We start from the raw sequence: 121,896 nt of genomic DNA on the forward strand, positions 1-121,896 counted from the left end.
CCCTCAGACCCCTGGCCCTGCTCAGGCATGCCCCAATTCCGCTTTTACTGTCGGAATTCTTCCCATCCAAAGGGCTGGATTGTCAAAAATGCAGCCCGAGAGCCACAGCCCGATGCAGGAACCGGTCCCAGCACAGCTGCCGCAGCACCTCGTGCCCTGGCCTTGGACACTTCCAGGGATGGGGCAGCCACAGCTTCTCTGGGCAGGGCCGGGGGTTCCTGCGACACCTCAGTGCTGTGCCGGGCTTGGAGCAGCTGCCTCGCTCCAGGAGGATCTAAACTGGCCAGGAAGGATCACCCTGGCTCGGGGCAGCCCCTGCCACAGCCACAGCTGCCCTGAGCCTTCTCCTTCAGCCCCAGCTCAGCTGAGCTCCCAGAGCCCCAGTCCCGAGCGATTATCCCAAAGCCTGCCAAAACCCCAGCCAGCCTCGGCGGGGTGTCACCGCAGCTCCCGGGCCAGAGGAGTGGTTTGTTCCCAGGCCGCCCTTCCTGGGAAGGTGTTAATGAATAACCGTGGCCCAGACAGGCGCTGGCAGCTCCGTGAGTCACCGAGCGGCCCGGCACAGCCGGCTCTGACTCACCGACACCCCGGCCCGAGCCCCCCGGGGCACTGGGGATGGCAGCGCTGGGCTCTGGGGGTCAGACGGGATGAGACTCCCCCAAACCCTGGCTCTGTAACCCCAGCACAGCCCGCGGTGGTGGAGAGCTCGCCCTGAGACTGACACCAGGAAAACCTCACAGGGCTGAGGTGCAGCAGGACCTGCAGGAAGGGCCCCCGGACACCACAGCAGCACCCAGAGATCTGGAAGGGGGTGGCTGTGAGGGCCAACACGCCCTGGCTGCATCCCAAGGGATGGTGCAGGGGTGATCCAGGGATGCAGGGGCCACAGGTGGGTCCTGGCAGTGGCTCATTCCCAGAGGGACGCACTCCTAGCGCGGCATCCGCTGCTCCCAAAGCATCACTCCCACCTCCGTCTGCAGCTTCCTCCTCAAATTCCAGCTCTGACCAACCCCCCAAACCCAAGCACAGGTGGAAGCCTAAAAATAGAACTTCTCACACCCCCCCCTTCTCACCCCCCCCCAGCCGCACCCTGAGGACTTTCTCATTCACACACTCCAACCTGTTCTGCCTCCCGCTCTTTCGAGCAATTTTCCCCCTCCCTCCCCGCAGGAAAAGGCCACCCTGGTTCTTGAACGCCGTGTGTCACCTGGGGCTGGGCGAGGAATGAGGAAAGTCCCATTCTCCTTCATTTTTGCAGCAGGGTGATCAGCACGGGGTGACACCAGGCTGGGCCAGCCCACAATGCCCCAGGTTTTGGGAAGGCTCTGGCACCCACTGACAGTTCTGGGTCATTTATCAGAAGTGTCCCCACGGTGACAAAGCCCTGCCAGGCTGAGGGATGAGCCTGAGCCGTGCAGAGACAGTCCCTGAGCAGGAGCTCTGCTTGTTTCCCAGCATTTCTGCTTTTCCTGCTGGAAGTCCGGAGCCCCTCGCTGTGGGCAGGCAGGAGCTGAGCAGCTCCCCTCGGGTTCTGCCAGCAGCAGGAGCTCCTGGTGATCCATGTGATCCGTGTGATCCCTGGATCTTCCAAAGGAGCTGGAGGGCTCTTCCCCCTCCTCACCAACAGGGAGATCTCCATCTGCTGCCTGGAGGTAGAGCAGGGGTGCTCTGAGGCGCCTCCTGCATCCACAGAGGTGAGCAGGGACTGGATCCCCGGGATAAAAGGGATTACAGGGGGCACCCTCCTCATTCCCACACTCTCTCCCATCCCAGTACAGAATAAACTGCTCACAGGACGGGAAAAGCGCTGCAAAGCCTCCATGGTTGTCCCAAAGAGAGGATGGGTTTGGCCATGCATCCCACAGGATCCCATCCCAGGGATCGGCTCTGCTCCCCACAGCCTGGGGATGTCCCAAATCCTCACATCTGGGTCCAAAAGGTGTTCTCCGGAAAGCTTTGGCTCAGGGGGTGACACCACACAAGGGTGCAAAAGCCACCCTGGAGTCCTGCCCTGTCCCCACCCACTGCCCTCAGAGATGGGAGGGAGGGAAGCAGGAAAACCCATCCGGCTGCACTTTTATTCCTGAGCAGATTTCCAGCCCAGGGATTACCAATTTCAGCGATGTTTCTTCCTGTGCTGACCGTAAGCTGATTAATTCTCCGTGCCCTCCCCTTCTCCCCTCTCTCCCTTCCTTCTTTCCATGGAAAAGGAGGGGATGAAACCCGGTGGAATGTGCCAAGGCAGAGCTGGATGCAGCGCGAGCGGAGCAGAGGGAGATGCTCCCCCAGCCTGACGGGATCCTGCCACCCTATGGAGCTTCAAACCACCACGATCCTTATCTCCTTATCCCAAAGGATCTGATATCCCTGAGGGAAGGGAGAAATTCCCTGTCCCCGATCCCAGCGGGTCATGGTGAGGCCCAGCAGCACCAGCATCGCTCTCCCAGAGAAATGGAAACTGTTGGTCCCGGAGACGCTGGTGGGACTCATCCAAGAGCAGCCCAACCTGCCCTGGCACGATCCAGCCGTGCTTCCCGAGGGCTGGAATCTCCTTTTCCAAGAGCCATCGCTCCCCGCGAGGCCCGGGACGCTCCGGGGTTTGCTCCTGAAGGGAGGAATTGCGGAGGCTCAGGATTGGGGGATGCAAGAACCGCAACCCTTGGGGAGCCTCCGGGGCACCTCCATCCCAATCCGCAGAGAATTCCCAAAACACAGAGCCAAGCCAGGTGTGCCAGAGCACCTCTCCCACCCCGACAGGGCAGGAAAGCCGGGAACACACCCTTCCCTATAAAAAGATAATGATACAGCGGGAAATCAGCCCAGCAAAACCCTGCTGAATGCCCCCACGGACCTCAGCCTGATCCAGAGGCAAAATTCCCTCTCAGCTGGGGTCAGGATTAGGGGATGGGGAAGGGTGGGAGAATTCAGCGACTCACCCGGAATTTGGTGTTTGGAGGGGAGCGGGTTTGGGGCTCTTTGTCCCTTTTGGGTGCCTGAAGCTGGAGAGTGACACCAAAAACCCTTCAGGGGCATCGAGCAGGGCAGGGTTTGGGGCCCAGCCTCGCTGTGAGGCCGAAATGTGGGGGAGTTAAAATGATTCCTTTTGAATAACTCCCCTTTGAGTGGAACAGCAAACCGGGATAAAACACGGATAAAATATGCATAAAGCAAGGATAAAACACAGATAAAACATGGAGAAAACACGGAGAAAATATGGCTAAACAGAGATAAAATATGGATAAAACATGCATGAAACAGATAAAACAGATAAAACACAGATAAAACATGGATAAAATATGGATAAAACACAGATAAAATAGGGATAAAATATGGATAAAACACGGATAAAACACAGATAAAATGGATAAACACGGATAAAACATGGATAAAACAAATAAACTATGGATAAAACATGCATGAAACAGATAAAACACAGATAAAACATGGATAAAACATGGATAAAACATGGATAAAATGTGGATAAAACGCGGATAAAAAAATGGATAAAACATGGGTAAAAAATGGATAAAACATGGATAAAACACGGATAAAATATGGATAAAACACAGATAAAATATGGATAAAACAGATAAAGCATGGGTAAAAAATGGATAAAACACAGGTAAAATATGGATAAAACACAGATAAAACACATAAAACATGGATAAAACACAGATAAAACACATAAAACATGGATAAAACACAGATAAAACATGGATAAAACACAGATAAAGCATGGGTAAAATATGGATAAAACATGGATAAAACCCAGGTAAAATATTGATAAAACATGGATAAAACCCAGATAAAACACATAAAACATGGATAAAACACGGATAAAACACGGATAAAACATGGATAAAACACTGATAAAACACGGGTAAAACACAGATAAAGCATGGGTAAAAAATGAATGAAACATGGATAAAACCCAGGTAAAATATTGATAAAACATGGATAAAACCCAGATAAAACACATAAAACATGGATAAAACACGGATAAAACATGGATAAAACACAGATAAAACATGGATAAAACACAGATAAAGCATGGGTAAAATATGGATAAAACATGGATAAAACCCAGGTAAAATATGGATAAAACATGGATAAAACACGGATAAAACACATAAAACATGGATAAAACACGGATAAAACATGGATAAAACACAGATAAAATATGGATAAAACACGGATAAAACATGGCTAAAACACGGATAAAACATGGATAAAACACGGATAAAACACGGATAAAACATGGCTAAAACATGGATAGAACAATCCAGTCTTGCAGCGTCCAAGCCAAGGACACGCGGCCGAAGGAATAAAACACCCCTCAAACACACAACCCAAACCCACCCTCATCGGAAAGGACCTGGGGAAGAGCCTTCATCCCACCTGGATCCCCATTCCAAGCTCTCCTCACTCCCTCCTGAGCTCAGCCTAAAGCCCCCAGTGACCACGGGCCTGGATTCCCCACCTCTCACCCTGCAGGGAGCCGAGGGAAAAGCGCAAGAAAAAGGGCTTTGTTTCCGTTCACATTTGTCCGAAGTGGGTTACAGCAAGTTCTCCAAAAATAATTTTCATGGATTGCAGGGAAAAAAGGAGGTTTTGTTCCACACCCACTCGCACTGATCCCTCTGGAAGCGAAATTCATCCGTGCGTGGCCGTGTTTGGGCTGGCAGGGCGTGGGGACACCGCGTGCGATCCCCCTCGGCTCATCCCAACATCCACTGGGATCAGACAGCGTGGGATTCCCGGGATCAGAATTCATCCCTGCGATGGGGAAGGGTCACAGGGTGGGTTTGGTGACCCCCAAAAGTCCCACAGGGCCGTTCCCAGCGGGAGGGGAAGCCATGCAGTGACCCCACGGGGCTTAGGTGGGATACTAGGAAAAACTTCCCTGGGAAGGTGGAACAGAATTCCCAGAGCAGCTGTGGCTGCCTCTGGATCCCTGGAAATGTCCCAGCCCAGCGTTTCCTAGAATTTATCGGGAATTTTTTGGAGCTGTTGATGGCTGAGAAACGCCAGCGGGTTGAAACCTAAACTGGACGCAGGGATATAAAAATGTAGGTCAGGAAAAAAAGCCCCCGAGTGAAAAGCTCCTTGTTCCTCCCTGCGCCGCCTCCCGGGCGCTGCCGTCCCGGGGGAAAAAGCTTGGGAAGGGCTCACAGGGATGAGCACCTGGAAAAGGGCTCAGACCTCGGGGCTTTTACGGGACAGAGCAGCCATTCCTGCAGTGCCGCGGCCGGAGGGCACGCTCAGCCACGGGCACACGCTGGCCTTGTGGCATTTCCAAGGATTTCCCGGTTATTCCAGGGATTCCGCGGTTCAGTTTAAGGCACAGGCTGTGCAGAGCCGTTAACGCCTGCTCCCATCATCCTGGCTCCCGTCATCCTGGGATCGCTCCCACCATCCCGGCGTTTCCGACGTGCCCTGGGGCACAGCAAGGAGGGGAAAACCGAAAGGCAGCGATTTCCCCACACAATCCCGATCTCCCCACACAATCCCAATTTCCCCACACAATCCCGATTTCCCCACACAGTCCCGATTTCCCCACACAATCCCGGAATGATTCCGGTTGGGAAAAGGCCTCGGAGTTCCTCCAGTCCAACCATGAACCCAGCACTGCTGAGGGCACCACAAAGCCCAGTCCCCAAGCATGGCAGTGTTCCCACCCCTTCAGCAGCATCCCGAGGTTTGATCCCAAAATTCCAGCGAGTTTCAGGTCCCGTTAAAGAGCCCCCAAACGCCCCAGGGCCAAAGAGGTTTGCTCAGGACAGGGATGCAGCCAGTGTGACCCAAACCCGACAGCAAACTGCAGATCTTTGGGATAAATCCCAATCCGTTCGGCACAACCTTCACAAGCAGCTGCTTCTCCTCATTGACATCCATGTCAGATCCACCCGGAGATGGATTTTGGGAGAAAATCCCACCTTCCTGAAGAACTGGGCGCTCCCAGCGCTCTCCCCTGCCGGGCTGGGGAACAGCTGATCCCTTTTCAACACTTCCACATATCCCAGCTGTAATTTACGGAGCTCATTTCCCCGGCACCCGGAGCTCAGCACCCGCCTGCGCTGGGAGTTTTGTTTGCTTTAATTGAGGGGGGAAAAAAGAAAACCTGGAAAGAGGCAAAACACCTCTCCCAAGCCCCAGGTTTAATTTTTCAGCTGCCTTGATTTATTGATTGGCCCATTCCCTTTTAATGGGCTCTCCCTGCCGGAGCCTGGGGGTTTCCTGTGGGGTTTGAGGGGTCCTGCCATGTCCAGAGACTTCATTCCCAACAGCTTCCCTTGGATTTGAGAAGGAAAGTTGGGCGCACCGTCCATCCCTCCATCCTCATCCCTGCTTCTCCCCCTTCCCAACACCTCCCAGCTTTCTGCTCCCAATTCCCAGCATTCCCACAACCAAAGCCAGTCTACAGCAAAGCAAGATTCCAAGGGAGATATTTTCACAGGATAACAAAAGGAGTGCGGGCACAAAAGCTGATTTTTCCAAGCTACACCCACTTCCCTGCTCCCTCCTTCCTCCTGGCTGTGCTGTTTTCTGACTGAAACCATAAAACTTCAGTGGGAAGTGGGATTTGGGAGGGGAATCCCGAGGGCTGAACAGCTCCTTCCTTAGGGCAGGTGAGCGGGAGACCCGGCCAGCGCTGGAGCCCAGCAGTGCCCAGCCTTCCTCCCTCCACGCTCCTCCTCCTCTCCCAGCTCCCTCCGGTGCCTTGGGCAGGATCCAGGCCCAGAGCCTGCAGGGAGAACTCCCAGTGGATGAGATCTGCATCTCCTTTAATTAAATTATTCCTCTGGGGTTAAACGAGAGGCTCTGCCCAGCCCAGGCTGCGGCAGTGCAGCACCGAGCCCGGAGCCCGCTGGGTTTTCCCTCCCCAGTTGGACTCGGGAGCTGGAGGAGAGGCTGACTCCACATCCAGGGGGTGCTCAGAGGAGCTGGAGACCTCTGGATATGGACAGAGAGGATGGGTGAAAACACAGGGTGGAGATCCATGTGCAGCCCAGGTGACCCAGTGCATTCCCAGCACGGGGATGCTGAGGGAAGGAGCCGTGTGGGGAACAGCCCCTGTGGTTTCCCAGCTTTGTGGGCTCCTCCAGGCTGTCCCCAGTCCCAAACTGGGATCATCTGGGAGAGAAATCCCGACCCCACTGCAGGTTAAAAGCAGCAGAAATAAGGGGAAAATGGGCCATGTGCCAGCTCCAGCCATTCCAGCCCAAAGCATTCCAGTGAAACCATCCCGCTGAAGGTGGGGATGTCAAACCTGCCCTGGCAGAGGAGGGGGGGCTCTCCCAGCTGCCCCTGGCCCAGCTCCACCAGTTCAGCCTGGCTGAAACCACCGGGAGCCGCGTTTGCCGTGGGTTTGGCCTCTCACAATCAGGGGTTTTGAAATCCTCTCTATCGCAGAGGAACCTCGGCCCTGGCTGAGCCCCAGCTCCCAGCCCCTGGATAAACACGGCCTACCTGGCCTGGGACGTGCCAGAGGCTCGGAGGCACGATCCCTTTGGATAAACATCGCTGCAAAGGCAGCCCTGAGCTGCGGGAACACTCGGAGAACGCTCCGTGCGTGGGGTGAGGTGTTTGGGAACACCGGAGCACCGGGGGATGCTCTCCCTCCCTCCTGCCTGCCCCGGGCTCGGGATTTAAAGGGGATTTGAGGGCCAAGCTCAGCACAAGGCTCGGGAGGAGGAGAAGGAGGATGGTCTGAGCCTTCTGGGGGTCCAGGACAGGAAAGTGGAGACGTCCCCATGTCCCTCAGACCTCTGGGGGAGGCACAAACGAAGCTGGGCAGGCGGGAGAGCCAGGGCTGGGATGCAGGGGGGGATCCAGCCCTTGGAATGGGCACAAAAAGAGCTGCAGGAAAAGCCTCGAGGCAGGGGAAGTTCAGGACTGGGGTCTCACACACTGACCCTGCACCAGGGGCTGGGAATGGATTCAAACTGACAGAGCAGGGTTAGGTGGGATATTAGGAAAAACTTCCCTGGGAGGGTGGAACAGAATTCCCAGAGCAGCTGTGGCTGCCCCTGGATCCCTGGAAATGTCCCAGGCCGGGCTGGACACTGGGGCTTGGAGCAGCCTGGGGCAGGGGGAGGCATCCCTGCCCATGGTGGCACTGGATGGGCTTTAAGGTCCCTCCCAACCCAAACCATTCCAGGACTCCACGATCAGCACTTCCAGGATGAACTATCCTGGCTGGAGCATCCCTGCTGCCCACGGGAACACTCCACGGTGCAGAAGGAGCACAGAAAGGATTCCTGCCCAAACTTCCCGAGCAGGTGCCGCAATCCAGGCTGTGCCAACCTTTCCCAAGGGATTTCCCAGCCCCGTTTTCCCCCTCCTTTCTCCCTCTCCCTGCCCTTGCCCTCCAGCCCTCGGTGTCCCAGCTTCCAGAGGGTTAACAGGTGTGTTCTCCCGCAGGGCTGGGCTCCGTTCCCTCCCTCCTGCCCCTCCATTCCCGGCATGGACTTGGAGACCGGAGGCTCTCCAGATTTAATCTCCAAGACAAACACCCTGGAGCCGGAGCCGGCTCCGTGCGCGCTCAGCCCACGGGCACGGAGGAGCAGGGCCAGGCTCAGGGCTCTGCCCGCCCCTCCTGGGGTCCCTCCTCGCCTCCGTGCCAGGGAGGTGCCCCAGCTTTGCAGAAGGGCTGGCTTGGAGCTGGGAGGGAAGAAATTCCCACCCTGAGAGCCTCTGGGTGGGTTTTTATGGAATGGGAGCAGCTGGAGCTTCCACGGGGGCTGATGGATGCGGGAAAGGGTGGAAGATGAATATTGAAACACCAAATGTGACCCTGAGTGTGGCTCAAGGTGCTGATCCAGTGAAGAACCAGGCGGTTTGTCCCCAAAAGTCACCATTTTATGGCCTTTCCTCCTGAGATCTCAGGAAAACTCTGGAGGAGGAGGTTTGGGAGCTGCTGGAGGACACCTGACACAAGCCAGGGGTCTGTGCATCCTTCAAGGTCATTGTCATGACAAAGGTTTAACTCTCACATCAGGTCAGAGCCCAGCATTCCAGAGAGATCCAGTAACACCTGGATGCTCCCGTTGGGAAGAGGAAGGAAAAGGTCTCCAGGCTATTTGGAGGCTCCCATGAAACACCTGCACATTTCGGTGGGAAGTTGGGAGATTGGGTTCATTCTCCATGGGGAATGGGAGAGCAGAGGCAGCCAGCAGGAGCTGGGCTCAGCCCTGGAGCTGTGGGCAACCCCAAAATCCACCTTCCATCCTTAAAACCTGCAGAAAGACCCTGGTGGGCGGGAATTGGGTCCAGTCTGGACATTGAACTTATTTCACCCTGAGAGATGCATTTTCCTGGGATGTTGTGGGATTTCCAGGAGAGAAGAACTCTCCCAAGCAAACTGAGAACTGAATTAGCTCCGAATGGAGCTCGGATCAGCTGGATCTGGGATCACCTGGGATCTGCCCGCTCCCCGGCTCTAAAATCGCTCTCTGAGGATGGTGGCTGCATTGGCCACCCCACACCGATGTTTCCATGAAAAAGCCTCTTCCCTAAAACCTGGGGGAGCAATAAAAGTATAAATAGAGCTGCAGGCACCACCAAACGGGGCTTTTGAAGTGGAGTTATTTTTTCCCTGCGCTCTGCAGGGTGGGATTTAAGGATGAAGGGAGGAGGAGGAGGAGGATGAATCTGAGCTGCTCTGTCCAAACACCCCACAGAGCTTTGGTGGTCCCCCAGAGCCCCCAAATTAATCACCTGGCCCCATCTTTCATGTGCCACCCACGGGAATGCATCCAGCACTTCTCCCCAGCTGCAGCCACTGGCTCCCAGCACTCCAAAATCCCAGCCCAGCTCCCTCCACCCAGATATTTCTCAATATTTGCCTTTGAGATATCTTTTGATATCTAAAGGTGGCCACAGCCCCGTCCCTGAGCTCGCTGGTGGTCCCAAAATGAGCAGCCAGAGGATCTCAGCTCGACCGTGGCCAGGTCCTTGTGGGCAGCCGCAAACCCTTCAAAGGAGCCCGGGAACAGGGAGGCTCCAGTTCCCTGCGGCCCCTCCGGCCACCGAACCCCTCCAGGCCACCCCACCCAGGGGACGCTGCTCAAAGTGAGCTCAGTGTGCCCAAAACCCCGGCCAGGCAGGGGCTGGGCAGGCGGCAGAGGGGGGAAGGAGGGAAAGCCGCAGGTCCTGTGCGGCATCCCAGGCACGAGGTCAGCGAGCTCCCTGCGCTCCGGCCAAGGGAAGAGGATTTTTCCTGGATGGGGCCATTCCCTGCACACATTCCCGCTCCAGGCCAGGAGAGGGACAAAGGGGACACTGTCCCTTCACTGCCACCTCGCCAGGAAAGAGGGGACAGCCCAAACCGCTCTGTCACCCCACCAGGTGTGCCCTGGGGACAGGGGGGGACCCCTGCTCATGGACCAAACACCTCCTGTGGGTTTTCCCCTCCTCTCTGGGATTGAGCTGCCCCCAGGCTCCGGGAGGGATGGGATGGGCTGGGGAAATGAAGGAATTGTGTCTCCTGCAGCCACAGCAGTGACGAGGAACTGCCACTGATGTGCTGGGAGGTCCCGGGATCAGCCCAGCCAGGGGCTCCCGCCAGGCAGGAGGAGGGAGAGCACCTGGGAACTGCCCAGGGACGGAAAAACCCCTCAGGGTTTTACTGTCCCCGTTAATCCGTGATGGAAAAGCCCTCAGCAGACCCTTCCCTCTCACCCACGGGTTTGTTTCATTCCCAAATATTCACTCCAGCGTTTTTGTCCTTTGCACCTTCCTCCACCCCCACCACGGAATTCCCAGGTTTTCATCTGCACAAGGATAAAACTCCACCTCCATTCACTGCTCTGCATCACTGTCCGTGTCACACAAACGGGGAAACCGAGGCACGGGGAAGGGAGCAAATCCAGAGGATTTCCCTAAATCCAGAAAGGCCACAGAGGCCATCGCTCACCCCTCACCCTCATCCCAAGGGAGGGATCTGTTGGAATGTTGGATCAGTTCTTCCCCGATTCCCACAGGCAGAGCTCTCCTGAAGCTTCACCTCATCCCCCGCACAACAGCAATAATAATTAACCTATTAATTAATTGGCTGTTGCAGTGATTCCCTGCTCCTGCTGCTCCCTCAGCCCTTTCTCTCCAGCCAGTTCTTCCCTTTATTTTTGTTCCAGGCAGGAATATCGCCCCTGACACAAACCCCTGGCCAGGAGCAGCAGCGGGATCGGGATGGTTATCCCGGATTCCCCGTGGGAGCAGCCAAGGAACAACACCCCCTCTCCCAAACTGCGCCGGGAGCCAGGAAATTTTGGATTCCAAGATAACAACAGCCCCAAGCTGCTTTTTCCATTTGGAGTCTCAGGAGCCGCTGATCCGGGCAGGAAGTTTGGGAGGACGGAGGGGACAACTCTGCGGTGTTGGAACATCTGCTCTGCAACACCCAGGAGCCCCTCCTGGCCAAAAGCCTCGGGCCTGGAGCACGAGGGGTCTGAAGGATGCTGCAGCTGCTGGGAGGAGGCTGGCTGAGCTCCTGGCATCCCACAGCATCCCGGGAATCTCAGGAAATCGGCACACAGAGCCCGGGATGCCGTCCCAGCGCCGTTACCTGAGGGCCGGGTGGTTTTCGCTGCCTGTTTACAGCCAGAGCCGTGGCAGGCGACAGCCCCAAGTCCTGTTTGCTGGGAAGCAGCAGGGAGAGCCCCACTCCTGCCTGGGAATTCCCCAGCTCCGGGCTCTGGAGCTGGCTGGCAGCAGGAAAACACGGATCAGTCCATGCAGGAACACCCTCATCAAGGCAAAGCCCCCTCACCATCCCTGCTGGAGCCCCTCCTGTGCCCGCAGCTGCTGATTCCAACAGGATTTGCCACCCTCAGGCACTGGAATACCTCATCCCCACGGGAAATGTAGGGAAAGCTCCCTGTCACAAGGCAGAAATCACCCGGAGGTGTCACTGCCCCCTGTCCCTCAGGCTGAGGGGCTTCAGTCCTGCTCCAGGGACAGAGCGGGGCTGGATGTGCAGATCCAGGCCCATTCCCTCCTCACCTCGCATGGATTTTAACACTTCCTGCCAAGGAATTGTGCAGATGTTGGATTCTTGGCAGGAACCTCTTGTGTGCTCCCTGAGGAACTCGGGAAAACCCTTGGGAGCACAGGGACACTTCCCTGTGCCCACAGGGATCCACGCAAGGAATGTCGAGCACGGGAGCAACACCCCGGGGGGAGGCAGAACAAATCCTCCCAGCCACGGGATTCCCAATTCCTGCACTTTGCTTTCCAATGAATTTGGTCCTGGCCCCACACGGGCAGGGCTGAGCCAGAGCCAGAGCATCACCTGGCAGGGATGAAATCCATCCCATGCCTTGGCAGGGTGGATAATCCAAGAAAAAAACTCTCGGAAAGGGGTGCAGGCATGGACACAACATTCCCTCACTGCAGGGCAGCCCCGGCTCACAGGGATTCAGGAACCATGGGAATGAGGAGAAAGGTTCTGGGGTGAGGCTGACTTGGTTTGCACGAGCACAGCTGATTTTCCTGGGAAAACAGCCTGAAAGCCACTGGAGAAGCTGTGCAGGGATAGGAGAGCGGAGGTTTGGAGACACGCTGGGGCTGGGGCTGGGAATGAGCTGCAGGGGATGCCCGGGAGCCGTTCTGGAGCTGAGCTGGGATCGGCTGCTGCCCAGGGCTCATCCCGCATCCCGCAGCCATTCCAGCAGCGCCCTCCCAGCCCCGGGCCACGCCGAGATTCCCAGAGCCGTCGGAAGGGCACAGAACGATCCCAGATTCCCAGAGCCATCGGAAGGGCACAGAACGATCCCGTCCTCATGTCAGGCTCTTGGCAAGCGCCCTCCCCCCGACAGACACATCCTGTTCGTATCCGGCTTGGGAATTCCAGGAACATCTGCAGCTTCCCTCTCCGCAGCTGCGTGTCCGTACCTGCAGCGCCCCGCGGAGCCCTCCCACATCCCACATATCCCACATCCCACATATCCCACACCCAGCGCGGCTGGAGAAGGCAGCGATCCCTCCCCAGCACCGCTGCGACTCCCGCAGGAGCCGAAATGTTCTGTCCCCAGCAAGTCCCGGCGGGGAAATAAATAAATTGGGAATGTCAAAAGCGCTGTTCCATAAAACACCTGGAGAGGCGGGAGAGGAGCAGCACAGGTGGATGTGTGTGTGCGACGCATTCCCAGCTCCTGAGGGAAATCCTGTCCTCTCCAGGAGGAGAATTAGGAAAAGCAGGAGCAGCACCGTGATCCCGACAAGGAGCAGGCAGGGAGGATGCGGCTGGGAATGCAGTGCAGGGGATACGGCTCGGAGCAGAGCAGGGATTTAGGAAAGGGAGCCTGTAAAACACCGCTGATCCCACCCTGAGTGCTCAGCAGCTACAGCAGGAGGGCCCTGCAAGCCCTGCCGGCATTCCAGGAGAAATCTGGGAAGTGGCAGCTCCTGCTGTCCTATCCTGGTGCTATCCCTAGGCAGGAAAAGCTCCCTCAGGAGTGGGACAAGCCCATCCTATTCCAGCCCTGCCATGGGCAGAGACATCTTCCACTATCCCAGGCTGCTCCAAGCCCCGTCCAGCCTGGCCTGGGACACTGCCAGGGACAGCACAGCCACAATTTCTATGATCCCACAACCATTGGCAGGGATGAGCTGCAGCACTGAGGAGCATCGGGGCTGCCCCAGGCATCATCCCCATCCCCATCCCCACCCCCATCCCCATCCCATGGACACGGAGCAGTGCCAGGGCTGGGCATGGAGAGCTGGATTTGGCTCCCAAGGGGGAAAGGAAGGTTTGGCACCTGACCTCTCACTGCTGAACTCATTTGGCTGCTGCAGGGAAATCGGTGGGAATGGGGAGATAAGGGGGAGCTGATGGGATGCACATCCCGGTTCCCAGCTCCCCCCAGGCACCTCTGTGGCTCAGGGGGGCAACTCCTGTTCCTGCACCTCGGGAATGAGCTGAGAGAGGGGGACAAAAGGGACGCTTTGTGGAGAGGCTGAATTAATCCAGCTCCATGCAGAAGGAAATTGGTTCCCTCTGCCAGAAGGAAAACAAAATGGAGCAGGCAGGGAAAGGAGCGGCTCTGCTCCACTCGGAATTCCAGGGGCAAATTCCCCCCAGTGCTGCTGCAGCCAGCGCTGCCCCAAGCGCCACGCCAAGGGCACCGTGTCCTGCCCACAGCCCTTCCAATTAGGATGCCAGGGACAGGGAATGAAAGGGAAGAGAAACTTGGCTTAATTGAGAGGCTGCAGCCAGGCCCTGCTCGCCCGAGATTATCCAGAGGAATGCGAGGCTCCTTTACAGCGGATTCAGCCGCTCGAAACGCAGACGACTAGAGCAGACTCCAGGCGGGACAGGAGAAGGAAAATAAGGACTCATATGACCTGGCTTTAGGCTTGGGATGAGATCTGGTGACTGCCCCAGGAGCGCAGAGCGCTCGCATGCTCCCGCCCCGCTCGGTGTCCTCCTCCAAAAGCATCAATCCCAAGCACGGACCCCGCTCCTCCCGGTCCCCAGGGAACGCCACCCACGCTCCCCCTGCTCCTGCAGCAGCAGCCACCCTGCAGGGACCTCCTGGCCACCCAGGAGAGGGCCGTGTCCTCCGTGCCTGCGCCAGGAGTTCGGGCAGTGCCCGGCCGGGAGGGGCAGCGCTCCCTGCCAGCCCCAGCAGCAAAGGGACACGATCCCAAACTTATCCCACTGCGAAGGGAAGGCAAAAAGCATCTCCCAGCCGGTTTTATTATCCAGCGGGAAAGCTGAGAGCCCTGAGCCGTCCCAGACCTGCCCGTGGGGCTGCAGGAGGCACTCCCTGACTCCTGTATCCATCGAATCTCTGCTGGTTCATTCCCATGGGGGAAAATCCATCCTTGCCATGGACAGGGTATTTCAGAAGAGGCCACTGGGACCTCACAAACCTCCTGCTCCTCCTCCAGCGCCAAGGACAGCATCCATCAGTATCTACAACCCCTCCTCAGGTTTCAAGTCCACCAGATTTTATCCTTCAGGAAAAAATCCCAACCTTCAGAGAGCCAGAGGGAGCAGCACACCATAAACCAGCAGCACCAAAATCTTGCAAAACTGCATTTTATGGAATCACAGAATGGTTTGGGATGGAATGGACCTTAAAATTAATCCAGTGCCACCCCCTGCCATGGGCAGGGACACCTTCCACTATCCCAGGCTGCTCCAAGCTCTGACCAACTGACCTTGGACACTTCCAGGGATGGGGCAGCCACAACCTGTCCTGCATGGAGGATTAAACCCGGCTTAAGCTCCTGGTCAAGGGCAAGGCCAGGCCCCAGGAATGAGCAGGACTTCAAGGTGGACACACCTGGGGCCACCACAACCTCATGGCTCCCATCCCACAGGGCTGTCCCTGCTCCCCCCAGGCCCAGCAGGGATCAGCACACGGATAAAGAGTCTCAGAACCTCACCCACCTCACAGCCCCTTCCCAAAGCTCCCCCACAGGGAGCTGCTGGGCAGCGCCCTCAAGGTGCTCACAACAAACCTGGGGGCTCCAGGATTCCCCCGGATCCAAAGAAAAGAAGGAAAAGGTTAAACAAGCAGAGAAAGCAACGGCGGCTCCATCCAAGAGCAACAGCGTTTGGCAACTTGGTTTGGAAAAATTCATAATTCTGCAAAATTTCAACAGCGGGGAAGTGGATGGGGAGAGGGGGGAAAGGCAGCCTGGAAATTCAGAAACCCCTTCAAATTCTCCCCCCAACCCAACCCCAAGCAAGGCTGGGAAATAAGGAGCAACACAACACGTTGTTGATGACTTTTCCATTAAATCCACGCTCTAAACCCGCTCTTTGTATCCCAACCTTTACTTGCAGCTCAGCAGGCCCCACTCCTTCCCCCCCCCTTTCCCTCCTTTTTAATAATAATAATAATAAAAAAAAAAAAGCTGTATGACTTTAATTAAATGCACTTATTAAAGGGTGAGCTGTGTGCAGAGCTGGGGTTGTGCTGCAGGCACATTTTCCAGGGAGCTGCCGAGCGTCTGCATCCGCCCGCCCCGGGCCCTTTTTAATGCCCAAATAAATCCCCACCTGAGGTGCTGACAGCTTTTTATGCACTGAGGCAGCCAAGAAAGTAAACACAGGGGCAGAGTTTTAACCTCTTGCAGGCACAGAAACTCCCCCCAGCCGGGCCAGGCTCAGGTGGGAAGGACCAGCAGCAAAAGCGTCCCCCCAGTGTCCTCCCAGTGTCCTCCCAGTGTCCTCCCAGTGTCCCCAGGGCTCAGCTGGGCCATTCCAGCCTCTCCCAGCCTTGTCAGCTCAGGGAGCAATCAGAAGGAGCAGTAAATAATCATAAAGAAATGTTAATGAAGTCACAGGGCCATGAGGATGCTCCAAGGGGATGGAGCAGCTCTGGAGACTGGGAGAATTCACCTGGAGATGGGAGAGCTCCAGGGAGACTTCAGAGCCCCTTCCAGAGCCTGAAGGGAGCTTATAAAAAACAGGGAAAGCAGAGCCATGGAGCAGCTGGAGAGCCAGGGCTGTGCCAGAGCCCGGGGAACAACCCCAATCCCTGTCCCCAGGGCCAGCAAGGCTGACAGGACACAGGGAACGGCTTCCCACTGCCAGAGGGCAGGGAGAGCTGGGATGCTGGCGAAGAATTCCTGGCTATGAGGGTGGGGAGGCGCTGGAATAGAATTCCCAGAGCAGCTGTGGCTGCCCCTGGATCCCTGGCAGTGCCCAAGGCCAGGCTGGATGGAGCCTGGAGCAGCCTGGGATGGTGGGAGGTGTCCATGGCACGGGATGGATCCATGGACCGGAGGGGATTTAAGGTCCTTTCCAAGCCAAAGCATTCCACAATTCCGTGATAACAGGAAAGCGCTGCCTGTCCCAGCAACACCGGAGAGGTGTCAAGTGATGGAAAACATCCTTTCCCTGTGGGAGCCTCCCAGCAGTGCCCTGAGGGTTGGAGTTCCTGGGATGCCACGCTGGGCACGACTCCACAACATCTCCACATTATCCAGGATTTGCATCCCTGTTCCCAAAGCCAAGCCCAGGGTTTGCGTTTTCCATTGCCAGTGGGGGAGCAAAGATGGAGCAGATAATGGACAGACTCCAGAGGAATCCAGGGAGGGAGGAAAGAAAAGGAACCAAACCTACAAAGATGCTGCCCGTGGCATCCCCCTTTTCCAGAGCTGGAGCAGGAGTTCCACCAGAGCTGCCACACTTGGAAATGGCAACTTGGAATTCCACGGCACCAAATGTTGCCCGATTCCCAAAGCTCCCAGCGCAATTAACAGCCACTAATTAACTCCGTGTGCTCAGGCCCTGCCAAAGCCGAGCTGGGCTCCTCAGAGCTCGGCTGCCAAAAGCAGCGGCACATCCCAGATCCAGGGGATGCAGGAAGCTCCTCCCGGGGATCCAAGGATGCTGCAGCCACCTCCTTCTCCAAGGAGACTCCAGGACCAAGAGCAGCATCCCAATCTCCCGGATGAGGAATTCTCTGCCAAAATAAAGGATTCCCACAAAGCTGCTGGTCAGCGCTGGGATGGGCCAGCTGGGCACCGCGTCCCCTCCTGCTGCAGACCCCAGTTCCTGGGAGCTGGGCAGAGGCTGCAGCACGGCCAGGGAGCCTCAGCCTCCGCTCCAAAGGCTCAGGAAAAGCTGGGATCCTTCAGGATGTCCTGTAGAGCACCGAGACCCGGACAAACCCCGTGAGTCCCTTCCAAGCCAGGATATTCTGGGATCCTCTGGCCCCTCCGGTCCCAGCCACGAGCGGCAAACAGCAGAATTCCCAATCCCGCCCGGAACAACGCTTTGCATGGCTTCTTTTGATAATTTTTGGGGGAATTTGCAGCCACCCAGCCCAGCCCAGCCTCCAGTGGGTCACTGGGGCAGCGTGTGGGTCACTGGGGCAGCGCGTGGGGGGCCGGGCTCCAGCAGGAACACCCCTCTTGTCTGGAAAAATTACAGCTTCGGCCGCTGCTCCCACATCTGACAAGACGCCGCATGCTCTGCTAATCCTCGCCGGAGATTAACTTCTGATTTAGGATTCCTGCCTCTCCATGTGGCAATTAGCACAGGGTGCTGCTGCTGGGGTTTCATTCCCTTCTTTAAGCTCTTGGCAAGGAGGGAACTTTCCTCGAGCTGGCTGAGCAGGGCTGGCTCCAAGTGGATCTCGTCTCACTTCCCCTCCCTGAGCTGAGAGCCCCGGAGCCTCCGGCACCAGGGGATGTCCCTTGTCCCATCCATCAGCCCACCCTGATGGCACCTAGGCAGCCAGAGGTGCTGCCCACTTCTGGGGAGAGGAAAGGAGAAGATTTGGAATGGATTTGCTGCCAACGGATCCTCACCAAAACCTGCTCCTCCTCCTCTGCCTCAGGATCCCCCAAAATGCCACATTTCACCCCAAAATGGCTGCAGGAACCCTAAAGATCCAACGGGGGATCGAACAGAGATGTGAAAAGCATCAGCTGCTCCAAGAAATCCCAAAAGCCCAAGGAATTCAGTTTCAAAACAGGAAAAATCAAACCTAAACCAAGATTTAGATAGGAAATAATGCCAAATACACGAGGACACGAGTTTTTATGGAAGCCCCAGCCTGGTCCCGTGCAGATCCCAATCCCACACTCCAGGGCAGCTGTTCCCACTCCACAGGCACAGAGTGACTCCAGCAGCACTGGAGCAGCTTGTGGGAAACTCAGGAAAGGATTCCCTGAACAGAGCAAAGACAACTCCTACTGTACACTGAGAAAAAGGGAAAAAGGGGGAAAAAAGGGGGGAAAAAAGTATCGAGTGCCTGGAGCTGTCAGAAAGATTTCTGCAGCTCTGGCAAGACAGACACAACTAATTTAGCACAGCCTGGATGAGGAATATTAAGGAATATTAAGCTGTCAGTCCGGATGATAGGAATTTAATCACCGGGAGCAGATCAAAGCTCGGCAGCACCGTCGGTGGTGGGCCGGACCCAGTGGGATCAGAGAGCCGGGATGTGCAGGGACGAGGGGCAGGAAAAGCCTGTCCGGCAGGAACAGCCCCGCCTGGGATGTCGCTGCCACAGGGATCGTGTCCTGAGGGATCACCCCAGCGCCGCTGCGGGCTGGCCCCGAGGGTGGGAATGCCCTGGAGAGGGACACGAGCCATCGGCATTCCCATGGGGGAGGCACAGAAATCCCTCCCTGTGAGGGAGGCGAGGCCCTGGCACAGCTGGGGCTGCCCCATCCCTGGACGTGTCCCAGGCCAGGCGGGATTGGGATGATCCCAAGCTCCTCCATCCCTCCTGTGCTCAGCCTCTCCCTCACATGCCAGGGCCGGCAGCTTCCCTGTCACCACAGTGCCAAGGATGACCCTTGGTGCCACCTCCCTCGCTGGCAGAGGGGGAACGGCAGCTGGGGAGGGAGAATTCCCAACTGGACCCAGCTGGGAGGAAACTCCCGTTGCTGCGGGGATTTAGCCAGCATTTCCTTGGGATGTTTCAGCCTTTGGCTGCTCCGGTCACTTTTCCTGGGGTTTGCTCAACAGGAGCTGGGAAACAGAATTCCCATGGGATCCGCCCACATCTGGGCCCTGGGAAAACCCAGCCCTCGTTCCTGGGGGCACAAACCCCTCTGGCACTGGGTGGGCACTGGACCAGCCCAATCCCTCCTGCTGCAGACCCTAATTCCTGGGAGCTGGGCAGAGGCTGCAGCATGGCCAGGGAGCCTCAGCCTCCGCTCCAAAGGCTCAGGAAAAGCTGGGATCCTTCGGGATGTCCTGTAGAGCACCGAGACTCGGACAAACCCCGTGAGTCCCTTCCAAGCCGGGATATTCTGGGATCCTCTGGCCCCTCCGGCCCCAGCCACGAGCAGCAAACAGCGGCATTCCCAATCCCGCCCGGAACAACGTTCTGCACGGCTTCTTTTGATAATTTTTGGGGGAATTTGCAGCAACCCAGCCTCCAGCAGCTCCAGAGGCCAGCAGAGCCCCCGGCGCGCTTCCCAATTAATCAGCGCAGCCCTCCCCGATTAGGGAGCGCGGTTACATAAACCTAATTAGCAGGGCTGCGCTTCCAGCACGGCCAGCGGCTCCGCTAATCCGGGATTTGTTCTCCGGGAGCTGATGGAAGCTGGCAGTGCCAGCTCACGTGGCCCAGGGCACGGCGGCCCCGGAGCTCTGTGCCCCCAGGAATGAGGCAGGAGAGGTGAGCCGGGCTGGGGTTTAATCCTCTCAAACAGCCCCAGACAGGATCGGCTGCTGCAAAAAACCCTGGAAAAAACACCCTAAGATTTGGGGAGAAAGGTCAGGATTAGGCTGGAGCAAAGCTGGATCCTTCAGTGCTGACCCAGCTCCACCAGCAGCTTTTTGGGATGGGGGAGAGGTCACAGCCACCCTGCCAGACCCCAAAACGTGCAGCAGCTCTGCTGCATCCCCAAAAGTCCTTCCCAAGGACTCTGGAGCTCGTGCTGTGGGAAAGGGAAGCTCCTGTGCTGCCAACTTCAGCGGCAGCAGGTCTGAGCGAAGCTAATCCCAATCAGGGATCTCCCGGCTAACCCCACACCAGCTGCAGGATTCCCCAGGCACTGGAGGATGGCACCGGCTCGCGGTAATTGGATCACTCCTCCAGCTTCGAAAACCAGGATTACATAAAGGGAAAATAAATCCCGAGACCTGACCACAGAGAAAATCCAGATTCTATTCTTTTTCCTCTCCTTCCTGGCTTTCCAGACTTCAGGGCTGTGTTATCAAAATTGACTTTATCAACTGAAGAGCTGCAAAGTTGCCAAATAAAAAAGGAAAATGGGAGTGCAGAGCACTGAGCTGACACCAAAATCTCCAATTTTAAGCAAAACCACCACCCTAAATCCAGGTCTGGCCTGGGAGAAGCGCCAGCTCTGGCTCCTCTCACCAAGCCCATCCAGAGGGAGCAGAGCAGGGCCTGGCTGGGATGGATTTCTCGGGATTTTCCTGTTCACACTCCCGTCTTGAGCCAAGGGGAGCAGTTCAGTCCCTGGATTGTGGGAGGTGAGGCCAGGACAGCTGCAGCATCCAGAGCTCTGGCAGCAGCCTTCCCTCTGCGGCAATTTGAATTTATAACCCACTCGTGGTAGCTTGGAGAAAGGCAGGAATTGGGCTCCTAATCCCTGAAATTAAAGGGAATCCAGAAATCACAGTTTGGGAGTTTTCTTCCCCCCGAGCTTCCCACAGACAGCTTGGTGCTGCCTTGCCAAAGTCAGCTTTCACACCCAGCCCTAAAGGAGGATTAAATCCCACACTGACACACGGCTTCATCATCCCAGAGGATCCCAAAAATCCCTTTGGCCAGGGAAACTCCCCCTCCTGGAGCGCAGAACTCCGGGAATTTCAACCCTCACATGGATCCTTGCTTAGGAGCAGCTCTGCAGGGCTGATGCTCCCGAGGCCAGAGCGGAGCCAGGGGCGCCTGGACCAGCCCTGGGGACAGGGAAGGGACCAACCCCCTCCTTCCCTCAGGTGAGTCCTTATCAAACCCCCCTCCCCCCCCCGAGGTGAGCCCTTATCAGCCCGCGGCACCACAAAGGGCCATAAAGGGCCGGGAGGTGACAGCTGTGCTCCAGGTGTGCCCCAGGTGGGGCGGGGCCCTTTCATCTCGCCTCAAACCTGGCACAGGCGGTAAAAAAAACCCACCAGGATGGGCTTGGGGGGTTATGGAGACCTTGGGAATGTTTTATTCCCTGGCATCCATCCCTTGGGAGCAAGAGGCAGCTGGGCTGTGCTGGCACTGCCCCATGCCAAGGGATTTAGGATGGCTCCAGGGATGGCATCTCAGCAATGAGAGCCCCGGTGCAGCTCCCAAAGGAAGGACGTGGCTGTGGGGACAGGAAAACACAGGGAAAATAAAGTGGGAACCTCGTTTTGTGGCCAGACTTTTCCTTTTCCCAAACTCCCCGAGGACACGGCACGGTGGGATTCTGCCAGTGGGATTTTCCCAGTGGGATTTTCACCCCAGCCGGGCACATCCCAAGGGCAGAGGTCGCTCCTCACTCCTCCCTTTCAAGCTCCGGCCGCAGGTGCCGGCCGTGCCCACGGGAAGAGCTGTGCCAGCCCCACCAGATGTCACCGCAGGGGTCACCCCGGGGCCGGGGGACCTGTCCTGCCTGGGCAGGAGCTGGCCCTGGCCTTGGGCTGGCAGCAAACACCCCCTTATCTCCCGTCCCTTATCTCGCTGGGCAAACCGGCCCGGACAATGTTTGATTGCCCCGATCCTCGTGGGAAGGGGCAGCCGGGGGAGGCGGGAACTGCAGGGGAATTCCACAACGGGAGATGAAACGGAGCTGGGGAAGCAGCAGGTAAACAGGGAATGGCCTGGTGGGATCAGCTCAGCCAGCAGGAAGGGCTCACACCGTGTCCCAAATCCCAGACAGGGAATGTCCCCGTGGGATCACCTCAGCTCCCTGCAGGAAGGGCTCACACCGTGTCCCAAATCCCAGACAGGGAATATCCCCGTGGGATCACCTCAGCTCCCTGCAGGAAGGGCTCACACCGTGTCCCAAATCCCAGACAGGGAATATCCCCGTGGGATCAGCTCAGCTCCCTGCAGGAAGGGCTCACACCGTGTCCCAAACTCCACAAGCCCCAAACCCAGGATGTCTCCGCTCCCACCTCCCGGGACATGGGAATTCCCGGCTGGAGCAGGGGCTGCTTCTGCACCGACCGGATGGATGCAGAACATCCAGTGCTGGGTCACCATCGCACGGGGCCAACCCGAGACGTCCCTCACTCCTTGGAGGCTTTGCTGAGCCCCTAAAGCCTCTCCCGGTATCTCCTGCAGCCCCAGGGAAGGGCAGGGCACGGGGAGGGCACAGCCCCGGCAGAGCCCCTCTGCCCCTCCCGGTCCCCCCGAGCTGTCCGGAGGCTTTGGAAGCCCTGGCACAGCAGCTCCATCCCAGGGGTGCTGAATCCAGGCTCCGAGGCTGCATCCCACGGCCAGGAATGCGCTGGGAAGGGCCGGGAGCACTCAGGGAAGGTGTTAAAGAGCCCGGCAGTTGTTTATAACCCGCGGGAAGCGGCGATTTCCCCTTGATTACCCCTTAATCCTCCGTGAGCGCCGCTTTACGAGCCGGGGCTCCCGCGGAGCTGCACAAACACCTGGACAGGGAACCCTGGAGCGCAAAAATCCCCCGTCCCCACCTGCCCCGAGCCACCACTCCCAGGGGATCAACCCCCAGGGGCCGTTTTGGGGTCAGACTGGAGGGGATGAGTTAAAAATAAAACTAAGCCAGGCAATGCCCCTGGGCAGGCGGTGTCAAGGTGCTCCCACTCCGGGCTGGAGACGAGCACGGGAGGAGCCCACAGCGGGTGCTGCTCCAAGCGCGATTCCTGCTGCAATCCCTTTTCCGTGCTCCCGACCTGGACGTTCCCAGCGCCACCAGGACGGAACATTTGAGGTTTCCCAGCTCCTTCCCAGCAGCTGCTCCTGGCCTTGGGCTGGCAGAGACCGAGCCAGCCTCTCCCCACCAGCATTCCCACCCGCATGCTCCCGGGCTTCAATTTAAGGAATAAGGAGCGGCCTGTCAGATGCTTTTCCAAAATCTCCTCATCCCGGGCTCCAGGGAAGTTGGATGCAGCCGAGATCCTGTCGGCACATGGGGATGGGGCTGAGGGAGCAGGGCTGGAGATGAGGAACACAGCCAGGGCTTCCAAAGCCCCTGGCAGTGCTCCCTGCTGTCCTGCAAACGCCAACAGCTCCCCAGTCCAGCCAATCCTCCTGGGAGGAGCTTTGGGATTTGGAGAGAGCCAGGTTTAGGAGCATCCTGAGGAGTTTTGGGATTTGGAGAGAGCCAGGTTTAGGAGCATCCTGAGGAGTTTTGGGATTTGGAGAGAGCCAGGTTTAGGAGCATCCAGAGGAGTTTTGGGATTTGGAGAGAGCCAGGTTTAGGAGCATCCAGAGGAGTTTTGGGATTTGGAGAGAGCCAGGTTTAGGAGCACCCGGAGAAGTCCTGGGCAAGCAGGGGGGCTCAGCATGGAGCTCCTTCCCCAAGTGCTGCAAGGGACACCAAAAACCCTCAGCACAAAATGCTCCAGAGCAGCTTTATCCCAGTGCCCGAGCAGGAAAAGCCCTGGCAGCTCCCACCCTCTGCTCCAGCCCCTTTGGGTTTTTAACTGGATAAACTGGGAGTCCTTCCCACCCATCCAACAACAGCTGCTGCCTCTCACCCAGCCCCAAAAGCTCCGAAATACCAAACTCTCCCACCTCAGACATCACAACTTGGGCCATTCCCATCCTCAGCCCTGCCTGCGATAGCAGGAAAGCCACAGCCACACAGCTGGAAAACCAGCCCTGTCCCAAAACCTGATCCCAGGTTTATTTTGTGATAAAGCTGCATGCAGAGCCTTGATCCAACAACTCGGGGCAGTTGGATCTGCCTAAATCCACAAAGCAGCTGTGGAAAACATCTACAGCGGTCCTGCCAGGGAAAAGGGGCGTTTTCCCATGGAAAGGGGCATTTTCCCATGGAACACAAAAGCAGCACCCACAAAATTCCAACCAGGAGAGAAGAGCTGAGCAACAGCTCCAAGAGACCAAAAAGCGCCCACCCCGTGCAGGTCCCCCAAATCCCCCAAACCCAGAGCTGCTCCTTCCCCACCCCGAGGAAGCTGCTCTCCACTGCCCACGGATTTGCCTGAGCTTTGTTTTCCAGGATTTGCTTATCACCCCCATCCCGTGGCTTCTCCCGGGTCTCTCCCACCCACGGCGGGGGCGGAAAACCATCAGGAAAGCAAACTTTGGAATGTCGCAAGGGAAAGCTCCAGGAGGAAGGAGCTGTGCTCCAAACATATTTGAAGGGATTCTCAACCATTGTGGTGCCTCAGTGGTTTTCTCCTGGACAGTTGGGATGCACTGGATGCCACAGATCCCGAGCTCAATATTCCATCCCAGCCAGGAATTTTATACAGGGGCTCTTAAGGAACTCAAGGACCTGCGGGTCCCACTCTCCTTACGCAGGAGGCTTTAGGAAATCCCAGCCCTAATCCCTGCGTGCTGCGGGAGCCGCCCTTCCCTGCTGTAAAAACGGGATAATATCCTCTGATCCCAAAGGAACCTCAGCCTGGAGCTGCTCAGAGCCTGCCCTGGAACAGCCTGGAAGCGCCTGGGCATGGAATTGCTCCCCAAACAACTCCTGCAGCACCTTTTCCTTGGGATCCCTTTCCCTGCAGCTCAGCTCAGCCATTCCCAGCCCCAAGGATCCAAATCCATCTGTTCCCACCGTTCCTGTGTGACTTTGGATCGGTTATTACACCCCTCACAGACTCAGTTTCCCCTCGGGATCAGTGAAAAGGACACAAATGCCCCTTCACCTGCCTGGCCACAGGCGTTTCCAGCCCCAGTGGCTTCCAAAATCCTTGGAAAAGAGGCAGGGAAAGCGTGAGAACAGCCAGAGCCCCCGTGGTTGCTTATGGGATGAAGAAATTGAGGCTGAGTCACAGAGCCAGAGCCGAGCGTTCCCAGGAGAGCCCCAGACTCCCAACAAACTGGTTCCAGACAGGATTCTGGTGCTGATCCCAGAACAACACCATCCTGAGGTCCCAGCATCGGGAATTCGGCAGGGCTGGAGCAGCTGGAAGGGATGTGGGGCCATCACTTGCAGGGGAGGTGGGATACACACTCCACATGCACCCAAAACTTCCCAGGGGAGCATTCCCAACCACCCCAAAGGAGTTATTTTATCCCACAAGTGCCCTCCTGCAGAAAGAGGACAGAAAAGCTGGGCTCATCCCAGCAAAAAGAAGAGGGAAAAGCTGGGCTCATCCCAGCAAAAAGAAGAGGGAAAAGCTGGGCTCATCCCGGCAAAAAGAAGAGGGAAAAGCTGGGCTCATCCCAGCAAAAAGAAGAGGGAAAAGCTGGGCTCATCCCGGCAAAAAGAAGAGGGAAAAGCTGGGCTCATCCCGGCAAAAAGAAGAGGGAAAAGCTGGGCTCATCCCTGCCAGAAGAGTGGTGCCCTGGGAACACACAATTCCCTTTAAATCCACCTTGTCCCTGCTCCTGCCCACGCCCCGTCCCCATCCCAGGATATTTCTGATCCCATTTCCTAATCTGCAGCACATGATGCAAGAGCAGAGCCCGGCACAGAGCTGCACGTGGAGAGGCAGCCGCAAGCCGGGGATGTGGGAAACGCTTCCCTGACTCACAGAGGGACTCGGGAAAGCAGGATGAGGGCAGCGGGAATGCCGGGAGCAGGCGCAGGCTCCTGGGAAAGATGTTGGAGGTGGAAAAAACAAGTGGCTGCTTCCCCAGGGACTCGGCTGAGTCATGGTCCCACGACAGAGCCAGGGGCCAGCAGGACTCCCAGGATACTGTCATTCCACAGATTCACTGGAGACAGGGAAGGGGGAGATCTCAAGGTACAACAAATTCCATCCCAAATCCATCCCTTGCATCCTTTATTCCTTCAGAGCACTTCCAAACCTGATCCTGCCCTTTCCTCATGGAAAAGGGAATCCCTCTGCAGCCAGGCCGGGCCAGGCTCCTTCCCATGGGCAGGGAGAAGCCCGGAAGCAAAGGAACTGCAGGGCATGGAAAGCCTTGAGAGCCTCGGAGCAGCTCCTGCAAGGGCAGCGAAGCTTCCAAGGGAAAAGCAGGAGTTTCAGGGGGCCATGGAATGGTTTGGCTTGGAAGGGACCTTCAGGATCACGCAGTTCCAACCCCTGCCATGCATTTGGTGGCCAAAAGCCGCCGTGAGCCCGGGAAGAAGGACGGGAAACAAAGGAGAAGGGCTGGGGAGGGAGGAAGAAGGTGAAGGGGACGGGCAGGAGGGGATGGACGCAGGGGAAGGATTTGCTCGGAGCCAGATCCGCAGCCTGTTCCTGAAACTTCCCACCCGCGTGCCAGGCGCTCCCGAATACTAATCAGAGCCGAGAAAACACCAAACAATTAGGAAGGAAAAGTCTCCTGGCAGGGTTTCTCCTGGAGACGTCGGGCTGGTTTTGTTTACGAGCAGGAGGAAGTGGGAACCGCTCCTGTTTGTTCTGCGGGAGAAAAGAGAAAGCTCCAGTGTTTTAATTTCTCCGCCGAAAACCCCGGAGATTTGGCCTGAAACGGAGCAGGGAGGCTGATCCAGATTCACCCGCAGCCCTTTGTTACAAGGAAATATTTGAGGCGCATTTTCTCCTCCCTCCCCTTCTGCGTGGGCAAAGAAAGGGGCAGTGGATACAAAGGCGGCATTTTTTGTTCCCAGAAAATATCAATGAAAAGAGCATTCCAGAGGCCGAGGGCGCAGCGCAGCTCCCAGGGCACGGGACATGTCCTGGCCGGGCCGATGCACCCCAGGAAGGGCAAAAATATCACCTCAAAAACCTCCTTTTTGTTATAAGGGCAGGTGAGCGACACTCAGGGAGCCTAAATCCACTTTTTCACCAAATTTTTGCCCCCCCCCCCCAGGGACACACACGAGGCTGGGAGGGGACGAGGTCACACCAACTTCACTTGCTCAGAGGCGCAACTTGCAACTCCTTGGGTGGAAAATCCCTGGATCAACATCTCCCTTCGATTCTCACACAGCAGGGCCTGAAGCAGCACCCCGGAAAATCAAATAAACCGGGTTTAGGGTGGGCTGTAACAGCGAGCAGGAGGAGCTGGGAGAGGAGCTGGGACAGTTCCTGGGTGAGGAAAAGCAGATCCCAGGACAAATCCCGGCATCCCAGGGCCAGGGGGCACTCCTGGAGCGCGGAGCAGCGTGAGAACAGAGCTCGGGCTGCCCCCGAGCCTCTCAGGCGCCTTTCAGAGCTCTCTGCTGGGCTCAAGCAGCTCTTTCCCTGCAGGCAGCAGCCCGGGGATGGACAAACTGTGCTATTCCCAGCTAAAAACTTCCCAAAAACCCGGCTTTTCGGAGCAAACGCCAAATGGCTTCACCATGGAAACCCAGCCCAGGGCTGGTAGAGCCGCTGGAATTCGCCCTTGGCTGCGGCCCGGGAGGAGCCTGGACAGGGAAACCTTTCAGCTCGGGAAGTGCCAGCCCAGGAGTCTGGGACTGCTCGGGAAGTGCTTCCAAGGCAGCCAAAGGCGCGGGATTATCCCGCAATAATTCACCATTCCCAGACACCGCCGTGTGGAAGCAGAGCCAGACTCGGCTCCCGATCCCTCCTCTCCCCGGGGAGCTGGAAAAGGGAGAGGACAGCAAATGGGGAAGGGAAAGGCAGAGTAGGAGCTTTCCAAGCTTTTCTTTGGGAGAAGGGAGCGCGTTGAGCCATCCCATCAGGAGCTGGAGGCATCCCAAGGCAAACCTCACGCACTGTCCTCCTGTCCCCGTGCCCACTCCCCAGACCCCACATTCCCAGCTCACGCTCGCGGATCAGCAGCATTCCAGACACGGTGTCAGTTTTCCCGAGTGCCTCAGGCTTTTGGCCAAAGGCACAAACATCAGTGTCCCGTTTATCAGCCCGGATCCGCTCTCTCCTCAGCCCCACCTCTCATTCCCTCGGCACTCTGGACCCGGGGAGTCAAGAACCAGACTGGGGTTCTCCACAACCATGGAATCTCCAGAGCTGGAAGTGACCCACAAGGATCAAGTCCAGCTCCTGAATAATCGCTTGGTTTGGGGTCTGGACTTCCACAGGCATCCCGGCAGGTTGGGAACTGCCCTTGCCCGGGAGCGGCACCCACGGGCACCCATCGGGGTGGGAGCGTTCCGGGCGGGCGCTGGAAGCCACCAGCGGAGCGGGAGCGGGGAATGGAGGCAGGGCCGGGCCGGGAATGCCGCGGGCCGGGAATGCCGCGGAGCTCCGCTGCCATCCAGCGGCCGCGGGCCGGGGCTCCGGCAGCGCCGTGGGCTCGCTGGAAGCCGCGGTCACCCCGCACCCGCCCCGTGCGGCTGCTGGCACAGCGAACACCGCCTGCATGGGTGCTCCCCAATATCCCGCCTCGTCTGGAGCAGCCCTGCGGGGTTCAGCTGCTGCTCCCAAGGATATTGGCCGCTCCATGGGGTTTTTACACCTTTTTCCCATCTTTTTCAGCTCAGAGAGCAGGGGGCTGGAGCAGCTCTGCTCTGCAGGGAAAGCTGGGAATGTTCAGCCTGGGCAAGACAAGGCTCCGGGGAACATTTAAAACCCTTTCCAGCGCCTGAAGGAGCTGATGAGGGGATATGGACAAGGGATGGAGTGACAGGACAAGGGGGAATGGCATCACACTGCCAGAGGGCAGCGATGGATGGGATATTGGGAAGGAATTCTTGGCTGCCCCTGGGTCCCTGGCAGTGTCCAAGGCCAGGCTGGACACTGGGGCTTGGAGCAGCCTGGGATAGCGGAAGGTGTCCCTGCCCACGGCAGGGGCGGCACTGGAGGGGCTTTGGGGTCCCTTCAATCCCATCCCATTCCCGGCGATCCCACAGAACCCCGGGCCCCCTCCCCGCGCGCCCCCTGCGGGCCCCGCCGGGCACTGCAGGCGCTGCCGCTGCCGCCGCCAGGGGTCAGCGCGAGCCCGGGAGAGATCCCCGAGCCCGCTGGAAGCCCGCTGGAAGCCCGCTGGAAGCCCGCTGGAAGCCCGCTGGAAGCCCGCTGGAAGCCCGCTGGAAGCCCGCTGGAAGCCCGCTGGAAGCCCGCTGGAAGCCCGCATTTCCCGCCTGGAGCGCGCTCCCGAGCCCCGGTGGGACCTGGGATCCAGCGTCCCCCTGCCCAGAGGGGGTCACCTCATTCCCGGGAGCCAGCTGCCCTCCGAGCAGGGATCCCCATCCCAAGGGGCCGAGCCACGGGAAGGCGCCCTTCCGAAGGGATCTGTGCCACTGGGGACACGGGTCAGTGGCGGCCTCGGCAGCGCTGCGGGAACGGTCGGACTCCGGGACCTTTGAGGGCTTTTCCAAGCGGAACGATCCCGAGATTCCACGGAAGGGGCCGAGCAGGGTCAGGGAGTCCCTAAAACCTTCTGCACGTGGGGTGTCCCTGAGCCCGAACCTCACAGGCCTCAGCAGCCCTGGGCTTCCCTGGAGCATCCCTGAGTTTTACTGGGACAGATCCTGCTCTGGGGTGCCCGGGGCACCGACCTGCAGTGAGAAATTAACGGTGACAAGGAGATGTCACAGCCAGGGTTTGGGAAGGGATTGCTGAAGGCCCTGATAAAGATCCTGATAAAGATCCAGCCTGCAGCTCCAGGTGAGGATCTCTGCAGCCGGATTCAGTTCATCCTCCCTGCAGGATTGCAAGGCCAGGTTGGACAGGATCCTGTTCTCTGGAAGGTGTCCCTGATCACAGCAGAGTTGGAACAAGATAAGCTTGAAGACTCCCAATCCAAACCATTCCAGGAAGAAGTGCAGCACCAGGACAGGACTCTGAGCTACCACAAGCACCAACATCTGCACCACGGACCCAGAAACCGCAGGACATCCCTCAGAAAAAGGGAAAAATGCAAAAAACCCAACCCAAACCCCAGTATCAGCCCGGCCCCAGAGCCAGGGAGGGCTGGGCTGCTTTACAGCAGTTCAGGATAAAAATCTGCCCTAAATCAGCCCAAAGAGCCCAGCCCGAAAATGTGGAACTGCAGCAAGGTCATGGGCACAAATCTCACCCCTCCTCCTCCTCTTCCCTGCGCTGCAGAGACAGGGACAGCACAGGGAGCCAGGAGACTCCTGATGGAAAGGGATGAAGCCAAGGGCTTGGTACGTTCATGGGATCATCACGGGAAAACCCCAAGGGATTGGGGAGGGAATGAGCTGGAACAGCAGCAACAGGGAGGGAAACAGAAACCCCAGCTCTGTTCCAACACCTGGATGCTGCAGCGCTCGGAGACTGAAACCCAGAGCTGCTTCAGCCACTCTGAGCTCCAGGTTTGCATTTGCCACCTCTGGGAAGAGCAAACGCCAGATCCTCCTGGATCTGTGATCAACAGCAGCTCATTCCCCACCCAAAAACCCTCCTGCTCCATCCTCCTTCCCCCAGGCTGTTCCCAGCATCACACCCGGATGGCAACACCAGCACAAGTCCCCTCAAAATCCAAAGCCTGGCATCGTTTTCCAGCAGGAAAATGGGATTTTCCATCCTGAGCAGGCTCACAGCAGCCTCTCCTCCAAAGGGAGCCTTTCAGCTCCTCCCCTGCAGCCACCAGGAGCCCCTCAGGACAAGCCACACGTTGTCCCCAGTGACTCTGACAAGGGTCCCCCCTCTGCCACCCCTGGCTTAGGAGTGTGGAAAACCATCAGGGTTCCATTCCCAAGGGAAAGGAAGGAAAACCTCCCGGGAAGCTGCAGCCTTTAACCTTTTATGCATTGGCTCAGCAATAAAACACCAGGAAAGAAACTCCTGTTGGGGATTTCCAGCTGAAATAGCACTAAAAATTCCGTATTTTGATGAAAGCAGTCAGTCCAGCTGGCAGAACAAACTTCTCTGCTCCCTCATTCCCTCAGAGCAGCTCATTGCTTTGGGAATGGTTTTCCTCAAGACAGGGAAAATATCCCATTTTCCAACAAGTCCAATGGGAAGGTGCTTAAAAAAAAAAAGGAAAAATACATATTCCTGACTCACCTCAGAGCAGCAGGATTTGTCCCACGGGAGTGCACGGAATCCTCCCTCCTCCAGGGCCAGGATGCTCAGAGCAGCCCAGAAAAAGAGGGAATTGTAGCCTTGGGCTGTAAGTGCTGCTTTTCCACCTCTGTCCCTCGGGAGGTTGGTTCCCTGTACCAGAGCCAGTCCCGCCAGGATGATGCCAACAGCAGTAAATCCACGGGATTTTGGGAGCAGCAGGCGCCTGCAGCCTCCCGGCCGTGCCATTCCCAGCTCCGGACAGAAGGGAGCATCCAAATCCCACCCGAGGCTCAGCGCTCGGGATCCCAGTGCAGAGGGACCATCCAGGAACAAATCCTGCCTCGGGAGCCTTTCCCTGGCAGAGGGGACGAGCCCCAGCCCTGGGCACGGTCAGGCTCGGGCGTCCTCACGGCTGGCACGAGGAGATTCCAGCAGCTCCTGCGGCCGATGGCGTCTGTCCCCTCAGGAATGCCAAAACCTGTGGGAAACAAGAGTCAGGTGAGGGACAGGACCTCGGGCACTGCAGCACGGCCCCGTGCCCAGTCCTTGCTCTCCTCGGGGCACCTGAGCACATCCCACAGAGTGGGGCTCCAAGAGATCCCCAAATCCAGCATCCCAGAGCCAGGATTGTGCCAAATTGAGGGGCCCAGCTGCATTTTCCCTGCTGCTGCTCAGCACAGGCACTGGCCACGCTGGTGGCCACGTCCCCGGGGAGCACTGGCCAGTTCCTCGCTTACGACTGGTCCCAGGCACGCAGGATTCCTGCTTGAATCCATCCGGGGAACAGAGGGACCGATTCCCTCGCAGGGAAGCACAACTCCGGCAAACGCAGCCCTGGCGCTCAGAGAGGCGACAATTCCCAAGCTGAATTCCCACCAGGAAACCACGACCTGAGCCCTTCCAGGGTCTGGGCAGGGCTCAAAGGCTGAGCACGGCCTTACCTTGGGGACAACCCCGGCAGAGAGCCCGGCACGGGAGCAGCTCCTCCCTAAACCAACCCACGGAAGTTCGGGACGCGCGGGCAGCGGGAGCAGGGACAGCAGCGGGAGCAGGGACAGCAGCGGGAGCAGGGACAGCCAGAGGGTTTTTGGGGGCGTTCTGGCTTCCCTGCCATGTGCCAGGTCCCCCCAGAGCCCCTCACGTGGCCACCCCGCTCGCCACAGCCCCGTTAGGCCTCGTTAGGGCGCCGCTGCCGCCGGCACAAAGTCCGTATTTGTTTCCCCGCAGGGGTGGAAAGAAAGGGGGTTTTGTGTTTTCTTCCTCTGCTCTTTGCAGGCTGCGGGGAGTTTATTTGACACTCCAGCACTCTTTGTGAGCTGAGTGCCCCGGGATAAATGCTACCCTTAAGAGTTACTTGGCGTTAGACAGAGGGACCCTCTTCAGAGGAGAATGGGGGCTTGTTGGGATGGGGTGGGAGGGGGCGCGGGGAGGGGGGCACGAGGAGAGCCCTCATAGAAGGGTCTCTGTCCTGGCCTCACAATGGAGCGAATTCTTCAAGATACCGGGAGCTGAAAGGAAGGAAGGAACTTTCCTCCTTTTAAAAAGGATTTTCAGGAACAATTGAAGAAGCCATAAAAAGGGGAGCATTATTCCCTGTCCAGGCTGCTGGGCTGGGAAGCTTCTCCCTCCCCCTCCCAGCCCTGGGCTGGGCAGATCCGACAGATCCCACTGGGATAAATGGAGAGGTGGGATGAGGGTCACAGGCAGATTATCAAGGGGACTGTGAGCAGGAGGTGTCCTGGTCCTTGTGCTCCCTCCCACAGCCAGGTACCGCTTCCATGAGCCACCTTTTCCTGCCTCCAGCTCCCTCTGCCTCCGTAGGAAACAGGGATTATCCCAGGAACACGGATGAAACACGCACTGAGGGCCCAGGGTGCCACCACCCTGGCAGGGATGCAGGAGCTGCTGTCCCCACCGACACAGCCACGCAGTCCGAGGGTGGCATTTCCATGGAAAACGGCTGGAGAGGGCCCTGCCGGGCACTTCCAGGTGAGCAGCTGCTCCTCCCCAGCCTCGTGGGGCATTTTCTGCACACCCTCAGCCCAGAGAGAGGATTTAAAGCCGTGGAAGCTTGGCTGGTGAGCTTCACCACAGATCCCAGCCCCCTCCAGGGTGATGGATCCAGCTCCCACTCCCTCCCAGTGGCCACTGGTGGCCAAGTCCTCCTCCTGCCCCACCCCAGGGGCTGCAGTGCAGCATCTCCAGCAGAACCACAGCTCAGATCCCAACATTGCCCCATTCCCAAATCCCTGCTGGTCCCACTGGCACCCCAGAGGATCCCTCATTCCCTCTTCCCCTCCAGTTGCTCGGGAGGTGCTGGAACAGGTGCTAAGCCAAGCCCAAGGCCGAGCTGGCTGTGAGGAAACCTCCCGGAGCTCATCCCAACACCCCAGCAGGGAAGGGACCTGCTCTCCAGAGCCTGAGATCGCAGGGAAGCTCCTGGCAGCTGGAATTCCTGGAGTTCCCGGCCTCAGGGACAGGCAGCTGCCTCTTGGTGTCACTGGCAGCCCAGGTGCCAGTGCTGGCAGCAGCTCCTGTCCCTCCAGGGACACCTTCCCTATCCTGGGCCGGTGCCAGCCTGGGCTTTGCCTGCAGGGAACGAGGAGGGCAGGGCAGCAGGGACTCCCTGGGCAGCCACCCTACAGCCCTAAAGCGCCCCAGGCTGCACCACCCACCTGCCAGCGGGACCCCCCGCCCCAAAAATGCCTTTTCTCGTACAAACTTAGGGGAAACGTCCAAAAATCTTAAATACTTCGGCCTGAGAGCGCAGTTTAAAGGAGCAGCAGCTGAACCAACTCCAGTGACAGCAGGGACACCCCAGACTGGGGATGATGTGACACCGAGACCCCAAAGCAGCTTCCTTCACCTGACCCCAAGCAGGACACATTCCAGAGGCCCAGAGCAGCCCTGCAGAGCCAGCCTGAAGCTCCTGTATGGCACAAAACCCCTTTGGCCCTGCTGATCCCATCCTGTTCCCAGCAAGGCTCAAGGCTGCCTTAGGCTGAGCTTTACCCAGCAGAGCCCCCCCTGCTCCTTCAAGAGACCTGGGAAGGTTTTCCCACAGCTCTGATCCCCTCCCAGGGAGGAAAAGCAGGAATAAAACCCCGGAGGAATCAGCTTTACCAACAGCCTGAGCAGACAACGTTTGCTCCCGACACAAAAACCCATTCCGAGCTTTATTTTTTTCCTCGGGAAAGCTGCACAACCACCCAGGGATCAAACACATTTATTTAAAGGCTTAGGTTTTAGCCCTCAAAAAACATCTGTGGCTTGGCAGAGGGAGCAGCCAATTGAATTTAAAAAATGCTCCCTTCTGAGGGCACGGCAGCGGCGCAACCCCGGGGCCGAGGGCTTCGCACCTCATCAGCTCCGGGGAAGAATCACACCCAGAGAGGGACCGGGGCTGGGAACAGCCCCGACCGCCCTCGCTCCGCTTTTCCTCTGGGTGCCGCGCCAGGAAAGCGCTTCCTGCAAATTCCAGTGCTGCCGCAGAGCGGGGGGAAACCCAAAAATGGGAAAATTGCAGCTCTAAACTCAGGCTGGGAGCAGGACACCGAGCGCCAGCGAGTCCCCAGGGACCCATGAGGCGGCAAACCCCAATCCCGCGCCGAGAGCTTCCATCCGAAACGAGCAGCGCTTCTCAGGGAGTCACGGGAGGCAATAAAAGCGTTTCCACGCCGTGTTTGCACCACCCCGGGGGACTTTTTTGCCCCCTCATTTCTGTTCTCAATCCATCTTTGCCGCTGGACTCGGCCCCGCCGAACAAGGGCACCCTTTGTAAAGCGGCTCCAGCCCCCGGCCGGCCGCGGTCACTGGCAGAGCCCTGCGCTCCCCTCGCCCTCTCTTTTGTTGCTTTGCTTTTCTGTTCAAAGTTCAAACAACCCCCAGAGCCCCCAGGAAGCCGCATTGTGCTCCCGGCATTGTCCCCCCGCTGTCCGGGGCTCCGCAGGGAGGGGGCGGGTGTGGCCCAAAACTTTTGATCTGCCGAAAATTTAAGGCGCTCTGATCATTTATAATCCAGGAGAGCTCCCAGATGGAGGAGCTGGAGTCCAAAAGCGTCCAGATCTGAGGCAGCTGCTGCTGAAAATCGCCAGGGAGAAGGGATGCTGCTGGGTTGGGTAAATTTAAAACCAGGCTCAAGGGGAATGGAGAAACGCAGCCCTCGGAAGAGCCAGGTCAGAGCCGGCGACGTCCAGATGTCCCAGGCAGAGGGAACCCAAAAAGGGTCCGGTCCCGAAGTCCCCCAAGTCCTCTGTGCACCTGAAACCCTGAGCCCAGCCCAGCCAGGTGCAGGTGAAGGGGCACCTGAGCTTAGAGACCCCTGAACCCCCCAAAATCCAGTTTAACTCAGAGCTGCCCCTCAAACACCACAGGTGACACCGCTCAGCTCATTTGGCCACCACTGTGCCGGGCTCTCGGGGCATTCCTCATTCTCCAGCCCTTTAGGGGTGAATCCGCCTTCCCCAGCAGCTCCCAGACCCAGCACAGCCATTCCAGAGGGATCTGGGGATCCTTCAGCCACAGGGAGCAGCCCCTGCTCAGCACCTCCAGACTGGGTCCTGCCGGCACCCCAGAGCGTGGGATGAGCCCATTTGGGACCTCCCCTGTCTCTGCTGGATCCTGCTGGACTCCACAGCTCTGCATTCCTGGCTCAGCAGACGAGCAGGGACATTCCCGCTCCCAAATCCCTTGGGCAGGAGAAGCACCTGCAGCTCCTGGGACTGAACCTGGCAAAGAACACCTGAGCCCCACAGATACCCGCCAGAGCCTGCTCCCCCTGCCCTCCCCAAAATCCTTCCTGCCCTGGGAGACACCTCAGCCCTCCCCAAAATCCCTCCTTCCTCAGGAGACACCCCCACAGGGACGCTCCTGCCCACAGGGTGACTTTTCCTCCTCCTGACTGCACAAGAAATGGGATTTGGGTTTCTTTCCACACTCGTTGTGCTCACAAAGCTCCTTCATACCTCAGCTGGAAGCCTCTTCCCAAAGGATCCACACTCCCACAGCCAGAGTGACCCTGCTGCCCTGCCCCAGCCCCAAATGGGGCGATCACTGCCACATCAAAGGGAGTTTGAGGGGTGCCACATCTCCCAAACCTTTGTTTGGGGACACCTGAGCACGGAAAGCACCTGGTAACCTTCAATAAAAAGCTTGATAGAAAGGGCAGATCCAGCTGGTTTTGCAGGAAAGCCTTGGAAAAAGAGAGCACAGAGCGATTGTCTCCACATCAGGGCTCTAACTCCCCACACCTGCGGGAAGGATTGAGGTGAACCAGGAAGATTTTTTTTTTTCCCCCCGTAATTCTACAGGGAAATGAGAAATTTGACGTCCTGAAAGCATCACCTGGCTGCCAGCGGGGAGGGACAGTGGCCTTGGGAGCCCTGCTCCGCTTCCCCAGCTGGAATCTCCCCTCCAAAACCCCGGGCAAAGCAAAACGCAGCCTCTTCCCGAGGCCTGAGTCACCAACGCTCTGCCCCCACTTCCCTCCCCCCGTGATTATAAAAAGATGTCTCAATTAGCGAGAGCTGAGCAATTCCCGCAGCCTCAAAGCCTTCGGAGGAAACACATTCCGAGCCGGCAGCGAGCAGCACCAACAATGTCCGGGCAATAAAAGCTCCTCTTGTTTCTATCAAAGGAACCTCAAACATCCTTTCCCCAAACACGCATCCCTGGCACTCCGGAGGGATCCCGGGCTGGAGTTCCCCTGGCCACGCCGGGTCCCCGGCAGCAGACAGCGCTAATTTCTGTGTGTGCTCTTGGTTGCAGGTCTAGACTGGTGTGGTCTTTTTGTTGTAGGCAGCGAAAGAAGGGAGTCATTCATGTTTTTCCAGGATTCACACAAAAGTGCTCTTGTGCATCCCAGATCCCGCGGATCGCCAGCCCCGAGCCGGCTCCGGGCTCGCCCCGGGCTCGGGGACAGCCCGGCGGGGAGGGGACGGGGCTCCGAGGGGCTGCAGACGCTGCCCGAGGCCCCGCCCGGGCACCTGCCCCGGGGCGAGACTTTTGGGGAAGGAATTCCCACGGCAGGGAAATGAAAAGCCGTGTGTGGGTCCCTAAAAATAAACCCCAAACCCCACCAGAAATACCGAAAACAACGAAGGAGAACAGCGGCCACACGGCTTTCCTTGGAGAGGAGGGGAAAATTCCCCCCACGCTCGCCGGGACCCCCGAACCAGGAGCATCCCAGGCCGGAGCCCCGGGCAGGGGAAGGGCCGAGGGGACACAAAGGAGATGGCACCGGGGGGAAGCGACAGCGGGTGCGGGCACCGAGGGGACCGCAGCGCCCGGCGCAGCCCCCCCGCGCCGGGACCCCCGGGGGACCCCCAGGAGCGAGTGCGGGGCGGAGGAGCCCCGTGCTGACCCCCCGAACCCCCCGAGCCGAGCGGGGCACCCACCTCCGCCTCCACCTCCGCCGGCAGCGCCCGAACCCTCCCGGGGCTGCAGCTCCCCCGGTGCGCGGAGCGGCGGCATCCTCCTCATCCTCCTTCTCCAGAGCCTCAGCCCGCTCCGGGGCTCCGGGTATCGCCGCGCTCCCATCTCCCGGCGGGAATATCCCCGGGAGCGCCGGGGCAGGAGCCCGGGATGGGCTCGCGAGCGGCTCGGCCGCAGCCAGGGATGCTCCGACTGCGGCTGCCGGGCCATTCCCCCTTTTATAGCCCCGCGGCGGCGGGCGGGCGGCGCGGCTTCACGGGACTTGTAGTTCCTCCCCCCGGCCTGGAGCCGCCTCCCTTCGTCCCTCTGTCCCTCCCTCCGTCCCTCTGTCCGTCCGTCCCTCCGCGGGGAGGGGAGGGCGCGGGCCGTGGGGGAAGACCCGAGGTTCGCGGCGGTTCCGCTCTTCCCCGGGACCCCGCCGCTCTCCGCCGTCCGCGGGGGAGGGAAGAGGCGCTGGTTTTGCCTGGAAAAGCCCGGTTTTCCACGGCATTCCGGGAGTCGCATCCCTGGCACAGCCAGCCCGACGCCACAGCGGCCCTAAAGTGAATGAGTAACCCCAAAACCCCGGCGCGAACAGCGAGCGCTGCAATCGCGCCGGGTATTGGTTATTGTTTCCGTTTAATTATTGTCCCAATTATTAATTTAACTTAATTATTAACCCACCCGCGGAATGAACGGGCAATTAACCGTGCTGTTGACTTAGGGGCTGATGTACGGCCCGTTCTCCCGAGCCCTCGGTCCTGGCAGAGTCACCCAGTGGGATGGAGCCGTGTCCCACACGTTCCCTCTGCCCTCTGAACCCCACGTGCCTTGGGGAACATCCTGAAGGGCACCACGGGCATGGGGAGGGGGTGGCACCGTGGGACAGGGACCCAACCCCTTCCCACCTGCACTGGGCTGGGATTTACCATCCCACAGCCCCGGAATTGCTGCTGAAGGGAAACCACAGAAGTTTTCTAGGACAAGGGGGGCTGAGGGAGCAAGAGGGAAGGGAAAAAATCCCTCCTGGCAGCTTTTCAGGGCCCGAAGCCGGAGTGGAAATGCTTCCCTGCCCTTAATTGCTTCGAGAGCAGATGAATTTCTTGAAGAAACCGCAGCTGAAACGCGGCACAAATCACATCGTGCTGCTTGTGTTGGCTGCCTGCTGAAGGAGGGAAAAGGTCATCGTTTAGGGGATATTAAAAAGGGGAAAAAGCCATATTTTAGCGCTGTGCAGGAGGGGGCTGTGCTGCGTTTTCACAGCCACGGCCTGGAAATTCAAACCTGTTTGGCAAGAGGCAGAATGGGGCTCACAGCGAGGAAAGAGCTGGGAAAAGGCTCCAAATGATGGAGCTCACCCTGCTCCTGGATCCCTGGAAGTGTCCAAGGCCAGGCTGGACAGGGCTTGGAGCAGCCTGGGACAGTGGAAGGTGTCCCTGCCCGTGGCAAGGGATGGGACTGGATGAGATTTAAGGTCCCTCCCCACCCAAACCGTAACAACATCAGCACCAAAAGCAGCAGAGCTCCCTGGAGCCCATGGAAAGGCTCCTGCTGATCCAGCACCACCTGAGCTGGGCGTCCAAAGGCTCCCGTGGGCTCACAGAGCCGTGGCATTGGATGTCCGGGATTTCTGAAGGCAAATTGCCGCTTTTATGATTTAATTCCGAGGTTTTTCTCCCTTTTCCAGCGGCATTTCCTTCAGAGCCGCGAGCCCACAGGACACGGAGCTGTCAGGCTCCTGGAGCTCTCCAAGGCTCTGCCACAGCTTTTGTGTCACCCTCTGCTGGGTGTGAAGGACCACGACAGCCCCTGGGCGCTGCTCAGGCCCCTCCGCGCTGCCCAGAGACCCCAGAAGAGAAGGAATTCCCATGGCAAGCTGCAGCACTCATTCCCAGAGGAGCCCAACGCCCATTTGTGGGATGCTCCCAGCCCAGGCTCTGCCAGAGGCTGCCGCGACGGTGGAAGGCGCTGGGAGACGCCGGAGTGGGATCCAGCTCCAGGAGAGGCAGCAGCCCGGCCCTGCAAACACTCGGACATTGTTGGGAAGTGCCAGCCGTGCCCCTTCCCGGCTCCTTGGAGAGCACAGCATTCCTGCCCCGCGTTCCTGAGCCACAGGGAAAAGCCCTGGAATGCTGGGGTGGGCAGGCTGGGCAAGGAAGGAGCAGGATAAAGCGCACGTGGAGTAGGGAATGCAGCACCCAGGGGTGGGAGGATGTCAGCCAGATGCTCCCCAGGGTGCAAAATCCGTGGTTTCCCCACAGCTGCGCTCGGAGCAGCTGGAAGCGTCCTTTATCCCACAGGGATCCGCAGCTCCCCGGCGGCGTGCGGAGCACAGAATTCCCAGGATCGTTCAGGCTGGGAAAGACCTCCAAGATCCATCGAGTCCACTCTGCAAATATCAAATCCAGCATGGGAATGTGGCCACTGGATCTGAGCTCTGTGGGAGCTTTTTTAAGGGAGGAAATCCTGGGTGCAACAGCAACGGGAAGGGAAGAGGGTTTTGCTGGGAAGGGAAGTCCTGTTCCTCACTCCAGGCACGGCTTTGGGGCTCCCAAGAGCACCAACAGGAGGATGGACTGGCTCTTCTCCAGAAGAATATTCCTGAGATCCAGAACTCCCGATGGCCAGGAATTGCCAAGGAGGAAGGACTGGGTTGTTGACTTCTCCAGGCAAACTGGGAAAGCTCTGGGAAGCACTGGGAGCCCTGCCCTGGGAAGGGGGAGCCGGGAAAACTCTTTATTCCTGTGGAAGCTGCGTTGGTACCAACACCCCGTGCAGCAGTTTGGGGTCACAGCCCCAGGCCATGCTGCTTTTCCCACCCCAGCCTGGGAATGGCACATCCATAAATCCACGCTGGTGGTTTTTCCCAGAAAAACAACGAAATAAAGTGTTTAGTGATGGGCAGCACTGGGAAAATAAAGAAACAGGGAAGGGTGAGCTGGGAATGAGTTCCCACAGGATGGCTGCTCCCTGTTCCCAGGCCTGGCCAGCACAGTCACCTCTGGAAGTCCTCTGACCTTCAAATACCCTCCCCAGCCCGGTTAAATCCATATAAATATATGGAAATATGGGAACAAAAAGCTTTTTCTTTCCAGCGCTGAGAGTGCCAAGTGCTGCGGGAGCCAATAAAGAGCAGCAGCTCCAGGGAGCTGTGGCAGGTAAAACACAAACAACCCCAATCCTTCCCCAAAACTTCAGCCAATCCCCAAATCTAAAAAAAAAAATAATAAACCAATAAAAATGAAACTCAAACCAAGCCCCAAAGCTGAGGTTTGTAAAAGAGGAAGAAAATGTGGTTCTGTGTTTGCCTGGTGCTGGATCCCAGCCTGGCCCACAGGCCTGGGAAGGAAGGGCTGCTCCAGCTGCAGGAGCACTGCGAGAGCTCCTTGGAGGCAGCTGGAGCAGGGATGGGAAAGCCACGGGGACACTCCTGCCCCCTCCCCGCTGCGCACAAAGGGACACGGAGCGCTCACGGCTCGGGATCGTCCCAGGCAGGGGCAGAGCAGGAACACGGGAAGGATCCGCTGCCATCACCAGTCCTGGGCTCTGAGCCCCTCCAATGCCCGAACAGAGAGGGGGCGAGGAGGGATCAGCCTCTGCTCCCAGGAACAGGGGATGGGACAAGGGGAACCGGCCTCGAGTTGTGCCAGTGAGGGTCAGGGCGGGTGTGAAGGGAAATTCCTCCCCTGCGGGAGTGGTCGGGCATCGAAGGGGCTGCCCAGGGCACGGGGGGAGTCCCCACCCCTCAAAAAGGAGCAGAGGTGGCTCTTCCCCATCAGCTCTGGTTGATAGGGGAGTGTTCGGTCAGAGCTTGGACTTGGTGGCCCTGGAGTTCTTTTCCGGCCTTATCGTGGAGCCACGGAGATGGGGAGAGACATTCCAAGCAGGGTGGTCTGGTACCTGGGCCTGGAATTCTCTGCTCCCAAGATGCCACCCAGCTCCCAGGAGCCTCCGAGCACCCTGGGGAGGACAAAGGCAGGGCTGAGCAGAGGCACAGCGTCACCTGTTTGCTCAGTGACGCGGGCAGAGCAGGGCAGAGAGGTTTAAATGCCATGGCCAAGGTCACCCGGGACAGCTGGGACACAGCACGGAGCTCCCAGGCCCTGCCCCACCAGCCAGGGGAGGCAAAACAGCCTCCAACCCCTTAAATAGCTGATAAACCCCCCAAAATCACCATGAACCCAAAGCACAGGAAGGGGACGGGTAAAATGATGAATGCCAAGAGCCAAACCTGCTCCTCAGTGGGACAGGGACAGAAAATCCCAATTCCTGCCACACCAAGGTCTGGATGGGCTGAGTGCTCGATCCTTAAATCACTTAAAGCCAGCCTTGAAGCCCCAAAAGTCCGCTGTGTGCTCAGCTGGGGAGATAAATCCATTCTCTGAGGCGGCTGAGGTGACTCAGCCCCCATCCCTGGGGAAAAGGCACAAACACCCACTCGGGGCGAGCTCTCGGGCAGTGATTTAGTGTCTCTCCTGCTCTCCCCACACTCCTCGCCTCCCGCACAAGGATCCATTGAGAGGCTGCAGAACAAACGTTCCCTTATGCAGCTCCAAAAAAGTCTCCGGCGCTCTGTGTGAGGCAGCTGCCCCGGAGCTCGCTGTGGTTACTCATTAACCGCGGCTCCCGGGGCACGGGAAGGAGGAATCGGCTTCACAGACCCTAAAAAAAAAAAAAAAAAAAAAAAAAGAAAGAAAGAAAACAAACCGGCAATGAAAATAAATACATCAGGTGTCCTGGAAAAGGACGGGGGGAAAACAGGTGGTCCCGGGAGCAGCTCCGGGGCTGGGATGGGCTGCGGGAGTAGGGCGGGCAAAGGCACCGAGGGAAATGCGTGGGGACAAAAGCGGACGATTATTGAAGGGAAGGGGAGAAAGAGAGGGGACAGAGAGGGGTTTCTGTGCCCTTCCCTGCGCGGAGCCATTCCCTGTTCCCTGCCCCCGGCGCGTTTTCCATGGGGATGAGGGGCTGCCGGGGCTGGGGGCCTTTCCCAGGGGTCACTCCGCTCCCCAGGCCAGGAGAGCCCTGCGGTGACCTGTCCCGGCAGGAGAGGATGGAGCTGCTCCCTGGATTCCCAGCCTGGATCCCAAGATCAGAAGCCTCCTCCAGCCCAGTAAGGGATCGGGTGCTGCCCCAGGTGGGATCCAGCTGCTCCCTGACCATCACCTGCTCCTCCACCACCCCCTTCCATGGAAAATCCATCCCCTGTGTGCCTTCATTCCTCACCTTCCCCAGACACGGATTTTGGAGAGAAAACCATCCCAGGAATTACAGAATAGGTTGGAAAAGCCCTCCAAGATCATCCAGTCCACACTGCCAGTCCCTGTCCCCAAGTGCCACATCCAGGAATGGGGACTCTACCACCTGTGCCAGGGCTGGACAACCTTTCCCATGAAGTTTTTCCTGATATCCAACCTAAATCTCCACTGGTGCAACCTGAGGCCATTTCCCCTTCTCCCATCCGTTGTTACCTGGGACAAGAGCCTGGCCCCCACCTGGATTTGTGGAGCTCCCGGGCTCACCTGCCGGGCAGCTCCATGGCAAGGGTGGGATCCAGCCTGTCCTCAGCCTGTGACCCCGGACCCTCTCCGAGGTGGGAGTCACCTCCCTGCCCAGCCCTGGGCCCGCGGGAGAGGGAATTCCTGGCACCTCCCTGAGACCCTGAGGGAGAGCCACCATGAGAGCTGGGATGAAAAGCTGAACCTTGCTGGGACCAGGGGCTGTAGCTGAGCCCTGCCTGTCCTCCCGAGCTGCTCCGAGCATTCCCGAGGATTCCCGGCCACTGCCAGGATGAATCCAGTGATTTCTGTTTGCCCCGAGCTAAGGGGAGTCGGGGGGCTGGAATGATCTCCCTGCCTTTTGTCGTGGGAAACAAATCCGGGGTTGCAGTCAGGGGGATGGGGTGGGGATGGAGCAGAGCCAGGACACTGCTCCCGAGGGACCACGACCCTCAGGGCTTTGGGGAATCCATCCCGGGCTGACTGCGGGGTCCTGGAGGAATCCCTCACCCAGGGCTGTGCCAGAGCCCGGGGAACAACCCGGACCCGCAGATCCCTGTCCCCAGGGCCACCAAAGCTTGACAGGATACAGGGAATGGCTTCCCACTGCCCGAGGGTAGGGATGGATGGGCTATTGGGAAGGAATTGTTCCCTGGGAGGGTGGCGAGCCCCTGGCACAGGGTGCCCAGAGCAGCTGCGGCTGCCCCTGGATCCCTGGCAGTGCCCAAGGCCAGGCTGGAGCCAGCTGGGACAGTGGGAGGTGTCCCTGGCTGTGGCAGGGGTGGCACTGGATGGGCTGTAAGGTCCCCCCCAACCCAAACCACTCCAAATCCGTGATTCACAGCCCCTGCTGTGACCCTTTCCAGCTCTGCTCCCGGGAGCTGCGCCATGGGTGACCCCCCGTCCCTGCGAGCACCAGCAGGGACCCCAAATCCCCTACACTGCCCCGAGTGCCCTCTGCTCTCCCGAGGGCCGGGATCTGCCTCTGGAAGAGGCTGGGAGGCAGCTCCCTCCCATCCAGGGCAGCCGGTGCTCCAGGGGAACAGGTACCTTGTGCTGCAGTTTTTGTGGGATGTGGAACATCTGGAGCTCGGCACAAGGCAGCCTTTGTGCGGCTGGGAAAGGCTGCGCCAGAACCCAGCGCTTGTTTGGGACGGCTTCAGGGAGAGGGGGAGGGAAAGGGAAAAAGACCAGAGGGAATCCACCTCCACTGGAGAAGGAATCTCAGCCGCTCCTCGGGCGTTCCCCACCTTGCTGCGCTCACCCCGCAGAGCCCCCTCGGGGGTCTCTGCATCCCTTTCCCGATGGGAATCCCTCACTGCAGCCTGGCTGCGTTAAGCAGCTCCGTGGAGCTGGCCCTGGCTGTATTAAATAATAAAATTAACTCATTTCCATGCAGTTTGACTCTGGAACGGGCACTGTCCCCTCCCGGCTGGCAGCATTCCAGCAGCAGGGATGTTTCCCTCTGGGATTATCAGATATCCTGATCTGAGAGGCGCTGATCAACTGCTAATTAAAAAGCTTTAACCCTGAAGGCTCGGTATCCCTAAGGAATATCCCAAGCAGAACTGCCGGACACAGGGAGCTTGGGAAAGCTGGAGCTGAGGATTCCCGTGCCCATGGAGGCTCCCGCAGATCCACGGAGACCCCGATGCTTCTCCTTATCAGCTGTCTGATATATCCTGCCTGAGCACAGATAACCCTGGAGACAGGAGTTCGAGAATTTCGCGCCTTTCCTTGGGGCTGCAGGAATTCCCTCCGGAGCCCCGGGAGCTCGGGATACCCACGCAGGTGTTTGGGGGGTGAGGTGGCTCTGCTCAGCTTCTCCGAGGGAAAAACATCTCCAGAAGGAAAGATGAAATATTCCTTTGGAGCCAGGAGCGGCCCGGCCACGGATGGGGAGCCGGGGTCCATTAAGGAACTGGAGCCCACTGGGGAGCACTGGGAGCTCTCTGGGCCAGAGCATCCCCGCAGGCAGCTCATCCCATCCCAGGCTCTGCTCCAGCACAGCCAAATCTCCGAGCGCTCCGTGAATCCAAAGGGGGCTGGAGCTGCTGCCAGGGGAGGAAAAATCCCCCGAAATTCCCCCAAATCCCCCCAAATCCCTTTGTCTCTTCCACCCACAGAGCCGCCTTTGCAGAGCAATTACCGCACCCCGGGGGTTTCACACCCAACCACCGGGGCCTCCTCCTGCTGAGATTTAATTGCTTTAATGACTCTGGAGGCCCCGGGGGTCCCTGGTGTCAGCGTTCATTTCCCTGCTCTCCAATGGGGTTTTCTCTCCACCCAGAACTGGAGGGATTTGGTGAAATCCTCCCCCCAATTCCTGGGGCTCTCTGACTGCCAGGGACACACCAGCACTGCTGGATTCAGGGAAAGGACCTGCAGATCCTCCTGGAGGTTTGTCCCTCCACCGGCAGAGAGGAGCTGGGATGAATTACGGCCTGGAAAAGGAAAGGGAAAAGCAAAATACGTTGTGAGGTGTGATTTGTGTTTGAAATCCAACCTCACCCCTGGCCCTGCTGTTGGAACCCTGGGCTGGGAGAAACTGGGATGCTCCAGCCCTCGCTGGAGTTTGGGGGAAAAAGGGGAATAAAAAGGGTTGGGAATGCTGATGGTTTGTCCTGCACAGAGCTGGGGGAGCAGCGCTGGGGATTGGGGGTGGCAGGATGGGGGGAGGGGTCCAGTGGAATTGGGGTCCTGGAGGAGATGGGGGGCCCAGGGGAGGTGAGATCCCAGTGGAGTTGGGATCCTGGAGGAGATGGGGGGCCCAGGGGAGGTGAGATCCCAGTGGAGTTGGGATCCTGGAGGAGATGGGTGTCCTCATGGAGGTGGGATCCTGGAGGAGGTGAAGGTCCTGGAGGAAGTGGGGGTCCCAGTGAAGCTGGGATTCTGGGAGAGATGAAGATGGGGGTCCTGATGGAGGTTGGGGGTCTCTGGAGGAGCTGAGGGTCCCAGTGATGTTGGGATCCTGGAGGAACTGGGAATCCCAGTGGAGTTGGGATCCTGATGGATGTTGGGGGTCCCTGGAGGAGCTGGGGGTCCCCGGGACGCCCCAGGCTGTGGGACATCCCCACCCCAGCCATTACCAGCACCTCCCTCCATTGTTTCCCAACCGGCATTTTTCCCTATGACCTCATCTTCCCTTGGCTCCTGCCGTGCTGAGTTTATGGCAAGGAAATGATTGTGCAGCCAAAGGAAAGCAGGTCCAGGGTTCTCTTCCCCCCCGCTTCCACCCGGGTTGGTTTCTGCTCCAGGCACAGGGATCGTGTGGGACGAGCTGGGAGCTCTGGTTGGGAATATTTTCCTTGTTCCTGTAGGAACACAAGAGGCCCCAGCCAGAGGTTGAAACGATTCCCCACAGGAGCCAGCCCTGGACGCGAACGCTCTTCAGTTACCATCAGTGTTTTGTAAGAGTATATTGAAATAAACCTTCAGGCTCCCTTTCCTGCTCCTGAGATCCCCCTCGCAGGATTGTGAGGCACAAAAAACACTTCCCAGAAATCCCAGCTGAGGCTGTTGGGATTTTGTTTTCCCCCTGTTCTCACACGAGCCATGCACGCTGGAAAAGCCTTGAAACAAGAAATGAGGCACTAAAACGGGACCTGGCAAGCTGAGGATCCCACGGGGGAGACTGTCCCTCTTTTCCCTCTTTTCCCTCTTTTCCCTCTTTTCCCATTAGGAACAACCCTTCTGGGTTGAAGAACTGGAATTGGAGCCCTTCTTGGGTCGATGGGATTTCACCTTTCCCACCTCACACAACTCCTAAGGAAGCACATGGAGAACATTCCCCTGAGGCGGCACAGAGGAACCTTCCCCAGCTGCTGAGCAGTGAAAATGAAGGATTTTAGGTAAAACAACCAGGAAAAAGGGAAGCAGGAGCTCATCCATGAGCTGCAATCCCAGGAATCCAGCACAGACACGAGCACGGAGCTGCTCAAGGGCTGGTTGACCATGCGAGACTAAACAAACCTACTGAGAGAGCCAACAAATACCTGAAAAATAACTGGAATTAAATTAAAAGTTGGGATTGCTCAGCCTGGAGAAGGGAAGGCTCCAGGGAGAGCTCAGAGCCCCTTCCAGGACTGAAAGGGGCTCCAGGAGAGCTGGAGAGGGACTGGGGACAAGGCATGGAAGGACAGGACACAGAGAAGGGATAGAGGGCAGGGATGGATGGGATATGGGGAAGGAATTCCTGGCTGGGCTGGAATTCCCAGAGAAGCTGGGGCTGCCCCTGGATCCCTGGCAATGCCCAAGGCCAGGCTGGACATTGGGGCTTGGAGCAGCCTCGGACAGTGGGAGGTGCCCCTGCCCATGGGATGGTGGCACTGGATGGGCTTTGAGGTCCCTCCCACCCCAAACCGTTCCGGGATTCTCTGCAATCCCCTCTCCAAACCCGAGAACCCCACAACATCGGCCCTGGGAAAAGCCGACCCCGAGGCGAAGTTCCTCGTGTTCCCTGCACTGCCCCAGCCCCAGGCTGGTCCCTGAGGGGGGGTGTCCACGCTGGGACTGGAATAGGGACCGCGGCACATCCAGGGTGGGACTGGGAGGGCTGGGAGGGGGCAGGGGAGCCTCGGGAGCCCGCGAGCACGAGCGGCCCGGCTTTAATTGCAGCGCGGCTGCCAAGCCCAACAAAGCCCGGCACGAAGAATAGAAGTCATTCTGTCTGGATCGTTCCTGTCCCGAGGGGAGGGGCGGGAGGTGAAATCCTGAAATCCTGAAATCCATCCCTTCCCAGGCGGTGACTCAGGTGCCGCGATCCGCCCCGGGCGCGCATCTCGCACCGCGAGCGGCTCCAGCCGCGCTCGCCGCGGGGCCCATAATGGGATTATTGTTCCTTTGCGTGCAAAGCCTCGCTTGGGGTTGGTGTCCCCGCCCCGCCCTGCAAACCGCAGCCGCCCGCGCCTTCCCAGCCCCCGGCACGGGCCGACAGAGAGCCCGTTCGTTCCTGGCATCCCCGAGAGCCATTCCTGCCGCCTGAGTCACCGACAGGGATCACCGGCATCGTGGAATCAGCTGGGAGGGACTCGCAGGGGTCACCCAGTCCCGCGGGGGTCACTCAGTCCCGCAGGGGTCACCCAGTCCCGCAGGGGTCACCCAGTCCCGCGGGGGTCACCCAGTCCTGCAGGGGTCACTCAGTCCCGCAGGGGTCACTCAGTCCCGCAGGGGTCACTCAGTCCCGCAGGGGTCACCCAGTCCTGCAGGGGTCACTCAGTCCCACTCCCTGCCCAGACCCCCCCAACAGCCCCACCCTGGGCATTCCTGGCAGCGCTGTCCCAACGCTCCTGGAGCTCTGGCAGCCTCGGGGCCGTGCCCATTCCCTGGGGAGCCTGGGCAGTGCCCAGCAGCCTCTGGGGGAAGAACCTGTCCCTAAAATCCATCCCAATCCCCCTGACACAGCTCCAGCATTCCCCAGGCCCTGTCCCTGGTCACAGGGAGCAGTTCTTGCCCTTCCAGAGGAAATTCCCCTGCCCTGGTTGCACGGCCCTGGGCAGGAACACTTCCACTGTCCCGGGCTGCTCCCAGCCCCAATGTCCAGCCTGGCCTTGGGCACTGCCAGGGATCCAGGGGCAGCCACAGCTCCTCTGGGAATTCTACTCCAGGGCTTCCCCACCCTCCCAGCCAGGAACTCCTTCCCAGTATCCCGTCTAAGCCTGCTCTCCTGCACCTTAAGGCCGTGAACTGAATCAAGGAAGGAGAATCCCCGAGCTGGGCATTCCACACCCCATTAATCCCCTCTCCAGAGCCCTAATCCCAGGATAAACACCCGGACAGTGCCCTGCTCCCCATTTAGGATTTCAGGACAACCCCAGCTCATCCCTCCTGGCTCCAGAGGAGTTTCCCTGGGGACTCCTCCAGGATCTCCTCACCAGCCACCGCTGGTCCTGGTCCCCTCCAGCAGCACCTCCACGGTTCAGCCTCTGAAACACCAAAAAAACACCCACAATAAAAGCAGGAAAATCCACCCAGCCCTGCATTCCTGGGCTTTTCCACAGGCACGGTGCTTGGCCAAGCCCTGGGAGCAGCAGCTCGTGCACGGGCAGCACCAAAGCACCTCAGTGCCAAGGACAGGCACCTCCGGGGCTGGGAGGAATTGGGGGATTTTCCCATCATTTTCCCATTCTCGGGTCACCCCCTTCAGCAGCAGGGCTTGGAAAACCCCAAAACATCCACAAAAGCAGCCACAAATCCAGGCTGGGGGGTTGGGGTGATTTTAAACCTCATCACAGGAGAAGCCCATTTACTAGGGGGGTTGAAGTTTTAACTGCAGAGGGGTCACGGTTCAAGTTTCCCTCCGAGCAGCGCTAAAATTTATCATCATTTCAAGGCCAAGCTCAAGAATCTAAAGGTTTTACTGAACAATTAGTGGGGGTGGGGAGAAATGCCCAGCTAAAATGTGGGGTTTTGCTGGCAAGCAGCTCCCGGGACATTTCGAACCACTCCAGGCACCCTGTGCCCTTCCAAAGGCTGAGCTTTCCCATGAAAATGATGGAAAAAGAGGGAAAGCCTCCCCTCTGCGCTCACCGTGAGCGTGGCTGCTGTGAGCCAGGGGTTTCTCCCCGTTTTCCAGAGGCAGGGACACAGGATGGGGGCAGCTGCGGGGCCGTTCCCTGGGATGGCGAGGGACCACAGCAATCCCTTGGCTGCATCCTGACCCGCCAGGATCCCAAACCCCATCTCCAGCCATGGGATAACTTTCCCCTTTTCCCTCCCGCTTGCTCCCTGGAGGATTCCCAGCTCCTCCAGCCACGGAGCAGAGCCCATCCCCACGTTCCAGGCCTTGGCTGGGTGTTTATATTCCCTCTGCTCCCAAACTCCCCCTTTCCATGGACATTTCTTGCTCCCAGGGGTGATTCCAGGCCTGGCCCCTGCCAGCTTTTCCCTCATACAAAGGAGCAGGGAGAGAATTTCACTCCCCTCCAGGGGATAAACAGAAAAGAGGGATTTTCCTCCGTGATTCCTGCATCCCTCCCTCCCCACTCCTTCCCTAGGGCTCCATCCTCGTCTGGACTGGCTGCATCCAAGCAGGATTAAATGCTTTATGTGGAATTATCTCCCAGAAATCAGATTACAGGGCTGCATTTAACTCTCTAATGTTTTTATTTTTGTCCCAGCTGGCACCACGTGCCAGGAATTAAAGCAGGAAACATCCCTGACAGGCTGGAGAATCCCAAGCCATGGATATCCCTGAGGATTTTCAGGTGTTTAAGCCTGGGAACAGAAGGCTCAAAGCTTTCCAGCCCCTTCAGTGTGGGTGGAAATATGGGAAGAGCAGTGGGAGATGCTCCAGCCCGGCCCTGGGAATGGAACAGTGGAAAGGGGCTCTGATTCCCAGCTGAGGCAGATCCCTCCCCTCTCCTGCCCCGGGATGCAGGGACAGCTCCCACGTTTGAAAAAGAAGGGCCTGACACCACCTGCTTATCCTGCTAAAGGCTAAATTCCCAAATTTCCCCCGAGCCTGGAGGGACCCGGCTCACCTGCACAGCTGCAGGTCCCAGGGATGCACAGCCAGGAATGTCTGCATGAAACTGCCTTTCCTTGGCTTTTCCCCCTCCTTTCCCATCCCCAAGGACGCTGCCTTCCCAGGCAAGAAGAGGCAGGACCTTGGAAAGCCAGGGAGAATGAAGCTGGAGAAAGGAAACGCAGCAGAACGGAGGGAGGAGGAGCAAATCCACGGATTTATGGCATGGAAACAACTCCGTGCAAACTCCATTTCCCATTTATTGAAAGCAGTCACAGTTAAAAGGTCAAATCCATCAGCAAACAGGAGCTTTGGATCATCCAGAGGGACACACAGAGGAAACCCAACCAAAAAACAAGGATAGAACCAAAAGGGACAGCTGCGGTTTAGTTTATTCCAACCCGTTCCCTTTGGCTCCGGCAGGACCAGAGGGGGATCCGGGATGTCCCAGCCCCACTTCCAGAGGGACTGAGCGGCAGGAGGCAGCCAGGTGATCCAGTTATTCCCGCTGGAGGGGTTAGGGAAGCCCTTTGTGCTGGAGATCGGAGTGGGAGGGACTGGGATTTGCAGCATCCTTCCAGCCTTGGCCATTCCCTCCTCCCTGGAGCGCGCCCCGGGAACAGGGATGGGCCGGGTTCACTCCTGAGCCTGGAAGGGATCAATCCTCAGTGCTCAGGAAGAGCTGTTCCACAGGAAATGCTTGGAAAGCATCAGGAGAAGAGGCAGGAACCTCCATGCACGTTTTTGGCTCTCCAGGTGGGATAATGAACTCATCCTGAGGGATTCATTCATTCATCCCAACGAGGGCTCCCGGAATGCTCCGGTGCTGGCTCGGCTCCTGCTCCTCCTGCAGGTGAAGGGTGACCAGGATGAGCCTGGCTTGGCTCTTCGGGGAGTTACGGATCACTGGCAGCAGCAGCTGAAATCCAGCAATCCCTTGGGAAGGTTCAACAGCTGCACATGGAATCGCGTCCCACTGGACAGCACCAGGCAGGGACAGTGTGGAGCCCACACCTTGCCTGCCACAGGAAGCACTCAAATCCTCCTTTCCTGGTGCTTTTTCCCATAGAAAACCCCGGAACATTGGACACAGCACATGGGAACAGTGCCCCTCTGAGAGACATTTAGGAAAAAAAATGACATTTCCCTCTTGCAGAGATCCCAAGAAAATTCATCTTTATTTGCCTGGACTGTCTGCATCCATCCGAACCGATTCCCTGCAGCATTCCCGAGGAGCAGCAGGCTCTGGGAGACCTCTGAGCCCCCAGCTTATCAGTCCTAATGCTTTCCACCTGCCTTCCCAAAAAAGGGTGGAATTCCAGACTCCGTAAGGAGTTTACTCCATTGCAATGCCTCAGGATTAACCCCAGACCAGCTTCCACACGGGACAGGGGATTCCTGACCTCCGACAGAACGGAGAGGATCCAAATCCCGAGGGCCTTTCCTTGGGGAAGCCAGCCCAGCGTCATCCAGCGCCCTTTCCAAGAGGAAAACCAAGGCAGGATCTGGAAGGATCCACCCATCTTTGTGCTTGGAAACCATCGCCAGGAACTCGGAGGGGAGGGGGAGATATAAAATTAGAGGGAATCAACACCAAACCAGATCCCAAAACATCTATGTACAGATCCAGTCCCGGGATAACGCGTGTCTGGCTCCCAGTCCCGCGGGAGCACACGGGGCTCTGCAGTCTTCTCCTGGGAGTGCAGCAGTGCCCTTATCCCAGCCCCACATCCAGGGACATCATCACCACAAATCCCAGGATGGAGGTCCAGGATGCCAACTTCCCGTTGCCGCTGCAGGGAGAGAGGGGACAGGGGAATGTTTGGGAAGAGGGAAGCACCGCTCGTGTCCCAGCCAGGCCGGGGAAGGGACGTTCCCGGGCTCTCACCTGGTCTGTGCCTCGGGAATGATGTCGTCCATCACCACGTAGACCATGGCTCCGGCGGCGAATCCCAGCGCGTAGGGCAGGAGCGGCTCCGCCAGCACCACGGCGAAGGCGCCGAAGACGCCGGCCAGGGGCTCCACCATCCCGCTCAGCTGCCCATACCTGCCGGACAGCCAGCCCAAAAATCCCTGGAGACCTGGAGCAGCCATCCCAAAGGGATAACGGGGCTCGCACCGCCCCATCCCCACCGTCCCCACATTCCCGGTGCCCGGGAGGAGGTCGGGCACCGGCCAAGGCACCAGGATCATTTCAACACTCAAAATTATTGGACCTAACCCAGCTGAGTTTTGCAGGCTGGATCTAATTCCTTCCCCCAACAGCTCTGTGGGATTTGGGGATCCAGCTCCCGGGCAGAGGAAACACTTCCAGGGGAAACACTTCCAGCTCAATCCCAAAGAGGACACCTGGCCACAACCTCAAACTAAATAAAGCCACGTTCTTCCTGCTCCTTTTCTTTCCCTCTAGGATTGTCCCAGCCCTCTGGGCCATGGGAAGTCCCTTCCCAGCAGCAGCAATCCTGGTGCAAGTGCCAGCAGTTATGGAGGTGGGAGGGAGGGAAGGGAAGGAAAAGGAAAAGGGAAAAGGGAAAGGGAAAGGAAAAGGAAAAGGAAAAGGAAAAGGAAAAGGAAAAGGAAAAGGAAAAGGAAAAGGAAAAGGAAAAGGAAAAGGAAAAGGAAAAGGAAAAGGAAAGCTTTGGAGCAGTTTGGGAGCCTCCCCCTGCCCTCCTGCCCAGCACCCGGAGCACGGGCAGGAGCCCAGCTCCTGCTCCCAGGGTTTGTGCCCTTGGCTTTGGCACCTCAGGGAAAAGGGACAAAAAAATGGAAGTGGGGTTAAATTCCAGCTTGGAGTGAAGGGAGAGAAAAATGAAGTGACGTAAAAATTAAATAATAATAATAATAATAACAATAATAATAATAATAATGGCAGTGCGGGATCTGGGAGCTCAGCACAGGCACTGAACCGGGATGCGGTGACCTGTGGGGATCAGGGATGCATCCCCTGGGATTCAGGGGCTTGGATCTGAGCTTGGAGGGTGGGGAAGGAGCAGGACAGTGCTGGGCAGCAGCAGCACTCCCAGCAGCAGCTCCCTGCGATTCCAGAGGGAACCCAGCACATCCAGGGCCAGCCCATCCCCAGGGCAGCTCCGTGATGGAGCGACACACGGATATGGGAGGGAACCAGCACAGGAGGTGCTGTGGAGGGCCCGTGTCCCTGGGAGAAGAGGGAAGAGCTCACCAGAAGGCTTTCCATGTGGAAAATCCAGCCCCACGCAGGGGCAGGCTGACAGCCAGGCCCTCCGGGAAGTTCTGGATCCCAATCCCAATGGCTAAGTTCCTGAAAAAAGCACAAATACAGATATTTTTGTGTTAGGGGCAAAGCTCAGCCCGGGACAGGCTGCTGGGAGCAGGGAAGAGGGACATGATTAAGGATTCAACGGAAGCGTTCCCGGCCCCAGGGCTGCTCGTGCTCAGATTGAACAGGATCCCAGCAAATTCCATCCTCCAGCAGCTCCACAGCTTCCAGCAGCTCCAGCACCAGCCCATGGAGTGACAGGGACCAGATGGAGGACAAGAGACTTGTCCTGGGAGGCCCCTGAGGTGATTCCAGCCCGAGGATTCCCGGGAGCAGCAGCATTCCCAGCCCTCGGCAGCTGGGGCAGCCCGGCATTGAGGGAGGGTTGAGGTTCCTCCCTCCTGGGGGGCTTTGCCAGAGGGGCCCCAACAGCCACAGGATTTTGCTTTCTCTCTTTCCCCCTCCTGCATCCCATGGAAAGGGAACACTTGGACTTCCGGAGTCAAAATCAGCGGAGGGGAGAGCGGGGCCGTGCGTCGGTCACGGAGTCATGGAATGGTTGGGGTGGGAAGGGACCTTAAAGCTCATCTCACCCCTGCCATGGGCAGGGACACCTCCCACTGTCCCAGGCTGCTCCCAGCCCTGTCCAGCCTGGCCTTGGGCACTGCCAGGGATCCAGGGGCAGCCACAGCTTCCATGGACAATCTGTGCCAGGGCCTGCCCACCCTCCCAGGGAAGGATTTTGTCCTGCCAGGGAAGGATTCCTTCCCTGAGCAGCTCCCATTGGGTTCCTGCTGGAGCTGTGCAGGGCTGGCACATCCACCTCCTGCCCTTCCAGCTGCGCAGGGCCTCGGGAGTTTTGGGGAATGTTTTAGGCACCAAACAGGGCTCGTGTTTGGGCTCCCTGGGCTCCACAAATACCCCTTGTTCCACACTCAGAGTGTTTCTCCATGGTGGCTTTGCTGGGGGGTGTTGGTGGCACTGGGGGACACCAAGAGTGGGACCATCCTGGGGTCGGGGCTCCAGCAGGGAGGGGTCAGGCTCTGAGGGATCTCCAGAGGGATCCCAGAGCCTCTCCCAAGCTCAGTTCCTCCTCTGCCAACAGCTCCCAGCTCCCTCTTTTCACCCCCTCGTTTCCTATGAGTAAAATAAGCCCGGTGAGAAAAACCTCTCCGGGTTGTTTAAACTTCTCCCAGGGTTTACAGAGGAGGGGAGGGGAAGGGGGAGAGGCTCCGGGTTTCCCTGAGCAGGACAGGCCATTACAATCACAAACATTATTCCAGGCAGAGAGAGGGAGGACGGAGGGGGAAAACCATCCCTGCTGGAAAACACTGGAGCCGCTGTCTGGGCCGGGGTTTTTTTTTTCCTCCTTCCCTCGCTCGGCACAAAGCAGCTATTGCTGCTCCTGGCCACGACAAATTAACGGGGTGGCAGCTGTGAATGGAGGGGTCTGTGTGGGAAGGGTGGGGAGCCCCCCCATCCCGATCCCACCGGGAATAGGGACCCCCACGCTGACCCCCGAGGGGCAGGAGGAAGGGATGGAACCGGGGGGAGATCCAGGAGAAGCCCATCGGGGATTTGTCCCTGCTCCCTTCCTCCTCTCCTTCCCACACATCCCCCAGGACAACACATCCAGGCTTCCCAAAACCAGGAACCAACCCCAGGACAATTCACCTGGGCTTCCCAAAACCAGGGACCAGCCCCAGGGCAATCCATCCAGGCTCCCCAAAACCAGGACCAGCCCCAGCCCTGCAGCTGGGGCTGCAATGAATGCCCCATCCCAGGGCAGGATTTTATCTGTTTTCCCAAGAAATGTGGGCGTTCCCATGGTGCTGCCAGTGTGGGACAGGGCCAGAGCAGAGGCCACCAGGACCAGCATGAGGCCACCGCTGTTCCTGCACGTGGAGTTTCTTGTTCCTTGGGGCAGAAAGGACCTTCTGGGCTCAGCACCAGGCTCAGAACATCCCCGTGGCCTCCAGTCCCTCCATGTTCCCACAAAGATCTGCTCACAGACCGCCCTCCCCGAGGAGCACTCATTCCTCCCTCCCTCCCACCGTGAACATCTCCTGGCCTGCTGAGCCTTTCCCAGGGACACCAATCCCACCAGGATGGGGACAGCTCCGTGCCAGCGTGCAGGCCAGGAGCACCCCAGCCCGGTGTTCCCATGTGCCCTGCTCGGGTCACCGCCCCAAGGGCGCCTCGGGGGCCACCCCTGCTCGCCCAGCGTGCCGGGAGGTGGCCCTTGGGAAAGGGGATTCACCTCCAGCACTCCGAATAAACCCATCCCAGGGGATCCTGCAGTCCCTCCTGGCTGCCGGGCCGTGCACAGCTCACACCTTCCCCGCAGCAACCGGGTGAGAAGCAGGGAATCAAAGCCGCATTGTGTCCGAGGGGAACAAAGGCGCCTTTTGACGGAAATAGGTGGGGATTCTTGGAAGGCTTCCCCCGACTGCGAGGGAATACGCTGTAAAACACAGGCACGGAGACACGGCCTGGCCCGCGGGAGCCCGGCCTCGGCTGGCACAGGGACACCGGGGACAGGGAAATGAGGATGAGCCAGAGGGAAGATCCCTGCGGTCATGGATTTGGGGTCTCTAAAGAGAGGAGAAGAAAGGTGGGGTAAGCGGTAGAGAGGTGGTGGAATCAGATCCCATCTGGTCGGATTTTCTGGTGGAGTCCCCACCCCTGGAGGTGACCAAGGATGTGGCATTCACGTAACAAGGTGGGGATCGGGCACAGGTTGGACTCAGTGATCTTGGAGGTCTTTCCCAGCCTCGGTGATCCTGGGATGCTGTGGATGGAACACCTGTGTCCAGCTGGACAACCTGGAGCTCATCCCCAACCTACAAACGCGAGTTGGTTCACAGGAAGCACATCCAGGGAAAACCACAGCGGGCTCTGCCTGGGGATGTGTGTCCTGTTAGTGGCTCTGTCACCAGCACTGGAACGTCACTCGGGTGACTCCTCCACGTGGCTACAACGGACTCAGTGTCCTTGGAAGCATCAAGGAGCCAACGCACACTGGATGTGTTACCTTCCCCAGCTGTGAAATGGGGGTGGTGACAGCGGTGGGACAGCCCTGTCCTCCAGAACTGTCGCCAGGCGGGCACAGAACTGCCAGGCCACATGGCACCCGCACGTGAGCTCTCTGCAGAAGGGATGGCTCTGCCCTGCCCTTGGCCGATCCTCTCATGCAGCAGTTCCCAGGACAAAAAGGTAAATCCGTGCCCTCCTGGCAGAGCTCCCCCAGGGAAAGGCTCCGTGTCCCCCGGGAACGTCCCGGGGCCGGACCTCCTACCCCCCTCGCCTGCCAACTGCTCCGGCACCACGCTGGGAGACTCCAAGTTCACTTGCAAAAAAAAAAAGTTGGCATCTCTGCATATTTGCAAGGTCAAGGCACAGAAAGCCCTCTATAAGCCTAAAGCCTTGTTTTCAAGGGCCTATTCTTTGACGAAGTGATTATGAAAGCAGCTACATATTCTTAACAAGCCCCTTTTCACTCGGGCTTTCAGTTCCCCGCAGTGGAGAATGTGCATGTGTATTCTTGCATGGCAGCCCTTCCATACTGTTGGGATTGTTATCGGGCCGCCGTGAAAGGCCCGATTGTTTGGGGTTGCCGCGATTACATCACGGCTGCCCCCGGGCCGCCCGCCGAGGTGTTTGATCAGGGTTCGCAGGTGGGAAGGAGCTCACGGGGCCCTTTCCCCAGACCTGCCCTACCTGTTAAACCCTGTTCCACACAGCTGCTCCTTCCCGCTGCTCCAGACCCTCCCACGCCGGGAGAGCGGGAGGGACCGGCCCCCGATGTCCCCCAGATGTCCCCCAGCCCACCCCCAGCAGCATCCTGACCCCTCCGTGGGCACCTGCTGACCCCCTGGCATTCAAGGTTTGAAAGGCAAATCCCCAAAGGAGGAGGGAGGATGTTATTTCTGCGGATTTTTCATCTCCAACATTTCAAGCTGTTCAAAAAACAGGGAAAAATGGGATATAAACCTGCAGTGTCTCCTTGTCTGGAGTGCAGCCAGCAGTCCCAGTACCACAGGGACACAGAAATGCATGGAACAGCATGTGCTGGGCAGGGGATGGAGCAGGAATCCCAATCCCAGGCAGGGAATGGAATGCCTTGAGTTGGAAGGGGAATTAAATCCCATCCCATTCCACCCCCTGCCATGGGCAGGGACACCTTCCACCATCCCAGGTTGCTCCAAGCCCCGTCCAGCCTGGCCTTGGGCACTTCCAGGGATCCAGGGGCAGCCACAGCTTCTCTGGGAATTCCATCCCAGGGCATCCCCACCCTCACAGGGAAGAACGTTTTCCTCACAGGGGAGAATTTCTGCCCTGAGAAGCTCCACTGGGTCTCTGCTGGAGCCGAGTGTGGCCGGCACACCCCACAGAACACCACGTGCCCTGCTGACACTCTCCCTTCCAGCACTGCTCCTCGGGAGCCACTTCCATCCCTCTTCCCACCCTTCCCTCCCAGTTCCCAGCCCATCTCAGGCACTGGGAGCTCTGTGTCCCACCTGTGGCCTGGCCCCATGCCAGCCCCGCTCCCCCACGCTGCAAACCTTGACGATTTTTGGGAATTTTACCCTTAATTTATCCCCAAGGCACGGGAGCTCGGTTCAAAGCCATGAAAGCCGCTCTCCCCTCCGAGCACAGCACTGAACTCAGCTGGAGAGCACAGAATTCTCCACTTTTCCCCACACAAATCCCCCCAGTGCTGGGCCAGCCCGGGGCCCTCTCCAGCAAACCTCAGCTCCTTGTTCCCAGCCTGGATGCCAAGATCAGAAGCCTCCTCCAGCCCCAGGGGGATTCAGGTGCTGCCCTGGCCATCACCACATCCTTCACCTGCTCCTCCACCATCACTTCCCATGGAAAATCCATCCCATGTGCCTTCATTTCTCACCTTCCCCAGACATGGATTTTGGGGAGAAAGCCATCCCAGGGACACAGAATCATGGAATTGTTTTAAGGAAAAGACCCTTCAGGTCACCAAATCCAGCTGTTCCCTCAGCACTAATGTCCCCAAGTGCCACATCCACACATCAGTTAAACCCCTCAGGGGTGGGGACTCCACCACTGCCCTGGGCAGCTGTGCCAGGCCTTGGCCACCCTTTCCATGAAGAAATTTTCCCAGTATCCAGCCTAAACCTCCCCTGGTGCAACTTGAGGCCGTTTCCTCCTGTCCTGTCACTTGTCACTGGGGAGAAGAGCCCAACCCAGCCCCGGAGAGGACACGGCCCAAGCACTCCCTTCCTTTCTCCAGTTCAAAACCTCAGTGTTGGCCAGGGTGGGCAACAGGAGACAGAAACTGGAGCTCCCTCCCTGTTAGGGCAGGGAATCCACCGCCGGATCCCATGGATGGATCCCATTGTTTAGGGACTGTTTATTCCTCTGAAGTTTTCCAATCTTGCTCCTTATCGGCCTGGTTATTTCGGGAACTGTTTGATTTATGAGTCAGCCTCAGGCACGGGGTGAAGGTTCAGCTCTCCCCCAGTGTGGGAAGCACAAAGCCACATTTCAGGAGCTCCTTTTGCCGTGCTTTGACCTCGCAGAGCAGCAGGAGGAGCTCAGGGAGCCTCAGCACCTTCTCCAAGAGCAGGAACTTGGCCTGGGAGCTCAGGATTGGGCCAGGATCGGCCGAGCCTTGCCAGGCTCCAGCTCTCCAGGGCTGCAAAATGAGCAGGAGATGAAGCCCTGGAGCTGCTTCTGGGAAAATCTGCTTTGCAGGAGGTGGAATTGCCCTGGTCCTGCTCCCACAGCACGCAGGGAGAAGATCCAGTGCACAGACAAATTCTGGTTTACCGAGATACAAAGTTCACAGATGCTTGTAAACCGTAAAATCCTGGAATGGTTGGGAAGGACCTTAAAGCTCATCCAGTGCCACCCTGCCATGGGCAGGGACACCTCCCACTGTCCCAGGCTGCTCCAAACCCTGTCCAGCCCAGCCTGGGACACATCACAAATGGATAAAACACCAGAACTGCCCCTTCTCAGTGTCACCCCCCTCCCCTATGCTGGCTACTGGGCTAAAATCCTGCCCAAGGAAAGGGATCAACACGAGCTATCCCAAATATTCCCAGCTCTGGCACCACCCCCTTGGGCAGCCCCAAGACCTTCCCTTTTCCAGAAGCAGGTTCAGCCTCAGCAGGGGCCACCCCAAGCCCTGCAGAGCCCCAGCTCCAAGGAACCCCCCCCCAAACTGCTCCAAGAGAACTGCAACAAGCCCAGAAAGCAGAGTCTGTGGGGATGCTGAGAGCTCCCAGCTGGCCAGAGCTGATTCCTGACAGGAATTCCTCCGTTTTCCAGCAGAAACCAAGGACATGCTTCCCTGGCAGCACCTCCCAGCTCCAACCAGCAGCAGGAGGTTTCAGCTAAGCCCTTACACCCCTATTTTCAAATACCTTAAGACACCCCTCACATGAGACCTCGTTAATTCTATTTTAAACAGCATCAGCCTGCAAATAATTTCAATTTTTACATATTCATAGCACCCCAGCCCTAAATAAAGTGGGATTTAACGAGGTGGCTGCATTGATCTGGGGTGGGGCTGGGGCTGCAGGGAGATACAGAACCTTATAAAGGTTATTAAAATATTTAAAAAAAATAAAAATTAGATGCCCACAGAAGCTGGGTGGTCTAATAGCAGGGCTGGGATTCTGGTCCACAGGTAAAAATTCCCAATTCATGTTTATGGCTCCGTGCAAAAAACGCCAATTCTCTCCTTTTTGTCTGAATCTTCAAACTGGGAGCACATTTGGTGCCGTGAAATCTCAGTGTTAAGGACGTGCTGGGGTGTGGGAATGGTTTTAGGGGTGGTTTGTAGGGATTTATTGCCTGGATCACATGGCCCCATTCCTTACAGAAAATAAAAGTAAGGGAGGGAGGGTGAGTGAGGTTAATAAACCTGATTTTCCTTCCTGGTAAAGGATGGAAAGAACCCACAGGGAATCAAAGCGCAGCTGGATGCAGAGATAAAAATAGGGATGTGTGATAAAAACTGGGATGTATGACAAAAATATGGATATGTGATAAAAGCAGGGATGTGTGACAAAAGCAGGGATGTGTGACAAAAGCAGGGATGGTTTTCCCTCACCTTCTCCCAGGTGCCCAGCAGTGCTGGAGCCCAGCACCCCAAGGCAGGGCTGCTGTGCCAGGGGGGCACCCAGGGGCTCCCACCCCATTCCCAGGTGCCCATGTCTGCATCCTGCTGGGAATCACCAGCCAAGAGCAAAAGTGGAATGATTGCTGCTCATCCCTGTCCGGTTAAAGGAGAGCAGCTCCTCTGTGCCGCCTGCAGACCTGGAACTGAACAATTTCCTGGCAGCTGCAGCTCCAGAGGGGCCCATTATGGCCCTGGGCCCTGTCACAGGGTCTCCATTCCAATTGTTTCCCTTCTCCAAAGGGTTATTTTTAAACCCCGGACTCCGTGTTCCAAGTGGCTTTTGTTTGGCATCACCTGGGTAAGAAAATCAGGGATAAAGGCTTGGCCTTGCCCTGCTTTTCTCCCTGCCCTCGCCTCTTGTGTGAAGGTGCTCAGGAAGCAAAAGGAGCACTTTTGGAGAGCAAAGCAAGGAGAGACCTTCGTGGTGACGTCCTGGAGAACTCCATCCTATGGGAATTGGGGCCATCCCTTCATCCATCGCTGCTGGGGCTCGGCCAGGAGGGAGATGCAGCAGCTGAGGAGCCTCAGCCCTGGCTTGGGGCTCTCCAAACCTCCCGGAGCACATCCTCCTCCAGAGCCCTGCTGACAACACCCCCGAGGCCATCCCCACCCTTCCCAAAGAAAAGCCCTGCAGGAACGTCCCCAGATCCCCAGGGAACACCTCCCTCCAGGCCAGGCTCATTAAAAGGTGCTTAATGAGCACCGTGCCCCCTCTGTTTTGTAACCGGGGCAGGGCCGGCCTTTGTTCTGCTCCCGTTTCTCCGGGATCCCGGGGAAGGTGGAAATCCCCCTCAGCTCTGGGTGGGTTTTTCCATGAGGTGTTCCTGTGATCCCATAAAGAGGTCGGGATCCCAGCCCCCTTTTGGATCCTTCCTCTCTCTGAGCTCCGCTGTGGATCCCTTCCCCACATCCCACGAGTGTGAGACAGAAAATCCCAGAGTGTCTTGTGCCGGCTCCCAGACCACAATGACTTCCATTCATCCCAAGGAAACACAGGATAAAATTTTTGCCTGGTTTCAATCTCCCTACATTAATCAAACCCTTTTTTTTTCCCCCTTTCCCAGCCTAAGAGCCACAGCGTGGGAGGCACAGGCTGTCCCATGGAATAATATTTTCCAAGCCATCCTCAAAGTCTGCCTGTCAGCCCGAAGCCTCTCTGCTGTCTGTTTCACCAGAGCTGGACAGGAAACAATCCGTGGGCACAACAGATCCAAACAAGGCCGGCATTCCCAGCAAAAGGGCGGATGAATGGGATCCATTGTGCTGTGCTGGAGGAAACATCCCCAGCATCATCCAGGGGGGAAAAAGTTTTCTGTTTCCAGCACTTCCCTACTCATTCCTGCTCCTTCCTCGCTGTCCCAAGAGGAGATTTCACCGAGGAGATTGAGGTTGGGGGTGGGATGAGGGTGGGACGGTCCACGGGCACCCAAAGCAGGCTGAGCTGGGCAAACCCAAGTTAAACTCTGCTCCATGAAACTCAATTTCCCCCTTCCCCACACCCACAGCGAGCCAGGACCAGACCTGGAGCAAACCCGAGCTGCAGCTGGCAGAGAGGGGCGCAGCAAAGTCCTGGGAGGGGAGAAGGGATCCATCCCTGCCCCGAGGAGCTCGGGCTTTAGGGGAGGAAAACGCACCAGATCCACCTTTTCTGGGAAGATCCCAGCCCAGCAGGGCAAGAGGGAGCTGAGGGGGGTCCCCATGTGAACCCCATGGACAAAGCCCCCCAAACCCCTCCGCTGTAACCAGGCAACAACCAACACCCCACACCCCAAAAAAATCCCTGCTCGGCTCCATCCTAAGGCAGAGCTCTGCCAAAAATTTGCCTCCAGCACTTTTAAGCTCCCCAAATTCTCTCCATCCAGGAATCCAAGGAGGAGCCGGTGCCCAGCTCACCCATGGCTTAACCAAACACCTCACTTTGCTTCCCAAACTTCCAGCCCTTGATATCTCGTCTGCTCCGAGGAATTTATGGCATTTAACTCCATATTGGCCTCACCTGTTTGAACCTCCCCTGGCCCTGGGAAGAGCAGCCCCCTGGCAGGGGTTTTTCCAGGGAAAAAGGCACATCTGGGAATGCTGTTGGCTCCAGGGTTTGCCCTGTGAGACCAGGCACAAATCCCAAATTTGGGGAGAGGACTGGGATGGGAACATGGATGTTCCCACCCAGTGTCAGCTGGGAGAGGAGCAGCACCCTGGGATGGAAGTTCTCATCCCAGACACATTCCACCCTCAGGGACAGGAGCTGCATGCCCTGGAACAGGGATGGCCTGGAAAATAAAAATTCCATGTGCTTTTGGGCAGGCAGAGTGCAGAAAATCCATCCCTGTTTTATCCCGATCTTTCGGTCCGAGTCAGACTTGCAGGGATTTTTTTGCCAAGTTATTCCCTGGAACAGCCAGGCCTACGCTGTGCTGATCCAGCTTTATTTTGGATGGAAGTGGAGAAGCAGCTGTGCCCTGGCCGTGCCAGGAGCACAGGGAAGGTGCCCCAGGACCTTGGAGCACCATTGCCACGTGAGCTTCCCAAGATCCAAGCAAAAAAGGCATGGAAAATCCTGGTTTGGGCATTCCCCAGCAGCTCCAGGCTGGATTTTCCAGCCTTAACAACAACCTTTGATCAAATATTTCCAATTATACCCTCAAGTGATACCAAAATCACACACAGGCTGCGGGATGGGGCCCTCAGAGCTGCACCCACAGAGATACTCCCACTGGAAGAGCATCCCTGGAGCGCAGCCTTCACATCCCAGCTGGAAAACAGCTCAGCCAGAGCAAAACCACGGCTGGCAGCCAGAGAATCAGCCAGGGGTGCAGGGAATATCCATCCCACCTGCTGGAAACATGGAGCTGCGATTCCTTATGGATGAGGAGATCACCCAGACAGGGATTGGCAGAGAATTCCAGGTGGTTCCAAGTTAACTGAGCACCACATTCCCTTTTCCTGCCCAAATCAGCCAGCCAAGGTCCAGCACTGTCCCATCCCCCTCATCCTCCTCCTCAGGGCAGGGGGTGTCTCAAACACATTCCAAATCTTTCTCCTGTTAACAGCAAATTCCCTGGCACAGGTTTTTTCCAGCAGTTTTCTGTTGCCTCTGCAGCATAACGCAGGCACGCTCCCGAGCTCCTGCAATCCCACCAAAGGAAATTCATTTTATGGCGGATTTCTCCTCGACAGGAAAAAAATCCTCAGGAAGCAGCAACGCTCCATAAGGAAATGGATTTGGCTTTTGTGTGCTCGCCTCCAGCACAGGGATGAGCTCCTGCAGACAGCAAACAGCTCCTGTGGGATTCGGGAGGTGCAGATTTAGGATTTGGGAGGTTCCTGCATCCCAGTTATCCCTCAGGATCACACCCTGCTCCCACGATGCAGGGTGGGATGGGAAGGGGGATATTCAGCCCCTCGTGCTGATCCTTGAAGGAAGAGCTTGCGATGGGAAAAGGAGAGGGAAAGAGAGACCAAGGACCCCATTCCCCCTCTAATCCCGGGCTTCCAGCCCTGAGCTCCACACGGGATGTGGGAGGGGAGATGCTGCAGGCTCCTGGGTGCCTGGCTGGGATCCCCTCCCTGCCAGCTCTGGATATCATCCCACAGCTTCCCAGCGTCCCAGCCCATGGGATGAGGGGCTCAGGATCACCCCAGGCATCCCTGGTGGTGCTTCCACCCTCGAACAGACACGGGAGGGACTTGGGGAAAGGGAGACACGAGAGAGAGGCAGCAGCAGGGACCTGGCCCGGCGCCTCTCCTGTGCTCCATCCAGCCTTGGGAAAGCCGCTGGCAAAGCGGAGCAGGGTCAGACAGCCCTGGCTGTCCCCAGCCTGTCCCCAGCCTGTCCCCTGCCCATCCCTTGCCCACTGTGCCCCTAGAGCAGCCCAGGGACGCACAAACTCCGCCCGTGCTGCTCCCAGCAGCTCCAGCCCCATCTGGTTCCTGTTAAAGCAGCCGCACGAGGAGGGCAGGGGAGCGATCCCTCCCCCGCGGGTCAGAGGGAGAACAGGGGGAGGGAGCGCAGCTTTTTTAAGCCGTGGCTGCCCTTCTCTTTACCTTCCTGCCTGGAAGGCGGCCAGGAGCAGCTCCTGCCTTCCCCGCTCCCATCTGGAGGGAACCTTCCCGGCCTGGGCACACCCGCCCTGCCCCGGCCCTGCCCTGGCACTGCCCTGGCTCTGGCTCCTCTCCTGTCACCGCAGCCCTTTGTCCCGAGCTGCTGTTTCCACCCCGTGGAACTTCCCAATGTTCCCATCCCTGCACGGAGCGGAGCAGGAGCGGCACAGCCCCACAGCAGTGAGGGATGCTCCTGCCTGGGGACGAGGAACAGCTCAGCCCCCGTGGAAAACACCCCAAAAGGGGCACCTTCCACCATCCCAGGCTGCTCCAAGCCCCGTCCAAGCTGGCCTTGGCCACTTCCAGGGATCCAGGAGCAGCCACAGCTTCTCTGGGAATTCCATCCCAGCCCCTTACAGGGAACAATTGCTGCCCAATATCCCATCCAGCCCGGCCCTCTGGCAGTGGGGAGCCATTCCCTGTGCCCTGGCACAGCCTCTCAGGCTCCAGGTGGGTTCTCTCCTGGCCGGGCCAGGGGCTCGGATCCAGCTGCAGCTCCCAGAGGATCCCGGAGCAGCCAGCCCGCAGGAACAGAGCCTGCACACCCGGTGGCAGCAAAGAAACGCGCAGGAGAACGGGAAGGGCCGGGAGAAGCGCCGGGATGAGCCGGGAGATGGGCAGGATGGCGAATCCCTGCAGCGCCGATCCAGCACATCGAAGCTCCAGCTGTGTTAAAAGGTGACATTCCCTTTCCTAATTGTCATTTTCTGGGTTTTGAGCAAATCCCGGGATGTGCTCCTGACTGGGACCCTCAGCTGAGGGGCTGCACTGCTCTGTTCACACCCCTGTGCAAAACCCTCTCTTGGAGCCCACCAGCACAGGGAAAAGTCCTCAGCCCTGGAAAATCCCTTCGGGATCCCCGCAAAGTGTCGGGAACAGGGCGTTACCCTCATCCAAACAAGGTGCTGGGATGGGTGCTTCTTCCCCGTGAGGGTGGGGAGGCCCAGGGCTGCAGGAATGAGCCTTCCCCCGAGGCTGAGCCCGGTGCTGGCGGGCTTCAGTCACACCCGGGGGAGGGAAAAGGGGAATGGAGGAGGGAAACCGAGTCCCGGAGCTGCTCCATTAAAATGCTGTTCCAAAGGAATGGATGGGAGGGGGATCCTGACTCAGTGACCCCTCAGAGCTGTGGCCCCTCAGAGCTGTGTCCCCTCAGAGCCGTGTCCCCAGTGTCCCCTCAGAGCCATGGCCAGGGAGCAGCTTTCCCTTTGGATGTGTCCAGAGCCAGCACAACCTCTCACATTAAATACAATTCCAGCTCTTTTTAAAACCTCCAGAACACCAAGGAACCCCCTCGAAGCCTCCTGGAGCTTCCTGAATGATTTCCCAGTCCCCCCGAGATGGCAGTGACAGACACGCTGGTGGCACTGGAGTGACTCTGTCCCCTGCTGCAGCTGGCTGCATTTGCATTGGTATTTTCCTGGTGCAGATGCCACCTTTCATCTCCCATGATTAATGCCCTTGGAAATCCGGAGAAAGCACCAGCTGCTTCTGCCTCCTCAGCTTCCAGGGAGCAGCTGAGGGGGAAAAAACTCCTTTTGTTCCGGCATCTCCTGGGTTCATGAAGAGCCTTTTATTTCCGAAGGTTAGGGAAACGCGGTGGGTAAAGCTGGAGCGTATCCTGCTTTTCCCACTGGGATCTGTGGCAATCCAAGTGCCTGGGCCAGCCCAGGGTCCCCTCAGGCAGGGACGTGGCAGGGAATTGGGAATGGAAGCGTTGGGTTGGGTCTCTGTGGGGCACAGCTTGTGCCTGACCACAGAAGGGGCTGGACAGCCTGGAGAGGTGCAGAATCAGCCTGGATGGATCTAAAACCAGCCCTGGGACCCCGCAGATCCTTCGGAAGGAATTGTGGAATGGTTTGGGTTGGAAGGGACCTCAAAGACCAACCCTGCCATGGGCAGGAACACCTTCCACTACCCCAGGCTGCTCCAGCCTGGCCTGGGACATTGCCAGGGATCCAGGGGCAGCCACAGCTTCTCTGGGCACCCTGTGCCACGGCCCGCCCACCCTCACAGCCAGGAATTTCTCCCTAAAATCCCATCTAATCCCGTTCTCCTTAGGAACGAGGTGACTGAGCCATGGCAGCAGGTGTGAATTCCAAGGAGGAGGAGAAAAGCTCGGAAGGTGCCGTTTGCAAGGCGGCCACCAAGAGGTGCCAGCAGCTCTTCCAAAGCCTCGGCAGCTCCTCCAGCTCCACTCCAGATTTATCCCAGTTCCAGCTCTGCCGGGGGCCGTGGGTGCTGTTATCACCTGGGCTGTGCTCCTGCTTGGAGGAGCAGGAGACATCCTGAATGTCCCAAATCCCAGAGTTTGGAGGAGCTGGATGATCCCCCCGAGTTCACAGCAGTCCCGGAGAGCAGCACAGAAGGGTTTTCCTGGGAGCACTGCCAGGACTGGAGCAGGAATGCCAGGAATCAGAGATCCTGGGATGCCAAGGGGACCGAGAGCCTTCACTGCCACCAGTTCCAGAATCCTGCAGCCCTGCTTGGCAGGAATGGAAAACAAAGCCACCAGATGCTTCCCAGCAGCTCCAGCAGCTGCTCCCACCCGTTGGGGATGCTGCTTTTAGGGAAAATCTCAGCATTTCCCTGTGCCAGGGATCCTGCCTGCTCCATGAGGAGCAGAACCAGGGCTGCTCCCAGCTCAGTGGGACAGGAGGAGGAGGAGATGAAGGAATCCTGCAGGGAGCCACGAAGACACCGGGCAGGGGCCCTGGGAAGAGGAGGGTGGAAACTCCACCATTCCTGTTGCCAGCTCCAAGGAAAGGGATTTACCTGGCTGAGATTTCCCTCTGCCTCCACCTGATTTACACATCTCCACTTCCAGCCTGATCCCCTTTTCCTGCCCTCCCTCTGCAGCTCCCCACAGGCAAAGCTCCCCCAGCGCAGCCAGTGCTGAGCCGAGCATCCCCAGGGACATTTAATGGGGAGAAGGGAGAGAGAGAAACTCCCCAAAATCCCTGTGTGTGCCTCCAGCAGCACCCTGGGACGCTCAGCTGCCTCCTGCCCAGCTGCACTGATCCCAGAGAGGCAAAACCACAGAACCACTGCGGAACCATCAACAACAGAAAGCTTTTCTCTTGTCCGAGGAGCGCAGCACGAGGCAAATGCAGCAGCACCGGGAATTCCTGCAGCTCCCTTTGCCAGCCTCGTGCCTCCAGGCAAGTTTCGTCATGGATCCATGGATCTCCAACCCCCCTGGCACGGGACACGGTGGGACAGCCAAGCTCCAGGGGCAAAGGCGCACACAAAAAGCAGGACTTGGCCTTACCTGGCACTTTGGAATGTGGCGGACGCGGATTTTCCAATGGCCCCGAATCCAACTCCCACTGCCAGGCCCTCTGGAACAGCAAGGAAAAACCAGTAAGGTCCAGCCCTGAGCCCATCCCTCCTGCTGTGCTCCATGGGAGGCAGCACTGGGGTGGGCAGGTAGCAGGACCCCAGCCCAGAAGGATCCTGCTCCTTTGGATCCACGTGAATTCAATCCAGCACTGCCCGGGGAATTCCCACTATGGACCCAAACCTGTTCCTTGGGAACAGCTCCCACTGTCCCCAGATCACCCGGCTGGGACATGAGGGAGCACCCAGGGCAGGAGCCGAGCCCTGCAGGGCTGGGGTGGCCCTGGGGATGTTCTGAGGGCTCAGCAGAGCTGAGGCACAGCTCTGGAATAGGCATTTCCAGCCATGGAGCTCCACAAAATCAGCCCTGGCACCGCTCTTCCCAAAGATCCCTTTGGAAGGGTGACTCGCCCAGGGAGCAGAATTCAAAAGGAAAAAGCTCCTTTTTAATGATTCCCATTCTAAATGGTTCGTGTGAGGAACAGAAATAGCTCTGACAGAGGGGCAAGGCCACGCCGAGGCCCTGCTGCGGAGCGGGAAACTCACAATTGATGGGAGCACGGATCACAAATCCTGGGAAATGAAAGCCAGCAGATGGTGCGTGGGGAGGGGCTGAGCTCCTCAGGGAGAAGCTGCAGCGTGGGGGGAATCAGCTCAGGGGGAGGAGGAGGAGGAGGAGGAGGGGACACGGCAGCCTCGGGCCTTGGCCAGGTCCCCACGTCCCCGGACAGGACACGGAGATGACATGGACAGGACACAGGACATGGAATGGTTTGGGTGGGAAGGGACCTCAGAGTCCCTCCAGTGCCACTCCTGCCATGGCAGGGACACCTCCCACTGTCCCAGGCTGCTCCCAGCCCCAATGTCCAGCCTGGCCTTGGGCACTGCCAGGGATCCAGGGGCAGCCACAGCTGCTCTGGCAAATCCATCCAGCCCCTCCCCACCCTCACAGCCAAGAATTCCTTCCCAAAATCCCGTCTAAATCCTGAGCCAGTGAAGAACTTCCCACAGGCACTGCGGGACAAAAGCCCCTCAAGCCTGGGATGAGAGAGTGAAAGCATCCCTATCCCACTTCCCACATCAGAGAGGGCTTTCCCAAGGGTTTCAGCCTCTGGAGCAGCTGTCAGCTCCTCCTGCCGCTGCTGCCCGAGAGGGACAGGCTCCACTCATCCCGCTTATCTGGAGAACTCCCATGGAGAAGGCGCCGGATGAGTTCATTCGGCTCCTCTTGGCAGAACAAAGAGTCAGAAATGACCAATCTCAGCCCCCGCCAGGGAGACGTTTCCATTTAACCCAAACAAAGGGATTTTGCCTCTCCTGGGCTTCCTTGGCTTTACAATCCCAGGCACTTTATCCCGGTGAGGCATTACCAGGGATCAGCCTAATCCCGTGCTCACTCAGGGATCCTTACAAAGGCGTTTTCCTCCCTGCTCCTTCAAAAAAAAAAAAAGCTTCAAACCCTCAGTCTGGAAGGGATAACTGTGCTAGAGGGGAAATGTGGGATGATCCTGGGACACCTGGATGCTTCCCTGTGCTGCCAGATCCAAACCAGCCCCGACACCAAAGACCTGGATGAGGATAATCTACAAAATACACCGATTTTTTTTTTTTTTTTTTTTTTTTGCCTAAAAATATCTTTGCAGGATTTTTTCCTAAAAAAACTATCCTTGCAGGAATCTTGCCTAAAAAATATATAATTACAGGAACCTTGCCTAAAAAACACCCTTTTGTAGGACTTTTTCCTAAGAAACAACGTCACAGGAATTTTTCCTTTAAAGCATCCTTGCAGGAAATTTGCCTAAAAAACCACACTTGCAGGAATTTTTCCATAAAAATACCCTTGCAGGAAACTCCTGTGGGGATGCAGCGTGGCAGGGAAGAAGGAGGAGGAGGAGGAAAGGAGGATCCATGGAAATGGGAAAACGAGAAGCGACTCACAAATCCCACAAAAATCTCGGGTTTGGAGGGAAGGCAGAAATTAAAGGAAACGCAGGATTTGTCAAAAGCTTCTGCCTGCAAAGGATTTCAGGGCAGGTGAGGGGAGCACGGCTCAGCAGAGGTGAGTGCCTGCAGAATTTGGGGGAAAATAGCAGGAATTATGGATTTAGCAGCAGGAATTAGGGATTTAACAGCAGGAAACGCCTTTTTTTGGTGAGGAAAGGAGAGTTTGGGATGCTGAGAAACCCCTTTGCATGAGCAGGACTGTGGCTACCAGCACGGACACACGGAGTTCATCCCACAAAATGCATCCCTGTCATGAAGCAAAGCACCAGCACTTGCCAAATCCCGCTCGGCGATGCCAAAGCCCGCAGCATCCGCACATCCCCCAGCGCTGCCCACCCCTGGCCAGGGCTGGCAGTGGCACTGTGCCCTCCCACAGGGATTTCTGGAGCTCAGCAGAGGAAGAGGCTTCCTCCAGGAGGGTTCTCCAGCTGCCAACGTCTCATCCATAATTCATCCCACTCCTGGAAGAGCTGTTAAGTTCCTAGTGGGAAATTAATCTTGCCGTAATGAGGTTTGGATTTCTCGGAGAGTTTAAGCACAGCCACTCAGAGCTTTTTCCCTCCAGACCTTGCCAGGTCCCTCTAGGAAACATCGTTTTGCCATTTGCTGCTCTGGGATCAGCAGATTCCAGGGATTTTCCACTTTTAGGTCCCTACCACTGTAGCAGCAGAAGGAGGAGGTGAAAGTCACCTTCAAGGGGCTTTTTCTTTGTGCTATGGAAACGGTTTGGGTTGGGAGGGACCTTAAAGATCCCCCAAATTCCAGCCCCTGCTGTGGGCAGGGACACCTCCTGCTGTCCCAGGTTTGTCCAGCCTGGCTTTGAACAATTCCAGGGAGGGGGCAGCCACAGCTTCTCTGGGAAATCCATTCCAGGGCCTCCTCACCCTCACAGGGAGGAATTCTTTCCCAGTATCCCATCGAATTCCATTCTCTGGCAATGGGAAGCCATTCCCTGTGTCCTGTCCCTCCATCCCTTGTCCCAAGTCCAGCTCTCCTGGAGCCCCTTTAGGCCCTGGAAGGAGCTCTGAGCTCTCTCTGGAGTCTTCTCCAGGCTGGATCTGAAGCTCTCCATGGACATCCCAACACCAGCCGGGACAAAGCTCCACTGGCCAAGCAGGATTCTGGATCCCAGCTTGGTTTGTGCCTTCCCTGCAGCAGCAGCCCAAAAACGAGGCCAGACCCCTGCTAAGGATGCCCCGAACCCAAAGCCCTTCCACCAGCCACAAACACAACATCCCAATGATCCATCTGCATTTTCCAGCCCCACCCACGATTATTTGCACTCGGAATTCCTCACTCCTCCCCTCTCTTCCCCCACGATTTGCTGGAGGAGCACATGGTGGGACAGGGAGGGAGGAAAGCACAGCCAAAGCTCTCACAGCCTCCAAAACACTGGCAAGAGGGAAAATAAACCCACTTTGGGGCTATTTTACACCAAAATGCCCTGAGGGAGCACACAAATAAAAGGTGTGAGCATGGCTGGGCACTGCAACGATGGGAAGCACTCCAGTAATTCCAAGATCATGAGGAAAAGAGGTTCTGGGGACAAAATCCCATCAAGGATTGTGGGGATGGCACGGGAGGAAAGCACAGCCCAGCCAGGCAGGGGGAAAACAGGGAGGAATTGGATTTTCGGGAAGGGAGTTGCAGGAATCCAGCACAGAGCTGCTCTAGGAATGGCTCTCCCATCCAAAAATGGGAATTTATGCATTAAAGGTGTTACTGAAGCACTGATCCAGCTGTGCCTGAGGTCTGGGATGTGCAAACATGAAGCTGAAACACCTCAAAGGTCCCTGATGTGCCCAGATGGCTCAGTCGAAGATAAGAACTGATGGTGCAGCTTTGCCTCTGAGTTTTCCAGGGATTGGGTCCTGGCAGGGTTGTGCAAGAGGTGATGAAAAGCAGGGAGGTGATGCCAGGGGCAGCCAACACCTGGAAAAGCAACCACCTGCAATTCCCAGCTCTCCAGAGCTTGGCAGCAGAATGGACATGGAGAAAACCCAAATTATTTGGGAATAAAAGAATTCACTTGGGAAAATCCTTCTGGGATCATCGAGTCCAACACTAACCCACCAAACCCTGTCCCTAAATGTGACTGTGTGTGGTTAAAGTGACATTAAAAATGGGATTTAAAGTTCCCAGGCAATTCCAAGGAGCTTTTCCTGGAAAAAACTTCCAGACCTGGGTGCTCAGCCTGATAAACCCAGCCCAGCCCAAGGGTTTGGACCAGGGGGGGCAAATCCAGGGGGATGTGACACAGGTGGCTCTGGGCAACTCCAGGCAGCAGATCCAGGGAAAAACCAGATCCAGGGAAAAACCAGCCCACGAGAAGCCCATGGTGTTGCCTGAGGGTTTGTGGGCATTCAGGTGGAATTTGGGAGGCAGGAGGCAATCCTGCTAATTCCTAATCCTGGTTTAACCCCACAGCAGCCAGCCCATCCTCATCCCACCCTGTTCCTCTTTCCTCCTCCTCCCACAACATGGAAAAAATCCTCATTCCAATCCACGGAGCTGCAGCAGCTGACCAGGAGCTGACAACTCCACCTCCACCTGATTTTAAGGAATTAAAGCAACTGTCCAACATCCCAAAGCTCCTCCATCCTGGAAATGCTTCTCTGGAAGCAGAAAACTCTTTCCCAAATTAACAAAGCAGAGCTCAGTTAAAGGCAGGGACTGAGCCTGCTGGAAATGGACTCTCCTGACCCCGCAGCACCTGAATCCATCAGAGATATTTAAAGTTTCATTTCCAGCACGTAAATGCTTTCTCAGGCCACTGCTCAGCGAGGTTTAATGTGACAGACCCGAGATCTGATGGGGACAAGGCAGGCAAGCAGCTCCCACATGCATATTTCAGTGGAATATTTCATTCCAGCTGCTGAAAATCCTGGATTTAATTGGCTTTTGTCACCTTGGTGGCTTTCCTGCTGACAAAACAGCGCTGTGTTATCGGTGCCTGTCGCTGGCTGCCTCCAAATGAGTTTCTGACAGATGAGCTGCTGGCAGGGGGACACCAGAGACCCCCCTGCCCCCCCTTCACAGTGCGAGGCTGGGAGGAAAACTTCCCACCCTGGAAGGCACGGAGTTACCTTCCCGTGGGGCTGCTCCTGCTCCCATTCCAGAGCCTCAGCCTCCATCCACATGGGAGGGGCAGGGGATCCTGAGGGAGCTGAGCCGGGGGCCACGGAGCCAAAAGCAGCCTGAGGGCAGCAGCCATGGCTGGGGATGTCACCTGGGCCCTGAGAATGTCACCTGTGTCCTTCACCTCAGACCATCACCCACACCGGGGGTGTCACCCGTGTCCCTCACCCGGTGCCTCTTCCTGCATTTCCCACCTCCCTGCACGGAACCCCGAGGACTCGGAGCGAGTGTTTCCCTCCACCGAGGTGCTGGGCGGATGAAAATGTCCCAGTGTGTGATGGCGAGGTGACAATTAACGGGAGCTTTAACAAAAGGTCAGGGGGACCTTTCCCAGAGCGGCCGCCTCCTCCTGATCCCGATGAGTCACTGCCGCCGGAACGTTCCGGAGGGAGCCGAGCTCCCGGCTCTGTCTCCGTGGGCTGCATCCCCTCCGACCTCTCTCCTCCCCCGGCTGCTCGGGGGCCATCACATCACAGCTCCATGGCCAACAGTCCCTGCTCATCCCTGACGCATCCGCAGGATCCCTCTGGAATTATCCCGGAGATGGGCAGTGGCCTTGGGAGCCACGTCCCAGCTGGATAATCTCTCCGGAGCAGAAACGCTGTGAAAAATTCATGGCTGTTCCAACGTGCATCTTTCCATCCCTCCGAGCCCATTCCAGGGCCAGCACTCTGCTCCACTTCCCTGAAATTCCATGGAATTGCTGCCCCATGTGCTCCCTGCACCCACCAGCACCTTCCCTTACCTGCACCTTCTTTGGAACACAAAGCTGCAGGGAAGCTTTTCCTCCTTTTCCTTACTACAAATAACCCCTTCCAGCAGGAGTGGAGGGCGCTCCGAGTGCCCAGGAGTAGCCAGGAATAGCCAGGGCAGCAGCACGAGCGGCAGGGGCAGGAGGAATGTTGGAATTCCAGGAAGAGGCATCGCCCAGACGAGGCGCAGATGAATGGGTGCAGCTGATGGCTCCCGCTCTCACGCTCTGCTGAGCCCCAGTGGGTTCCCAAATCCTCATTAAAGTCAACAATTGGAAAACAGCCTCAATTTCAACAGCCCCATGAAAAAAACATCATCATTCCAAATGAATGTTGCCAGCCTGGAATGGATCTGGGAGAATATTCATATCAATAATCACCACTCTTCATAATTGAGATGCGATCTGGCACTCATTGCCCATCCCTCGGGAGGCCGAGTGCTCGGGAGCGCCTGTCCCAGGAGGATGAATCCAATCAATTTTTGCTAATGACAAAGCAGCCAGCCTGGAAATCACCTCCCATCCCAGGAACTCCAATCTGCCAGCACAGCACGGAACCTCTGCCATCCACAGCCCCCTCCCTTCCCCCTGGCACTACGTCCTCAAATCCACCATCATCCCAGGATGGGCTCCAGCTCGGGAAGGAGCTGCTCTTGGTGCAGGGGATGAGCTCTGCCTGTCCCTGTGGGGCTGGGCTGAGGTGTAGAGAGCTGCAGCATCCAGGATCCCACCTGGGAACCGCAGGGACTCAACCACAGGGACACCAGCGCTGAGGGAGCTCAGCTGGGAGGTGTCAAACCCCATGGATCGGGTACCAGCTCCCTGGGGAGCTCCCTCCTCACTGGTGGGAAGATTCCTTCTGTTTTGGACCCTGACAACAGTGACACCTGCATCCCTCACCTGCATCCCTCACCTGCATCCCACCCCTGCATCCCACCCCTGCATCCCTCACCTGCATCCCTCACCTGCATCCCTCACCTGCATCCCTCATCTGCATCCCACCCCTGCATCCCTCACCTGCATCCCTCACCTGCATCCCACCCCTGCATCCCACCCCTGCATCCCTCACCTGCATCCCTCACCTGCATCCCACCCCTGCATCCCTCACCTGCATCCCTCACCTGCATCCCACCCCTGCATCCCACCCCTGCATCCCACCCCTGCATCCCTCACCTGCATCCCTCACCTGCATCCCTCACCTGCATCCCACCCCTGCATCCCTCACCTGCATCCCTCACCTGCATCCCTCACCTGCATCCCTCCCCTGCATCCCACCCCTGCATCCCTCACCTGCATCCCACCCCTGCATCCCACCCCTGCATCCCTCAATGCCAGGAGCTGCGTTTGGCACAGCCAAGGATGGGATTCACTCACTGTCCACCCCAGGACATGGCCACAACAGGGCACTGGGCCAAGGGGTGACAATGCTGGGTCCCCACCAGGTGCCCCCCACCCCACTCAGGGACTGAGCTGCCTGAGGAAAGCCTCCAGCACAGGCACAGCTCCCTGTGCTGCTCCCCGCCAGCTGCAGAGCAGGAGGCACAGCAAGGACACGAACTGGCTGAAGCTGGGAGAAGCCATAAAAACCAGCAGCGTCCAGGCAGCTCCCAGGCCCAGGCAGCAGCTGTCCCTCCCGGGACAGTCCCCAGCCAGGTGCCACCACACGGAGGGCAGCGGCTCTCATGCTACCCAGCCCCAGGGCCCCGGGCAGAGCTGCCAACGAGCGTGGCTGAAATCAGGGCGACACTTCCCGGCCCTTGGGGCAGCCTTCCCTCCATCCCCCTTCCCTGGGATCACGCAAAGCCGCAGCAGCACCTTCCAGAAGGAGGGAGGTGTCACCGGAGAGGCGTCAGGGGGACGGGCAGGGGGTGCCTGCTGTAAATGTGTCACCCACACCAGGAACTGCCACTGCCAGTTACGGGTTCAGCTGTGCCTTGGTGCCAGCCCGGTGCCAGGAACACAAGCAGGGGACAGCACTGCAAATCCTGCACCCTCTCCTCCACACCAGTTATCCCAGTTGTCCCTTCTGCCCCTCATTCCAAGCACTGATCAGACCCCACCCTACAGCTTTTGGGGTAAATCTCTCCCTCCTGGGCCAGCAGAGAAGGAAGACCCCAAAATGCCACCAAGGCAGTGCCAAACCGGGGCACAGCCTCTTGCTGCCACCTCCAAGCGCAATCCCAAGGGGAAAGAACTCGGATGCTGTCACCTGGGCGTGCAGGAATCTTCCCCCCAGCCCAGCACAGTTTCCCGGGAGTCTCAGTCACCCTTCCCAGAGCTGTCACCACCTCAAAGTGTCTCCTTCTCCCCTCCTGTCCCTGCTGGCCACGGTGCCCCCTCCCACCCTCCCTCCTCCCGCAGCAGCTCCACCTCCCTGGCCGGGTTTGTTCCGTGTTGGGCTCCCTCGCTCTGCCCTGCTCCTCCCGCCGCTCCTGCTCATTAAAAATAAATCAATCCCAGCTTGTTGATGCATTTCTGGCACTGGGAACTGGAGAGCAAGCCTCAGGTGGAGCCCTGTGAGGTTTGGGGGTGAGCAGGGGACATCAGTGTCACCTCACTCTGTGACCTGGTGGCTCTGCCATGTCCCCTTACTCCTTCCCAGACCTCTCTGCTCAGTAGTGGAGGCAGAACCTGGGAGCGAACACGGAGGGGTTGGGCTGGATGCAGAGAAGTGAGGCCTTTCCCTGCAGGGAGAGAAGGCTGGAGCAAAGGGATGATCCCGGGATGGGCCCAGGCTTGTGCCCCGTCTGGGCACACCCGGCTCTGCCCAGCCCAGTACTGAGGAGAAAGGGAATTTCAGGTTTCCGTGGCAACGTTCTGGGGGTTGGAAGCAGCACCTCGTGCCTGCCTGGGAGCAGCCCGGCTGCCTTTCCTGGAGGATGCTCCAAGGCAGGGATGCTCCCAGGGATGGGGCAGCTCCAGCCAGGTCCCTGCTGTCACCTGAGCAGATTTTGGGGGTGGGGGACAGACATTTCCCAACAGCCAGGGGGAAGCAAGGCAGGGAATCGTCACCACAAATGCCTGCAACTCCTCCCCGCCTCAGTGCCACACACTGGGAAGGGACTCAGGTCTGCTGGAGCCACCAAGGATCCCCACAGGATCCCTGTGAGCCCTCTGAGGGGTGGCTCAGGGAGCTGGGAAGGGCTGGAGCCCCAGGAGCGGCTGAGGGAGCTGGGAAAGGGGCTCAGGCTGGAGCAAAGGAGGCTCAGGGGGGACCTTGTGGCTCTGCACAAGTCCCTGACAGGAGGGGGCAGCCGGGGGGGTCGGGCTCTGCTCCCAGGGAACAGGGACAGGAGGAGAGGGAACGGCCTCAGGCTGGGCCAGGGCAGGCTCAGGGTGGACAGCAGCAGGAATTTCCTCATGGAAAGGGAGGTCAAGTGTTGGAATGGGCTGGAGGAGTCCCCATCCCTGGAGGTGTCCAGGGAAGGCCTGGATGTGGCGCTCAGGGCTCTGGGCTGGGGACAAGGGGGGCATCGGCCACGGCTTGGACTCAATCTTGGGAGGCTTTTCCAACCTCAATAGCTCTGGAATTCTGAGACTCCAGGGAGAGCCCCAGGGCAGGAAGATGAGCAGAACATGGCCTTGGTCCTCTCCTCTACGCTGGAGGGACTCCTGCAGCATCTCTACGCTGGGGGAGCCCCCGAAATCAGGCAGCAGAGCCATCCCCACCTGCACACCCACCCTGAGCTTGGCGCAGGGCAGAGCCCTCCGGGAGCATCCCGGGAGCTTCCCAGGACTCGGCCCTGGTCCCACGGCCCTGCCAGGCTCTCCTCCCCCTGCCACGGCAGCACAAAGGGAAAGGCTGCGCAGCTCACACCTCGCTAATTGTTATTTGTGATACACCAGTAACATTTTAATTAATCTGAAGTCTTCAGCATAACAGCCACCCAAGGTACAAAGCTAAACCAGAATAAACAGGGCTTGATTAAATCCATAATTAATGTTCCACTAAACCCGGCATAAATGAATATTAATTAGCAGGAAGAGTCTGCAGTTTGGCATCTCCTGTCATTATCAATTTATCCTTTCCATTGGCATTCCCGGCTTTGGAGCAAATTATCCAACCTTTCCTCCACAACCACAGAGTGGCTGTGGGAGGCTGGGCTGGGGGTTCCGTTCTCCCCCCTCCACAAGAAGCTGCTCCCAGCCTGGAAACAAAGCCAAAGGCATTGCCAGGACCAAACCAGCTGAGCACTAAAAGGGGCTCAAAGTCCATAAACCAATTCCCTGCTGGTGATAAAAGGGGAGCTCATCCCCCGCCGGCAAGGGAGGAGAGCAGGGATGGAGCCTGGGAGCAGTTTAACCACCAGAGAAGGGGAATTTAGGAAGAGTTTGGGGTTGAAGTGAGGATTCAGAGCAGCTCCAGCCCATCAGAGGCACTCGGGCAGCTCAGAGACCCAACAAGGTGAGAGTGGAGCTCCCTCCTGCATCCCAGCCCCTCCCAGGGAAGTGTTATAAAGGCACTGGAAGGATGGAAAACCCTTGGGAATGACCTGGACACCTCTGTAGGAGGGCAGAGGGCTCGCAGGGAAGTAGAGGGAGCAGCAGACACGGCACCAGAGCCAGGAGCTGCTGCCAGAGGAAGCTGGAGAACAGAAAGCTCTGGAGAGAGCCCATGGAGCCCTTTCAGTGCTTTTTAAGCACTTATAAAAGATGATATTCCTTAGAAGAGCTTGGAAAAAAGATGGAGAGTGGCTTTTTACACAGGCAGCTCATGATAGGACAAGGGGGAGTGGTTTGAAAGGGGAAGAGGGAAGACTTCGATGAAATGTTAGGAATCAATTGCTCCCTGTGAGGGTGGGGAGGCCCTGGAATAGAATTCCCAGAGAAGCTGTGGTTGCCCCATCCCTGGAAGTGTCCAAGGCCAGCTTGGAGCAGCCTGGGACAGTGGAAGGTGTCGCTGCCCACGGCAGGGCTGGAATGGGATGAGCTTTAAGGTCCTTTCCCACCCAAACAATCCCAGGACTCCCTGAGGAGCACGGAGTGATTTTCCCAGGCTCGGAGCATCCCCAGCATCTCCCAGCCCGGCACCTCCCGCCCTCCCCAGCGCGAGGAGTCCTCACCCTGCAGGAGGCTGTGCTAATTACGGACGGGGCTGTAATTGAGGCAGAGATTCCCGTGTTTCCAAACCCTGCCTACAACAGGAAGCGGCAGCGGCAGTGCTTGTGCTGGGAAAGCAGAAGGAATTCAGAGCCCCAAATTGCTGCTCACCTGATTCAATCACAGCCTGAATTATTTATCCACAGCCTGAATTATTTATTAGGGCACAAGCAGTGCTGGCACCCTGTGCCCTGCGGGGCTCTGCCTCTGGAATTTGGAACCTCGGGGGTGACTTTGGACAAATCCCCCGTAAAGGAGGGTGTTGGTCAGGGCTTTGTCATTGCTGAGCGGCCCCAGTGTCACCAGCAGCACTGTGAGGCTGCTGAAAAGCCACCAGGAAAGGGCAGGAGGGGCATTTGGGGGTTAAAGCTCAGCAGGGACAGAGCCAGCACTGAGCCGAGCCTCCAGGCCGGGGCTGGGCCCTCACTCTCACACCTCTCTGGGGACGAAGCTTGAACATCGTGACCTTTAAGATGCAAGCGAGCATTTCCAACCTCTGTCACCACGCAGAGGTGGCTTTGTGCTGCTGGAGGAGCAGCGAAAGGGCAGCTCAGCACCTCAGGGCCGTGTCAGCTCTGACCTCCTGCCACGGGTGACACTTTGGTCACCCCTCTGCAGAACTTTCTCCTTTGGCTGGTGACAGACGGGAGTCCCCATGCCAGGCAGGAGGTGCCACCTTCACTCCCTGACACCTCGTTTGAGGGATGAAATCCAATCACACTTCACTCAGTGCAGACATTTCCCCTTCGTTTTTGGAGTGTGTGGCTCATTTAAAGCTCCTTCCCCACCTCATCTCCCAGGCCTCTGCCTCCCCCAGCACCACCCGGAGCTGAACTACAGCACCCAAATTATCCACCCGTAATTAATTAGAAGAAGAGGGATGAGGAGGGAGAAATGTTTTGCTGCTGCTGACCAACTGGAGCAGGTTAATGCCCAGGAACAGCTCGTGCTGCTGATGCACAGAGGGGCAGCAAATCATTAACTCCCTTCCTACTAGGATAACCAGCTTCCTACCAGGATAACCAAACCCAGCCAGCTGCCCGCCCAAGGGTGGCACCAGGAGCACCCAGAGGTGCCCACAATCGCTGGAGGGAGGCAATTCCCGCCCCAGGGGCAGCAGGAGGCTGGAAGGGCCGGAGGAGGGAACAGCCAGGAGCTCTCCACGTGTTCCCTTGGATTTTGTCAGTCCCAGGGAAACGCAGGAGCTGGGATTCGACACCAACCCCGGAGCCTTCTCACCCAAGAAGGCCGTCCCTGATGGAATTTGGGATGGGTGTCCTGGCACTGGACAAAAGCCACTCTCAGAGTCACCAAGCACAAGGTGACGTGTGAGGGTCCAGGCGAGCCCCGAGCCCAGCAGCTCCTCGCTGCCAGTATCCAGGGAAAACGCGGCTCTTCCCAAAGCACTCATTGCTTCTTCCCAGATTTACAGATCCAAGTTATGCAGAGAAGCCTTTCCTCATCCCAGTCCAGCCTCCAACCTGAGCCAGGCACAGGGCAGAGAAGGGAGAAGGCAAAGGCCAGGGAAGGAGAAGGGCAGGAGGAGGGAGGGGGAAGAAACCAGGAAAGGAGCCCTGGAAAATGTTGCCTTATTTTATTTCCAACACCCCCAAGAACTGCAAAGCAGCCAAACGTCCTGAGCTGTCCCAAAGTGATCTCATCATCTTCTGATCACCTCTTTCAGCACCACAAAGCCCAGCCTGGCAGGACTCAGCCCTCCAGGAACCCTGGGCTCTGAAATTTTCCACCCTTTGTCCAAATCCCTGCCTTGAAATAAACCCCTATTTCCCATTCTCCAGCAGAGACTCAGCGCTCTGAAACGCACCTCTTGCTGTTCACAGACACGAGAGAGGCTCAGAGGGAGCACAATTTGTTGCCTTCCCAGCGTCACCTTTCCCAATATCCCCTCGGGAATCACAATTCCCACCCACGCCGGGCTGGCACGAGCCAGGCTGCAGCTGTTCCAGGCTCCCCGAGCCCCCTCCCCACGGGGGCTCTGCTGCCAAGGCCTCACGTGGCTCAGCCCCACAGGATCTGGAACAGGATCCCTTCCAAAGGCGCCCACTCAGCGAGTGCCATCTGCCAGGGGGACAGAGGAGGGGATCCGTGCGATGCGCGCGGCCCGGGGCCGCCGGGCGCAGGGCTGACCCGCGGGGCTCACCTGGGATGTTGTGGATGGTTATAGCCAGGATCATCAGCATAATCCTCCTCCAGCTGCTGCTCCCGGCCGCGGGGGCTCCGTCCCGGGGCGCCGGGAATGCCGGGGGGCCCTCGGGCAGGGGGGGCCCCGCTCCCCTCCTCCTCTGGTAGGGCTCCCCGTTCTCAGCCTTGTCTGGGGACAGAAAACACCGGGGTCAGCCAAGGGGGGCACAGCTGGACACAGCTGGGCAGCTCCTGCCTCCCTTCCCAGAAGGAAACAGCAAGGAAAAGGAACACCACCGACCAGAGCAGGGGGTCCCCACACTGCAGAGCCCAGGGAGACCCTGAGGAAGAGCCAAGTTCCTCCTCTGCCTCCTCCTCCTCCTCCCAGGACCTGCTCCTGGTCCAGCCCAGCTCACAGCCAGCAAAGCTCCAGCCTGGCTGGGCCAAGCTCTGGGGCTGGTGAGGAGGATGAGGGTGAGGAGGGTGATGGGGACAGAGCTGCTGAGACCTTTCCCCCCATCCCAAACCTGTCAGGGCTGCAGTTCCATTGCCTTTGCTGATGAAGGAAAACCCCCCAACACTTCCTTTGGATTTCACCCCTTCCCAAAACAGGGGCACTGAGCTGTTTTTAACCATTATTTCTTCCGCTACCCAAAACATTTGCCCTTTGCATCTCTGGGTAGCTCCAGGCTCTCCCAAACCTCTGCTCCCAGCAGGACTGGTGCTCTCAGCTCTCTTCCAATCAGTTCTTTGGAACCACACTCCAAAAACCTGTGCCCAAATCCAGGTTGGGAGGGGGTGGAAGGATCCAGGCAAAGTCCCCCCATCGCCTTCAGCAGGACCAGGGCGAGAAATGAGGAGCTCAGATTCCTCAGCCTCCCCCAGCCACAGCTTCCAGTCAAAGGTTTGACCCTCAGACACCGTAATTCTCCCCCTCTGGATTTAGATCATTCCCCCTCCCGCTCCTTGACCCCCCAGCTCCAAGGTTTTTTGTCTGGACAGTGCAAGGAGCTGAAATCATTTTGCTGGGATGCCAGTGCTGCCGTGGTGTTTGGAAGCAGGATGGTGCTGGCTGGCACATCACACATCACCCAGGCTGTGCTGCCAGAGCCAATTAAGCACCCGAGCACCACGGGGCTCATGCAAATCGAGGGGTGTCACCTTGGGAAGGCAGAGGTGTCACCAACACTCCACATCGTGCCAGCTGAAACACAGAACCAGGCACCTGAAGGCTTCCCAAAACAGTCCTCGGCAGCACAGGGAATAAAACCAGGAATTTCAGGTGTTTTCACACAATCATCCAGGTGGGAAAAGACCTCCAAGCTCATCGAGTCCAACCCGTGACCGATCCCCCCCTTGTCCCCAGGGCACTGAGTCGTTCCTTGGACACCTCCAGGGACGGTGACACCTCCCTGAGCAGCCCCTTCCAACGCTTTTCCATGAGGGAATTCCAGCCTGAACCTCCCCAGGCACAGCTGAGGCCACATCCCCTCGAGTTTTGGTACCATGAAGCGGGTGAAAGACAAAAGCTCCCCCGGGCAGCAGCGGGCACGGGTGGCTTCCCTCGTGCCCCCTCCCCTGTGACAGCAGCAGCCCGGGCTGGCCCCAGCAGAGAGCCGCTGTCAGCGTCACTGTGCAAACACAGCCAGAGGCTGCCCAGACAAATATTGTCCTTGTCACCGGCCATACGGAGCCAGCCACTCGCTGGCCCCGAACGCCAGCCCAGCAGTGACATTTGGTGGCAGAGCCTCAGCTCCGCTCCAGCCCGCGGGGACAAGGATAAATGTTTTGTTGGAAGCAAGACGAGGACAAACAGATCCCGTGGAGCAGCCTGGCCACGGCACTGTGGGAATGCTGGCACCGAGACCCCTGGCAGAGGGGCAGCCACGGCTGCGGCCACGTAGGGATGAAACTCCCTTCTCGCACCAGACCTCTGCGTTAATTTAATTGCTTGGCACAGGTCCCTGTCCCCACAAACAGCCTTGTCCTGAGCTCACCCTGCCCAGGCCCCAACGCTGACCCACAGACTGCACAGAGCACGGATGTGGGGTCACCCAAATCCCCGGCTCCCTGTGGAGCCGCAGCCTGCGTGGAAACCAGGCTGGTGTGGGATGCAGAGGGGGCAGGAATCCCTCTCCGGTACCAAAGGATTTCCAGGGAGAGGATAAAGGGATTTATAGGACAGTCAGAGACAAGAAGTTACCTTCAAGAGACCAAAGGGCGCTTCTCCCTTTGGAGGAAGCACCCAGTGATCCACAGAACACCACAACAGCCAGGGCAGATTCTCATGGAATCATAGAATCCTGGAATGGTTTGGGTGGGAAGGGACCTCAAAGATCAACCAGTGCCACCCCTGCCCACCTCCCACTGTCCCAGGCTGCTCCAGCCTGGCCTTGGACACTGCCAGGGATCCAGGGGCAGCCACAGCTGCTCTGGGAATTCCATCCCAGTCCCTCCCCACCCTCCCAGCCAGGAATTCCATCCCAAAATCCCATCTAATCCTCCTCTCGTTCAGTCTGAAGCCAATCAACAAAACCAAAAGCCTGGCCCAGCCCCGTTCCTTCACTGCCACCTCCTCAGGTGCTCAGTCCCAGCTCACTTCTATCAGATTAACCTTGTTAATTATTATTTTACATCTTATGTATCATTTATAATTAGTCTGCTTGCTCCTACTGGGGGAAAAATGATGAAAATTTGCCCTTTTCAAGGATATCTGAAGCCCCTCCAAGGCCAGTGGTGACAAATGCCACAGGGGTGAGGAAAACAGGGAAAACCTGTGGGAATGAAAAAGAATTGGTGCAGCTTTTCCAGGGAAAGTGCTGAGGGTGGGGTTGGGAGGGACAATCTCACCACAAAATCGCCTCTCCTATAAAGGATCCCTGGAAGAGAAGAATGTGCTCTGATATGAGAAACAAAATACTGACTTTTTCTGTTTTGTAAAATTGAATAGAGGCACATAAGATAACGATACAAACTGTCATTGCTAACATCCTTTAAAACTGACCCCTCAATTCTTCTAACTGTATTTGCTACGTCTGCAGAATCTGCAATCAGATTAAAAGGTTCTGGAAAGAGCTGAAATGCTGTCTGACCACAGCTCCACCACTTGAGGAGAACCTTCCGCTGTTGGAATATCTGATTCCCATCTTTTGGCTGCTTGGTTTTGCCACATTATTACTGATTTGTGGGTCCTGCCTGAACCACCAGCAAACACTGGGGATAAAGGCAGCGACAGCCAGGGCAGGGACACAACCCCAGCATCGTTTTCCCAGGAGCGTCACACGGAGCCTGGTCAGGGGATGGGCTTCACTCCCACCTGCTGCTGGAGGAGATGATAAAAAGGAAAGGATAATGACAGTGCAGCGATGCCACCACTGCCAGCACACACCCAGGAGCATTCCCAGCTGGAAATGCCGGGCTGGGGGAACAAAACAGTCATTAGGGATAAGCACGGGCTTGGCTGGGAATCAGGAAAGCCTCAATGGCAAATTGGAGTGGAGATAAGAGCAGAACAAGGGCTGGGCTGTAAAGAAGAGCTGACACCACAGACAGGCTGCTCCCAGATCCGTGCCAAGACAATTAGGTGGCAAACAACTCTCTGTGCCACAGACGTTGTTTTAAATCCTGTTCACAAAAAGTCCTTTAGATATCCCACTCCATTTATCATTATTGAATTTCTTTGTAAAGCTGCAGGGCAAAGATTCTGCCAAAAGTTTAATTACATGTGTGCATTTTTCATATCCTCTGCAGCCAGCGCTGGAGAAAAGATAAATGGCTCTGAGCGTGGCTTAAACTGCTGCTGAAGTGAAAAAACCGACTGGCTCCTTATCAGCATGTGAAATGGCTTTTTATTTCTGATTATTTCTTAATGAAAACTGTTTGCATTAGCCATGAGCTCAGCTCTGGTGCACAAACAGACCGAGGCGCTGTTGACTCTGCGCTCCAAACCCCTCCTCCTGCACTCCCTCAGCTCCCAAATCCAAACCACAGCCCCTGGAGCTCTCCAGATTTTCACCACACCTGCTCCAGAGCCCTTCTCCTCCTCCCCACTTAGGCCTGGCTTTAACCTCTCCTAAGCCCTGGAGTTCAGAGTGCTCCGGGCTGCTCAAATTCCCCCTGGCAAAGCTCTGCAGCCCCTCTGAGGTGGTTTAAGAGCGGTTTTAGTCCCAGTTTAGCTGCAAAGCCCCTGCAGACAGCCCGGGGGGCAGGGGGGGCTGGTCCCCTGTGGCACAGGCTCGTCCTCCAGGCAGCATCCCTGCATCTCCTCTTGCCATGCTGGAACAAACTCACTGAGGACAATTTGGAGCTTCCCTTGGCTGGAGATGCTGGGAGGAAAACCATTCCCAGCTCCTCCAAACCCCTCCTCCACCTCTCCCCATCCAATCCTTCCAGCAAGGCTCTGCCTCACCAGGAAGCTGCCCACGGTCAGGGGAGGGGTCTCCAAGCTCGGGGGCTCCAGGGATTCTTCCTTCAGCTGAACTTCCAAGGGCTGAGCTGGCTCCCTGTTTGGCTTTGTCGGCTCCCATCTCCGAGGTGTGGGAGAAGGGAAGGAGAGGCAGTGCCAAGCACGGATGCACCGCAGACTGATTAAAATCCATAATTAACTGCTGCTTGCTGGCTGTTGGTGACAATTATTTGGTGTTGATGAATATGGGAAAGGCAGAAAAGCCTCGAGTGTTCTCCTGCTGTGCAATTCCAACTGCGCCCGCGCTCCAAGCTCAGGTAACACCTGGAGGGAGCAGCGGAGCAGCGCAAAAGCTGCTCCCAAATTCCTCCACAAGCCCTCACAACACCCCCCACCCTCCTCATTCCCAGCACCTGCAGCTGGAAATCCGGGTTATTGCTGTCCCAGGAAAAGCAGGAGAGCTGAACTGCTTGGACTGACCCTGGTCGGGGCATGGGGAAGGGGAGAAGGAACAATTCCCTAAAGAAGATGCCAACATCCCCTCCCCAGGAACACAAAGGAATGGCAGTGAAATCCTCACCCTTAACGGCTGAGATAAATCAGAATCTCTTGGAAAATCTCTCCAGTTCCTGGAGGCTCCCCAGACAATCCCAGCCCCATTTCTCCTCCCCACAAGCCCTGGATGCTCCGGTAGCTTTGGGCAGATGGAGGAAATGGGGCCTCAGGATTCACCCACCTGGGCTGCAGCTCCTGCTGTGCCACAGAGGGATCGGCACCAGAGAGGGGAAGCTTCTCCATGGATCCATGGAGAGCCTGATGAGGGATCCGAGGGGAACCAGCCCGGGAAGGAGCATCTCTCCCACATCCAAGGGCTGAGGGAGGCCAGGGAGGGTCGGGAGCTCCGTCCCCCGGCACACCCCACACACAGCCCCATGTGCACCACCCCTCTCTCCCCAGCCTCTCCTTTTCCTGCCTTTTGGAGCATGAGGAAGCCCCAGAAGAGGAACTGGATCAAAATCCAGAGCCTTGGGAATTGGAGCCCCACAGGATCCCAGGAGTGCTCCATACTCGCCCTGCTTCCCCAGGACACCAGCCGTGCCTCCCCTCAGCTTTCCCTGGTTTTAAAGGCTTTTTCCAAGGATTTCTGGCAGCACTGGGGCTGAAGGCATCGGTGCCACTGCTCTCCCAGTGCCCCTCAGGAACCAAAGCCATTCCCCGCTGGCATCTCCACCAAAAAGCTTCCCTACATCCTTGTTTTCCTCATCCTTTTCCCACTGCAGCAGGAATTCCAGGGAGCACAGAAGGGCCTGGATGCTGAGGAGCAGATGGGTGTTAGGGAGCATCTGCTGCCACACAGGAAGCGCTGCTCTTATCTCCCACCTCCAGAAGAGGTTTTAATTACTGCCAGTAATTAAGCACAGCACGTCCTGGGGGATAACTGCCAGCCCCTCGCAGACAGGTACAGGGAAAGCTGCATCCCACGGGCTCCCAGCCAGGTGGAATCCTGGGATCCACACCTCTGTCAGGTCTGACAGCACAGATCCCAGCAAACCTGGAAAGGAAACTGCCAGGGAAAAGCTGCTCCTGTAAGGAATGAGCCCCCAAAGCTGGGAAAGTTCCCCAGTTCTTGGGAAGCTTATGCTCAGAGAACAAAAATGCTGGAGAAGAGGCTCCGTGGAGCTGCCCAACTATGGTCAAAATAAGGATTTCTTTTTAAAAATAGCTTTTATTTACTGCTAGGAAGGCTCAGGGTGCTTGAGCAGAGAGCACAGGCTTCCCATGCTCCAGAGCCCGGGGATTCAGTGGGAATGGGACACCAGGACACCCCAGTGCAGGGTGTGTGGCTGCAGCCACGGAACAAATCCATTTCCCAGCATTTCTGGTGGATCAAAGAGGTGCCTGCCTGTGCTGAGGCTTTCAGAGGAGGATGGACACAGAGTCAGGGCTCGGGGTCTGCCAGGGGCCTTCACCCAGCCCAGCGTGCACAGGGGCTCTCAGCAAAGGCTGCTCCACCCAGCGGGAACGACTCCCACGGGCTCCCAGAGACTGGGTTAGTGCTGGGATCTGGCTGGAGCTTAGAGGCAGGAGGGTGCTGGAGCACCAGCCTGGACTGTGGCAGCACCAGCAGCTCCCTCCTGCACCAAACCAGGCCATAACCACCCAACACAGGGAGCTCAACACCCAGATTCCTCCAGAATGGCACTTGGAGCACAACACCCAAATCCCACCCCAAACATCACCCAGAGCACGACACCTGAATTCCAGCCCAAACATCAACCAGAGCCCAACACCTGAATTCCAGCCCAAACATCACCCAGAGCCCAACACCTGAATTCCAGCCCAAACATCACCCAGAGCCCGACACCTGAATTCCAGCCCAAACATCACCCAGAGCCCAACACCTGAATTCCAGCCCAAACATCACCCAGAGCCCGACACCTGAATTCCAGCCCAAACATCACCCAGAGCCCAACACCTGAATTCCAGCCCAAACATCAACCAGAGCCCAACACCTGAATTCCAGCCCAAACAACACCCAGAGCCCAACACCCAAATCCCACCCCAAACATCACTCCAGGAACAATCCAGCCTGAAAAGAGCCCCAGAAGCTTCCAGCACTGCCCCGAGCTCCACAGTGGGTGGGGGAAATCGCCTCAGCAAGGCACAGGACCTCGTGGTGACGCTGCCACCAGGGCTGCTCCCAGGGCAGGACTGAAAGGCAGGTGCCAGAGGTGGCACAGCACGTGGTGACAACGCATGGCACAGCCGAGCTGCTGCTGGTCCCTGTGGTGCCCCGGGCTGGCAGCACACAGGACTAATTCCCAAAGCTTCCCTGACCTCACAGCTCCGTGTCTGAGGATTAATTCCTCGGGCAGGAGCGGTGGCACCACACTCAGTGTCATTACATGCACCAGGTCCTTCTAAGCAAACTAATTCCTGTTCCCTTCCAAGAGCTCCTCAAAGAGCTCCCAGTAGACGAAGTGCTTGGCTGAACGATTTGAGGCTGGAATTTTACACAGCCCAGTTAATTTAATCACTTCATTTCCGAGGGCTGAGCCACGCTCGCGTCTCCCAGCCTTGGCAGGGAACAGCTTCTGATGGGAGCGGGATCAGACACGGAAAATCCTCTGAAGGAACCCGGGAAAAATTCAGCCTCATTCCCCACTTGAGATGAAAAGTGGGATTTTATCAGGAGCTGTGAAGGAGCCAGGCAGCAGCAGGCTGGGATGGGAATGCTGGAGCCGGGGGGACGGGGTTGGTGCTGCTCCCCCTGAGCTTGGCAGAGCCTTCTCCTGCCATTCCCACAGGATGCTGCCACCGTGCCAGCACCCCCAGGAACACCCGTGCACAGCCCAGCCGTGCCCCTCCTGCCCCAGGAGGCTCCGGCACTGCCCCCACAGCCCTGAATTAATCCATTTATTGCCACGCTAGTCCCGGCTCATCTTCCCCGGGCCCTTCCCTCCTGCCTGTCCTTTTTTTAATAACTCCATGTTCCTAAAGTGTGGAAATCCATGGAGCAGGAATTCGGGCTGGTACAGGCAGCAGGAGCAGCTCTCAGGACAAACACAGCCCCCCTTCCCAGATGTTGGAATCCCAGAACAGAAGCGTGGTTATTCCCACATTTCCTCACAGCACTTCCAAGCTACCAAACCAGGGACAGGACGAGCTGCTCAATTCTTGTTCTCCATAATCCCTCCCATTCCTTCCCCCTGGCATTCCCACTGTCCAGAGGCACCTGCTGCACCTTTCATCCCGAAAGGACACGGTGGCTTCAGCTGGAAAAACTCTCTTTGCACATTAATTAAATTAATCCAAAAATGAAAATAAATTAATAAAAGCATTAGATGCCGGGGGTTTAGGTGGAGATGGAAGTGGCGCCCATAATTATGGAATGGTTTGGGTGGGAAGGCACCTCCAGTTCCACAGGGACACCTCCCACTGTCCCAGGCTGCTCCCAGCCCCAGTGTCCAGCCTGGCCTTGGACACTTCCAGGGATCCAGGGGCAGCCACAGCTGCTCTGGGAATTCCATCCCAGCCAGGAATTCCTTCCCAATATCCCATCCGACCCTGCCCTCTGGCAGTTTAAAACTCCTTCTCCCCAGCCTCCTGCAAGCCAGTTCCTAGAAGGAATTCCTCCGCTCCCGGGTGGCATTTGCTGCTCAGCAGCTTCCAGTGCTCTGGGACAAAACCACAGCTGGAGAGACACATCTGGAGCTCCCATCCTCATCCCCCGCCCAGCACAGGGAAACGGCACCAACTTCCCCAGTCCGGGGCTGGCAGGGCCGGGCACACGCCTGGGAAAAGGGGCCCCTTTGGAGCTGGAAAAATAAAATAAGGAATCGATTTCTGAGCAAAATAAAGGAAGTGCTCCTTTGTTCTCAGCTCTGGGACTTAGAAAATCAATCCCAGCTCCCTCTGGAGGGACAAGCAGATTGGATTTTTGCCCGTTCTCCAGGAATAACCAAAGCATGAGGCTGCTTCCAGGAGCACAATCACGTCATCCACGGAGACGGGTGGGATTGGGAGTGGGATACCCTGGTGGTACCACACCCCCCTCGAGCCCCAGAAACAAATTCCAGCAGAACAATGGGATTTTTGCACACAAACTGGATTTCAAAGGAATTGTGGGATGGGAAGAGACCAGGACAGCCTGGAGAGGAGCTGTGGTGGGACCCCACCTCATCCCTCCCATGGGATATTGAGCAGCCACATCCCTGAATCCCCCACAGCGGGGCTGGATCCCAACCAACCCCATGGGGAGGAGAGCAGGAGATTCCCCATCTCCCACCTCAGAGGAGCAGGAAAAACCTGCAGCAGGAAAACACCGACAGGGAAGGAAATGGATCTGAAGAGAGACCTGCTGGCTGAGCAGGAGACACTTCCCACATTCCTGCCAGGATCCCGGTTTTATTCCGAGTGCAGCTCTCTCCAGCCCTGTTCACCGTTTCATGGTCCTATTTTAGGCTGTCCTTGGAATAAAAGCAGCAAAGCAAAGCCGGGGCTAGGAGGATTCGGGAAGAGGCTCCAGCTCAGGGCCTGGGATTTCTCCTTCCATAAACTCTGATTTATGGATCTGGGATGAACTCCTGTCAGTGGCTCCAAAGGGAGAACTCCTGTCTCTGGCAGAAGGAGAAACAGGCTGTGGCTCCAGCCCAGAAATCCGGGATGGCTCCAGGGGGTCAGGGAGCAGCGGGAAGGACACGCCACCATCCCAGGGGCTGGACAACATCTGTCCCCACAGAGGGGACACAAACCATGCTCAGCATCATCCTCACCCCAATCCCAAATCCCAGGGGCTGCTCCAGGCACAGCCCTGGAGCTGGGAGAGGGCAGCAAACATCACCCCAAAATCCATTCCATAAAAAACTGGGATCGGAAGCACCCCGGTGTTTATGGCAGAAGGAGCTGGGCTCATTCTTCTCCTCAGAATCCAAAGCAAATGGATGTCCCTGAGGCCGAGGTGGGAATGCAGGGATGACTCAGCCGGCAGAACGGCGCTGAGCGGGGCCGGGAATTCAGCTGGGAAGCACACATGGAACACAAACCCTCCTCCTTCCCTTTGCCTGGTGTATTTCCATAAAGGATCCCTTAAAACAGCCTTGAGCTGCCTTCCCATGGAAAAGCCCTCAGCATCCCAGGCTGCTCCTGCTCCCAGATCCCTGCCCATGGGATACAGATGTGGCTGAGAATCCCAGACCCAACCAGGAAAATGCCGACAGGGAGCAGGAAATGATGGATATTTTGCAGGGATTTGGCACCTCCCTGGGCACGGCCAATACCCCTGAGCCACCTCACTGCGCCCCAGGATCCACCTGGAAAAGGAGGGAATCGTGGAATATTTGGGCTTGGAAGAGACCTTTAAGCTCATCCAGTTCCACCCCACAGCCACAGGCAGGGAATTTTTCCCTATCCCAGGTTGCTCCAAGCCCCATTTCAAACAAAAATCCTGGAATTCCCTCTTCCCAGGCTGGAACACCGGGGAGTGCCCCCATTCCCACCCTGGAGAGGGATCCCAGCATGGGAAGAGCCCAGCAAACATTTCCCTGATAGATTTTAAATCCCAGCATCTCCTGTAGATGCCCTGAATTCCCTCCCAGCTCCTGGGAGCCGGGAAGGCACCAGGGCCCAGCCCCTCGTTCAAAGGGAAGCGACGCCCCTTGGCAGCCAAATAAATAAACGAGCCCCGTTTTAATTACACTTAATTGGGAATTCAGCGCTGCCTCATCCCCACTTCCAGGCAGTTCACACCATCTGCTGCCGCAGCTCCATCCCAGGCCTTTGAAGGGAAGCAATCCCAGCTTTGCTTCCCCTCTCCAGAGGCCCCCGGGGTTGGGGTTTTATCGCTGAGCATCACCCGGGAGGGGGAAATTGGGAACCGGGGGGAGCTCGGTGCTGCTGGAGGAGCCCCAGAGGGGCCGGGATCTGCTCGGCTCTGGGCCTTGCAGATAACACAGGGTCAGAGATAAAGGGGTTTGCTTGAAGCTGATGACAAAACACAGGAGGAACCAGCAGGTTTTGGAAAATAAAAGTAATAAAAATAAAAATATAAAATGATAACAAATAATAACAAATAATGACAAATAATGACAAATAATAAAATAAAAATAATAAAATAAAAATAATAAAATTTTTAAAATAAAATAAAATAAAAATAATAAAATAAAAACAATAACATAAAAATAATAAAATCTAAAAATAAAAAATTTAAATAAAAAATTTAAAAATTAAAAATTAAAAAAATAAAAATAATAAAAAATAAAAATAAAAAATAAATAATAAAAATAATAAAAATAATAAAAATAATAAAAACAAACCAAAAATAAAAATAAAAATAATAAAAAACCAAATTTTTTTTAATTAAAAAATAAAAATAATTTAAAAAAAAAAAATTTAAAAAAATAAAAATAATAAAAATAATAAAAATAATAAAAATAGAAGAGGTTTTTCTGTGGAGGGCCCAAGGAGCTGAGCACAGACGCTGCTGTCACCTCGCCCCTGCAGGCAGCCAGAGGCCACCGGTGCCATGCCCAGGAGATGGGGACACTCAGGGCACACGTTCCCATCACTGCAGCCCTCCTGCCTTCCCAGCCTGCTAAAAAACGGGGCTGGAAAAGCACAGTTCGGGATCTCTGCTGCAGCTGCTCCTCATCCAAACCCACACATCCAGCCCCCAAAGGGGGACAGCCCCACCTCGCTCATCCCACCCCAGCCTGGCCCTGTGCAATTCCCGTTCCAAGCGTTCAATCGAGGGGAAAACAACCAGGAGCCTCAGGAAATCCCACCCAGTTGGGCTGAAATAAAACCTCCCTGACGGCCCCAGAGGGATGAGCTGCGGTGGGCAGGATGTCCGAGCAGCTCAGCCACCCCGCAGCCTCAGCACAACTCATTTCAGGGGTTATTTATCCAAGAGCTCTCCTGGCGGCTGCACGGCCTGGGATTGGATGCAGGATGTGCCACAAACCCGGCAGAGGGGCTCCCTCCACCCCCCCATTCCCATATCCCAGCACAAAACCCGTTTGATCCATGTCCCCTGGGATCCCTGGATGGATTTGGGATGCAGCACCTGGCAGGCTGGAGGCAGGGGAGGCAGAGCAGCTGCTCCTGAGCTACAAAAGGGAAGGAGGATGAAGGGGGGGATGATCTGAGCCAGGGTTCCCTCGTCGGGAACGGCACCAGCAGGAGCTCCCTTCTCGGCTGGAGGGGCTGGAATTTCAGAGGAGATGAATCCATAAAGAAAAGAAATGACCTGAATCCACTGAAGAGGCCAACAAAGCCTCAGTCACAGCCTTGGTGCTCTCTGGCAGCGGGGACTCCGAGCAGAACCCTCATTCCCTCTGCCCTCACAGAGCTTCTGCCTTCCAGGATGGAAAAATCCCCCTGGAACCGTGTGGAACCTCCTGCTCCAGCCCTGGGCACTGGGGACACCAGCCCTGATCCCCAGGGAGCAGCTGGAAGCCATGGTCAGCCCAGGGCTGGGAGGATGGATCAGATCCCGCTGCTCCAGGGGCTCCCAGTGGTGTCCAGAGCCAGGACTGGGGGGCACTGGGGGGAATTTCAGGGTGGGTTGGATCAGGAAGAGGCCACGAGGCCCTGCACAGCTCAGGTGGGTGCAGACTCTGCCAACCCCAGCGGGCATCACCTTTCCTTGAGCCAGGGGAAACCCGGGGGAAAAGCAGCCTGGGAAAAGCAGCCTGAGATTTTTCCAGCAAAAATGATGATTTGGAATGGCCCTAAAATCCCCATTCTGCACCAGACTCCCTCCGAGGCTCCTCCAAAATATTCCCCAAGCTTGGATGTGCCCTTGGCACATCCCTAAATATCCTTATCCAAGGGGCAGCTCCATCCCAGGGCACCCCCCAGCTCTGCAGAGGTTTAAGGAGGAATTACAGGACAAACCTCCCAGCCTCACTGAATTAAGGAACATTTCAGAGCAGAAATCCACGAGCCCCACTGAATTAAAGGATAATTAGAGTGAAAACCCCCCAGCCCCACTGATTTAAAGAGCAATTAGGGCACAAGTCCGTGAGCCCCACTGAATTAAAGAACAATTAAGACTCCAAACCCACCAGCCCCACTGAATTAAAGAGCAATTACAGTGCAAAGCCCCCAGCCCCACTGATTTAAAGGGTAATTATGATCTAAACATGGCTTTCAGCTCAACAATCAATACTTGTATCTGGGAGAGCTTCCTGGTGGGAGGGGGGAGGAACTAAACCATTGATTTTTCGGGAAAAGGCATATTCCATCATCCTGTGCCATATACCACATGCAAGGGGATAAAAGAGAGGCCTGGACATGAACAACGCTCTCAGGACACCGGGAGCTGCAAGGGAAACGTGTGGAAATCGAAATCAGACGGGAAGGAAATCACAGCACAAATCACACCAGGGGCAGGCACTCAGGGAAAGGAAAAAGGATCCCAGCTCCCAGGGAGGGTGAGCTCTGCCCCAGCAGCTCCGCAGTCACTGGCACCCAGCTCTGGTTCAAACTGGTGTGTGAGAGCAAAACCAGCTGGGAGACCTCGCCCCAAATCCCAGGCAAGATGGGAATTTACTCATTTTCCCAGAGCAGAGGGAAATTCATCCATTTTTCCAGCTCCACAGAGGGCCCGGGGGTGCCGGTGGGTGCTGTCACCCCCCAGCAGCTCAGGAGCCCTTTGTGCAGCCTTGCCAAGACCCCAGATGCTTTTAGGGAATCAAACCCCAGCCCAAGGTGCCCCCCAAGAGCAGCTGAGGAGGTTTGGGGGTGCTCAGAGCTGAGGAAGCAGAAGCAGGGCCAGGGTGGGCCCAGCACCCAAAGCAGCACCAGGCACAGGGGGAAGAGTCAAAATCCCAAAGCAGTACAGGGGCTTTTCGGGCCTGAGTGCACCCTGCAGGGAAGGAAGCACCTGCAAGGGGGCCAGAACCAGGCAGACAAGCCCTGTATCTTTAAATAGTTCTGTTTCTGTCTCCAGGCCATGGTCCAACTGCTCCACACAGACCCCCGAGCCTCAGGGCCCCGTCAGCGCCCTCAGGCCTCCATTTCGGGATTGCTCCCATGCCCACACCCTGCACCCACGCCCATCTGTGCTGGCACAGCCGGGCAATGGCTTTTTCTTCACTTCCCTGTCCTTACAGCGTGTGTTTAGTGGGAACCTGGGGGATTCCAGCCCCTTTCTTGTGGCTGCAGTTTCCTGCCTTCCCCTCAGAACAGCGCCGCTGTTCTCCCCACAGCTCCCAGCTCCTGCTGCCCTAATGCTCAGTGGCTGCTGCAGCTCCCGGCTCTCGTTCCACTGCCCCAAAGCTTCCTTAGGGTGACTTCAAATTATTCCCATTCCCATCCAGCTGAGGAAGCAGCTCCAGAAAACAAATAAATTCTTGTGCTGGCTGAATGGAGCCAAACCAAGCTCCACTCCAGGGGCTTCAGCAAACCAATTGTTGGTTTGGTTTAATAAACCTTGAAATCTCAGGCCTTCTCCAGAGCAGCTGCACTGGAGTGAAGTTTCTGTCAAGATTTTCTTGTGCTAATCCCTTTCCCAGCCTCTGGAATGGGGCTGAGCCAGGATTTCAGCCCTCCAGCTGCTCCCAAACCACCCTGGGAAGGTTCAGGTTGGATGCAGACACATCCCTGGAGAGGTTCCTCACCCTGAACTCCCTAATTTAGGAGGGGTTTCTGGAGAGCTGGTGACAGCAGCAGTGTCACACGTGGGTGCCACACTTGCCTGTCCCACTGTCACCCCTGGGCACCACACAGGAGCCACCAGAGCTGCCAGGGATGGGGAGGATTTCCTGAGGAATTTCTTTTATCCAGAATTAAACAGTCTCTGAGGTGCAGCCAGGAAATTAAAGCTCCTTGATAATGGGAAAAGGCTCCTCTGAATGGCCACAAACCCCACAAAAAACCTCCCTGCAGCTCCCAGAGCACGAGGCCTCCCCAGCTCATCACTCAGCAGAGTTTAATCAGGCTCCTGGCTGAACAAATCCCCCTGGAATTAAAGACTGGCTACACAACACACAGATCCCACCTCCAGAGCCCCTGGACACAGCAGAGCTCACCCAGGGCGAGGCTCTCTGCTGGAAGGCCACAGGCTGGCATTTCCTGAGGGATCAGGCTGCTGCAGCTGGAAATCCTAAATCTCATATCCAGAATAAGCTGCTCGGGGTGGTTCATTCACTGCAGGCTGGGACTGCAGAGCTGGGTCCTCTACAGGTAAATCCAAGAAGCAAAGGACAGCAAACACCAGGCGGCTTTTAGCCCTGTAAAGTCAAAATTCCTGATCCCAGGAGCAAGGCAGTGACTGGAACGAGGGGGGGTACAGATCTCTGACTGAAGCAGGCATTTCATCACTTCAGGAGGAATTATGGGCCCCCATTTCATTTATTTCTTTGGAGCTCTGGGTCCATAAATCCACATTTAGTCCGGACTATAAAAGCCAAGCACAGAACCCAGGCTGACAGGGATGGTCAATAACCATTTGAAACGCTTCAGAAAGGGGCATTAGGATGTTTTTTAATCAATACAGACACTGCCACAGGCATTTATCACCCAGGCTGCCTCTGAAGCCTCCAAATGAATTGATGGCTTGTGAAAGCAGCAGTTTTCCGGAAGCAGCACGGTGTGAACGTGTCAAAGTCATCGCAGGCAGAGCTGGCATGGTGGAAAACTGGGGAACGTCCCGTTTTTAAGGAGGAGTTTCCTGTTACATAAGTTACAAAGGCTTAATGAACCTTTTGGATGCACATGGGAGGCTCTGGCTGAATGACCCCAATCAATCCCGAGGCTTTGGATCCATCATTTCTCCCTCATGGCCACTGCTTCTCCTCAGGGAGGGAGGGAATGAGGAGAAAATTCCCAGGCTGAGCAGCAGCAACCTGGCCATGCTCCTGAGAGGGGAGCTGGGCACTGCTGGGCAGGTTTTCCTCTCAGCACAGATCAGGACAAAAAAGCTGGGACAAGGCTGGACGTCCTCAAACCAGGTGGTCCATCCAGAAGAAACAGGGAAAACGGGGAATTTTTTGGCTCTAAGGACAAACCACATTGATGTGCTGCCTCAAACATCAGCGCCCAGCCCAAAATTCAGCTCCTGCTCTCTCCTGGTGCTGGTTCCCAAGGGGTTCTGCCTCCTCTTATCACCCCAGCTCCTTCCATCACACTTCAGTGCTCTGATAAAGAGATGCTACATGAGCAGCTTCTGCTTCCTCTCCTGTGCAGCCCCCTCTGGCAGCCCTGGTGCACAGAATCATCCTTTGAAGGGGAAAAATACGGCAAAAATACGGCAAAAATATGGCAAAAATGAGCTTGGGAGAGTGGTGGTGCTGCTGAAAGGGGCCCAGCGGGTCCTGGGGCAGCACAGGAGGGACCCACAGCAGGGCTGGCACTGGGGCATCCCCAGCCCCTGCTCCAGGGCTTCCCCAGCCAAATCCCCACCTGGGCCTCAGATTTGATGCAGCAGCTCTGATTTAAGGGGGAAAAATACAATTTCTACGCGATGAGGTTTGCGTGTGGTGCCCCCAGAGCTCCCAGCTCATCTCAGTAACAAGTTTAACAAAATTTCATTTCTCACGGACGCTGTTGCAAACGCGGGGTTCTTCTTCCAGCCAATAAATCCGTCTGGATTTACTCCCTGAGCAGCCAGGCAGGGCTGCCAGGGCACCATTTCCTAAATCACACCCTGGCAAAAGCCAACTGAGTCATGACAGCCAGCCCTGATTCCCTTCAGTAACATCAGCGACTCCACGCTCCTGCAGCCAGAGGCACAACAGACACCAGGAGCAGGGAATGGGCTGGGTGGGAAGGGAAATTCAGGATGATCCAGTCATGGGCAGGGACACCTTCCACTATCCCAGACTGCTCCAACCTGGCCTTGGACACTGCCAGGGATCCAGGGGCAGCCACAGCTCCTCTGGGAATTCCATCCCAGCCCCTCCCCACCCTCGCAGGGAAGGATTTTGCCCTCACAGGGAAGAATTTCTCCCTGATACCAATGCAAACCCACTCCCTGTCAGTTTGAAGCCGTTCCTCCCTGTCCTGTCACTCCATGCTCCTGTAAAACCTCTCTCCGGGAGACAAACACACATCCCTGCCTCTGGGGTGGATGCTGAGCAGCAGAGATGTTGCTGCTTCTCCTGCTGCTTCTCCAAACATTTCTTTGCACTTTGGGTCAGCAGCCAGCACAGAAATTCCCGCTGCCCTTTCCTCCCTGGAGCCGGAGCTGTGCCGGGCGCTGAGGCCGCTCCCAGCTGGGCACCAAAGGGGTCTCTGGGCTTTTATCCAGCTTCACACCCCCACTGCTGCACCCTGCTCTGCCCCAGCACCTTCCCAGAGCTCTCCCAGCTGCAGTGGAGCAGCGAGGATGTTCCCGGGGAGCGGAGGAGGCTGCTGGGAACAGCATCTCCCACTCGGCTCCGGAACGGCATCGCTGAATCAGCGGCTGGAGGCTGGGCTGAGGCATCAGCTGCTCCATATCCAGCTGCCCTGAGCCACAGCTCGGGTTTCCAGATGCTCTGCCGCCTGTAAATCCTTTCTGGGAACTGCCCCAGAACACGGCGCTGCCCTGGCGGGGTCAGGCCTGGCCTCAGCCCCACGCTGACCCTGCCCCGGGCGCTTCCTCTGGATTGAGCCTGGAGGACCCAGCAGGATGGGCTGTCCCGAGCCCTGGCGCTGCACAGAGGGGCTTAGGAGCGGGGCAGGGAGGGCACAGCCCGCCCAGGGCATTCCTGGTACCATTCCTGGTACCCCAGAGGGCTCCACCAGCACCCCCAGCAAGGCACAAACCCCCCTCAGCCTCATCCATTCCAAGGCACAGAAACACAAATTACAGCCCTTGCCTACCCCGAGCTGGCAGAGACAAGGTTGGATTCTCTCTCCCTTGGAGTAATTAAAGCCTGGTGATTATCCCACTCATCAAACAGAGTCTAGACAGACTCCTCAGTGCAATTCAGGGTGAATCCATTTCCCAGGGATACGTGCACCTTACTCCAGGCACCCACGAGGCACAGGCAGCTTTTTGCAACTCCCAAAAAGTCTTATTTCAATCAGCACAGGCTGGAGAGGGGCTGGAGCACCAGGGAGCAGAGCCCCAGCAAACACAAGTGTGCAAAACCGAAGGATTTGAGATGAAGGGGAAGAACAATCGGTTTGGGTTGGGAGGGAGCTTAAAGCTCATCCCGTTCCATCCCCTGCCACCAAACACCTTCCACTAGCCCAGGCTGCTCCAAAACGCTGCTGATTGAGAGGGAAAAAAAAGCAGAATAAGGCTTTTTTCTCCCCCCAGGGCAGACGAGGGACAGGTCTAACTCGCACCTTTCCTCCAGCTCCCTCTCCCTCGGTCTGAAGGAAACCTCCCGGCTTGGTGACAGCTCCCAGGATCCCAGCTCTGAGTGCGAGACACTCCAAACCCTCCCACAGCCAGGCTAAAAATGCATTTCCAGCTCCACACGAGACCTCAGACAGTCGGAAAGGGCCCTGGAGACATGCAGGATTCCACATTTTCCAGCCATCCTCATCTCAGCTCCCTGCTCCTCACCCCCATCCATCCCCAGGCACTAAAGACAAGGCAGAACAAGGCAGCTGCTGCTTTGGGATTTTCCTTTGTTTTCACAGCTTTAGCGATTTAAAAAGATGTAAATATGAAGGAAGGGTCAATGATTCAACAGTGATTAAGCCTGAAATATTCCACTTAGTACCCATTAGACTTTGAAAACACCCATTATGTTCCCAGAGCATTCCCCAGAGCCCAGGCAGGCACTACCCAGCTCTGGGGAAAGCAGCTTTCTTGGAAGGCTGGGGGGTATCTTGTGAAAATCCCGAGTTTATTTCAGTAGAAAGAAAAGGGGAGGAAAAAAAAAAAAAAAGAAAATAGAAGAATTAATGTATTGTAGGTTCTTAATACCATTTCCCCAGAGAGAGGAATAAACAACAAAGCCTAATGGAAATTTTCTATTCCCAAAACCATTTGCACTGTTATTGTCTGCAGCTAAAAGGAGATGAAAACATAAAAACCTCGGCAGCTCGAGCTGCTGAGAACTGCAGCGCTGAGCACTCCTGCCTTCCCTTGAAGGATGAAATGAAACCGCACCTGAGACGGGACATTTCCACCTGACAAAAACATCGAGCCCCCTGCAGCTCCCTCCGAAGGACTCGGAGAATGCAAAGCTCATTGCACTGAGCACAAAACATCCTCCCATCCCTCTGGAAAAGCCCAGGCTGGTGTTTCAGATCCTGAGGATTTGCAGCACTTTAGGAAACGTGTAATTAAGCAATGTGGTTCAACAAAAGAGGCTGATTTGAGAGGGGAGCACTGCTACTCCTTGCAAAGGGAAGGAGCATTCCTTCAAATCAATCTGCTCCCAACTGCACTCATGATGCTCTAAACCACTATTGCAACCAAATAATCAGAGGAGAAATAAAATTAATTTACTAAATTACATTTGCTTTGTCTCCTGGAAGGCTGTTGAGAGGAGGAAGAGCCAATTGTGCTGTCTCAGGGGACGTGTCCCCACCACCCACCCCAGACGCGCCCTGAGGCTGGGGAACCCCAAAGAAGTGCCCAAAATTCCTTTTTTAAAATCTGTTAAAGGAGGAAAGAGCTGCCAGCAGGACCTTGTGCTCCACCTCTGGCTGCTACAATTGGATTCACCTCCGGAATGAGGAGGGACAGCCAGGCCCAGCTCGGACTGGGGAGGCCACAAGGGGCAGAGGCAGAAGGGGGCAGGGTCAGCGGAGCCCACGCTGGGAACAATCTGAGTAGAGCCGAGGATTTCACTCCCCCAGCACAGCAGAGAGCTCCTGATCAATAATTCACGGCCCAGACAGTGCAAATGGCTTTGAGAGCTGGAGGAGAAACCGAAGGAATGATTTTCGGGATAAGAGGCAGCAGAGGGACAGACCCGGAGAGGGACAGGAAGGAGCCCTTGGCATGGGCGTGGGAAAACCCCTGGAATTTCAATCCCGTCCGTGGCAGCCCCGGTGCCAGTGGAACAGGGGCACTCTGTGGGTGGTATATGACAGGATGCTTGCCTGGGTGGAGCCCAGCTCTACCTATCCGGATGGACAGCTCGCTCCCGACGTCCCAGCCAGGCGCCTGCTCCTGCTTTTCCTTCACGGCTCGCTGGTCACAGCTCAGGGCCAGGGTGGCGTGGGAAGGGCCAGTGAACCCCTGCAAGGCAACACAGACACATCAGGACATCCCAGAGCTGCCCCTCAGCCTCCTCCCAGCCCCATCCTCTGGCATCAGGGGGGTTGGGATTGATTGGGATTGGTTGGGATGTGCCACAGCAGCTTCTCACCACTGCCCCAAGATGTGTCATTCGGGCTTGAAAGGGACCCTAAAGCCCATCCAGTGCCACCCCTGCCATGGGCAGGGACACCTCCCACTGTCCCAGGCTGCTCCCAGCCCCAGTGTCCAGCCTGGCCTTGGGCACTGCCAGGGATCCAGGGGCAGCCACAGCTGCTCTGGGCACCCTGTGCCAGGGCCTGCCCACCCTCCCAGCCAGGAATTCCTCCCCTGTGTGCCATCACTGCAGCTCCTGATAAAAAGGAATCCAGGCTGGTGTTTCTGGATGTCCTCAGGTTCCTCAAACCCACCTGGAGCTACAAAACCAGGAGGAACCACGGGATTAGAGGCACAAGAGCACAGCTGGGAGAAGGGAAGGTGTCCCAGGGCCGTGATTTGTGACCTGGTGTCCCCAGCTCTGCCCAGGGAGCAGGACCCCCAGTCCCCTTCTCCCTGCAGGGCTGGGAATCCGCCCCCAGGAGCACTCACAAGGAGGAATGTCCAGGCTGGGATCACCTGGAATCACCCCCAGGAACAGGGGTGCAGCTGTTGGGTTGATGGCAGCAGAACAAACCAGCACCCCTGAGCCAGGCCGGTAACAGGAGCCTCCCGGTGCGGGTCAAAAAACCAAAATAAAGGTTAAAGATGAATAACTCAATTGTCTCCTCTCCCTCATTTGCATAATGAGCCTGAGCAGGGCTATTAATACTGATCACAGATCCGCAGCTCAGCCAGGGAGCTCTCACCTCTCCTAACCCAGCACCTCCAGCCTGAGGAGCTGGGATTGAATCCCTCTAGAAGGTGGGAGACCCTCCCCTCCCCTCCCACCACAGCTGCAGCTCCGTGCCAGGATCGCCTGCAGCACCTGGCAGAGCACGGAGGAGTTCCCCAGCAAAACCTGGATGAGGAGACACAGGAAAGGAAGAGGGGAACCCCACTTGGATAAGAATGAAGGTGAATCAGGGGGAGGAGGGGGAAGCTGAGGTGAAATGATTTGCTAAGAAGCCATTCGTTAGAAGCAACGCTTACAGCTTGCCCAACACCTACTGTGCCCACCAAAGCAGGATGAGAAGATAGGAGACTATTGATAAAGGGAAGGAATCTTGATCAAAGATCCTGGTTTTAACCTAAAACTAACTTAAATCAGCCTTGAAGCTTGGACTTGGGCCAGGGACATAAAGAGCATGCACAGGGAAGCAAGGGGAACAGTTCAGCATGAGGAAAACTCTTACTTCATCCCAGAGACCCCTGCCCACAACCACCACTTGCCCATCCACTGTGCAAGCACAACGCGGATGTCAGTGACCTTTGGGCTCATTGTAACACAGGCAAGGCTAGGCAGGGCTAGGGAATGACTAGAAGGGACTGGGAACGGGAGCTCAGGGGCTCCTCCTGCTGCAGGGTGGTCTCCCTAAACAAGGAGGGAGTCATGGAATCGTATCACAGAATCCCGGAATGGTTTGGGTGGGAAGGATCTCATTCCACCCCGACACCTTCCACTGGCCCAGGCTGCTCCAAGCCCCAATGCCCAACCTGGCCTTGGACACTTCCAGGGATCCAGGGGCAGCCACAGCTTCTCTGGGAATTCCACCCCAGCCCCTCCCTACCCTCACAGGGAAGGATTTTCTCCCAGTCTCCCATCCATCCCTGCCCTCTGGCAGTGGGAAGCCATTCCCTGTGTCCTGTCCCTCCATCCCTTGTCCAAAGCCTCTCTCCCTCTCCATCCTTGTCCGGTCTTCTCCTGCTAAACCCAGACTGATTTTCACCTCTGGAAAGGGAGCAGCATCCCGAAACACCAAACCCAAAGCGATCCCCACAAACCTGCGCTGAGACAGAGGCAACTTCAGCTGGATTTGGGAAAGCCAGGTCCCCTCCCTGCTGCCGGGGACAGTTTGTGACAATGTTGGTGACCTTCAGGAAAGCACAACCGATCCCAGCTGAGGCTGCTCTGAGTCATCCCAGCCCGGTGCCGGCAGGAGGCCCTTAATTGGAACGCGTCAGTGGGTTAAAAAACATTGCAAAGGGAAGAGGAAAGGCAACTGGCGTTAATTAGTTCATGGCAGTAATTAGCGTCAGCTGAAATAACCACAGGGGTTGATTATTGCAAAAAGCAAGAGGCAGGGAGAGATTTGGACAGGAAGAACTTGGAGGAAAACTATTCTGGGATGTGGGAGCTCCCACTGCACTTCTCTGCTCCTGGAGTGACAGGGGAGAAGTTGTGGGGTTGGCCTGGTCCTGCGTGGAAGAGAAAATGAGGGAAAAAATATCCTTTATATAGGGAAAAAGGTGCCCTTTACGTGGGAAAAAAGGGATCCTTTTTGATAAAAAAAATGGGTATTCTTTTAGATTAAAAACAAAAATGTATCCTTTTAGGCAAAGCAGGGATTTGGGATCCCACCCCCCTGCCCAGCAGCCTCATGGCCAAGATTTTAATGGATCCGAAGCCAATTTGAAAAAGAATTGAAGAGTGAGTGACACCTCTGAGAAATAATCTGCTCTTGTCCTCCTGGCCAAGGGAGGGGAACAAACTCACAAAGAAAAAGTGATGGACTGGGAGAGATCTGGGGAGATCACTCAGTCCCAAAGCTGCTTTTCCAGGAAAGTCAGGGACGCTGCTCCTCCTGTGCAAGATTCTAACCCCGAAACACCAATCGTGGAGAAAGAACAGAATCCATTTCACTGCTTTCTTTAAAATCAAGATAAAAACAATATTCCCAACTTGTCCAGGAGCAGACACAGAGATAAGGGACGATAAGGAGCCTCGGTGGGATGGGGCCCAGAGGCTCCTGTTTCACACTGGATACCTGATAACACACAGAGATAACAGAGCAGGGACCAGCAGCAGGAAGGGAAGAGGAGAGGGTGGCTCAGGGCTGCTCCTGCACGCCCGGACAGAGCCCAGGGCAGCGATTCCCCCCTCCCACGTGGAGCATCTCCAGCCCCACAAGCAGCAGGAAGGAGCCCTGGAGCTGTGGCAGCGCTGCTGTGGGGATTGGGAAGGAAAGGTGCACCCACAGACAAAAACCCCGGCGTTTTCCAGCAGATCTGCTCCAGGAGCAGCTCCCACCTGGCTGAACCCTCCCTCATCCCAGCAGCAGCCACAGCCTTCCCTAATAACTGCACCAGGGAAGCTAACTGGGGATCAGGGAAGGCTGGTCTCGGTTTATCTGCAGCTAATGGCACATCGTGGCAAGGACGTTTGGCTCCCTGCTAATTATCAGCGCCTCAGAGCGCTCATCATTCCTGGGAACTGCAGGCAGCAGCTTTCAGCAGCAGCCTGGCAGGGCAGGGGGAGTAACTCACCTCCCTCTGTGTCACCCCGAGCGTGGGGACAGCCCTGGGGTGCCCCTGGAGCTGCCCCAGCTTTGGGGGTCCCTTGGCAGTGCCAAAATGTGCAGCAGTGTCCTGAGCTGGCAGCGCCAGAACCCCCAGCCTGGCACAGCAGGAGGGAGGCAAAGCTACCAAAAATGGCCCCCAAACCCTGAAAAATCAGGAGTGGGAGGGAAGAATGCCACAGCCCTTCCAGTCCAGGGATGGTGGAGCCTGTCCCAGCCAGCCCAGCACAGCTGGATCCCCAAACTGGGACAGGGACCATCCCACTGGCACCAGCCCCACGAGGGGAGCCCGATCCATCCTTGGGTCCCACAACATTCCTACTGAAAACGTGCACGGGGATTTTCCCACTGGCACATCTGGGGCTTCTCCCTTCCCAGCAGGGAGGGGAGCACAGCAGGAATGCTGGGAGGGCAGGAGGAGGGGACACCCCAGCAATTCCCAGGCTCCTCAGGAAACCTGGGATGTTTCTTCCCAGAGGAGATGCCTGACGTGGCACAAGGGAGGGCTGGCTTTCATAACCTCTGCCACGACAAAAGCAAAAGCACAGGAATGTTTTCCCTGCTTTTGCCAAAAAAAACCCCAAACAACTTCTTCAGCAAACAACCCCCATCCCTGCAATGTTGGGAGTTTCCTGTCACCAACCTCCTTCCCGCCAGGAACCCCGGAAAAACCTCAACCACAACCAAGAAATTCATTTTTCAAGGGAATAATTGCTCCAAGTGAAGTATTGGAGCCCAGCAAAACCAGTTAGGATGGAGATCCACTCCCAGTTGTTTGCTGGGAGGAGATTTGCTTGCTCCAGCCATAGCCAGGTCTTGAGGGGTGTTTTCCTCAGGGGTGTTTTCCCCACATCCCCAGCACCCACAGCAGGACGTGGCAGAGGTTTGTGCCACGGGGGCAGCCCCACAAGGTGAGATTTGAATTGTTTGCAGTAACCCAGGTGGGTTTAACAGGAGCTCTTCCTGCACACGTTGATTAAACCCTGACCCAGACCGGTTCCACCCCTTTTCCCACTCCCTGCCCCCTTCCACGTGGATTTTCACAGGCTTTTTGCCAGGGTGAGAGAAAAAGCAAACAAACCTTCAATTACCAGCTCGTTCCTGCCCAGTATTCCCCTCAGTAACGATTTGCTGTCGCTGCAGAGGGAATTGATGGGCAAGGGTGAGCTTTGGGGTGTGGGAGCTCTGGAAGGGAACTGGGAGGGCTGGCAGGATGCAGAGGGCTCAGCCAGCGATCCATCAGCCCTCAAATGAAGAGCCAGCCCATGCCAGCAGTGCCTAATTCCATTATTTTAACACACGGCTTCCTCTGGACCCTCCGTTATCCCTGCGGACGTGCGCGAGGCCCCGGCACACGCAGGGAGCGGCACCAGCCCCTTCTCCCACATCCCAGCCTGCAGGACCAGCCCAAGGATGGCTTTTCTGGGATTCAGCCCCTCTCCACGCCCTGCACAGCCCCATAATTACCCAAACAGCACCAAAATCCCAAAGAGACGCCGGCTCCTGTGCTGGGCTGCCAGAGCCAGGGGAGCCTCCGACACCTTCCACAACAGCCCCACAGGAGAGGCCCTTCCTTCTCCTCAGTGAGAGCAATTAATGCCTTAATTCATTACAGCAGAGAGGCGTGATGAGGGACAAGGCACTTCCTGATCACCAGCAAGGAGAAGCCAAACAACTTCTCATGGGATCATGGAATGGTTTGGGGTAGAAGGACCTCAAAGCTCATCCCATTGCATGGGCAGGGACACCTTCCACTGGACCAGGTTCATCCAAGCCCCATCCAGCCTGGCCTTGGACACTTCCAAGGATAAATTCCTTTCCTTTGGGAGCCTTTCCGAGCCTGCAGATCCCCTGAGAGGCCAAGAGGAGACTCACCCAGTCGGTGTTTCAGCCCCATCAGCTCCAAAGCCTGGGGCCAGCAGATCCAAGTCCCACCACTGCCACCACCCTGGTGACAACCAGAGCAGGATGGGGGCGACAGGAACATGCAGCACAGAGATTGTCCCACCCCCAGAGGACACAGAGGCCACCCCCAGCCACACATCCCCTGTGGGACAAAGGCAGAGGCACCCCTGGAGTCCCGACACTGGCAGAGGAGCCTCATCCAGGCTGAGCAGAGAGGAAATTTTTTCCCCAATTTCCCACAGCGTTTTCCACTCTCCAGCAGCTCCTCGGCCCATGAAAAGGCACAGTGGAAAAAAAAAAAAACCCACTGGATTAAGAGCAAACCTGGTTTGCATCCCTCACCAGCAGCCATGAGCTGAGGGGCCACCGAGCAGAGCATTCCACAGCAGCCACTCACCATCCACCCACCGGGAATGTCCTCCCTTGGGAATGTCCTCCCTGGGGCACAGCAGGCACAGAGCTGGCTCCCGCAGCTCCCTGGGAGCAGACAGCTCTGGCATGGGGCTGAGTCAGAGTTTGCCCTGCAGCTCCAGACCTGCGGGGATGCTTCCCGAGATCCCACGGCAGCAGCTTCCCTCTCCCTGCCATTCCCCCCACCAATGACAGAACCTCTCTCGCTGCTTTCCCTGACACGTTAATGGCAGGTTTGCCTTTCACCGTGGAGGAATTAATTTGGGGTTATGCTTTGAGCAAATTCAAAGGCACATCTTGAGATCAAAGAACAGCTGGGGAAGCATCCGGAGCATCCGTGGCCCCGGATAAACAGGGACGGGCGCAGGAGGAGATGGAGGAGATCCTTTTGTGCTCTTCCTTTAGGGAAACTTCTCCTCTCTTACAATTCTGAGCCAGGCCCAAACAGAAATTGAAATTCAGTTGGCAAAGGCTGAGGCAGGAGGAGGGAAAAGCCTGTGGAATATCAGCAGCCTTCCCAGCAATTCCTGCTCCAGGGGGAAAGAGGTGCAGGATGGAGAAGGGAATGATGGAGAGAGGGGTATCCAGAGCAGGAGCTCATGGGATGAAGAATTAAGCCAGGTTTTCCCAGTCCCTGCTTTTTTCCAGAGGGATTTTTTTTCACCCCACCCCAGATCCCATCTGCTGTCAGCACTGAGGAACCATCCCATAAACCTGACCAGGGCAGGAGGGAATTTAACCCCAGCTTGGAATCAAGGAGCTCTGCAGCTCCAGCTTTGGGGCTTCCCAAGTAATGTTTTTATGAAATGCTTGATGCATAATGAGAGAGGATTCTAATTAAGAGCAGCTGACAAATTGCACTGTGGCAGTAAATAAGGCTCTGCCTCCATTAATAAAATGAAATGCTTTGGTAGAAATTGGGATAATTATGATTTTGGGGGGGGTGGTAAATAATTCCAACCTATCCAGCCACCACTGGATTTCAAGCACTGAACCACTGCACAGGGGCAGGGCAGGGGTGGGAAGCAGCCAGGTGTTCCATGGACCCTATGGATAAACAGATTGAAAAGAAACCTCTGGGGTTTCTGAATCTTCCAGAGGATCCCATGGGTGGGCTTGGTGGTCAGCACCAGGGATTTCCATGGCTGAAATCCAGGACAGGAGACAGGGATCAATCCCACACGGATCTATAACCTCTGGGTTGGAGTTAATTGATAAATTAATGAAACCCATGCCCAAGTTGGTTTATTTAGAGCTGCAAGGGTAGGATGTTTCCCCATGGAAGGCTTTGCTACATTCCCAAAAAACAAACTTTCCCTTCCTTCATTATCAGAGCCAGATCCCTCCTTCCTCCCAGAGCCTGTGGAGAAGGTCCAGGGCTCCACAAAGCCAAACAAACACAAGGGCTGCTGATTGTTGTGCCCTGGGCAAAGGAAATCCGAGCGAAGCAGGAATGCAGGAGCCAGGCTGGGGCTCGGGCAGGAGCCCCCAGCTCCATCCTCCCTCTCCAGGAGGGAAAGGCTCCGTTCCTGCAGCACCACTCCAGTGCCACACTCCAAAACTTAATAAAGCAGAAAATCCACAACCTCTGGGTTGCAAATCCTCCACCTAGCCCAGCAATGAGGATGTGCAGCTAATTAACTTCTGAGGAGTCACAGCTGAACAGGAAAGAGCGCATTAAAATGGGAACGTGTGCCGGGCACGTCCCGCAGGAGCCGGCAAATTGCATCAGAGGAATCTTCATTCCGATGATAAATTAACACCAGCCACAGGACCCAGCACGTTTTCCATGTTTTCCATGTTTTCCCTGCCTCCTGGAATAATGAACCCATCAAATCCAGCTCCCTGCAAAGCAGGAGGGGGAGAAGCAGGAGCAGCTTCCCGACTTTGCCAGGTGGGAGCACAGACGGGAGGATCCTGGGCATCCTCCAACTGCACCCACGGCCTTGTCCCACCAGGTAGAGAATCCCAAATCCCAGAATTATTGAGGCTGAAAAAGCCCTCCAAGATCCCAGAGTCCAACCTGTGACCGACCCCCACCTCATCCCCAGCCCAGAGCACTGAGTGCCACGTCCAGGCCTTCCTTGGACACCTCCAGGGATGGGAACTCCAACCCCTTCCAATGCCTGACACTTTTCCCAGGAAGAAATTCCTCCTGAAATGTAGGTTTGTGCCAGGAATCACTTCCTAGAGCCCCTCCCTCCCAAAAAAGATGCTCCCCATGGTCTAACCCAGCTGTGGTTTAGCCCTGAGAAAAAAATTGCCATTTTAAACAGCGTGCAGCTACACCTGCATGGTCCTTCCTCCTCCTTCTCCTCCTGTAGCCTCATCCATGCACTCTTCCCAGATTCTCCTCCCAAAAAGTCACTTGCATGGATTTAGAAGGCAAAATATTCATCCTGAAGGCCCATTCTGAGCCAGCCACCATCGCAGGACAGGAGAGGATCCTCGGGGCTGTTTATCAAGCTCTCAAAGCCTTCCCAGGGGTTCTCACCCAAAATAGCCCAAAACTCACTGTGCAAAACATCCAGTCCCAAACTACATTCCCAAAAAGCTTTCAAGCCATGATTTGCACACCCAGAGAAGGGCAGGAGCACCAAGAAGTTCTGTTTGGAAGGGGTCAAGGGGATTCAGCTCCCACCAGCAGCATCCTCACTCCCGATTCCCTCTGGCCCATCCCACTGCAGATCCTCACCCTGCTCAGGGAAACCTTGGAGCTGCTGCAAAGCAGAGCCCCAAATATTCCCAAGAATATTTGTGTGTGAAACACAAGCCCTGGAGCCCAGAGAGGGATCTGGGCTGTGCTGGTTCTGTGGGATGAGGGGTCAGCAGCGGCACCTATGGAACAAACCCCAACCCCACAAAGGCTTTTAAAGGGCACTTCCATCGCTGCTTGTTTAAATCCAAGGAATGCTCTGCCCATCACATGAGGCTTTATTGATTTCCTCTGTACTCAGGATCAAAAAACCCACCAAACCTCTACCCAGCAGACAAGGGAAAAAAATAAAATCCGATGGAGATGGTATTTCCAGGCTGGAATTACAGCCCTGGCTCCCCATGCTCCCTCCCCGACCATCTTTTACACCCCAGGTATTGGCAGGGCCCTGGTTAGAGCTGAGTAATGGCCCAGCAGCTCTTCCCTGGATTATTCATTAACTCCTGCAGCATCTGCCCTCCCTTCCCTGGCCCGGGAAGGAGCAGCTCCCAAGAGAGACCCCCAGACCCCAGCGCCCATCGGATCCCGCAGCGGGAGGGATGGAGCTGCCTCCCTGTGCAGATGTTCCCGAGGAAAATGAAGCCGGGGGGGAGAGGAGATGAAGCTGATTAAGCCTCATTATCCTAATTAGTAATGATGGGAGCAGAGTCAGGCAGAGGAGTGGAAAGAACAGGAGCTGCAGGTGGGGCTGGGGCAGCCCCTGGGGGTTTCAGCTCCCACCAGGACCAGCTGGATTCCTCCCTCTCCCTGCCCCTGTCCCAGCAGGGAATTCCTGCTTCCTCAGAGGTGAAGGGCTGTGATCCAGAAAAGGCAGGAGCCAGGGAGCTCCTGGAAGCCACAGGTGCTCCACTGCACCCAAAGCCCCCCCAGAGCCCACCCGTGTGGGCTTGGGAACACCCTCAGAATTCTGCAGGAACACCCAACACTTCCCAGGGCTTTGGCAGCTCCAAGACAAAGGCGCTCACAGAGAGTCACAAAATCACTCTGGGTGGAAAGGCCCTGTGGGAGCACCGAGTCCAACCACCCCGGCACTGCCAAGGCCACCATGACCACGTCCCCAGGTGCCACATCCACACAGCTTCAAAGCCCTGCCCTGCCAGCTGGGTCACTTCCTGCTGCTTCCAGTGCTTCCAAATTTCACCTTTTCATGTGAAAACCCTGGAGCAAAAGCAGCTGGGGACTGCCTGAAAAGCAGAGCCAGGGCTGGAGGCATCCCCTGGACTCCTGTGGGATTCCCCCAGGAAGGGGGAGGCCGGAGCAAGAAGCACATCACGAAAACCCAATAAAACACCAAATTCCGAACAAAACACAGCCAAGTCAGCAGAGCTGCACGACAGCTTTGAAGGATGAGAATAATAACACTTAATTCCAGCATTCTTATGCCTTGCAGCAGACCCAAAATAGCTCCTGAGCCATCAGGGACCCGCTGCACTGAATTTTTAAGTAAACTTTCCCTCAGAGGCTTTGGCTCTTGGCATTGACGACACCGAGCCCCGACCCTTTTTAGGAAAGGCAGCAGCGGCTCACACAGCCCCGCCAGCTGCCCCTCTGCATCCAAAACCTCCTCAAACACCAGCTGACAGCCTTGCTTAAAAAAACCAGGTTAAACCAGCGGCTCTGTGTGAGGAAATTTTGGCAAAATGAAGGCGAGCCCATTTTTTAAAACCCCCGGGGATCTGTTTTTGCCGTGGTCTCGCCCTCCAAGCAGCCCCAGATCTCCTGGTGTGGTTTGTACCAACCTTCACCAGCCCCACCAGCATCTCCTCCTCAGCTGGAGGATGAACAAACACCTTAAAGGCTTCACTCAGGGAAAAGGCAGAGATAAAGATGTAACAGCTTAGATCTGCCTTTTGTGAGGAACAGAACTGCTCCAGCTGCTCGGGATCATCGTTAGCACCGGGGCTGGGAGGCTCAACCCTCCCTCTGCCATGAGCGAATACGGGGATGCCCCAGCTCCAGCACGAGAAAAACCCTTCTCGCTGCCAGGAGAGCGGGGCTGCGCTCAAAAGGAGCCGATAAAAGCTTTGAGAGGCTGTTGTTACCCAGCCTGGAGCTGTGCCAGGCAGGGAATGCTCCCCAAGCAGCTCCCTCCTGCTGCCCTGGCACGGCCAGGCTGCCCCAGCCCCACCGGCACCCCCAGCACCCTCCCAGGGCAGGAACAGCCTGAGATGGAGCCCATTTCCAAACCCTCCTCAGGAATGCCGTGGCTCAACCCTTGTTGGAGCAGCAGCGGCTCTCCAGGGAGCAGTCTGGGCTCCAGAGGAAGGGAGATGGCTCTGGAGCCACATTCCTGGCCCAGGGATGGCTCAAGCCTCACCAAACTTGTTTTTCCTTTCGACACACTCGGCTCTAACCTCTCCCCCTGCTCCCTGCACAGCATCCCCACAACCTCGCCAGCTCTCTGCTCCCTTCCCAAAGCATCCCAAAGGTGCCATCCTGGACCCATTGCCCAGCTCCAGGAGCCGTTCCCGCTGCTCTGGGCAGGGACACAGAGCCCCCCCACCCTCTGCCAGCTCTCCTGGCCCTTCCCAAGGTATCCAGGGGGAGGAAAATCAGCACTTTGGATCAAGCAGACCCTGACAAGGTGGCTCATGCCCGTTATCCATGTGGAGAGGGACAGCACAGGGACACCCCCTTTTCCAGGAGGAAACACACCAGCAGCAGCACTGTTTGGGGATCTAAACCCTCCCCCAGCTCCACGTGAGCCACGGGGTGTAAATCACCACCAGCAGAATTCCCATGGGATGAGCGTGTGGGGGCAGGTGCGTCCCACACGGAGCAACCGAGCCAGGAGACAGCAGCTCTGCTCCCAGCAGCGTTTAACCTGGATTTAAGGATAGAGGGGATGGTTTTATACCTCCACTGCACTGCTTCCTGCAAGGCCACCACCCTCCCTGCCCGTCCCTGTCGCTCCACCCCGCTCTTCCCAACACCAGGATTTCAATTCCCCAAACTCTTCCCTCTCCACTGTTTCAACGCCCCACAGAAAACTCCGACCACCGGGAACAAGTGGGGTTTGTGCTCCAGCTGTTTCTCCACCCTGCTGGGAAACACCAGCCCGAGGCAGCGGATCCAGCCCATCCCAGCCCCATCCAGCAGCAGGAAAAGGCAGAGTTTGGAGCCAAACGGCTTCCAAGGGATCCAACAGCAGCTCCTGGCCACCCACTGAATCCTGCAGAGGGTTTGGGAGCCCCAAAAAGCCCCAAAAAGCCAGGACAAGGCAGGCAGAGGGCGAGGAGAGGCAGCAGGTTCTCACCACTGGCACTTCATTCCCTGGGTGTTCACTGGCACTGGGAGTGACCCCACAACATCCAGCAATTCTCCTCCCAGCTGAGGATGCACCTGCACCTGTGGTCCTGTCAGGAGAGGCTCCAAAACCCAGGGAGGGGGGAAGGTTGCACCTGCAGACTCCTGAAAACCTCCCCCTCCTTTCTCATAAGCACAGAACAAATAAAACTCCACTGAACTAAAGATGAAAATCTAAAAACCTCTGTGGAAATGTTTGGAAATCTCTTCACATTCTCGTGTTTTCAGCTGCAAAAACCCACTAGCTCCCCATTTCTGTCTTCCTTCCTCTCACAGCAGCCTCAGGCTGCTTCCCTGGATTGTACAGCACTCCCAGGGCTGGCAGCTTTGCAAATGAAACCCCTGGGCTGGGACACGAGGTCACACCTGAGCTGCCTGAGGAGCGCTGCCAGCAAAAAGAACAAAAGCAGAGGTGTGAAGGGAGAAAAAAAACCAGAAAGATTAAAAAAAACCAGAGCTCAGCCAGCCTAAAGGTGCATCCAGCACTGCCAGAGCCAGCCAGGGCTCGGGGAAATCACGGATTCATTAAATCTGGGAGAGAAATCCATCCGTGTCCAGCTTCCAGATGCTCTTCCTTGCAGCTGGAGGAAGGGCAGGAGCCCCCCCAACCCTGGAATTCCCACTCACCAGCACTGGGATGAGCCCCCAGCCAAGGAATTCCCACTCACCAGCACTGGGATGAGCCCCCAGACAAGGAATTCCCACTCACCAGCACTGGGATGAGCCCCCAGACAGGGAATTCCCACTCACCAGCACTGGGATGAGCCCCCAGCCCAGGAATTCCCACTCACCAGCACTGGGATGAGCCCCCAGACAGGGAATTCCCACTCCCCAGCACTGGGATGAGCCCCCAGACAGGGAATTCCCATTCACCAGCACTGGGATGAGCCCCCAGACAAGGAATTCCCACTCACCAGCACTGGGATGAGCCCCCAGCCCAGGAATTCCCACTCACCAGCACTGGGATGAGCCCCCAGACAGGGAATTCCCACTCACCAGCACTGGGATGAGCCCCCAGACAGGGAATTCCCACTCACCAGCACTGGGATGAGCCCCCAGACAGGGAATTCCCACTCACCAGCACTGGGATGAGCCCCCAGACAGGGAATTCCCACTCACCAGCACTGGGATGAGCCCCCAGACAGGGAATTCCCACTCACCAGCACTGGGATGAGCAGGTCGGCCCCGTACACGAACGCTGCTCCCAGAGCGAAGCCTGCGGCCACTGGGAAGAAGGAGAAGGCTCCGAAGGTGCCGGATTCCTCGGCCATCTCGATGGCCGGGGCCAGCAGGGACCAGTAGGATGCAGCCAGCATGACCTGGGGACAGAAGGGGAGTGGTGAGATCCCATGGGACAAAAGGGAAGCCGAAATTCCAGTGGAGAAATGGCTGCGGGACCAGGATCCTGCAGTGGGAAGGAGCAAAGGGATCACAGACACAGCAGCAGGAAGATGCTGAGGGAAAAGTGACCCCAACTCTCTGTCCAGCAACCCCCAGCACCCCAGGAAGTCCCCTTTGCAGGATGCTCAGAATCCCAGAATGGTTTGGGTTGGAAAAGACTTTAAATCCCATCCCATTCCACCCCTGCCATGGGCAGGGACACCTCCCATTATCCCAGGCTGCTCCAAGCCCTGTCCAAGCTGGCCTTGGGCACTTCCAGAGATCCAGGGACAGCCACAGCTTCCCTGGGCACCCTGAGGGCCTCCCCACCCTCACAGGGGAGAATTCCTTCCCAATTCCCAACCCAAACCTCCTCTCTTCCAGCTCAAAGCCTCTGAAGAGGAGCTGCTGCCCGGCTCTCCCAGCACGAGGACTCGGAGCAAACTCTCCCATCCTCAATCTCTCCCAAGGAAGGAAGGAGCTGCCTCTTGCAGACACCAGTCCCTGGGGGATTGTGTAAATCTGAGCTCGCTGTGAGTAAGAAGAACGAGGGTTGTCATGTCAGGCTTAAGCACGGCTGTCAAACCTCATATTTCAAATGCCACCTCCTTTAAAAAACAACCACACACCCCAACGTGGAAACACAGGCAGCAGGGAAAGGCTCCGGAGAATTATGTTGTCAGCTCGTGTTAAGATAGCATTTCCCCACGGCAAACACAGCCCTGACAGGGCTCAGCCTCCAGAGCCTGGCAGCACCCAAGGCAGCTCCGAGGATCCCACCAGCTCGGGGGGAAGGCGACCACAGAGCTCTGAGCCAGCCCAAGGTGAAGGAAAAGTGATTTATTGCTGCGTTATGCAGATCAAAGCCTTCGCCCCAGGGGCTGGAAGTCACTGTCCCGGAATCCCAGAACATTCTGAGCTGCAAGGGACCCACAGGGAGTCCTTCAGCAGCTTCCCCTCAGCCCGTCCCGGAGCTCAGGGGGGGATTTAGGGACATGGGATTGCCTGGAGCAGCCCAGCTCCTGCCCACCCAGGTCAGTGTCAGAGCTCGGGTTCAGCTGCAGCTCTTCCCAGCTGACAGAAGGGGGAGGATTCCTGCCAACAGCCCCATTTAAGTGACAAATTCCCCCCGATCTCAAAGCTCTGCACCGCCCAGCCAGGGCCAGGCCCCGAACCCCGATGGCACCGAGCCGGCTGGTGGCAAAGGCAGGAATGAAAGACGAAAACCCCCCTGGGCTCTCGTGGGATCAATGAACCCAGAGCCACTCGGATTTTCCACACCTTCCCCTCACTCCAGCCCCTGAGCCGGGGAGCAGCTGCTGGCACAGGGACACCCCGCTCCTGCCAAGCTGGATTTGGGCACTTTCACTCCTCTGCGCTCCAAAGCCAAGATGAGCAATGCCACAAATCCACCATTTCTCGGGAAAACACGGCAGGGTCGGTGGGGGAGGAGAAGCAGGCAGGAGGCAGCTGTGGGATCCGAAGCATCACCGGGATGGAGGAGCCCAGACCCTTCCCTGGGGCCCAGCAGTGGAACAGGAGACAAATCCAGACTCCAAAACCAACCACGGGGAACGAATCCAGATCTGTGCCCTCGCACTGGTGGGAATCCCCCAAAACACAGCAGGATTTAAGCCCAAACACCTCTCCCAGGGCTGGGCATCTCCTTCCACAGGGATTCAGTGCAGCACTCCCCAAAATTCTGGGCTCCAAACTCTCCTCACCCCCCAAACCCACGAGTCCAGCACTGCCCCAGCTCAGCCCCGTGGCTGTGGAGCCGCACGGGAGCTTTTTCCTGCAAATCCAGAATAAACAGAGCCATGACCTTCACACCCGGGGCTGGGTTCAGCCCACCCACCCTGCTGGGGCAGAATTAAATACCTCATTAAAGCAGGCAGGCCTGGCCACGCTCCTGTGGGATCCCCAGGGTGAGAACGGGAACACCAAGGGAAACACAGGAGCAGGAAATCTGGGAAAAGGAGATCTCCGTGGCAGGACGGGAAAGTCAGGAGGAAGAGGAGACTCTGGCAGGACACTTCACCTGCCAAACTTTTCCTTCACGAAGGCTCCAACAATGAGGAGCAGCCTCAGCAGAGCCGTGTGAATTCCTGATGCTGTTTTAAGGGAATACTCGATCTCAGTGTGCCTGGGGAGGGTTGAGGAGCGTGGCTGGATGATCTCCTGCTCCACCTGGGACAGAGGACACCCAGCTCCAGCCCAGCAGAGGGAAAGCTGTGCCAGGCTGCAGGGAAGGGGGCCTGCAGGTGTTTGTTGCTGGTGTCTGAGCCCAGCCCTGCAGCACCGCAGAGAAAAAAAAGGAAAAAAAAACCTCATTTAAAGATATCAAGATTTAAGGGAAAAGGCAGCAGAATTCCACATCAGATGCCCCAGCAAGCAAAGCTTTGTCTCTATGGAAACACATCACCTCGCAGGCTCCTGCATGCAAAACCCTGGATTATCCAGAGTTCCAGGCAGGGAACTGAGGCAGGGAAAAGGCAAAGCCAGGGCTGGAAGGAGCTGAGCCCCGCCACCACTGCAAGGACCGAGCTGCACAGGGCCCTCCACCCCAGGTGACACCTGTGCCATCAGACAGGGGCAGCTTGAGCCAGCAGGATGCTCCCAGTACACCCAGGGCTCTCCCGGTACACCCCAGTTCAATTTAACCACATGCCCAGGCTCACCCCAGCACCCCCAGATGAGCTGGAGCATCGGCAGGGAAGGCAGCACCCAGCCACAGCTTCCTGCATCCCAAAACAACCCTCTGCACCCCAGGCCACCCTCCCTGAGGTCACCTGCACGTCCCTGTCGCACATCCTCCTCCTGCCTCAGCGGTGGCAGAGACATTTGGAGTTAATCCTGGATTTATTTGGCTTGGCAGCTCCCAGGAGGCCAGCAGGGAAGTGTTTACCAGGAGGGTGGAGAACCTGCCCAGCTCCAGCATGGCACAGGTGAGGGCAGTTTCCACAATCCCGCTTGCCTGAGGGCTGGGACAGGAGGTGATTGCCCCTCCAGCTCCTCCATGGATCCTTTGCAAAGCCCCCAAGCACAAGAACCAGGAGAAGGGGGAGGGAAATGTTCCTTGTGTTGTTCAACCCTGTCAGGCAACGAAAAGCTGGAGACCCAGCTGTTGGTCAAGCAGTGGCAACGCTGCCCCGCTGGGAGAATTGAAATGCAGGGGGACCCTGCTGTCACCAGGGGCTCCCTCACAGCCTGTCCCCTCCAGGCACTGCAGCACCCCAAAACCAGCTCCCCCTTCCTGCTCTGAGCGCGGCCAGCTGGAAGAGCTGAGGCAAAAGCAAATGTTTGCAGGAGTTCTGCTTCCTGAGCCACACCCGGGCCAGGCAGGGGGGACTCAGAGCTGCTGGCAGAGTGACGTGGTGGCCACGGCAAGGACAGCACTGGGACAGCAACTCCTGATCCCGATGGGATTCATGGAGGAATGCCAGCCCGAGGATCCCCTGCAGCCACCAAGGTGAATGATCCTCACCCTCCAGGGCGCAAACCCAGCTCCTGTCACCCACCACGGCACCCAGGTGCCACCTGCCCCGCCGGGACACAGCGAGGGGGACCTGGCAGAGCCCAGGTGGCCCCAGCACACACGTGGCAAGGGGCCCCTCCCCACAGAGTACATCCCAGGGGCGCTCCAGCACCTGCAGTGTGGGGAGTAGTGCTGGACTCGACCTTTAACGGGGAGACAAAGGTGATTTAATGAGTCTGAGTGAGGCCCCACCTGCCCCCAGCACGTGGGCAGCGGCAGCTCCACAATCCCAAGCCCCCCCACACAATTTCAAGCCACGTTTTCCTTCAGGAAAAGCCGCCCTGAGCCCCACATTCCACGTGCAGCTTCCAGGGAGAGCTGCAGCTCTCTCTTCCCTCTCCTCCCGAGGGTTTAAAGCACCCATGGAGAAGCACAAAGCCAGCCAGGCACAGCAGCCCCCAGCACAACTCTCCTGCCCATCTCCATCGCTCCAGTGCTCCGGGAGCGACTCAGAATCCCCGGGAAACGAGGAGAGTTGAGCTCCAGAGAGCCAAGCCCGGCATGGGCAGCCAGCCAGGAGGAACCGGGCCAGGATGGGACTGAGCCGAGCCCTGCCCTGCCCTCGGGGGATCAGCCCAGGGATTGTAACTCGAGTGGGCACCAAACCGGGCTGCAGAGAACACAGGGGAGGAGGAGGAGGATGCTGGACTCACCCCTGCAGCGAAGCCCAAGCTCCCATCGAGGATCCGCCTCTGGAAAAAACCAAACACAAAACGCCTTTAACTCCTGGTGAAAGCACTGCCCACAGTGCTGGGGAGATGGGGAAGGGCTCGCCAGGCTGCAGCGGGGCTTTGGACAAGAGGGAATGGCTTCCCACTGCCAGAGGGCAGGGACAGAGGGGATTTTGGGAAGGAATTGTTCCCTGTGAGGGTGAGGAGGGGCTGGGATGGAATTCCCAGAGAAGCTGGGGCTGCCCCTGGATCCCTGGCAGTGTCCCAGGCCAGGTTGGACACTGGGGCTGGGAGCAGCCTGGGACAGTGGGAGGTGTCCCTGCCATGGCAGGGGTGGCACTGGATGGGCTTTAAGGTCCCTTCCCACCCGAACCATTCTGGGATTCTGTGGGGGCAGCATCCCCATGATCCCACAGAGCCTCCTGGCTCCCTCCCTGCCCATCCAGAGCCCAGGCCAAAGCCTGTGCAAAGTTAAACCAGAGGCTCTCCTGCCCCTCTGCATGAGCTGCCCTGCATTTCCCTCCCTCCTTGAAGGCTTTCATCCCTCCAATACCAGGCAGCTCCAAACAAATCCATTGCTCTGCCCTATCCCAGGGGGACAAATCCTGCCCCTTTCACTCCCAGGGCAGGTTTTGTCCCTCCCTCCCCAAGGAAGAAAACCAAAGTGCTCCTCCAAAGGGAGCCTCACTTTGCAGCCACCTCCTGAATAAACCATCACAAGACCAAGGCATGAATAATAAATCCATCTGGGCAATTTGGAACACCCTGGTGAGGGGGGCTCTAATTTTGGATCCAGGGTGACTTGAAGCTCAGCGTTTTGCTCCATCTGAGCACGGACTGACCCAAATCCTGCCCTGGAAACGTGGCAGCAAAACCAGGTTAGAGGCAGGGAAGCTGCTGTTGCCAACACAGAGTTCTGCCTGCGGCTCCTGAGCCCCAGGAGCACATTCCACAGCCCAGGCTCAGCAATTTCATTTCCCTCCCCTCTGGTGTGTTGAGAAAGGAGCTGGATTTTTCCTCCTCTTGCCCCAGGAGTGACACTGAGCCCCTCAAAGCTGGGAGCAGGAAGCCCAACCCAGCCAGGAGCAGGGCACAGGCCTCGGATGCGGATCCTGCTGGGATCCCAGGGACGAGGAGCTGATCCCAGCACTCACCTGCCCGCTGGAGAACACAAACACCAGCGCCGAGCCCGCTGCCGTCAGCCCCCAGGTGAGGAACGTCCCCAGCAGCGCCTGCACCACTGGCCCAGATCCCGGGATCATGCTGGCCTAGGAGAGAGGAGCAGCCTCAGGAACAGAGCCAGGTGTTCACAGCCAGAGAACAACCCCCAAAGCCCACCCAAACCCCTCCACCAAAGGGATCAGAGCCAGCTCAGCTCGACCACCCTCCCCTGAGCTCCTCTCTCCCTTTAGGTGAGGCTTTGCAACTTAAGCCGAGCTCGGTGGAGCAGCAGGGATGGGATACAGCACATCCCACCTGGAGCACAACCCCCGGGATTTGGGGCTCAGCCTGGCACAAACGGCACTCAGACCTCGCCCAGGCCACGTCCCGCTCCGTGGTGCCCCCTCTGTGTGCCCCAAGGCCGGTGTGGAAGGCAAATACCCTCACAGCACCCGGCCTCCCGCACCTTGGGAAGGGGGGAGAAGGGGAACCAAGCGCAGGGGTGGGGAGCGAGCACTGGGAATGGGAATGCACACAGGTGTGGAAACACGGCTGCACAAATCCGTATCACACGCAGGCACGGATACGTTCACACGTGAATAATCAAATACACCGGGCTTGATGGATTTAAATGCAAATATCTAAGAAATACACACACCAGTGCCAGCTTCAAAGGCTCTCCCAGCCCCCAGCCTTGCCCCAAGGCTCTTCCCAAGCCCCGCAGGTGCGTGCCCAGCTCAGGCCCCGCTGGTTTCCCGGCTCAGACTCCCCCCAGGTCCCCAGGAAGCGCCCCCCTTTCTACAGGGGGTCCCTACAGCCCACCCAGGAGGCCCCAAACACCCCCCAAATCACCCCCCAACCCTACACCGGGCACTCCGCCCTATTACCCCGCACCCCCGGGCCCGCCAGCCGCGGGGCCGGTCCCAGGACCCCCGAATCCTCCAAACCTGGATCCCCCGGCCGGTCCCAGAGCCCCCAAACCCCAAAACTGAGGCCGCCGGACCCCCGAGCCCTCCAAACCTAGAACCCCCCGGCCAGACCCAGGACCTCCGGACCCCGCAAACCTGGACGCCCCTGAGCCCCTGACCCATCCCAGGACCTCTAAACCCCCCAAACCTGGAGCCCCTGGCCCATCCCAGGACCCCCACACCCCCCAAACGCGGAGCCCTCGGATACCGCGGCCAGCCCCAGGATCTCCGAACCGCCCCCAAACCCGGAGCTCCCGGCCGATCTCAGGCCTCCCTCCAACCTGGAGCCCCCGGTCGGTGCTAGAACACCTCACGCCCCAAAGCCGGAAGCCCCGGGCGGGTCGGGGCCCGCGCTCGCCCCGCACCTGCAGCCCCGAGCCCGGGCCGGTCCCGGCGCCGCTTCCGGGTGCCGCACACGTGTCTGCGGGCTGGCCCCGCCCCCCGCCCGTCCCAGCCAATGGCAGCGCGGCGGGGGCGGGCCGCCCGCGGCTCTGCGGTTCGCGCGGGCGCAACGGCCACAAAGCGAGGCGGGCGGGTGGCGCGGGCGGGCGCGATAAGCTGCCCTTGGTGCTGTCGCGTCGCTGTCGCCGCCCCCCGCTGCAAAGAGACCCCCGGG

The 121,896-nt window shown here is 57.2% G+C and overlaps 1 protein-coding gene across 1 annotated transcript; it reads right to left on the reverse strand.

Annotated features, from left to right (window-relative positions):
* Positions 1-52,423: 52,423 nt before the first annotated feature.
* Positions 52,424-121,673, reverse strand: SLC39A11 (solute carrier family 39 member 11). Its single transcript, XM_082294072.1, has 10 exons — positions 121,646-121,673; positions 120,306-120,419; positions 119,134-119,172; positions 114,723-114,881; positions 101,655-101,772; positions 81,750-81,920; positions 68,528-68,597; positions 53,940-54,038; positions 52,647-52,805; positions 52,424-52,551 (listed from the first exon to the last, which is right to left on the reverse strand). The coding sequence occupies exons 2-10, from the start codon at positions 120,411-120,413 to the stop codon at positions 52,473-52,475; spliced, it is 1,002 nt and encodes a 333-aa protein (XP_082150198.1). The 5' UTR covers positions 120,414-120,419; positions 121,646-121,673; the 3' UTR covers positions 52,424-52,472.
* Between the last annotated feature and the right edge of the window lie 223 nt (positions 121,674-121,896).

This window comes from Coloeus monedula, assembly GCF_965178545.1.
Source record: "Coloeus monedula genome assembly, chromosome: 19".
Taxonomy (NCBI): Eukaryota; Metazoa; Chordata; class Aves; order Passeriformes; family Corvidae; genus Coloeus; species Coloeus monedula.

Coding starts and splice junctions, on each gene's coding strand:
- SLC39A11 (XM_082294072.1), bottom strand. CDS start 120,413: ATGATCCCGGGATCTGGGCCAGTGGTGCAGGCGCTGCTGGGGACGTTC. Junction 68,598..81,749: donor AACCATCCACAACATCCCAG/GTGAGCCCCGCG, acceptor TTGCTGTTCCAG/AGGGCCTGGCAGTGGGAGTT. Junction 52,806..53,939: donor TCCACATGGAAAGCCTTCTG/GTGAGCTCTTCC, acceptor GCTGTCCGGCAG/GTATGGGCAGCTGAGCGGGA.